Here is a 144,179-nt window from a genome sequence, read left to right as displayed (position 1 = left end):
AGGGCCGGCCAACCCGTGGCCCGCGAGTTAATTTCTGAAATTAGTAGTATTATCAAAAATGGATTGCACAGATTGTGAACTTGCAAGGCCAATCAAAAATTTGATTAGTCTGGACGCAGCACTTGAGATGTGATGACTGAAATATCAGTTCCGACGCATTGGTAGGTCTATGAGCCAGTCACATTTTGGTAGATCTTCGTACACTACAATAAAGCAGAATACTTTGCGATAGATTAATCAAAAGTAAAAATTTTCTACACGCTTAGCGCAACATCTTGTCACTCGATTTCTTGCTTTTAATATTGTTACCCCTTTGTGAAAATGAAAGAACGCCTAATCTATCAGATTGAGTCTAACTATATATATATTCGCGACCTCCTGTTTGCGCTCGCAGAAAGACCGTTGACTATGAAACCTAGGCACAAAATGATTGCCGCATGTTGGACGAAGCTTTCGATATCGATATGTCCAGGTGCCGAATAGTCCAGTCCTTGCAAACTGAGCCCAGCGATATACAGCAGGCTTGCAATATAGTCAAGTTACAATATTAATAATTTATCAACTTCTAAAAATTTTCGTGCTTCGCGCGGCTAGTGGCCGGCAGAATAGTTCGTCAATCGAATGTGGTGATTTGGCTGAAAAGGTTGACCACCGCTGTTCTAGTTGCTAGTTTAAAAAATTGAGTAGTTCTAGTTGAAGTTGCGCATTTTGAAATTCCAGTACTTTGTACAAGTCTGAGTGTTGTGGGTGGATAAAAAATTACCACAGCAACATTTGTACCAAACATGCATTTGCTGCATTCAAGTTTTTTCAGGATGACTTCATGATTGGGAGCCAGAGGGTTCCGTACTAGCCTACATAACGGATGACGCAGCCTATCCCTTTCAGCCCCGGCTCATGGAGCCTTTTCCCTGAAACACAAACAGAGCATAAGCTAAAGCTAATTTCAAATATGTAATATAAATTTCCTTTCTGCTGCCCTTAAAATTCACAATTGCTTTTTCAGAAACTTGGCAAAGCACACATGAAGGTTGAAAGATTTTGGTCAACTGACGGCGCGGTGTTCAGCTTAGCTCATAAACTGCAATCCGCTAAGGCCAGAATGATACAGAGGATGGTATACGCAATGAAGACAAGACCTGGTGGTGATCCAAGTATCGCTGGCCCAAACGTCGGAAATGCCCTGTGTGACTTTCTCAATGAACAATGCTCTTGCTTAACCAGATGTGTTTGTGCTGTTTCATTTTATTCATGAGAGAAACTATAACTTAATGCACACTTGCACAGTTCCGCCTTTTCACTTTTTTCATCAGTATCCTCCATCTAGACCTGCGAAAAGATCAAATTAAGTTACACTTGCCTAACCTTGCATAACAAAGGAATGACTTGGTTGTAACAAGAAAATGAAGGTATAGGTGAAAACCAAATTATGGCTTGGATGATGTACGATGGCTTACCAGCCCGTTACTACAATTTGAATTTTTGGTTAGTGAGTCAGAGCTAAGGACATCATTCTCTGCTGTGCTGCCACTATCAAAGCAGATGTTACTAAATCCCCTTTTCAGTATAGGCGTATATGACGGTGACTAACCTACACACAGCATATCCGTGGTTAGAAACTTGCCTTTGATGTAACAGATTTGGTAAGGGTTAAGATCACCTGCTAAATTAGTGTTGAAGTGCTAACGTTTTCAGGCAACTCACCCAATGCTGCATCATTTGGAGATGGTGTTCTATCTTTTTAGCCGTGCTCTGTTTACAAAACCACAGAAAAAAGAAGCTGACTAGTAGTCAGTGACTACGTATTGTGAGCATACAGAATATAAATCCACGAATAATGCATTCCCAACACCATTACCAAGAAGATCAAAATGCCGCAGGTATCTGACCTCGAAATACAAGCAGCCTGAATGAACAGCGCGTTACGGTAACTAAAAGTTTGATTGACAGCGTTCCGGGAACCCAGTTGCGCCATTCGTGTTCATACTCAGTCGGCCCCGTAAAAATCTCCGAAAATAAGCGCGTTCATACCGCCCCGAATCACCAGTGTTATGTTCACATAGAGGGGTTCCGGTAAACATTTTCGAGAAATGTTATTCCCGGAACCCCGGTATGAAAAGGGCCTATTTCTCGGAAGCAAGTTATTATCAAAACATAGTGGTCAAAATTATCGCAGAGCAATACCGATTTGCGTAAATTCCGTTATGCGTCTGACTACGTTACTAGGGATTATGTAGTTAGTTAAGGAATTAGGAGTCCTATATTCCCAATCGGTATGGAACAACATCAAAATCATCACAAAGCAATATCGACTTTTGCGTGAATTCTGCTATGCGCAGCTGCTTACAGGTGTCCAGACGTGGACTTTCTACTATATTCGCTCCTAACATTATAGCAGCACCCGACGCAGCTTACATTATTACGTTATAAGACGTCGGCGGCGTTTCACTGTCGGTTTATTCACCCTTATTCTAGTGACATGAAAAGGACTGAACCGTATGAAATGTGGTCAATACAAGAATCGAGCGAAAGCGCTGTTTCAATCCGTCTTGCATCGGTCACGATTAGTTTTACTTTTCAACTAACTTGGTGTCTGTCGTTATATTCATTAGACTCGCTTTCATGCGGCTAATTTGGCACTATCATTATAACGTCGGGGATCGCGTACCTGCGGCGAAGGTGTTCGTTCTTTATATTTTGTGAAGTAGAGAGTAGTTTATGGTTATGTTTGTCTAACCTTGACGAGTGCTATTGTCACACTCGATCACCATATTTAAATCATGGACATCTCAATGATGTTGACTAAATTTACGGCTTCAGAACGTGCTAATTAGACCTAATCGTTATAACGCTGGGGTTCGCGTACAGGCATCGAAAGTGTTTGTATAAATAAAGCCCTGCGAATCGCACGCCTGCGGCTATAGTTCGTTCGATTATTTTCACCTTGGGATTCGCGTATATGCTACTAAGCTGTTACGACTTTAGAAAATTATACAAGACTATTCGGAACGCGCACATGCGAGTGATTTGTTTCCGTACCTCCGAACTGGAGAATCGCTTGCCTGCGTCTAATGAAAATAATTCGTAAAATGTGGGGCTGCAGAGAGCGTAACTTGTATACGTAAAATCAAGTTTAAAAATATGGAAGGATGAGTTATCTCTGACCAATAGAGTAATATAACCGCCTATAGTTTAGTGGGGTATTGCTATAATGTATATCCAAACAATCGTTGCAGACTCTGAATGTTACCTGGGTCCTTATCGCAAAAAATCATGCATCAGAAGCGTAGGGATTCATATTATCAAGTCGCGGCGCTCAAAATCGGATTTTATATTAAGTAATTAGTGATGATGTGTAGAATTTTGATATTAATAATATTATCCGGAGAATATAGCCTTGCATAGACATCATAGTTTTCGCATTTATGTATAATCTGAATAGGAATTTAAATACATAATCCTAAATACACATAATAGAAAATCTGTCGATTCTAGCTAAGGTAAGATTTGACGCGGCAATCATAAGTCGTAAAATGTGGAAACTGCAGAAACCGTAACTTGTACACATAAAATAAAGTTTAAAAAATATGGACGGATGATATTAGTCCTAAATACACATAATACAATATCTGAGAAAAGTATCAAGATGCGGCAATCAATGCAGCGATGATATAGCAATGGATGGATGATGTGGCACTATAGGCGTGGCGCTTGATGATGTGGCACAGATGACGTAGCAGATGAATGTACCCTTGGGGCATGAAAATGGGCGTGGCAATTAGGATGACGTGGCGCTCTCTGATTGGCGGGGCACAAAATTGCTTTCCCTTACTACTTGATTGAAAATAGATCACTGGATTATAGTTTACAGAAAACTCCACAATTCTATGTGACGTCCTTGCATACCAACAACCTTCGAACTATTCGCCGCCTCATAAACACTTGAGTATGCCTACATTTGATGCGTGAGGGGAAAACATAGTTAAATTTTCGTATGCATTTAGTTTCCAACTCTGAAAGCAAGCTTAGTCTATGATCATTCGCGTACCATTAGTATTCATTTTACAAAAAACGCCGTGTAAAGGTAAAGTACTTGTAGTACACAAAGAGACGCTTAGGAGTACAGAACTTCATGACACATTTGAATAAAATATTCATTTTATTCCCGAAGCTTTTCGGCTGACCCTCGTCAGGGGAATATCGTCAGCAATAATGCGAGGATTCGAATAACTATGTTCAGCAACAATATATATCGCTAATTATGACGTCACACAGAAAATATACAAAGTTAGGAAAACGAGAGAACTGAAGCGTTGGCATGGAGATAGCGAAGCAAAACAAGTTAATGCGCGATTTTCAAATGATACACAAATTCTTTCTGTTGGCATAGACTAGGTTTGCTCATAGTGATGATGGTGGACTCAAGAACAGACAAATGAAATAAATTGCGACCCTTAGCCAATATAGAGAACATGTCCTCGTGATAGTTAGCAGCACACGTATGATTTTCTAGTAAATGTTTGCCTATAGAAGATTTTTGACCCATGGCCTGGTTATGTTCAAGAACAAGCGGATTGTTAAGCTGCGAATTTGAGATATAAGATTTGACAGATGGTGGAATGTGTTCTTTGATACGGTCCTGCAACCGTTTGGAAGTTCTCCCTACGTACCGACAATCGCAGTGGCCCTTGAATTCATAAATTACGTTGCTTTGTTTTATAGCCGGGAGAACGTCCTTTCGGGTTGCAGGAAACATTGGTATCGTGGTAAAAACAACATTGGTTTTCACCGCTGGATAACAGCGGTAGACTGCTGAAGTTATCTGTGTCTCAAATCGATAAGAAACCGGGCCAATCCAAGGAAGATGAATGTACACATCCCTATTTTCACGAGAAATTACTTCGGGGGTTTCTTCTGGTTTGGTATCATTCCAATGACTTAACTTTTTACTTATTGTCCGCTTAATAACATACTCTGGGTATCCGTTGTCAATGAAAATTTTACGGATGTAGTCAAGTTCATTATTCAATTTGACCTCGGAACAAATCATCAACGCCCGGTGAACCAAGGTGCCGATTAAATTGATTTTACGACTTTTTGGGCTGAAAGAGCTCCATCGAAGGTAATGACCCGAAAATGTGGGCTTCCTATAAACGGAGGTAAGGAATTTTCCATCCCGTTTCTCCACAAGAACGTCAAGGAATGCCAGGCGATTGTTAATTTCTTTTTCCGACGTGAATTGCAATGCTGGATGTAGTTTGTTTAAATTTTCCAGGAAAGTATCACAGTCAGATTCATTATCGAATATCACGAACGTGTCATCGACATAGCGATGGTATGATAAGGGCGGTTTAATAGAAGAAGAGAAGATCTTATCTTCATGAAATCCTACAAATATATTGGCTAGAATAGGACCCAATGGTGATCCCATTGCTACACCATCAGATTGTCGGAACATGATATTGTTGAAACTAAATTCAACAGAACACACAGCGTTTCTCATCAATTCCATGAAGGTAGCTCTCGAGAAAGGAGGGGGTATTAGCTTACCGTTATATAGAGCATCAGCGCAAATATTCAACGTCTCATTTAGTGGTACGTTGGTGAAAAGGCTCTTTATGTCGAATGAGCCTAGGAAATTATCGCGCGCGGATAGCTGTGAGCGACGCATCTCATCAGCGAAGGTAAAAGAATCGCGTACGCAATGCGACCCGTAAAGTTCGCGAACAGGTTCCAGTATGTTGATCAACCACTTCGCCAACTTCTGTTGCATTGACCCAGTCATGCTGAGTATCGGTCTGAGTGGCACATCGTCTTTATGCGTCTTCGGTAATCCATACATACGCGGTCTTTGGGAGCCAACAGGCCTGATGGAGTCATATTCTTCAGTGGATATTACGTCATCGTTTTTCAAGATTCGAAGGCGTCGTTGTAGTCGTCTTTCAGACTTTGCAGTATTGTCGTATTCCGAGACCGGGCCAAGTACAACGAATTTGGATTTATCCTCGAGAATAGTCATCATCTTTGCAATGTAATCTTTCTTGTTTAAAATTACCACGCCGGTACCTTTATCTGGTTTCGTTATGTGAATATCGGGGTTGCTTCGCAGAGATTTAATGGCACGGAAGCATTCCTTTGTCATCAAGAAATCCGCTTTGTCAACTGGACATCCACAATACGAATGTGCCAAGTCCGTAAGTCTTGCTTTGAAAGCTGGCACTTCATCGATTGATTTTGCTTCACGGTGCTTCAATTGAGCTAATAGAATCTCAAATTCGGCGAAAACCTCCTCACTCTTGACATTAATTGGTGGAATACAGAAATTTAACCCATGCGATAGAGCAAACTTTTCGGTCGAGGACAGTGCGTAGTCCGATAAGTTGATGATATTCTTCTCATCGGGACAAGCGACACTTCCGAAGCGGTCAATGACTAGCCGGTTCAAATTTCGTTCGTTTTTACATAAATTAATATCCTCTTTGATCACGTCAATTGATGCGAGGTATCGGCAAAATCGAACTAGGTCAAAGAATGATAAGAATCGCGCTACCTGTCTTTGCTGAGTGCGGCAGTCACGACGAAGTTTCAATACCATAGATTCTTTCTTCCCGATTTCATCAAATAAAAACGCGCGCTCCATGTTGGGATTGAGGCGGGCACGAGACTTTTCTATCCTTGCTCTCAAGAATGCAGGCAACGTCTTCTTAGCGATACAAGCCTTCAAAAAGGCTATTGTTGATAACGTAGTTCTCAAACGCCCGCGAGTCTTTATCAGCGTATTAATGATGTTTAATTGCTGATCGCTGTACCTTTTCCGGAAGTACACAAAGAGACGCTTAGGAGTACAGAACTTCATGACACATTTGAATAAAATATTCATTTTATTCCCGAAGCTTTTCGGCTGACCCTCGTCAGGGGAATATCGTCAGCAATAATGCGAGGATTCGAATAACTATGTTCAGCAACAATATATATCGCTAATTATGACGTCACACAGAAAATATACAAAGTTAGGAAAACGAGAGAACTGAAGCGTTGGCATGGAGATAGCGAAGCAAAACAAGTTAATGCGCGATTTTCAAATGATACACAAATTCTTTCTGTTGGCATAGACTAGGTTTGCTCATAGTGATGATGGTGGACTCAAGAACAGACAAATGAAATAAATTGCGACCCTTAGCCAATATAGAGAACATGTCCTCGTGATAGTTAGCAGCACACGTATGATTTTCTAGTAAATGTTTGCCTATAGAAGATTTTTGACCCATGGCCTGGTTATGTTCAAGAACAAGCGGATTGTTAAGCTGCGAATTTGAGATATAAGATTTGACAGATGGTGGAATGTGTTCTTTGATACGGTCCTGCAACCGTTTGGAAGTTCTCCCTACGTACCGACAATCGCAGTGGCACTTGAATTCATAAATTACGTTGCTTTGTTTTATAGCCGGGAGAACGTCCTTTCGGGTTGCAGGAAACATTGGTATCGTGGTAAAAACAACATTGGTTTTCACCGCTGGATAACAGCGGTAGACTGCTGAAGTTATCTGTGTCTCAAATCGATAAGAAACCGGGCCAATCCAAGGAAGATGAATGTACACATCCCTATTTTCACGAGAAATTACTTCGGGGGTTTCTTCTGGTTTGGTATTAAACTATTAAACCGCCCTTATCATACCATCGCTATGTCGATGACACGTTCGTGATATTCGATAATGAATCTGACTGTGATACTTTCCTGGAAAATTTAAACAAACTACATCCAGCATTGCAATTCACGTCGGAAAAAGAAATTAACAATCGCCTGGCATTCCTTGACGTTCTTGTGGAGAAACGGGATGGAAAATTCCTTACCTCCGTTTATAGGAAGCCCACATTTTCGGGTCATTACCTTCAATGGAGCTCTTTCAGCCCAAAAAGTCGTAAAATCAATTTAATCGGCACCTTGGTTCACCGGGCGTTGATGATTTGTTCCGAGGTCAAATTGAATAATGAACTTGACTACATCCGTAAAATTTTCATTGACAACGGATACCCAGAGTATGTTATTAAGCGGACAATAAGTAAAAAGTTAAGTCATTGGAATGATACCAAACCAGAAGAAACCCCCGAAGTAATTTCTCGTGAAAATAGGGATGTGTACATTCATCTTCCTTGGATTGGCCCGGTTTCTTATCGATTTGAGACACAGATAACTTCAGCAGTCTACCGCTGTTATCCAGCGGTGAAAACCAATGTTGTTTTTACCACGATACCAATGTTTCCTGCAACCCGAAAGGACGTTCTCCCGGCTATAAAACAAAGCAACGTAATTTATGAATTCAAGTGCCACTGCGATTGTCGGTACGTAGGGAGAACTTCCAAACGGTTGCAGGACCGTATCAAAGAACACATTCCACCATCTGTCAAATCTTATATCTCAAATTCGCAGCTTAACAATCCGCTTGTTCTTGAACATAACCAGGCCATGGGTCAAAAATCTTCTATAGGCAAACATTTACTAGAAAATCATACGTGTGCTGCTAACTATCACGAGGACATGTTCTCTATATTGGCTAAGGGTCGCAATTTATTTCATTTGTCTGTTCTTGAGTCCACCATCATCACTATGAGCAAACCTAGTCTATGCCAACAGAAAGAATTTGTGTATCATTTGAAAATCGCGCATTAACTTGTTTTGCTTCGCTATCTCCATGCCAACGCTTCAGTTCTCTCGTTTTCCTAACTTTGTATATTTTCTGTGTGACGTCATAATTAGCGATATATATTGTTGCTGAACATAGTTATTCGAATCCTCGCATTATTGCTGACGATATTCCCCTGACGAGGGTCAGCCGAAAACTTCGGGAATAAAATGAATATTTTATTTAAAGTACTTGTACATTTCGGAGTACTCAAGTATCAGTTTTGTCAGCTTATTATATGCTCAGTATATTATACGTCACGAATTGTGGAGCATTTATGAGGGTGCTCCAGGGTGCTCTTCATTGAGTGTTCGTGGTGGGTGATAAGTTTAATTTGCAAAGTTAGTGTGTTCAAATCAGGCCTGTCGCTAACATAGTGATGTCGCATTAGCCCTAAATACACATAATAGAATATAATATCTACTTTACAAAATTCATACGCATTTTCTTGCTCCGTTCCGGGATAAAATGTATTTTTCGCGCTTTTTGTGTATTTTTAATAAAATTAGTATCCATTATACAAAAACGACGTGTAAAGATAAAGTGCGAATACAAGTACAAGATGCGAGATAACAGCGACTCAGAGCTCATTTAGATATCTAAGTACTTTAAAATTAGTACTCGAGTATTTGCTACAATTATACTGCCAGCTAGTTATAGGTAGATGGTTTCGATGGTGACGTACTTGTATAATGCACATTTTGGAGAGATTAAGTAAAGCAATGATCTCAGATAAATCCATTAAATTAAGGTAGAAGTAGCTATTTATGTAAATTCTGTTATGCGATTTACTACGTTACTAAGCGCACCTGCTTACATTCATCCAGACGCGGACTTTCTACTATATTCGCTACTAGCATTATATAGCAGCATCCATCGCAGCTTACATTATTACTTTATAAGACACCGTCGGCGTTTTAGTGTCGAACTTTTGCGTAAATCCGTTTAATTTCACCTCATACCTATACAATGTACGTAGTCGATTCGAATAATTCGATGTAAAATTGTGGTATTTGCGCAACATTGAAATTTGTACACTACACGCTTGTCTTATGTCTGCGGTATTTGCGCAACATCGAAATTTGTACACTACACGCTTATCTTATGTCGAAAACATAAGTTAGTTAACAATATTTCGAATCGTGGGTATGAATAATTTTTAAAAAAAACCTAAATATGCCGCATCCAAACTTCGTAAATTTTTTCGATTAACTCAAAATCGCATTTTATATTATTCTAGGGATTATTATTATCAAGTCGCATTCAAGTAATTAATTAGTGATGATGCATTTATCCGTGCTATATCGCAGTCTTCGTGAACATACATACCCTAACAACATCAACATCATCACAAAGCAATCGTAAGCGTTGTTTCACGCCATCTGGTAGTGCTGGATGCGTTTGTGACGTTAACGCTATTACTGATATTATGCTCTTTTTTCGAAATAAATGAACATTAATTAATTATTGATCCGCGAAAATACAAAGTTCTAAATTCGCATAAGAATAAGCGAGAATTCATATTCCCAAAACAGCTCAGTACGCGTTTTCGAAGTAGTCGCATTAGTCCTAAATACACATATTAGAATATTAGTCCTAAATACACATATTAGAATATCTAAGGAAAGTATCATCCAACGTATTATGAATGTTATTTATTTCTCGGAAGCATGGACCGGGCATAGTCCGACGTTAATTATATTATGAGAGTGTTTACATTCTAAATAGCCTGAGGGGCGGTACCAACTAAGGATCCCCTTACTACTCGCATGTTGTCTAAAAGCCCTCGATATGTATATGACTATTGTTCATACACTCTTAGCGAAAAGAGTGGTTATACTCACCCCAAAAGGTGGTACACGAAAACAGAACTTACGTAACCCTGCCGGTGTGAATGACCAGAATCCACCCCATTCCTTGCGGTGTATATCGGATATCTCACCCTAGCCATTAAAATTGATTGGGGCGGAATTTCAATATATACACCCCACTTGAAATCCTGCATCTTCTTCCAAATGGCACGCTATTGCAAATAAACTTTCTTGATTGCATATATTCGATATCAATTGAACCATAATAACATAAAATGGAAACATATTTCGTGAAATAACAAAAACAGAGATCCCAGCGACGGAGAAAAAATTCACTGAAAATACTGCTCGAAGAACATTGCCCATGTAGTATTGGGAAGTCGCCTCCTCCAGGTTTCCGAAAAACACTCTTGTACGGCGAAGGCTGAGTCACTATCTTCAGCAAGAACTTGTGGCATCATCCTGAAATCAAAATGCATATTCACAACCCAAATAACAGGCACATATGCTAACATGCATAACTTAATGAAAGACCACAAAAATAGAAGCCATTACAAAGTATATAATTTTCACAAAGTACTTACAAAAAATCAGATGTTACACTTGCTAAGGAATTGCAGCACAGACTGTGGTCCGATAGGGTGAACGTACCGCTATAGGAAACATGTTCACACACGATCACTGTATGTGTGGGCAATTAGGCATCGACAAGATGGAAATTGATGGATAGTTTTCATGCAAGCCGCATGTAACAGGCAGACTTGGACAACTAGAAAACGTTCCCTTTTTCCAAATTGGATTGGAATTATATTACAACTACAAGTTTTTTTTTCGAATTAGAGTAGAAATAAAATTTGAGCTACACAGTTGGAAATTAGATTAAAATTATAATTCTACCTAACAGTTTTTTTCAAATTAGATTAGAATTAGAATTACTGAAATCGCCAAAAGTTGAATCAAACTCCGTTATCATCAAATCATAGTTCATCTTATGAGCATGAGAATAGCAAATGTCTACTGTACAGTAGGGGTGTTCAAAAATGACTTTTTCTTTCAAATTCTACTGGCTACTTGATAAAATTGTTAGGTTACCTAATTGAAGCCTACACACCAAATTTGGTTTGATTCCAACCAGTAGCCGCATTGCTACAGGAGAATAATTTTTTTTATTTATTATATGAAAATGAACGAAAAAAGATTTAAAATTTTCTGTTCACCCCATTAAATTGTTAGGTTGTCTATAGCAACAATGCTCAACCGATTTGGCTCAATTCCAACCAGTGGAAGCGGAGTTATTGCCGTCACAAAATTTTGGATTTGAATAAAATAGTATTTACGGTGAACGATTCTTTAATCATTTATGACTGTTGTGCCCACCGTAAATACTATTTTATTCAAATCCAAATTTTTCGAAATCAATAACTCCGCTTCGGCTGGTTTGATTTGAGGCAAATTTGGTGGGCCGTTTCTATAGACAACCTTACAATTTCATTGGTGAACAGAAAATTTTGAATTTTTTTACTAATTTTTAAATAATAAATAAAATAACTTTCTTCTCCTGTAGCAATGCGGCTACTGGTTGGAATTGAACAAAATTTGGTGTTTAGGCTTCAATTCCGTAATCCAACAATTTTACCAAGTAGCCAGAAGAATTTGAGAATAAAGATTCATTTTTAACACCCCTACTGTACAGCAAGCTTGGCTTGTTTCGCACTATACAGTTTTCCTGTAGCATTTCTAGGAAAACCAGACATTAGATTAGACTTAAAATTAGATCATAGAAAGATTTCATACATTCGATTAGAATTGGAATTAGAGCATAGAAACATTTCACAAATTAGAATAGCTTCAATTAGGATAATTAGACAACTAGAATACTAGCAACACCGCCTATATCAGAAATAACTGAATACATTTTTGAAGATTCTTGCTGTTAGTAGTGTCACATGCCATTAGTAATTTTATATTAGTCGCGAAGATTCATATCGCAATTTTCAAGGTAGAATCCTCTGAAAATCTGCGTACCATACTTGACTATTTTTCCAACATTTCGTATTCTACTTCCACTTGGCGTAGTTTTGACTTGTATTGGGAACTGTTGCATCTACTTGTAATCGAGTATGAATTGAAGTTGGTATGTTTACATCGACTTGAGTAGCAACGCTGGTAACTTTGACCATCTCTGCTTTGGTTTACCTCATAGATGCGACTACGAAAGTTGACATCAGGTGTCATTACTAGGGCAATTTTTTTTGACATGTCAAAAAAAGTCAAAATTAGGTCAAAATTGTAGCGTTAGGTCAAAATTTGTCAAAATTGTTTACAAAATTTGTCAAAATTGTTTACAAAGTCAAACATTTTTTGACCTCTGCATTTCGTTTGTATCGTAGATTTTGCGCTGTCGGTGAACTTATCATTTGACATTTTACAGCTTGTAGCCTACTTTATAGGCCTACCGTTGTAAACGGACCATCGTCTGCTCATTGTGAGTCATAAAGGGTCAAAGGAAACAAATATGGACATGGTTTTATGGTCAACGTACCACAATATCCTAGCTGAAGCAAGAATGCTTGGATATTGCATGGTTCTTATATCAAGAAGCGCAAGCTTAAAAATTGTGATATAGACAACATTGTCAGAATGAAGCAACACGGTTTGTCACCAGCACTGTGCACAAAACTTGAGTGTTGTCAGTCAACAAATGCTGCTGTTGAACGTTCTTTCTCCGTTCTTGGCAAGCTACGTAGTAAGGACAGACACTTTCTACCCGAGAATGTAGGAAAGGATCTTTCGTTGTACTACAACAAATTTTAATTATTTCCACCAGAATACGTAATGTAACTACTGGAATTCTTCATAGGGCCAGATTTCGTTAAAATACTAGTTTTTCATGTAAAAATCTGTCAGTTTTTGAGCCAAAAACGTTTTTTCAGGCCAATCTACTTTGTAAGGACAGACAGTTCCAACCAGAAATGAAGATAAGTAGTACAATTTTAACATTATATGCGAAAACACCTAATTTGCATACGTGAGGTCAAAATTTGGTCAAATTCAGTTTTGAAGTCAAAAAAGGTCAAAATTTAGATTTTTTAGGTCAGAATCTTCCATGTTTTAGGTAAAAAAAAATTGCCCTGGTCATTACCAAAGTTGTCATACCTGCTGGCTTGATAACGAGTCTTTCAGTTTTCGCAGCAAACTTCTAAACTCGGTTAGTTCCTATGATATAATCTTGCTCTTGCAGCATGCAGTCTTTAAGCAGCATCCTAAAATTAGAAGAAAATCAGAGAAAGAGATGCATGGACTTGATTTAAATTTGACTACTTGGTATTAATGCAAAACACGAAACGTTTTCTAGTTGGGCAATATTGACTTTCAGAATGGATTCAAAGCGACCGCAGATACAGGTCTGATTAGAAAACCTTGACTTGCCTTATACATGGAAATTAGCAAATTAGCTGGATGCTAATGATTACCTTGCAATTTGTGCTGTTTGATAACGATCCATCACTGTTTCGCAGCATACGGTTTTATGGTTCAATGCGACGTCGACTTGGTTGAAATGCCCTGACATGATCTTGTATAGTAGCATCCTAAAATTGAAATAATAACCATGAGGTATAAACGTTTAGTTGACAATTTGGATTGGATTCTAAACTCATCTGATATGTGCGCTGGGGGTCTTCAAAAATGGATTTTTTTCTCAAATCGTACTGGCTACTTGATAAAATTGTAAGGTTACCTAATTTAAGCCTGCACGCCAAATTTGGTTCGATTCCAACCGGTAGCCGCATTGCTACAGGAGAAGAAAGTTTTTTATTTATTATATGAAAATGAATAAAAGAAGATTTGAAATTTTCTGTTCACCCCATTAAATTGTTAGGTTTTCTATAGAAACATTGCTCAACCGATTTGGCTCAATTCCAACTAGCGAAGCGGAGTTATTGCCGTTGAAAAATATTGGATTTTAATATAATAGTATTTTTACGGTGACCGATTCTTTAATCAGTTATTACAGTTGTGCCCACCGTAAATACTATTTTATTCAAATCCAAATTTTTCGACATCAGTAACTCCGCTCCGGCTGGTTTGAATTGTGGCAAATTTGGTGGGCATCGTTTATAGACAACAATTTCATGGGTGAACAGAATATTTTGACTCATTTTAATATAATAAATTAAAAAAACTTTCTTCTCCAGTAGCAATGCGGCTGCTGGTTGGAATCAAACCAAATTTAGTGTGCAAGCTTCAATAAGGTAACCTAACAATTTTATCAAGTAGCGAGTAGAATTTGAGAATAAAAAGTCATTTTTGAACACCCCTACTGCACCGCAAGCTTGGCTCGTTTCGCATTCTACAGTTCTCCTGTAGCCTTTTCAGGAAACCCAGACATTAGATTAGAATTAAAATTACCGTAGACCATAGAAAGATTTCATAAATTCAATTAGAATTAGAATTAGAGCATAGAAACATTTCACAAATTAGAATAGCTTCAATTAGGATAATTAGACAACTAGAATATCTAGTTGTCCAAGTCTAGCAACACCACCTGTACCAGGAATAACTGAATATATTTTTGAAGATTGTTCATGTTAGTAGTGTCATATGCCATTAGTAATTCTATATTAGTCGCGAAGATTCATATTGCAATTTTCAAAGTACAAACTTCCGAAAAACTACTTACCATACTTGACTATTTTTCCGACATTTCGTATTCTACTTCCACTTGACGTAGTTTTGACTTGTATTGGGAACTGTTGCATCTACTTGTAATCGAGTATAAATTGACGGGGTATTTCTACATAGACTTGAGTAGCAACGCTAGTAACTTTGACCATCTCTGCTTTGGTTTACTTCATATATGCGACTACGAAAGTTGACATCAGGTGTCGTTAACAAAGTTGTCATACCTGCTGGCTTGATAACGAGTCTTTCAGTTGTCGCAGCATACTCCTAAACTCGGTTAGTTCCAGTGATATAATCTTGCTCTTGGAGCATGCAGTCTTTAAGCAGCATCCTAAAATTTAAAAAATAATCAGAGAAAGAGATGCATGGACTTGATTTAAATTTGACTACTTGGTATTAATCCAAAACACGAAACGTTTTCTAGTTGGGCAATATTGACTTTCAGAATGGATTCAAAGCGACCGCAGATACAGGTCTGATTAGGAAACCTTGACTTGCCTTAGCCCAGTGGTTCCCAACCTTTTTCGACCCATCGCCCCCTTTTCAAGGTCAACACCGATCATCGCCCCCAAAATTTCGTGTACCGAAAATTGGGCATACAAACTGTAATCACCGGCGGGTTGACTAAAAAAAAAAGGTCAAATTTTCGGCTCGATGTCTAATTAGACACACTTTTGTAACTAAATTTCCGTGGATTGACTAAAAAAAAAGGTCAGCCGTTTTGACGCGTCATCGCCCCCCTATCGCCCCTTCCTATTTTCGCCCCCCGTCGCCCCCTTTGTCCATTTTCGCCCCCCTGTCGCCCCCTTCGTCATTTTCGCTCCCCTAGACTGCCAAATCGCCCCCTGGGGGGCGATATCGCTCACAAACTTCCGAAAAACTACTTACCATACTTGACTATTTTTCCGACATTTCGTATTCTACTTCTACTTGACGTAGTTTTGACTTGTATTGAGAACTGTTGCATCTACTTGTAATCGAGTATAAATTGACGGGGTATTTCTAAATAGACTTGAGTAGCAACGCTAGTAACTTTGACCATCTCTGCTTTGGTTTACTTCATATATGCGACTACGAAAGTTGACATCAGGTGTCGTTAACAAAGTTGTCATACCTGCTGGCTTGATAACGAGTCTTTCAGTTGTCGCAGCATACTCCTAAACTCGGTTAGTTCCAGTGATATAATCTTGCTCTTGGAGCATGCAGTCTTTAAGCAGCATCCTAAAATTTAAAAAATAATCAGAGAAAGAGATGCATGGACTTGATTTAAATTTGACTACTTGGTATTAATCCAAAACACGAAACGTTTTCTAGTTGGGCAATATTGACTTTCAGAATGGATTCAAAGCGACCGCAGATACAGGTCTGATTAGGAAACCTTGACTTGCCTTAGCCCAGTGGTTCCCAACCTTTTTCGACCCATCGCCCCCTTTTCAAGGTCAACACTGATCATCGCCCCCAAAATTTCGTGTACCGAAAATTGGGCATACAAACTGTAATCACCGGCGGGTTGACTAAAAAAAAAGGTCAAATTTTCGGCTCGATGTCTAATTAGACACACTTTTGTAACTAAATTTCCGTGGATTGACTAAAAAAAAAGGTCAGCCGTTTTGACGCGTCATCGCCCCTCTATCGCCCCTTGCTATTTTCGCCCCCCGTCGCCCCCTTTGTCCATTTTCGCCCCCCTGTCGCCCCCTTCGTCATTTTCGCTCCCCTAGACTGCCAAATCGCCCCCTGGGGGGCGATATCGCTCACGTTGGGAACCACTGCCTTAGCCTATACATGGAAATTTGCAAATTAGCTGAATGATAATGATTACCTTGGAATATAAGCTGTTTGATAACGATCCTTTACTGTTTCGCAGCATACGCTTCCACCGTTAAATGTGACGTCGATTTGGTTGAAATTCCATGATATTAGCTTGTATAGCAGCATCCTAAAATTGAAAAAATAACCATGAGGCATACGGTAAACGTTTAGTTGACAATTTGGATTGGATTCGAAAGGCCCACGACATCCGAAATGTGTACTGATGTTGTAGCCTTGACTTGCTTTATGCTTGTAAATAAGCGAGTTAAAGTACAATTTTGTAACTATCCTACGCATAGTATATTACTCACCAACAACATATTTGATTTCACATTCACAGAGTAAGAGTCTGCTACTAATAGCAATCAGTCCTTGAATCTAACAAAAAGCAGATTTGTGCATATGCACAGATCGTGTGTATGTCATATCATGAGTCAAGAAGTGCATATATTATGATTTGTTTATATTGATCGAAAGGATAGTTTGATAAACTTTGGCAAGGCTATGTTTGCCACTTCATATTGGTCAAAACATTGAAGACCCAGCTAATACGTGCATTGTTGCACACCGAGTTGACCGCAGTAGTGCGCATTGCTACTCAAGCCATAGATTAAATAGTATATTCATATTGAAATGAACCCGAATATTTTCGGCTGACACTCGTCAGGGGTAATCGTCAGCAACTAGTAGAGAATTCCAATTCTCTACTAGTTACTGACGATTACCCCTGACGAGTGTCAGCCGAAAATATTCGGGTTCATTTCAATATGAATATACTATTTAATTGTATATTGAAGTTCTGTACCTCCAAGAAGCTCTTCAAGCCATAGATGTCAATTTCTACTCAATGACAAGAATATAGAAGTGGCTACGTCAAATCCATGTCAAGCTGCTTCAAATTAAAATAAATATATGAACTGAACTCAGAGAAGTAGTTTCAAAAGAAGTAGTCTGGTTGATGGGTCACATACTCTCAACAGATAGTCTGAGTTGGCCACTGCAAAATTTGTTCAATGAGGTAAGCCTGTTCCTAGTCAAGTCTCTCATATTCATAGTGATAGCAATATAGCATCGTCATATTTTCACCCATGTCATAATATCATTAACATTTACTGGCCCCAATTTACGGGGATCGAAAGCTTTCATCAAATGTCCATTGCTCACCTCAGATACCATTGCTTCATATGCTTCAGCCCTTTGCTGTTTGTATGTTACACTTGTTTTCTCATGAGGAGAAATCAATAATTTCATTCTTCAAGAGCCCCAAATTTGCGATCTTTGCCCATGCAAGTCTGAAGTAGAATAGATAATATGTTTACCTTCCTACCATAACATAACATAATATATAATGTGTATATAGCTCAGTGATAATGACAGGGTGATAGGCCTATAAACATAGCTCTGCATAGTCAGTGGTAGGCTACCCTTTACACTTAAACAGGTCGTGATGTGCTTTGGTAATCAATATAACGACAATCGAGTCGATTTTTTTTTCAATGCACTTACAAACGATGTCGCTCAAACCCAAATTACCGTAGTTTATAATCATAGTTTATGCTGGACCTGTCAACAGTATCTCCATTAGAGACATTGAGCTACTGTGTCTTGGAGATTGGTATCGGTACTGGTGATACAACAATTTATGTGAATTCAATGTATCGTCACTACCGGTACGTTCAAAATTCCAACTTGCTACATATAATTCTGTTCAGTACAGCTGCGACACTGAGTAACAGTCTGAATCGGATCTGTACTGGAAACGCAACGGAACAAATGTTCTTTACTACAATAGTACAGATACGAAATGTAACTCACCATCCAGATATTTTCAATCTCGAAAGAGGCTTTCTTCACAGATTCACGACGACTAATACGGTCAGTCGATAGCCAGTCTGGTCTCTTCAGCGCGGAAATACGGCATATAACGAAACATTTTACATAGCTGTAGCCAAACATAGCAGCAGCTGTTCTGGTGACGACGGTTTGTATATTCCATTATGATGTGACAATTGACTCACTGATGTAATAACTATATTGAAGTTAAGGATCTCCGGAATATTTGTATGTATACTATAATTGATTTATCGGAAATATGGATTTGATAGCTGTGACGCTGCAGATTGCATCATAATAAGCTTCAAAAAGTCTTGCAGTACTAGATTTATCTTCATAGATCGAACCATTGATACGATCCGAAAGCTGTATGCGAATTGTCGGTTAGGCTTAGTGTGCAATTCATAAAGCTACCAAATAGTGAATAACACATCAATATAGATATGAAAATAACCAGGAAACTTTGCCCAATTTAGTCCCTCTTTCGCCCAATTCAATGATTGTTCCGTGACGTAACCTGGTGTTCCATTCTAATTTGAATTCTTGCTACGCCCATATTGCGTACTGCTCATATAAGTTTGTGGCTGAAATTTAACTCCTTCTAGTATTCCCAGCTCTAAATACCCTTAACCTGCATTATATTGTTGTTATACACTAATGCTGTGCGAAATAGGCCCGATATATTTTGTACATATAGGCTACGTACAATGTACATTGTGCAATTGTGCATTTGACGTGACATGAAAGAAATTATAAACCAGTATCGTGACAACTTCATAATGTGTCGTATTTTTGCCACACACTTGAGATACATCGGCCACACTATAGTAGACAGGGTGAAATTTCAGCCAAAGTACGAGTACCGCAGTGCACGATAAATGTGAATTACAATATGATATTGCGGACTTAGCTATTATTCATTCATGTCAATGTAGCACACGAATGTTATACAACGAATGCTTATTTGTCACTGAAGCTGAAACTATATGCGTAGGCGAATTTACTTGATCGAACCGGGTTAAATCCATAAAAACTGAACAATGGAACATTGCCGAAGCCTACCCAAGAAGCCTTAAAGACATGGACAACAATAAAGTGGGCGAAAACACGCATTTTCGGTGGATAATTCAACCCCAAAGAGAATATGTCCTACACGACCTACAGTTAGACACAGCAGAGAAGTTCTCAAGTGCCCATACAATGATCAGTACAGTGATTCGACTGAATTTTTAACAAGAATGCAGACTTGCCGCACCCTTGCCTGCTTAACCAGGCTTCTGACCGACACAGACTTAAAACTTCAACAGTAAAGTTTTGTGGAAGCGGCTAGCGCGGATTGAATCCCAAACTTCATATTTGTCTGACAAAAGGTGTAATCTTTAACAATTCACCCCAAATGCCAATGCTTGGGGTGTATATCTTACGGTATATGTGTGTAGGGGTGTGTTCGGCTCATTTCCACCAATAGCTTCCCAGCAAACACGAGATATATTTCTGACATGATGAGATATCTTTTTCTTGTCCTAACTTTGTCCAAATCATATCTTGTGCTGAAACATATCATAAATATATCTCGTTGATATGTCCCAGATTATATATTTCTGTATATATCAATAAGATATTTATTGTATATATTATTTGCATGGCTGCCTAGGCTATCGCTCGAAAATATATTAGGGGCGGGTGAAATTCGATTCGGCTGGTTTGTATATATTTCAGCATATCAAAGTATTTGAAGGGTTACATATGAAATGAAAGTCATCACTTGACTCAGGAACATATATTGTCATGCGACATAACCGGGATATATTGAATGCGCGGTCGACCTTTCGAACTTTTAGTTGTCACTGGTCCTGAACACTCGAAATTCTTGAAAGATATGCGAAGAGCGTTTCTCGGACGCCATGTTATCATGTGGGAATGGATGATTGTTTTTATCTGCATTGCGCAGTGCACTGCACTGTACAGATTTCACGCGTTCACGTATCCGTAAGGATTAGTTCAAAACGAAAAAGTTGGAATGCAGCAGCAAACAATATGCTATTCATATCGATAAATTTATTTCCACTCGAAGCTTTTTGACTCCGGAGTGATCGTCAAAATGAGGTCAACCAAAGTCGAAATATAAACAGAATATTGTCGTTGTGACGTAATAATGACAAGCACACAGAGAGTCAGGATTGGTTAAAAGACGAACTAAAAAGTTCGGCTCCGCAGATCACGTGATTCAACTATCTGACAGGATTGGTTGAAAAGCTTCCAGTGGCGCCAATCCCCTCCGCGAGAGAATAGCTTTTACAGACAGAGCGGGCTTCGTGCGCGGTCGGTACTAAATGACTGCGTAATTGAATTAACGTTTCATTTTCATACTGCCTGGTTTGCCATTTTATCTGTCTGATTGTTTTCTTGTGTTTCCAGACCCCTTCACTAGTTTTACTGTAAAGCCACTGTGCAGACTACCGGTAATCCTGTCTCATTTTTCTGATAAAATGGAAGAAAGCAAGAACAGACGAAGGCAATACCAAAAAGAGTGGGTGCGGGCCAAGCGAGCTAGACTTGCCGACTTGAAGAGACAGAACGTTTCATCGTCAACAGATGGCAGCACCGATGAAGACTCCAGTGACTGTATACACGTACCTGCAATTTCATCGCACCATTTGTATGATGATAATTTACCATCATCAGAATTCAACACTGATGAGGAAGCCACCATGGTGATGCAGCCGTCACCTCAGGTGATGAACTCACCTGCGTTGGATGTTGTAGCTGTAACCCGCGAATCTGATGATGATGATGATAATGATGACGATGCTGAACTTAAAATTGAAACATTCAAGACTAGACTTGCTCATTGGGTGTCAGTCTGCAATGTTACACAAAGTGCAACGGATGCGTTATTACGATTCTTGAGGGAGAATGGATCAGATATTGATATGAAGCAACTCCCAACAACAGCTAGATGCTTGCAGAAAAGTGCAAGACACATCGCCCTGAAAGTAGTATCACAAATGCAGTATTATTATCTTGGTTTAATCTTGGAATTGGAGAAAATAATGAAGACCTATCCGAAATCTGACGTTGAAGGTGTGTGCAACCTTGAATTGTCAATGAATATAGACGGTTTACCAATCTTCAAGAGCCTAAAGAGTAGTCTATGGCCGATACTGGTTTGTATCGACAACTTGGAGCCTCAAAAAGTGTTTCCTGTTGCTTTAGCTTACGGGGAGTCGAAGCCGCAAAACCTTGACTTTTTGTTAGATACTATCAATGACCTAAAAATATTATTGAGGGATGGGTTCTATTTTAATGACAGAAAGTACTGTGTTGCTTTGAAATGTATTGTTGCGGATGCTCCGGCTTTGGCCATGATAAAAAGAGTCAAGCAATTCTCTGGTTATTCATCTTGCGGAAAGTGTACCATTAGGGGTGTCTATCTTGGTAATCGAATGACATTTGCCGATACTGCTGGTCATTGTGAGCTGCGTAGTGATGTATCATTTCGCAATCAAGCTGATCCAGAGCACCATATGGGCTTTACGCCTTTTTGCCAACTCCCTGTGGACATGATAGATACATATCCAATTGAATATATGCATTGTGTTTGTCTGGGTGTAATGAAAAGGCTTTTGAAGTGGTGGACTTCTAACAAAGGTCCAAGGGCTGTCCGCCTTTCCCCAGGACAAATCGCGGTAGTGAACACAAGGCTCTTAAACTTGAGAAGCTGTGTTCCAAAGATATTTGTACGCAAGCCTCGGTCTCTCTCAGAGCTTGATCGCTTCAAAGCTACTGAGTTTCGAATGTTTGTCATGTATTTTGGTAAAATTGTGCTCAAGGGAATTTTGAGGGAAGATTTATATCTTCATTTTTTAACATTGAGTGTTGCGATTTGTATTCTTGTATCTACTCATATTACTAATGAATTAGCAAACTTTGCAGACAAGCTTCTCCAATCCTTTGTTCAAAAGAGTAGTGCATTCTATGGCCCAGAATTTGTTGTATATAATATCCACAGTTTGCTTCATTTATCGAAAGATGCTGTGAGATTTGGCGGTCTTGATAAATGTTCGGCATTCAAATTTGAAAATTACATGCAATCATTTTTGCGAAAAGTTAGATCTGGCAAGAGTCCGTTGTGCCAAATTGTAAAAAGGCACAGTGAAACTGTGCTTATGGAACGCGATCAATCTGCCAGTAACGCAAAGAAATCACAAATAGCAGTTAAAAGACCCAACAATGCATATATCCTTAAAAATATGTCATGCATTGAAATTTTGAAAGTTATAAATAGCGTGGAAGGATATTTTTATGGGCGTGTTTTCTCAAATTGTATGCCTTTATTCACATCACCATGCTCCTCGTCAATTATTGGAGCTTTCAAGTTTCAAGCTAAAAAAGGTGTCCATACCCGAGTGCACGTCTCGGATTTGGCTTGCCAAGCCATTTTGATCGAAAGTTCTCTCGGTAATATTACTTTTTTAGCAGTTTCGCACAACTTTTATTATTGACAATTTCAGATTCAAAAGTGATCTTACCATTCGGTTGAAAAAGTTGTGAAATTTACGAATCCCTGTTGTGATGTTTGTGAATGTAACTACCGTATATGATAGTTTCTGATTTCGCCCGATTTGCTATTTACTTCACCATTCAATTGTTTTCTTGTATTAGCAGATTCCTATCACTAGCTTATCCGATTCTGACATGATGTCTGACAAAGATGAGTACGTTGTTGTCCTCTTTGTCGAGGGAGAACCATCGGTTGCAGTAATACATAGAAGCTGGAAATCAAATGTGGATGTGAGATTCCCTTCCGGTAATGGATTTTTTTTAATGCGTAAAACTGTTTCAATATATGTTCAGGGAGTATTGCATTGCTGGTGGCCAAGAAAGGGTGCCAATACTAAGGCCAAGAAGAAAAAGCCTCCGACATATGATGGCAATTGGTCCCTGTACAAGATACAGATCAAATGCTCGGCCAGTAAGTGCAAATGTGCATTGCAGCATTATCAGAACAATCTATATCAAATCAACCATCTGTTCCAGATGAATGGCATGTGGCATATAAGTATATGTTGCGAGCTTCGGAGAGCAGTGGTCTGCCTTCATCTGAAGACGGAGCAACTGGGCCCCCTAAACGGAAACGTCACCCGACCAAAAGATTTTTGGACACATCTGATGGTAACCTTTTACTCTGTCTGGTATGTAATGCACGGAATATACATGAGAAATTGTTTTATACTTTGTAGATGGTGCCTGTCCTGTGAAGATACGAAAGCAGACACCAGACGGGCCGATACCTATGCCAATGCAAAGAATTCCATCATCTAGTGTCGAGATTGATCCCACCGTGGAAACTGGCGACCAGCTGCAGGGATCAACCCCAGGCAGTAAGTTCTTAGCACTATGATTCATTCTCAAATTTGAGTACTCAATAAAGTATTCCTGTATTTAAGATGCCACTTCATTTGAAAGCATTCTTGATTTACAAAATTCAAACCATCAAGAATCTGACATCTTACCGAGTAACGGTAAGTTTACCGCACATTCTGGTCAAAATGGCTTTCTTCCAACCACATCCATTTTTAGCTGCTTATTGTACATCCACCCCAGCTAAGCTGTTGAATGTCGCATCATCAAGTTCGACCGTGGACAGCTGCGAAGTTTCCTTGCTCAAAGATATGAAGTTGCAGCTGAGCCAGATGCAGTTGCAGCTGAACCAAATGATGGATATCATGAAAGGTCAACAAGATAACAATAACACAAAGAGACCTCACAGCCCAGTATTATTGGAAGACGTCATCGAAAATCCGTGTGAAACCTTGCTGCAACTGGAACGTCTAGAAGACGACTTAAACAGCGGCAAATACAAAAAGTCTGACCTGGTATGTTTTTGTTCCTCATTTGAATGAAGTGCTTGATGGTTGAGTTTGTAGGTGGCCACAGGCTTCAAGCGAGTATGTGGCGATTGCCTGCCTGCACTTACAATTCTTATTCGATAGACTGATTAGAGCCGGGGTTGCCAACATGAGAGGCATGGCCCCTTATAGGACCACGATGCTTTTCAAGGTGATCACGAAAAACTTATATACTACCCCTGCTAAATCTAGGAACCCCTGGATTAGAGCAAACTTTCCTCAACTCTGTAACCTCTTGACATAATTCAAGTTTCCTTCAGTTAGTTAAATGTTAAATGTAAATGGCGATCATATAATCTCTTCGTATTGACGTTTTTAGGCGTATGATGACTGATGAGCTTGCCAAAGAGTGGGGGAGTGCTGTCAATTAGCGAGTCCCTGATCTCTGATGAACAATTTAATACGCGCGCGTATTACGCAATCTCAGCGACAGTTTTCGCAAATCAAAATGTCCAAACTTCACGGCACCAATTTCAAACCTTTGTCGTCTTTCAGAACTCGAGCCATGATACACATCTTCTGATCGTTACGTTCAAGTATGAGTGGGAATCAATTACGCACGTTAAAGTCTGTTAGCAGCGGTTCGATGTTATTCAGTTTCGCGATCAATATCACATGAAACAATCACTAACTAGCGCTAACTCGACCGCATCGTCTCCATCCGAATCGTCTCCAAACCCGCGAGAGAAAGGAGCCAAAGAATGCTAGGCCCGAGACGCGATAGTTAGGCCAACAATGATATCTTGCACACCAGGCCTATTACAGATGCTATTGTGTAGGCCAGCGATGATATCGTGCACACAGTGGCGTATCCAGGGGGGGTTTAGGGGGTCGGAACCCCCCCTTTTCAAAATCCTAAAAATTGATGTCAAATATAGCGTCTAATATTTGCTAATTTATTAGTTTAACATATTCGTTTTTACGTATGAGAAGGCGAATATGGCGTCTTAATGTTATTTAAGGGGACTAAAACCCCTACAAAATATTGGAATTATGCACCGAATTAGTCGAAAGGATAAAATAGGTCATATTTCGCTTATTCCATACGAATTCTGCGCTTGTTCAGCTACATTTCAGCTGTGGCAGTTGCTGACGTTCTCAACTTTCTTCCCTCGATTTCTCTCTCCGCCTTGCTAAAACGAGAGACGCATTTTAGGAAAATCTAATCTAATTGGCCGACGCGATACGTAATTGCAAAGACGAAGTTGTCGGCAATCAACATCGCCCGCGAATTCGATGGACTTGCTCGCCTTGAAATCCTAATTAAGAATTGCACGGCGTGTTGATAGATCAGCGAGACGCAGACACGGCGGCACCAGTACGACAATGCTGTTCTCAAATCCACATTGTCTTCACGATTATTGGCGAGAAATGGCCTACGATTGACATTCACATACCTACGTAAAATCGGAGGTCAGCGCTTATCTACTCATTCATGTTACAGGATGATGATAAAGAAGAAAGAAGTGATCCTGTCACCGTGGAGTCTGATACTGACGTCTCTGATACTGAAACATTGTGTCTCGCTGATACATTGTGAATTTGGATATTCACAGCAGACTGCTTTGACCCTTGGACTTGAACAACTAGATAATTGAAGGGGTACAGCGCTCTAAAAATGATGTGGTATCGAATTGAAGTACAGTATGAGTTAGATCAGAGGTCTCAAACTTAAATGTGCTTGCGGGCCATTTTTCCAGCTTTTACGTCGCCGCGGGCCGCAGCATTTATAGGGGTGTTCTATGTCTTTCCAAGTAGGCCTTATTTGGCGAGAATGAATTTTCCTATTGAAAGTGAGCCGATCCAGCAGACTGACAGTAAACACACATCGTCAATATGTGATTTACGTTTGTTTCAATTTAGGCCTGGCACGAAAAGAATCATCACATTTATAACTATTTGAATTGAATTGTTGTTGTATATATCAACTATAAGATATAGACACCATATGGGCGGACAGATGTATGATGCCATCATAAAAGCAATCAGGTTATAATTTTCAGCTACTATGAATATTTTGAATCCAACAGACTGGTAATAGAGAATGATCTGATATCAAAACATTTTTAAGTTGAGCATTGTAATTCCAATCCAGGATTCGTGTATACTTCTGATAAGTAGGCTATTAATCTCATGGCCAAATATCTTCAAATATAGGAGCAGAAAAAAATATAAATATAATATAAATATATTAATGAATGTGTCCAAGTGATTGAAATGTCGGAACGCCGAACGGCCCATTGCTGTTTCATCGTTAGAGGGTACCACTACGGTACTCGGTACCTTTAAGTGGCCTTAATAACATGGTTTAGCGACCAAAGATGTAACTAACAGATTGCCAATGGTTGCCATAACTATACTTCCTTGGTTAGCGAAATACCAAGCTGCGACCTTCTGATCTATTACTATTCCCCTGATACGCTATTAGTTTGTTGCGTCCATGGTTCTAACAAATCTACGGCATTCCGAGTCACTTCAAGTCCACTCGAGTCATTTTCATTTTGCCATCGAGTTAGCCCGAGTCTGAGTAATTCTAAGAAAGGTCACGTCCAAGTCCAACTCACAAATTTCAGTCTAGAATCGTCTAAGGGTCCGGTTTTGTCATCATGAATTGGAAATTAGTGAAATAGTGAATGTTCCACTGCATGGTAGCGTTTGCAATTGATGTGATAGTGAAGTTTGATGAATAGTTTAAGGCTTTCGGAGCAATTTAAGAGGGAATCTTCAATTTGTAACCTGAAAATATATATGTGACACTTATATTTTGTCAAATTAATAAAAATCTAAAATGTCGTCGCGGGCCGCACAAAATGCTCTGGCGGGCCGCGTGTTTGAGACCTCTGAGTTAGATACTATGTCGCGATAGCTGTAGTAGTGTAGTGGAACGGGGATTATTCAAAATTCATTGAATTTCAGCTCCATTATTACGCTGGCTTTATGAAGTAAATGGATGCGGCCAAAATTTTCTTCGATGTGTGCTTCGATTTAAGACCACATTATTTTTAGAGTGGGATGCTGGTAATCTAGTTTCATGAATATTTCTTAGCTCCGATTCTAATCTAATTTGTGGAATGCTCCAATTTTAATTATAATCTAATTTCAGATTTTATCGAAAATGTCACAAGGGCAGACTTGGACAACTAGATACTAAATTAGAGCGAAATGCGAGTAATCTAATTTTAATCTAATTTGTGAAATGGTCCCATGTTCTAATTCTAATCCAAATTATTGTTTGCCTGAAAATACCTCGTCCGCAGCATTTTGTAGCGAGTTAACAAGATTATCCCTCTTGCGGAGGGAAATCCAGTGCCAAGCCACCGTACTTACAATCATAGTAGTAATTCTGACGAATAAGAACCATGCGTTAGTACAACGCAGAAGCCGTTTCAGCTAGTGCGGAATAGTGTTGTTGGGCACAGGCGAATTCAGTAATTCTAATCTAATTTGGAAAAAGCTGTGTAGCTCTAATTGTAAATAATTTGGAAAAATTGTGTTGCTCGAATTGTAAATAACTCTGTAGCTTTAATTCTAATCTAATTTGCAAAATCTGAAATTTTTCTAGTTGTCCAAGTCTGCACAGGAGATTTGACATGAACTGGACTGAACTTGTTCAATTAACTAGTTTTCGTGAATTCAGTAATTCTAATAAAACTTTGAGAAAAAGCTGAAAATTTTCTAGTTGTTCAAGTTAACCAACTCAATCGATTTTATTCACTTTGATAAGTGATTTTTTACTTGGTTCGAGTGTTGAATTTTAAATGAATGCTATATATTCGTATTGACATAAACCTTTGTCAGCAACTAGTAGATAATTTTAAAAAAATTGTTCATTGGATTACCAAATATGACGTCATGGGCGTTTGATTATTCGAAATTTCATGCTGGTGGGTGGCGTCTTATTTTGTAATGCGATTGTTGATATACAAATGCTGACGGATGTCAGTTGAACGTATAAGTGTTATTCAGTTTATTTCAAATTAATGCTCCTAGTTATTTTTTTTACTGATCATTTTTTAATACAGAACTAAAACTGATACATGCTTTGTACAATTATTGGTTAGTTTGCTTTCATGTGAAGTGCAGGATGTTACCAACGACAGTTCAGGGTCAGCTAGATTCAAGCGAGTTTATCAAATATAATTGATGAGGATGTACCATTGATATATTTTGAGAATATCAAACAGATATCTTATGAGGATATATTTAAGACATCTTTTATAGATATCATATAGATATCCTAATGTGTCGACAGATTTATATAAATATTATATATTATTCGGATATATTTTGTAGTCGGGAGAGATATAATTTATATATATATTATATATCCTGTGTTTGCTGGGTTAGGTGTAAATGACAAATTTAGTACCCAATAGGTGTGATGACCCAAAACACACCCTACGCTAGGATGTGAATTGCGAAAACACACCATTTTCGTTTACAGTGTAGGGCCCTAAATCACCGGCGCTTTACAGTAATGTCCTTGCGATAGAGCTCTGAAGGGCAAATTTGACCCACCAAAGAAGTCGATGCCCATCAGAAGACACCAATTTGGAATCGTGTGCTTTTTAATAAAGTAGTTGTACTGTTATTTTTGGGGGGCCGTTTCAATGACATTGATCTATGGCAGCGGTCGGGAACCTTTTTCGTCCGAAGAGCAATATTGGCTGATTTTTTTCCATTTTAACTCTCAAAGAGCCATACATGTCAATCAACTGTTGCTTCACAATTGTGAATTCGTGACGTTGTGGTAGCACTTAATACAAACTCACTATAATGGATTCGTCGTGTGCGCCTCATTTTCTCTGTAAAAACTCGTACTAATCATGCTGGTAACTTTATTCGAGCATGCGAAACTTAAGTTACGAAAACGTAGCTTCGTCGTGATGATTATTTTAAATGTGAGAAACCATGATCACATGCGTAAGTGGAGCCAAACATAGTCACTACAGCAGTATATACCCAATGTAAGGTGTGATACATCAGTGACGTGGGGTCAGGGGAGCCACGTGGGGCAGTTCGTCACCTGTCGCCAGGGTAACTGAACGAAAATTGTGTAACCTTCAATTACTATTATCTATTGATGTTCATGAATAACTGAATTTTGAACATTTTCCTCCCAACAACAGGCGATTTGCATATTTATCATTTGAAAATAGAGCCCGAAACGAGAGGTAAGGCACAAAAGGACCAAGCTTCACCACTGATACTGCAATTCATCGTAAATAACTTATAATTTATAACAACTGGTATTAATTGAATGTAACTGCCGCACTGATTTCGAGAATCTGAACTGATCGACTTATCAATTCTCAAAGTATTCGACAGGAGCATATAACGTTGCGCTACACGTCTACGTTTTATCGCCGATACTACGAAACGACTTACCGATCAAGAACGTGGATAACTATGGAGTTGTTTGTAATTAGAGTTTGTAATTGTGAATATCACTTTCACGGCAGTTCATTTCGCGCCGTAGCTCAGGCAGACAGTGTGTATATTTGATAACTGCGTTGTCATATGGGCGTCGCAATGTCTGCTATTTTCTTTGATCAATCAATCCAAGATGTCGAGTCGGGTACATTAAATTCGCGACTGATATTGGTCAAAGGCGCGACAGTGACCTAAATTTGGGAATTCTGAAAAGGGGGTCCGACTCTCTTGCCCCGAAGACGGCATTGCCTTTACCTCTCAATGACATGTTTATACGGTGACGAGAATAATTATTCTAGTCGTGACTTTAATTCACAAACAAGTTGCTACAACATTGATCAATTCAGTTAAAAAATTAAAATTTGGAAAAGAGCCATATCTAATACCCAATGGAGCCATAGGTTCCCGACCGCTGATCTATAGCGACAATCCTGATTGGAGATCAATATTCAAAAAGACGTAGTAATTAATTAATACCAATTTGCCCGCCCCAAGATCAATGCATCATCATTAACTACGAGCCATAAAATATCGACGGTACTGCATCAGGTCTACCTGTAAATCTGATGGAATGGACAAGATTATAATAATATAATCATATTTATAATATAATTATGTATAGTTAACAGTAATATGTGCATTGTGCATTTGCCAATATTTTTCATGAAATCCATTCATGAATTTGAAAAATATGTTCGCGCTTGGCGCGACTAGACGACGAGTCCATTACTTATTCCGGCTCTTTCGAGAATTGCGAATTCAGCACCGGATTTCATTCGCTTCTGTTATTCAACGTGAGTTTTTCGGAATACTATGCATAATGGAAGTAACAGCAAACATCACTACCGTCAGGTTAAGAATAAGCTCAATAAATATGTGTTTGGATATTATTTTTCAATAAGTTGCAAAACATGACTTTTTGGGGTGTTCTCCAGTTACGAGCCATTGGCATGAGTCACTTGCTTTCGTAATGCCATGTGGATAGGATCAGCATGTCGCAAGCAGACATCTCCGGATCAACTTTTGCTGTACGAAAGCTTCGCTAGGAAATGAATTCAGTCTCAGTAGCAAGCATTTGATTACATCTCATTGAACATTCGTGGTAACGGTAAGGGTGATGCTTCCTGCGACTTCCTATGATGCAAAGAATTCTGTGTGCGTAACCTCACACAAGATTTATCATTCCACTTCTTCTCTGGAGTGATAGAAATTAGAATTCGCGTTTTTCGTTAGCGCGGGAAGAGTCAATAAAGACTGCTTCAACGTTGGTTTTGATCAGTTTTTGTGGTGTTTGGACATCATATGGATCATTGACGACTTGTCCATATCGGTATACCTATATTTCTGAGCTGCGGTCTACGTATAGCACATGACCACGCAATGATGGGCTATATCGTAAGACACCGCTTCCGCGGATCGTGGGGTGATGAGGAGCCTACAGATAAACTCCTCAGCATTTTGTTAGGAATTGTCGAATCGACTCGGTCAGAGTCGCATCCGCAAGCCGTTGGCATAGAATCGCTGTAAGATACGATTACGATATCCGCCATCAGTTCATCAATCAATTAAAATGCGTTATGCTGTGGAATCGTTGTTCAGTACAATGTTCCTCAGAGAGGTCTAAGTAGAGACACTAACGGACGAGTAGGCCTACATATGGTGCAGCTTTCGCGAATCATTGCGGTGATACTAGAACACTCGGTACGTCAACAACCATTTCCCATTGATCGGCTGCGTATAAATTTTCGATGTACAGTACACGTACACACTTCTTTTATATATATTCATCTGGACAGCTTCTTCAGTGTGCAGGTTCCGTGTACTAATGTTAGTGGCCCGAAAAGCCCAAGAGCTCAAAGGTGCGATATAGACAACAAGGTCGGTATGAAGCAATAGGTGTGTTGCTAGCACTCAAGCAGTAGGGGAGATGTGGTACCGATGGATCAGAAATTGCCAAATGATCCCTGGCCCTTAAATCTTCAGCCGAGAATTGCAGATTTCTTTCTGTCTCAACACTTCGATACAAGCTCTACCTATCGCAGACATTTACATGAATATCCGCCTGTTCCAAAAATATTTATGAACGTTTAAAATTTGCTGCTCGAACGTGTCATCGGTTCCTACCCGGTGGGTCCAAAGGCACACGGCCATGGGACCTATGAGACATACGCTCAAAAACTCAAATTTGTTAACTTGTTTTGCTGTGTACTATATATAAGCTAAGCTACAGCAAGCCAAGGAAGAATGTTTCGTCGCGACCTTCAAGAATAAAATAGATTATATCAACTCAAATATTGGCATAAAATCATGTTTTGATTTGCGCCTAAACTTACAAAATTAATGCCACATACATATTACCCGCAAATCGACATTTTGACTTTCAAATACCTCGTAATAGCGATAAAACACCGCGGGTAACTATGATTTGCAGCCTATATATATGTAGGCGAGTTTCTGTTGTTAAGTGATTAGTTGGTCAATCTATTTTGCTTGATTTGGCTATGATACCATAGGTCCCCCCCCCCCCCATAAATATTGTAATTGACCTGAAAATAGTCCATTCGAGGATGGTATTGATTAAAACAATATGTGCCATTATATACCCTGATACAAGCCCTTACTTCACATCAAAAATTATGGCGGGTTTGTTAGTCTGAAAAGTGATATAGAAAAATGCAAATGTCGATCCAAATTTACTTTACACCCCCTAAAACGTAAATCATTCGTCACAGACCCCATAACTCACGCAGGTCGAATTTTTTTTTTGCATGTGAGGAAAGATTCTGTCTGCATGTAATTGTAGACAAACTCTCGAAGTGTAATCATGGAATTATCATGGAGAATTTTTCAAGTATTTTCGGTCCCAGTGATCCATCGGTACCACATCTCCCCTCCACGCTGAACTTCAATAATGCCAGCAAACAGCTGCTGCCGTTGATCCTTTTTTCTCTATTCTTGTCAAGCTACTTCGTAAGGACAGACAGTTCCAACCAAATACATGGAAAAGGCAGGGTTGTAACCAAGTCACAAGGCTCCGAGTCACAAGTCATTCTCACTTTTATAGTTTTGACTCGAGTCAAGTCGAGTCGTTTTTAAATACGTGGGTCAAAATATTATCGAAATTAAGGTACTTAATGTCAATAATGTCAATATTTAAAAAAAATCTACCGTTTTTAGGTCAATAAAAAATCGTACTATAGTAATAAGCAATAACAGTATGAATTTTACTGCAGTAGTTCTTGAAATAATGGCGGTTACCATCGTAAGAGCCGAATCGGGTAAGTGCATCAGCATCTGAGTGTAATGAAAGAATACTAAACGCTATGTTAACTGTGTACACTTACCGAACTACATAGTACATAGTAGGCTAAATGATCACTGAATATTTCACTTCCTTTGCATTAGAATCCAACTTCGTGAACGCGAGTCCAAAATTTCCCTTCCAGTTCAAGCTGTACAACGCGTTCGCCGAGACAAGTAAGTAATGGAATCACATATACAAGATAAGTAGGCCTATTCATCAAAAAAGCATTATATACATCACATTTTTTTCTGGATCGCCACTGTTGCAGACGCGTTTTTTTTTTAATTAACAAATTGCAAGCAGGAAAAGTTTTGACTGACGATTGTTTATAACAGAGATTTCGCTATTTCTACATCAAAACGTTTTCACTGTCCTCGACATCGTCGTCTATAGTCGTCTATGCCTCTATTGTTCGTCACTTCCTTACTTGACATTCAATAGGCAGTTCCACCCTCATTTTGACGGCGAGTTGGAAAATTTTCTTGACGTCCGTGCACATCATATCTCTCTCACAACGAATTCGAATAACTCTAATCACGGACGTTCACTACTGATGAGAGTCAGTCGAAAAGCTTCAAGTGGCACTAATAACATATTGTTTGTTGCAATATTTAAGTGCTGTACTTATAATTCCTATTTTCTAGGGATGGTGTGAACGTGAGGTTCACGTTCGCGTTCTGTGTGTGAACCTCCGAAAATTATAGGTTCGCGTTCACAACAGAACCTTGGTAGGTTCTGCACTGTGAACCTTTTTCATATATTACAATTTTCACTTCATTATAACATCTCTCTTTGGTTCAAATTTATTGCATTTCAGTTGTGGGCCACTCTATGCATGGCGCTGGCAGCATTATAAATCAACACTGAACGAGCATGCACCTTGACAATCTCAAAAGTTTTACTTACTTTGTTACAAAAGTTTGCTCGGAATATCCAGCTTTCCATTTGTAAATATTTAGTGACTCTCTGCTGTGAGTTTGACCCGCAATCACCCAACATCACGAGCGTACGTAGTACGTAGTCAGTGAATGATTCTTGTTAAATGTTCAACCAATCAATGGGATTGATATCGTTTTCTGATGCAAAAAATCTAGCAGGCGTTACGGGGTCAATCTTTACTGCATCATTATAACGTAATCCGTGCGATTGAGGTGTTGGCTACTGCAATGTAACTCGTTAATGGGGTCGAAATTGTTGGCAAAGCGACGAAAGATATTGATTTTAAGGGCAGTATTATGTCCTTTGATTGCTCATTTGATACATTTAGCGACGTTTAAGACGCCAATATGTATTTCGGCATCGTGACATTATGTGGCCCGAGTCGTCGTTAGGTATCGCGTACATTAATATAGGCTATCACTTTATTGAAAGATAGGGTTTGAATTAGCAGTATGACGTAACGTGACGTCATGAGGTTCACGTTCGTGTTCACATAGAACCTTTCAAAAAGGTTCGCGTTCACACGAACCTGAACCTTTCAGAGGTTCACACCATCCCTACTATTTTCCTTCACTTTACGATGCTATTCTGTAAGTCCCGTGTATTGCGTGTTATACTACTTTCTATTAAGCGGTAATCGATTTACACTTCCACAGCATGTTTGCAATATGATTGGACCTATAAAATGTTTCTAGATAATCGCTCGGTCAGGCTAAATATGCTATCCCAATATTATCAAACTGGCGACGCCATCGATTTTTAATTCACAGGTTATAACTTACGGAATGGCGAACGCATACGAACGGCACTAAAGGCGAAGAGCATCGATCAATTGTGTGCTATGATTAAAAAATTAAAAAATTAAAAAATGCGTTCAAATGTGCCGAAACAAGTGGAATCCGTCCGGATTTGTCGCATCTAAAACGTATTGTCATCCGTTAGGAGAAACAATGCAAATGATGTGGCATGATAGTAGAGCCGACAGCAAAATTTATCTCCATAGTACTAATACTTTAGTACCGAAATTATGTAGACAGATCTCACATTGGATAGCACTGAAATCATATAGTGAAGTTGTCGTTCAATGCATTTCATTTTCATTCGCCTTCGAAATGAAAAGGATTTTTGTGCATCGTGAGCATGAGGATGTATATCTATAAACCCTGCTCGGAGCTGCTGAAGTCAGCACCGTAAAAAGCTGCCGTAACTGCTTGTCATTAGTAGTAGGGATGGTGTGAACCTCTGAAAGGTTCGGGTTCGTGTGAACGCGAACCTTTTTGAAAGGTTCTGTGTGAACACGAACGTGAACCTCGTGACGTCATATTGCTAATTCCAACCCTATCTTTCAATGAAGTGATAGCCTATATTAATGTACAGTGTACACGATACCTAGCGAAGACTCGGGCCACATAATGTCACATTGCTGAAGTACATATTGGCGTTTTAAACGTCGCTAAATGTATCAACCGCGGTTATCAAAGGATATAATAATCTCATAAAATCAATACATTCCGTCGCTTTGCCAACAATTTCGACGAGGACTTACCAGGGAATAGAAGCTTACGCCTTTACGGTCTTAGCCAGACCGGACAATGTGTTCGGAGTCTGAGTATTGCGACATTTATATTGAGCAGAGTGTAAAACGGGTTTCTATACTCGCTACTGATACCATAAACACAAGTTATATAGCAGTAGCCAGCACCTTAATCGCACGGATTTGGTTTTAATGATACAGTAAAGATATGAAGTCAAGATTGACCCCGTACGCTCGCTCGATTTTTTACATCAGAAAACGATATCAATGTCATTGATTGATTGAATAAGCATCATTCGCTGACTACGTATATCGCTCGTGATGTTGTGTGATTGCGGGTCAAGCGCACATCAGAGAGTCACTAAATATTCACAAACGGAAAGCTGGATATTTCGAGAAATTTTTTGCAACAAAAAAGCAAGTAAAACTTTTAAGGTTGTCATGGTGCATGCTCGTTTAGCGTTAATTTTTTTATGCTGCCAGCGCCATGCATAGAGTGACCCGCAGTTGAAATGCAATAAATTTGAACCAAAGATTTTATAATGAAGTGCAAATTACAATTTATTGAAAAGGTTCACAGTGCAGAACCTACCAAGGTTCTGTTGTGAACGCGAACCTCCAAATTTCCGAGGTTCACACACAGAACGCGAACGTGAACCTCACGTTCACACCATCCCTAATTAGTAGGCTATATACTCCGCTTATTCGTTGAGTATCACTATAGTCGCTAATAGTAACCGGAATTAGATGACTTCGATTACAATAATAAGGATAGTAGTAAATGCGAACCCACATAAGTAGCCTACATGAATGTAGTTTGAAGCAACGCATTTCTAATGCAAAACACATGTTCGTATCGCAGAGCAATGACGTGCGGTCAAGGGAGGCAAGTCCGAGGCGGTGCCTTACCAGCGGTCACGAAAAGTAAAATAAAATTGTGAAAACCTTCGACGATTATTGGTATTTATCAATCGATGCTCATGGATGACCACTTTTGGGCATTTTTACTAGGGAGGGTATGAACGTGAGGTTCACGTTCGCGTCCTGCGTGTGAACCTCTGAAATTTGTAGGTTCGCGTTCGCAGACGAGCATTGGTAGGTTACGCACTGAGAACCTTTTTCATACATTATAATTTTTAAAGTGACGTTCTCGGAATGGCGCTGGCAGCATTAAAAATATGCAGCACCAATCAAGCATGCAACTTGCCTAAGTGTTGGAGGTTTATAAGTCGGCAGTTACGGAAAATAATGAACAATATCGGCCTGGTGTAAATGATCATAGTAGTCGACAAACACCATGAATACCACAAACAAACAAACTTGCCAATTTCAAAAATTATTTGCTCGAAAGTTTGCTCGTTATATTCAGCTTTCTGTTTGTGAATATTTAGTGAATATCTGGTGTGAGTTTTGCCCACAATCGCAAAATAGCAAGAACGAAATACTCTACATTTCGGAAGTCAGTAAATTGTGTTTAGTCAACCAATCAGTTAGGCCTATTTACATCAACGAAATTGATCAAGAGAATCCATCGATGTAAATGTAAAAATGGAAATGTAAATGTAAATGTAAAAATGTAAAAAATCTTTCAGGCGTACGGGATCTTATCTGTATTTGATATCGTTATTGTAGGCCTATACATGAAAACCAAATCCGATTGATCTGGGCATTGGCTACTGTATAGCTTATTTTTGAGATAATAACTCGGCCAAGTATGGAGACCGGTTTTCACTCTTAAGAACGCCTCTGTCCGGTTTAGCAGAGTCCTCAACAAGATTGTTGGCAATGCGATTCTGTGGAATTATTAGCATTTGATTGTTCCATTTCATACATTAGTTGGCGTTTAAAAAGTCCAACATGTGCTTCATGGTTGTGGCATAATATGGCCTGAGTCGTCGCTATAGTTATCATGTACAGCAGGGGTTCTCAACTTCGCCTGTGCAACGGGCCGCATTTTGCCCGCAAAAGACGCTGCGGGCCGCAAAACATTATTACCATGCATTTGTGAGCTTCTATCAAATTTAGGCTACTGGAGCCTATTTATTGGTCGTATACGGGCGTCTAGTCCAGTTTTATGCATTTCAAAGCATTAATGGTCACTTGGACAGCGTTCGTACGTTTTCAATCGCTGTTTTTGTGAGAATATGTATCTTCAGGCGTCGCAAGTAAATCACTTCATGGAGCGCGCATTGCATTCATTTCCAAGTCGGTATAATAGTGTACCTTATTATTATGATTATGATTATTACACACGGTATTAGTGTGACGCTTATCGCCGTTTTGGCCTTGAGCGTCACAACACAGGCACTTTTTTGTTACAACAGAGGCCATTATCACTTTGAGCTCTCAGTGAAATGAGAAGAAGTCTGGCATTTCGGGGTCATTTCAGAGCAAACCAATCAACCCATGTCCTTTCCTTCCACGGCTGGAGCCCTCCACCAATAGTTACATAAGTCAAATTTGTCAAGTTGGATGTTTTTCGCTGGCCACCTCCCCACGTTTGCCATGCCAGCATTCCTTCTGCAAATATGTCCACTCTGATAAAATGCACCAAGAAAATTAGCTATGCAATGTCTGTGAAGTCGGTGGATTCGTCCAATGCTAGGCTAAAGTAGTATACGCGGCAACGTGTTTCAGAACATGCGATAAAATGTCGACGGGGCTACTCTTCTGGTCACGGTTGAATCGGACAACTTTAGCTTCAAAATTTGTCAGGTAATGTCGTCCTTGCTGCTAAGCAGTGTTCCCTCTAATTTTGACGAGTCTGCGCACACTCACCAACTTACTGCGCAGACCCTTGGACAACCGTGCGTAAAGACTATAAAAAAGGTCATCAGTTCGGATTTTTGTGCGCAACTTAGGTTTTCTGTGCGCACAGATCGTGTCAGCACGAGCGCATTTGCGCACGTGCCCAGCTTGCAGGAAACATTGCTGCTAAGTCCCGGAAAGAGCGAATATTCGCACAGTATGTTAAAGTATTAGTGAAATCACACCTTCTCTAGCAAATTTCTTGGGTTTAGCGATATTCCAAAGCGTCTGTAACGTCGTCGGCAATTTTAATAATTCCTCGAACTACGGATTATTGGGCTTGTCGCCTAGGTAGTAACGTTTTTTCTAAGATCAAGTGATATGTAACCTAGAATAAACTTTAGTGGTATCGTTGCTTCTACGCTTCGTTACGACAAGTGTTCTTGGACAAATATGACAAATATAGGCTTTCCATTTATATACGAGAAAGCAAATTCATCAAATTCAAGCTGCGCGCGTGCGCGGCCGCACACTGCTGACAAAGTCGCCACGCACAGAAAGTCTGTGCCGTGCACAAAAAAAGCCGAAGTGATGACCTTTCTTTCAGTCGTCACGGATAATTAAAGGTCCATAATAATTAAAGGTCCATACGAATACTGATTTAGAACAATAACAATCTAAACTCGAGAACATATCAAGAGACCAGAACACGTCAAAGAATGGGTATTCAAACGAAACAGCGACGGTGCGATAAGAGAGCTAAGTAGCAACAATGCTGGGCCAGTAGTAATTGCGTTCGTAATGAAAAAGGCCGCGGGCCGCAAAATAGACCTCAGCGGGCCGCGGGTTGAGAACCCCTGATGTACAGTCAAGGGTCGTCAACTCAAAATGGGTCGTGGGCAACTTTTCTAAATTCATAGGCCGCATGACTTCAATATCGAGATAAAAATAGGCAACGCAGTTTAACAACCAAATATTGATAACTCTACGTCAGTACAACGCTGTAATCTCTTACATGGGCGATGGACATAGGGACCATAAACGGAATGATATTTTATTGGATAAATACACACAAAAAAAAATTTACCTCGATTTACCGCGAAATGTCTGGCAGCAAGGTGGCCAGCCACTTGGCAGTAATATAACATTACCGTCACTCAATGTAAATTCAACTTACACCCATCCGGTAATCTAGCTTTACACGCCAGACTGTAATATTACAGTCACCTCTGGTATATTCAATCTACATTCTCTCCTGTACATTTACGGGTGAGACTGTAATTTTACCGCCTACCTAGTACCTACAACCCTACATGCTGTCCTTTGTAAATCAGATTACATGCCAGCTTCTAAATTCACGTACATCCATACCTATCCCAAAGCCACGCAATGCCAAAATACCGCTCTTAAAACGACATTGGGACAACTGTATATTCATTCATGATTCACGATGAAAAAGTATTGGTGCTGGAGGTCTAATTCTTCTTTAGGAGGAATGCCAATATAGCACAAGTGGTCCCAAGAAAAGGTGAATTAATTCCACCGCCGGATAAACTTCCAATTGTTCCTTTTTCTCGTCTTCATTCCTTCTGTGTGACTAGTATCTTGCAGTTCCACTAAAAAGAACTCATGCGTAAGTCGCTATATTAAGCAAAGTTCCTAACCTAGACATGACATTACAATAAATACTAAGACAAATAGGCTAACAAAATTATAACAATTTTTTAAGTACCGGTACTGGTACATTGTGTGATGACGGCTCCGCCTTTTACATGATATAGCAGAGATTCATGACTTACTTTATCTAATGCAGCGGTTCTCAACCTTTTTGGACATGCGCCACCGTCGGCGATAGCCAAAAAGTTTTCGTCCCCCCTGCACTTATCGTCACGTCAATAAGAGCACATCATCTAATACAGAGATAGGCAACCTTTTTGCTAATCACTGTCACATTTCAATTACTTAGGTAGCCTAAGGCCGCATTCCGGGGCATTGCCGCCGCATAGCAACCTATATTGCATCTAAGTCTGTCTTAAGCAGTGCAGTTCACCAGCTATTACCAACAGCTACCCAGCTCCCAGGTTGGAATTCCGGTACGCTTAGCGCAATATCTTTGGTGTGCCAAGGCGGTTCTCGGCGTCACACCTGTGTGCATTCAGTAGAATCTTTGGTGTGCACGAGACACCGATTCCATATTGGCCCAGCTCACTGAGCTTTAGGCTACTGCCAAATCTATGAAGTAATGAATGACTTACACATGGGAATTGCTCTAAATCTTCAAAGAATATCAAAAATTTGCTCAAATGAAGTTGAGTGCGACTGCTGGAGTTTGAATTTGGCGAGCTTTCTTGAATACGAAATAAGTTTCTTCTTCAACAATCGTCTTCTGAAAATGGTTGTGAAACACATGTTTAGTCGGAATTCAGACAAATTTACTCAATTTCTCGCGGCCCCCAGGTTGAGAACCACTTATCTAATGTATTGAAGCATAAGGTTTCTCATTTGAGGTGGCATTGTGCCAAACAAATCCAGCAGTGGATGGAAACATCTCTATGCTATGGCCCGAAAATGACATTACCAAGCCAACAGTTTCAACTCCTCCGCGGAGGAGTATGTGGTCACTATATAAGTCGACTAATATTCCAAAATAGAACAGAGAATGCGGCGAATGAAATATTTCAACCATGAAATCAAAGTCATCAAAGGCTGGTGCGCAGAGTCAGATATTCACGGTAACAAATTCTATGTAGTACTTTACCTTTTACGATGCGTATCCCATTCAGCATTTCTAGGAATATTCAACGATTCACTTTCTTCAAGCACAACAAGGTTCGCTCCACCCGGGTTGGAATCCCGGTATGTTTAGCGAGACACCGCTCCATATTGGCGCTCCAAACTTTGCTCAAATCTCAATAATGGCCAGACGACGATACGACACTCGAACGATTTCAAAATGAGTGGTATTCATCCGCTGACATGCAACCAATAATATTTACTCGCCACGTTATAATGTTTGATTTTAGGTCGTATTTTATCATACAGAAACATTTATCATTACATATAGTCCCTTTCTTTTCCATCTAATCTCGTATAAATTGATATATATTCCACGTGATGTTCACTACTTACTGTACTTACTTAACCAGACGCTGCTTGTGATGTCACAGTTGTGCGTTGGTTATTTACTACGAATCTCAGAAAAAGCAGTAACGCGTAACCCTAACCTACTGTAACCTATGACAGATCGCCATGTCCGCCATTAACGAATGGTCAACTGAGCATGCGATGCTGATATTTCTAGTTTCCCGAACAATATTATACATCCTAAACTGATATTTTAACTTATCAGTCCTGTCCGTGGTAACCAACGAGACCGGCCGTATAGCCATAGCCTTATAATATAATATAGTGGCTATGGTGTACCACATTAGCTACGATTGTCTTTTACCCTAGTATGTACTTTACTGAAATTGGTACTAGGGCCAACAATTTCCGTATGATAGCCCCCAGTCTCGCGAACGTGGTTGAATCAGGTCAAATCGCACCACAAAAATGATATCAGTAACATTCAGTTCCACGTATAACATTGGCCGCAGCGATTTTCAAGCTAATCAATTTTGCCAATAGCCTGATAAACTGCAGGAACGAGTAACTGCCAGTAATTTTGCGAAGAAATTCTGGTCACTTAACTTTATAGCTAAATTAAGGTAATATTACATATCAAAATGTAAAATTACAAGCTACTCACAGTTATTGGCTGCGACTGGTAATTCGTTGCAAAATTTACAGAGATTTCCCAGTAAATCTACCAGATTTTTTTCAGTGACAACAATATATATCATGGTCTTCAATTTTATTATATTTTGAACTATGAACTGCGCATGATACCTGACAACACTCTGCAGCATCTAAAACAGGGGTGGCCAATCTTTTTACTTTTCACGGACGCATTTCGATTACTTATTTCGCTTGCGGCCAGTGCATAGTCGTAACTGGAGGCCAATACCCACGATAGACAGACACTTCCCATTGCCGGTACACTCCGGACTAATCTATTTACTCATATCACCTTACTATATGCCAGGGGTCTCCAACACGCGGCCCGCGGGCCGCATGCGGCCCGCGAGGTATTATTTTGCGGCCCGCGACCTGATTTGAAAAAAAAATCAGAAAAACGCTTAGTAAATCATGTTGAAACGCTAAAATTGATTTCAGTTGAAACATAATGTTGTTGTTTTTCAAAGTGAGCCATTCTATGTGCCCACTATCACTATTACTCACTAGTTGATACGGCTTCGGCATGGTAATATCATTCCATGGATGAAGAATTTGCTGGTACGAATGGGCATATTGCCTTGACGTGCAATGGCCCACCACTGCCAAGACCGAGACGCCTGCAAAACGACTTCGGGCGCTCCGAAAGACCATGCTTTACGAGAAGATAGTTGTCTAGCAAGTAGGCCTACCGTGTATAGCTAACCCCAATATTGATTCTTCAATCCATGGGTGGCCAATCTGCAGCAGTAGAAGGAAAATTATGCGGCTGTCGACACTTGTAATAACAACCCTAAGTTTTCGCAGATACCCCCTGCATCAGCTGTATCTGGGAATCTGATCACATTGGCCGAGAAAGGATAAATATCTTATAGTAATATGTGAAACTATACTAATATTTATTGACGAAATTCACTCATGAACATGAAAAATTTTTCGCGCTTCGCGCGACTACAGATTGGTTCTCTGTGGCTCTTTACAACATAACTACTAACGATTTGGTGCGCATAGTAAGCCGATATGTGCATATAGATTAGTTCGGAGTGTACCGGCAATGGACATGGACATGATAACGTGGGTATTTGGCCCCAGCTAGTTTATCACGACTAACCACCGGTATGCGGCCGCAGGCTACATGAGTACGCGAAATGCGGCCGTGAATTACAAAAATGTTGGTCACCCCTGTTTTAGCGGCTAAAGAGTGTTGTCATTGTCAGGTATCGTGTACAGCTTATAGTCCAAAATATAATGACATTGATGATCATGATACTTTTTGTTGTATTTGTGTTTGTTCAATAAAATATTAGTTCTTTTGTGGTGACTATAACCGTCGCCTATGTTAGAAAGCACAGCGTTGTAATAACGTAGAGTTATCAGACGTGGTTGTTGAACTGCGTTGCCTACTTTTATATCGATATTGATGTCATGCGGCCCGCGGCCTCCAGGAATTTGGAAAAGTGGCCCGCGACCTATTTTGAGTTGGCGACCCCTGCTATATGCTCACCGAAATCGTGCGTAGTCGTGTTATCAACAACCATAGGTGTTCGTTCTGTAGTCACGCAAAGCGCGAAACTTTTCACATTCGGGTGTAAATTTCGCCATTAACATTAGCATAGTTTCACATATTACTATACCAAATATTCATCCTTTATCAGCCCATGGGATGCGATTCACCGGTAGAGTTGGTGCGGGGGGTATCTTCGAACATTTAGGGAAGTTATTAATGCTGTGCTGCATCTTTGCGTGGACCAATTGTTATAAGTTCTCTTTGTTGCATGCTGTTATTTCTTGAGCTCCCATCAGGATTGTCGGAATAGTGAAAAACATTGGATTCGCGCTAACGTAGGCCTAACAAAAACAAATTTCCTTCGTGATGAGGAGAACACGTTTACAAATTGGTTATGGGGTCCGTCATTTTTCTCTGCTTTTCGCGCCCGTAATGTGGGACTCAAATTACAAAGGACACTACTATATTAAAATTGAAAATGACTTAGCATTGAACCGCGCGTAGCGCGAAGAAAATTTCAAGAATAATTCAAACCTCTCATTATTTAGGGAGTCAATTCATAAATTCAATTTGCATATTGACGGCCGCCATCACATCCTAATTGAATGAAGTGTCGACGGCCGCATAATTTTCCTTCTACTGCCGCAGATTGGCCACCCCTTGACCATTGTTCCCTATACTTTTGGCGAATCTGTGCACGCTCACCAATTCACTGCGCAGACCCTTGGACAAAATTGCGTAACGGTCATCACTTTGGATTTTTTGTGCGCAACTTAGATTTTCTGTGCGCAGAGACCGTGTCAGCACTGCGCATTTGCGCACGTGCGCGGCTTAGAGGGAACATTGCCTGGACCAAAGAATCGATATTTGGGTTAGCTAGGACCGGTACGTGCTGTAAAACTATCGTTTAAACTCGTTTAGAATGGTCTTGGTCGTTTTTCAAGCGTCTCGGTATCGGCAATGGTGGGCCATTGTATTGCCAATGTCAATGCAATATAGGCCTACCATTTCATATCGGGAAATTATTCCTCCACGGTGTGATATTACCGTGGCCGAAGCCGTATCAGCCATAGTGAAGAATAGTGATATTGGGCACAACGACAACAATATGTTTAAACTGAAATAAATTTCAGCATTTCAAAAGCATTACTAAGCCTTCTTTCGAAATTTCTTCACATCAGGTCGCGGGCCGCAAAATGTGAGCTCGCGGACAACGTGTTGGTGACCCCTGATGTACAGTAGGCTAATATATACATTATACAACATTACGAAAATGAAGGGTTGGAATTGGCAATACGACGTCACTGACGTAATAGGTTCACGTTCGCGTTCATGCGGAAACTTTCGTAAAGGTTCGCGTTCACAAGTGCCAGAACCTTTCAGGGGTTCGCACCATCCCTAACATTATTTTTATATGAAAAATAGAGAGATGATGCATATGTGAGGCATAACGCTTGCCAACCTTCACCCGAAGGGTTGCATTTAAAACCGAAATCTATTTAAACCAAACATCTTTGAAACAAAGATCTTGTTGGCGAGATAGTGCAATGGTGATGCGTCCGGCGAAGCGAGGGTACAGACCAGAGTTGGATCAATTACACTATTGCAGTTCAATTACAATTACAATTACAATTACAATTACAATTACTTCCTTGCATACTTAAATTACATATCAATTTCAACTACTCAATACTAAAAATATCAAATTACAATTGCAATTACAATTACTGTATAACATGTAATTATTTACAATTACAATTACTGTTAAACATGTAATTAGGTCGGTAGAGAGGCGCCCTTTGGCAACCGTAGCGACGTATGGGATTGTGTGAGCGTGAGGTTCACTTCCGCGTTCTGTATGTGAACCTCACTAATTTAGAGGTTCACGTTCACAAACGAACCTTGGTAGGTTCTGCACTCAGTGCACTGTCAACCTTTTTCGTATATTACAATTTTCACTTCATTAGAACATCTTTGGTTGAAAGTTATTGCATTCCAACGCGGGCTACTATATGTATGGCCCTGGCAGCATAAAAAATCAACTCTACTCGAACATGCACCTTAACAATCTCAAAAATACTACTTGCTTGGTTACAAAAGCTTTCTCGAAATATCTACCTTTCTGTTTGTGAATATTAAGTGACTCTCTGCTGTGAACTTAATTGACCAGCAATCACACAACTTCAATAGCGAAATACGCTACGTGTAAGTAGGCGTACGGGTTCAATCTTGACTTCATATATGTTTATTGTATCATAAAAACCAAATCCGTGCGATTGGAGTGTTGGCTACTGTTGTATGACTTGTTAATTGGGTAATATCGGTATCAAGTATAGAAACCCGTTTAACACTCTGCTCAATATCAACGTACCGATACATTGCCCGGTCTGGCCTAGACCGTTAAGGAGTAAGCTTTATTCCTTTGCAAGTCCTCGTCAAAATTGCTGGCAAAGCGATGGAAGATATTAGTTTTACGAGATTATTATATCATTTGATTGACCCAGTTGATAAATTTGGCGACGTTTAAAACGTCAATATGTGCTCCAGCGTTGTGGCAATATGTGGCCCGAGTCGTCGCTAGGTATTGCATACATTTAATGTATAGGCAATCAGTCCAATTTTCCCTCTAAGCTGCGCACGTGCGCAAATGCGCAGTGCAGAAACGGTCTCTGCGAACAGAAAATCTAAGTCGCGCACAAAAAATCCGAAGTGATGACCTTTTTATAGTCGATACGCACTGTTGTCCAAGGGTCTGCGCAGTGAGTTGGTGAGTGTGCGCAGACTCGTCCAAAATTAAAGGGAACATCACCTCTATCACCTCACTGAAATTTAGGGTTGAAATTAGCAATATGGCGAACGTGACGTTGTGAGGTTCACGTTCGCGTTCACACGAACCTGAACATTTCAGAGGTTCACACCGTCCCTAGTAATTAGCAACAATCTCAAGCTAATCATGTTTCATTCATGATACGTAGAAGGTCAAATATTCTTTATAACCACAAAAGTACTCGAAAGTATTCGAACTATTCTTAATCATGAGTACTGAAAACTAAAAACACAGAAAAAATTTTCAAGTCATAATTAAAAACCAAAAGTTTGAGCGACTAGCAACGAGTATCAGCAAATAGTCTACAAGACAGGAAGTGAAATGTAATCAAACGGATACACAAAGCTGAGTAAGGCAAATGAAATGTAATAGGTAAGGCGTCAGCGATAAGGATGACACCGATAAGGTGTGTAAAATCAAAATAAATACAAAAGGAATAAAGAAGCTCCTGATAACTACGAATTACAAAATTTTGGTCCGCATTTACATCTTCAATTTCTTTTATGTTGTGACTGTCAGGTTTCAATAACAATGTAATTTAAATTCTAATTAGGCAAAATTTTCATCAAATTACAATTACAATTACACAAAATAGAAATGCTTAAATTACAATTACAATTACAATTACATGACAAAATGTAAATAATTACATTCAGCTAAATTACAAATTACAATTGATCCAACTGTGGTACAGATACAGACTACAGAGTGCAGACTAGGTGAACTTACGGTCTTATCGCATCTCCGTTGTCAAAGCATCTTGATGGTGCAGGTGAAAAAGAATATATCGCCCTCTCTCTCTCTCAGCAAAGATGTGCTTTTGATTTCGTTAGGTTAATCTTGATATCTCACAGAAATATCGAATCTGAATCGGGTACAAATTTAAATGATTCCAGTCGATCGAGAATGGGAGGTGAAATTTTGGAGTACTAAAGTCATGCTCTCCTTATCACTAAGAGTTAATATGTCAACGAGAATAATAGGTCATGCGAAACAGGTAGCACAAGGCTACGCATGTTAGGGAAAATGACATGTCCATATGACGTTATGATCAACGCACAGCGTTGTCAAAAAGTGCAATGAGATATGGTGAAAAATAGCAAATAATGTAACATAATGTGAACTTTCCGCATCACTGATCTGACGTAATAATGAATAGTATTTGAGTATTCGATTCGACTTGAAGCCTAAAACTTGATTCATAATCGAATCACTCAGGTATCTCGATTTTTCCCGGCTCATAGGCAGTGTTGGGATGACTCGAGTCACCTTTTTCGTATGACTTGACTTGACTCGAGTCACTTTGCCAAAATGACTTGACTTGACTTGACGTATCAAAAATGTGGATTGACTCGTGACTCGGAGCAAAATTCACGAGTCAATTTCAAGTCATCAAGTTATCGTTGTCGATAAAAATCCCTGTATCTTGCATATCTTTGGATTGTTCCCGAAGCGCTGCTGTAACCCGTGACAGCAACCAATCATTTAATGATATAGTACGTTTTACTGAGCCTTCATTGTTCTCTCACAAATAAATTGACCACAAACAGAGTGATCGAAGCTTACAGCTAACGTTGTCGTAAACTATAGTAGTAAAGTCATTAACAAAATATCCATTTCTGTTCTCTGTTCTTACCTTAACCAAACCTCTTGTGTTATTGAAATTTTACAGGGATATCTAGATATCCCTGAAAATGTTAATAGATATAGTTTATATACTCCTCAACCATAGGCGCAGAATCGAATTGTATCACATCAATATGTAAAAATGGGTAATGTATTGCATCTTATCAATTCGTTTCTCTATTCTCCATTTTAGCTGGCAGTTCTACGTATATGTCGGCGATAACGCCTTATTGCGTGTATATTTAAGTCTGTATTCGTTCATCGCTTCAGAATTAATGACCACTCAATCTGTAATGCAGACAGCTAGAAAAATGAAATGACGTAATCATGCTTCATACTTCGAAAACGCAACTTGACTTGAATTGTGACTTGACTCGTGACTTGACTTGACTTGACTCGACTTGACTCGAGTCACCCCCGAAAATCGAGTGACTTGACTTGACTCGAGTCACCTTCGAAAATCGATTGACTTGACTTGACTCGAGTCAAAATGTGCAATGACTCGAAATGTTTCGTGAGTCGAAGGTAGTGACTTGATCCCAACACTGCTCATAGGTACAACCCCGCAAGTTCTCTCATCGATGGCGCGAAAACACACGAATCCGCGACTTCAACAATTGTATTTGTCATCAGAACATGCAATTAGACAATTACACGGATGGAATTTATTGCAAGGCAAGCATCTGAATTCATGAAAGTATGTGGTTTCCTTGAATAATCATCATTCTTCTACATCTGAAATATATTATAGATATTGGTCAAATTAAGTTATGTAGGGTGATGTCTACATTAAAAAATAATAATTCACAAAAGTTTTAGCAATTGTGTTAAAATTTTTTCTTGTTCAGCGGTTGTGATATTTTGAGACTTGGCGATGTTATGTGGTGTAGAATTGGCATTATTTTCTTGTGATCGCATTAAAGGTACATATTTAAATTTTCACACATCATACATACCATTGTGACGTCATAGGGAGTGAAACTCGAATGCTCCACTCGACCCAAGACTTGAATCAGTATCGAATTCCACAGGTGCACGATTTTGCTAAGGTCCCGCGATAAGTTTTATACGCTAATTTTCTGTATATTTTGTCTATGTATAGTCAAGAAGATCTAAGCAACGATATTAATGCATCGCAGTTTCCCATGAATTCCAGTAGGTGCCGCCCTTGCACCATTGTCTGCAAACATACCAGCGCGCAAGGTCATTCACAACGTGGAGTCGCAGATATTGTCAAAATTGACTGACTCAGCATATGAACTCGTGATGGCGAACCGAACCGAATATAATATATTGAATGATAAAGGGATGTTACCCAAGTTAACTGGGGATGGTTTCGAATACTTTATCCATCGTCGTAAGACCATGATCGGAAGAGACGCGCCGTTCCAAAAAGTTGACGTGAACCTTGGAACGTCTTCACACGTATCTAGAGAGCATCTTCTGATTTTAAGAGAAGATGCGAGTTATTATGTGAGATGCCTAAGCGTGCGTGGTGTATTGATAAACGGCCACCTTCTATCATCTGGAGACGATCCATATTTGCTCGAACCAAAGTAAGTCCGGTTTCCTTGCTTGTTTACAGTCGGGCGGGATGGAAATACAGTGATGCGGAACATATTATCGCTATGTTATTGACTAGGACCAGTCACGTGGTTACTCCTCGAGAGAAACAAGCATATAGCCATCGCCACGTGTCGTCATTCAATTCTGAAACTACACAGACGCAATCCTCCCGCAGATAATTTATACGATTGGAAATGGCATTATAATCAAGTCATTTCAATGTTACTGGTTGAGAACTCTTTACTGAATTACAGTAGTATGATTTGGCTTTTGGTAAAGCCTGCACAAACGGTAACAGGTTGGGTCTATAGTCTTTCAAGGTCAAGCGTCGTTAGTTGAATTGTATTCATAAAAGTGCATTTGTTATTTTACAAGTAAGAACCGAAGCGATAACCTTGATATCTGTTGATGTGACAGGGATGTTCATTCTGCAGCCTGTCTGAGATGTTTGTGTGGCCTGGCAGTCATTTCAAGTCCAAGCAGTTATACTTTGGACTTTCAATCTTGGCCAAATCAACATGTAGGCTACGGTACCAAAAAACATTTCGGTGTCGGCTCTTTTGGAACTGTCGAATTTGGTATTGTCCTATTTCACAGGCGTCCAGTCGAGACTGCAAAAATTACATTTTCACTATTTCACCTTTTTTGACGTGCTGACTTTGATAAAGTGACCAAAACTAAGTTTTACCGCAACGCCTTGGATCCAGTTTGCAGATCTAGGAGTTTAAGGGCATATGGCAATAGGGCGGAGTGAAAATGACTTTTTTTTCAAATCGAAAAAGGGGAGTTCTTGAATCATGACAAATGACCTAAAATTTCAATAAAAATTGGTTTAGGCGATGGCCTCCATTTTCCAGCCAGTAATCCCCCAATTTCTGCGTGAGAGGGGGTAAAATTGCCCATCTCGACATCCACTGGTCATAGATTCGTGATATATATATAGTTGAGAAGCTGCCAAAACATGTTTCTTTTCTATCTGTCTTGAGAAGAAAGTCTTCTCTATTGTGAACACAAAACGAGCTACAGCCAAAAAGCACTTGAATTCTGAAGCGGGGAAATGGCAGGAGTGACTAAGTTACAGTGTGCTTTGCACAAAAACAGCTAAATGAATGAATCTCGTAAGAGAAAGCTCACTGGGAAGGGCTCTTACTCCATCTATTTTTAGAACAGGCCCGCGGGTGATTCATCTGGTTCTGGCAAAAAATAATTTATTTTGACGTGACCATGCGAAACATTTGTTGAGGAACACTGGCTTGTCGTGATCGTTAAACGAAGAAGCGCCGCTTGATCTTCCACAGCTCCAATCTCACATACAACGCCAAGATCCATCTTCTCTCAAAATTTGCACGTTCGTCACTCACGCCATCAAATCATCAATACCAAGCAGACCGCGCGTGGTCGGTATATGAGCGCTGCGTTATTTCCCGTGGCTACATAATCCGTCATCTAATCTTGCCGTGACTGCGTGATCTACGAATGCCCTGACCTCCTTACAAGATTGACGAATCACTTGATATACTGTTATTAGTTTAATAATTCATATTATTAGCTGTTAATACACTTCATTACAAAATTTCCCAAGGGCCGAGTTCACCAAGTGCCGAGTTTGTGCTGCCGAATTCACCAAGTGCCGAGTTCACCGGCAAACGACAGCAGAATATTTGCTACTGAGGCAACAGTCCAAGCATGACTTGCCTCTTCTCCATTCTCATGGAGACGTCGCCTGCTTGGGTATTTTGCAACAGTATTCATATTCAACCGATCGGGCGTCGTCAGCGGCTCTCTCCGGCCCACTGACGACCACCCGCCATGCATTTAGGGAGAGCATCGATGTTCTTCTGCCATTTTACCGATTTTGCGCACGACACCGCCCACGTACCTCGTTACGTCTTACGCCAAGCATATCTTGTACGGACCCTTGTATGCTTCATAGTACAAGGAATAATCAAGCCCCGGGGGCTGGGATGCCACAGCCTCACATATATTTCCTACTAAGGCAGCAGTCGAAGCATGACTGTGTCCTTCCACCCCACTGAAGGGTCCAAGGACCACGCAAGGTCTCCTTCCACAATCCACAGCCATATTCTAGATCAGGGGTCACCCTGCGGTGCCCACGGGCTCCAGGTAGCCCGCAAGGACCAGATGAATCTCCAGCGGGCCTGTTCTGAAAATAGATGGAGAAACAGCCCTCACCAGTGAGCCTATACATAACGAGATTTTATTTAGCTGTCGTTCTTGTGTAAATCACACTAACATGTAATTTGGTTACTCCTGCCATTTGCCTGCTTCAAAATTTTAGCGTTTTTTGGCTGTAACTCGTTTTGTGTTCACAAAGATAGAAACATCGTGTCTTGGCAGCTTTTGAGCTCTATATCATGACTCTACGACCAGTGGTTGTCGAGATGGGCAATTTTACCCCTACCATGCAGAAATTGTGGGTTTACTGGCTGAAAAATGGGAGCGATCCCCTACAATCTTTCACTTGAAGTTTTAGGTCAGGAGTGGCCAACCTTTTCGGCAAACGGGCCACATTTCATCGACAGACGATCGCGTGAGCCGCGCCAAGCGCGAAATTTTTTTCAAGTTTATACATCGATATTATTGTTACTTGAGTATTTTGCGGGTCTGCTGTATATTGCTGGGCTCAGTTTGCAATAACTGGACTATTCGGCGCCTGGACATATCGAAAGCTTTGGCCAACATGCGTCGATCATTTTATGCCTGTGTTTCATCGTCGACGGTCTTTCTGCGAGAGCAAACGCGAGGTCGCATGTTGGACGACACTTTCTCTCATAATCGCGATCATCATTAGACTTGATATGGTACATTAGGCATTCTTTCATTTTCAGAATGGGGTAGCAATATTAAAAGCAAGCGAGCGACAACATATTGCGTGAAGCGTGAAAAAAAATTTACTTGGAATAAATCTACCGCAAATATTCTGTAATGTACGGAAGATCTACCAAATTCGACTGGCCCATGGATCTGCCGATGCGTCGGAACTGATATTTTATTCGTCGCAGCCCAAGTGCTGCGGCCAGACTAATCAAATTTTTGGTTGGGCATGCAAGTTACCAATCTGGGCAATCCCTTTTTGATAATATTACTAATTTCTGAAATTACCTCGGGGGCCACGGGTTGGCGGGCCCTTGTTTAGGTCATTTGTCGGGATTAAAAAAAAACTTTTTTTCGATTTTAAAGAGTTATTTTCACTCCACCCTAATATGCTGATCCCAGCATAAACACAACTTTTTACTCGAACTCTTGTCGAAATTAAATGCAACTTTGTCTTTGTTTTAGCGACTTGCTAAACCACTTTCCTCTCAATACTTAACAAGTCCCGGTGATTCTGCATAATCCTGTTTTAATACAATTCATTCCTTTTCAGTTCTTTGATCCAGTTTCGAAACACCGACATCAAACTTAGATTCTCCTATGTGAAACAACAAAATAACAGCGGAACCTTAGAAAGTAGTGGAAAGAACCATCACGTTAAAGATGACACCCCTCTCAAGGTAACCCATGCTATGTGCTGTTGATGATTTGATTACAACAACTGTACTTTAGCTCAAGTTTGATAAGGTTTCGTGCGATGATTATGCGAAGTCATTTGTTGAAACTTTTAATCCAGCATAGTCGGTCATTTAACTTTGCTATGATCCGATTTACCAGTCGAAAACGCTTTGGCTGTGAAATGGTGTGATAATTCTTCCAGTTACAGTCGAGTGGCCGCACAAAAATCAGTGGAAAGTGTGTACATTCAACCATCACTTGAAACTCTCTGTACTGTATACATTTTCAAGTTCAGTAACTATTATTATTATGGATTTCGGTACCGGCGAGTCTATCTCTCGCTCTGTAGTACAGAGTAATATGTGAGCATGATTTGTATTTAACTAGAAGGTAGGTGGGACATGGACTAGTTAGCTCATGCTTCACAATAGGATGTGATTAAAAAATCTGCCTAAATAGAACTGGAAGTAGTATTGAAACGTAACATCGTCTTTAGTACTCTAAATTAGTACTGACCAGGGTTGTAACCAAGTCACATGGCTCCGAGTCACAAGTCGATCTCACTTTCATAGTTTTGACTCGAGTCAAGTCGAGTCATTTTCATTTCACCATCGAGTCAAGTCCTAGTCCAAGTCATCGAGCAGAGGGTCGAGTCCGAGTCATGGTATTATGATTCGAGTCTAAGTCATTGTGTTGACTGCTCAGTATGCAGGTAAAGTCTGGTAAACCCACCTTTTCTAACTATGTTTGGTGATATCAAATACTTCGCATCTATAATATGCTATTTTTTTGCTCATTTTTAGCAGTTTTTGGTCGCATTTTCAAGTACCAGTACCAATAGACAAAATCCCAATAGTGTGGTTACTTTACTTCATTTCGAAATTACAATAAAATGTCGGTCTTTGTCGTTTGAGTCTCGGGTCATATGACTTGTTCGAGTCATGCGCAATGACTCAAGTCCAAGTCGAGTCAATACACGGATTGACTCGAGTCGAGTTATTTCCGTATTTAGGGAAAATAACTCGGTTCAAGTCGAGTCATCAGGAAATCGTGACTCTAGTCGAGTTATTACAACCCTGGTACTGACCACTAGGGGTGGCAAAATCGAGCATCTGAGCAGACTCGTATAACTAGAAAATTTTCAGCTTTCTCAAATTAGATTAGAATTAGAGCTACACTGTTTTTCCGAAATTGGATTATAATTAAAATTGCCGAATGCGCAAAACTTGGCAATTGAATGAAATTCCGAATGAGAAAGATGTTCAGCAAAATTCAAGTTCAGGTCATATTAAATCAGAGTTCATCATCATAAGCATGAGCATGGTTAACGTCTGCACAACTAGCTCGGCTGGTTGCGCCCTATGTATGGAGTTCTCAATCCAGAAAAAGTTATTTTAGAGCAGCCCTAACGCGTATCCATGTGCCGTAGCGTACTACAAGTTTTCAATTTTCGAAGGTTCCGATTGGGATCTCCAGGGATTTCACAGTGGGAAAAAAGCATCGCTATGACAATTTTTGTTGGTTAAATAACGAAAACGTCTGTAATCATACCCAATCCTAATTCAAGTAGTTGAATTGCAGAGTGACCAGCCGCCTGCCCTACTGACCAACTGTAATTTTTGGCTACGTTTCTGGAGATTTTTGTCACAGTCGATCAAGACTGACATAACATGTGATTTTGTTTCAGACAACGGTGGTTGAGGCAGAAGACATCCCGTGCTTAGCCAACGAAGAGGCATCACCCACTGAAACTATAAGGTTGGAAATCCCCTATTTCTATATATATATATATATATGTTGAATGTCGAATCTTTGAGTGTTGAAATCATTTTCGAATTGTTTCGTTCTATCATAAAGTAAATACACGACAGCTAGCATGGGAAATTTGTATCATATATTTGGGGGTTGACGACATTGACAGCGTTGCTACGTCAATGGAACTAGAAGTAGCGCCGTCATTTTCCACTAAGTAAAAGTCACCATTTTCAAGACATGCTAATGCTACTTCTAGTGGAAGTTGTGAATGAATGGTGCCAAAAATACTCGGTAATTAGTTATGATAAATACAATAGCACATAGTTATATGCTATTAAACAATGAAAAGTTTAAACTTCTAAATGAAATCCTTCTGGTGACAGGTAATTGTAATTATCTTTGACTCCAATGCAGATTAATGGAATGATTCGACTTCAAGACAGTATGAAATACCTTGCAAGTAGGCCTAAACATTGTTGCATTATCGTTTGCGTTCTTTTTTCAGTGTGGCTAATCATTGTCCAGCAACCCCGAAAGCCGATAGCCTCCAGAGGAACATCACTGAAAATTTGGATATGGCAGCGTCGAATATAGCTCAGGTACGGCTCCGTAATCGAGGCTACTATGCCAGTATGGGTGTTATTCGTTACCACAACTACTATGACTGTACAGTAGGGGTGTTCAAAAATGACCTTTATTCTCAAATTGTGCTGGCTACTTGATAAAATTGTTAGGTTACGTAATTAAAGGCTGCACACAAAATTTGGCTCAATTCTAATCAGTAGCTGCATTGCTACAGGAGAAAAAAGTTTTTTTATATTATTATGTAAAAAAAATGAAAAAAACATTCGAAATTTTCTGTTCACGTCATGAAATTGTTAGGTTGTTTATAGAAACTATGCTCACCAAATTTGGCTCAATTCCAACCAGTGGAAGTAGAATTATCGTAAAAAAAAATTGGAATTGAATAAAATAGTATCAACGATGGGCAGACCTATGATAAATAATTGTAGAATTTGCCACCGTAAATACTATTTTATTCGAATCCATATTTCTCGACCGCAATAACTTCGCTTCCAATGGTTGGCCAATGGCCAATGAGCCAAATTTGATGAGCATCGCTTCTATAGAAAACCTAACAATTTCATTGGGTGAACAAAAAATTTTGAATTCTGGACAAAATTTTTTTATATTTATTTTCATGTAATGAATACAAAACCTCTCTTCTACTGTAGCAATGCGGCTACTGGTTGGAATTGAACCAAATTTAGGGTGCAGCCTTCAATTATGTAACCTAACAATTTTATCAAGTAGCCAGTACAGTTTAAAAAAAAGTCAAGTTTGAAGACCCCTACGTCTATAGTAGGGCTGGTCCAAATCTTGCTTGCTCTGCGATTAAATCATCAGGTTCCCTAAAGTAACGATGCACACGACCTTTGAATCCATTCCCACCGTTGATCGTGAAGGCGCTACAGTTAGCGTTGTTAGCTCCTCCACATATGATTTTCGCCATGGCTAAAAGCTTTTTGCTTTATTTACTATGTCTTTGTGATGTACTTTTCTCAGATGAAAATACTGATTCAGAACATGCTACATGACTTGCTACTGTAATTGACGAATTACTGTCCTATATTAACCCTAGAGATAAGTGTGTGTTACACAGCAATCAGTATATATCGTTTGTTGAATCGTTTAGTACCGAAATACTGTACATACAATACAACTAGCTTGACGGTGTGTAACTCTTGGTAGACTTGCATTGTAATTATGGATGTGAATTTCACCAGAACATAACAATGAGTTCCAGACATGCCTGAATGCAGGTTTAACGCACATTCTTCTTTTAGACGGCCTGTAGCAGCAGAAGTATCTCGGCCCAGCAGCACAGCCGTCACCTTGCCAGCCGAAAAAGGTCGTCAGTTGAACCTAAATCGAGTTCCGACCTCGAACACTCTGCCCCGTCGGCGAAGAAGAAGAAGGGAGGCAAGACTCTGGCCGATTGGCTAAAAACAGAGGGCCAATTCGAGCCACGTGGTTCTACAACTGTGCACTTCGGTAAGAGCCACTCAGTGACGACATGCGAGGTTTCATTTACAGGGTCGGTACCCTCATTTTCAAAATCCCAAAATTGATGTCATAAATTGCTTATAGTTAGGGCGATTTTTTTTGACATTTCAAAGAGAGTCAAAATTGGGTCAAAATAGTAGCGTTAGGTCAAAAAATAGCAACATTGTTTGCAAAGTCAAAATTATTTAACAACCTGCATTTCGTTTGTATCGTAGATTTTGCACTGTCGGTGAACTTATCATTTGACGTTTTACAGCTTGTAGCCTACTTTATAGGCCTACCGTTGTAGACGGCCAATTGTCCGCTCATTGTGAATCATGAACATTCAAATGAAAACAAATAGGTGGACATGGTGTTATTCAACGTACAGCAATATCCTAACTGAAGCAAAACGGCGTGGGCATTGGTTCTTATGTAAAGAAGCGCATGATGAAAAATTGTGATGTAGACACCACTGTCAGAATGGAGCAACACGGGTGTCACCAGCAGTGTACGCACAACTTCAGTGTTGTCAGCCAACAACTGCTGCTGTTGAACGTTCTTTCTCCATTCTTGGCAAGCTACTTAGTAAGGACAGTCACTTTCTACCCGAGAATGTAGGAAGGTATCATTCGTTGCACCATAACAAATTTTAATCATTCCTACCATAACACGTGATGTAACTACTGGAATTCTTCAGAAGGCCAGATTTCGTGAAAATAAAGTTTTTTCGTGTAAAAATATGTCAGTTTTTGAGTCAAAAAAGTTTTTTTAAGCCAATCAACTTCGTAAGGACAGACAGTTCCAACCAGAAATGAAGATAAGTAGTACAATTCTAACATTATGTGGGAAAACGCCTAATTTGCATACGCTAGGTTAAAATTAAGTTTTTTAAGATAAAAAAATGTCAGAATTTAGATTTTTTAGGTCAAAGTTTTCCGGTTTTTGAGTAAAAAATATCGACCTTCTTATAATGCTTATTCATCAGTTAAGTATGGTAGCTTTTATCTATAATAAGGAAATATGTTCGTCTCGAATTCACTGGCCTGCGAAAAGCTCGTATATTTTCGAAAGGTCGGTGAAGGCTCAGAATTATAGATGCCACGATCATTGATAGCAAGTGATAAAAATCGAGGTAATATTTTTGTTGAAAACATGTGCGTGCCGTAGGTGGGGATCGGATGCTACTCCCTTTGGACTCCAAAATCTTGTTTTAATAAATATTTATTAGCATAATCCATAGTAAGTAATTAGATGCATTCCAACCAAACAGTGCAGCGACGCATTTTTCTCCTATTTCAATGTCACCTGTGAAAACGATAGGAATTCGCTTATGATTTTCAAAATGTAATCCGCCAGCAATTAAAACGTTTGGACGTGTTGGAGCCGAGAAATATTAGATTGCTTGCGATTCGCAATGCATACAGTGCTATCAATGTTCAATGTAATGTTACAGTAGCCTACTGTGCTACAATTTGAGCGTTAGGGTTGTTCAAATTTTTAAATTTTACAGGCTATTTGATAAAATTGTTAGATTGGGTTTAAAAACACTGCACATTATATTTGTCTCAATTCTTACGTGTGAAGCAAAGTCGGGGGAGTAGAATATTTTGGATTTGAAAAATGTTAGTTCGAAAACAGCAGTTGAAATTGAACCAAGTTTTTTAGACAGCTTTCATGGGCGTACTGAGTAAAATTCGAGAAAAAAATTTGATACTTCTTGGATAATTAGTGTGCAGTGATGTTTCAGTCTACCTGACAATTTTATGAACTAGAGCCAGTAAGATTTGAAGAAAAAAGTTATTTTTGAACAAGCCTATTGAGCAGGGCTACTGATAATGGCGATTTTATCCCACACAATCTAGCGTTTGTTGTTCTTCGCCAGCTCAACACAGGAATGTTGTACTGTCTTAGCATAGTGATTGAAAACGGGATTATTTTGATCTGCAGTATTTACTGCTAATTCTCGGCTCAGTTTGGTTCGTTAGCAATTTTTATCAGTTCAATACGCCACAAAATTGCGATGGAGTGAAAAGATAGGAAGGTGTCGAAACAACTTGGAGTTGTTTTTGAAATCAGACACCCACATTGGCTTAGCTAGGCGATGTAAAGAGGAGGCATGCACTGCACACTGAATGAAAAGTGAAAGAAGATAGTATAGAAAAGCAGGCAGTAACAACAGTCCCTCATAATCTCTGGTCGCAGGCCCCTCGGGTGACCAATCCAACGTCAGTTTGAGTCCAAATAAATGAAGTTAGTAAGAACATCGGTCTGCGGTCTTCATTTTTGTTAAATGAATATTCTTTTCAGACCGTCCCACAAACCAAAACGGCGGAGATTCAAACAATGGCAGGTTAGTAGTACTTGTGTATCGTGTATGTGGCGTTATTTTGTTTTTGCATGACTGCTTATAACGTTATGTGGAATTGATACCCGATATTGATATTGCTTCCCTGTATAATAATACGCACCCTGTAAATGGCATGTAGATTATGGGGAAAAGCCTGTACTCATGCATAGTACGCACCCTGCACTGGCAGTACATGGATAGTAAATGCGTTGATGTCGATTAGACAAGCTTCTCGTGTGGACGAACTTGAGCGTATGATTAGCTACCGACGATGATTATTAGTGGAAATCGATTACGCACGTAGACGTCTGCTCGTGACGATTCGATGTCATTCTGCTCTGTGATGTCACTGTTAAACAATCATGACATCACGATTGCTAATCATTATACGATTAACGGCATTGTTTCTAAACAATTATAAATAGCAGCCAAAGGCTGCAAGGCCCGAGAAGCAATAGTGTAGGTCAGCGACGATATCTTGCGCAGCAGGCCTATTACGGATGCGTTTTCTCAGGCCAACGGTGATATCGTGTGCACCAGGCCTGTTGTAAATGCTACTGTTTAGGCCAGCGATTATATCTTGCGGAAATGGCCTGTTGTAGATGTGATTGGTCAGACCTGTTGTCAACTGACGCGATTAGCAAGGATTACGAGCGCGTGCAGCAAGCAATGACCTAATTCGTTTGTTTACAAATGGCAAACCAGCTCAGCAGGAGATCGCATGCTAATATGCAGCACAGACTAATCTCCCTAATTGGCAGCGCTCAACACTGATAATATGAATTACTCGGCAGGATGGGCTAATTTGATATGCGATTGACAAACGAACATGAAGAAAAGTGCGATTCTAAGTTTCATTTCGGGGGGAGATTCTTTTCAAGAATTGTTATACCCATGCATAGAGCGCAGTTCTGCACCCCCCCCCGATTTTAGGACAAAAATCGGTGAAATTTTGCTCCTTATGCATGAAAAATTTCAGTACTCTGACAAACACAAACGTGTTTTAAATTTCATTGGACCGTGAAAAACCTTCGTCCTTAACGTTCTTTTGTAGATATCGTTTACTGTGAACTCTGGAAACCATACTTGAATAACTTGCCTATCATAAGGATGTTTGATTTCAAGTTGAAATTGTAGCCATTGGATGCACCAACTATTTCTTTGTCATGCATATTGCTCTACCTACGACTCCGGAAATAAAATATTTTCCGTCTATTTTACAAAGCGTTCAACTTCCGATTGATTTTATTTTACCCCATGGCCCATGGGTGAGCTCAGAGTCATCACTAATATCAGTATCGCAGCCAGGTGATGGGTTTTTGAGGTTGAAATCCCTGCCCATTTCAAACTGGAAACCCCGTCGCTTTTAAATACCGATTCTATCTTCAATATTTCTCAGCTCATTTGTATTTCAGTAATTCGTATTATCAGTTATTAGTTGGTTTGTTGTGGATTTTTAAGGGTTTTGAGTTGTAGTTCTAGTTGCTACAGGGTAGTAACCAAGTCACAAGGCTCCGAGTCACAAATCAATTTCACTTTTATAGTTTTGAGCCGAGTCAAGTCGAGTCATTTTCAATTCACCACCAAGTCAAGTCCAAGTCGGCAAGAGGAGGGTCGAGTCGGAGTCGTTGTGTTAACTGCTCAATATCCAGTTGAAGTAATGTTAAACCCTCCTTTTATAACTGTCTTGAGTGATGTCGAATGGTTCGCATTTATAATGTGCCTATTTTCCTCACTTTTAGCAGTTTCTGGTCGCATTTTCAAGTACCACAACCGATAGACTTACTATTGGTTACTTTACTATTCTTCGAAATTGTGATGAAATGTCGGTCTTGGCCATCTGAGCCTCGAGTCATATGACTTGGTTAGAGTCCGAGTCAATACACAGATTGACTCGAGTCAAGTAATCAGAAAATCGGAACATTACGACCCTTAGTTGCTAGTTTTGAAAAGTTTGTTCACAATTTCTATCATTAGGACGATTAATTTTTAACCTAAAAAACGTAAACTTTTAGTCGAAAATTGAAACCTTTTTAGTGACGCTGGAAACTTATTTCTGTAACTATGACTTGATTGGAACTCGAGTAGTTGGGGTCCCCCGCGGGCTGTAGTTTGCCCAACTCTGTCCTACTAAACCGAATTGTAACCCCCCTTTTTTCTTGACTGGTGCAGAAATTTTGTGCTTGTGTCCCTGTTCGTCATTATTTAGTCTGTCCGTTGCAAATTAAAGCCAGACTGTTCGATTTTTCAGGGCCCGCAAATCTGACGGTAGATCGAAGCGCAGCCGCAAAAGATCGTCCAGCAAGGGCCAGGAAAAGTCTGTTAAAAAAAGGAAATTGGCAAAAAGGTGACAGTGTTGTCCTTGGGTAGTCGTAACGGCAAAATTCGACGCCGATATCACGCTAGTGAGTAAAAAATAGGGGAATGATAATTTCAAAAAGTGGCCTTGACATATGGTGTCAAATATCAAATAAAATACTTGTATCATAATCTTGGGTTCGTGCTCCTTCTCGTGGTTGTGGCTAATATTTTCTTCTCCATTTCGGCCTTTTCAATTTATGCCCAGGGGGCAATATCAACCACTTACAGAACACCTGACGTGGGTTTGTCATCATAATCACTCACACACTGTATGGCGAGCTTACATCTCGAAAAATTGCTCCAGCTGTTCTAGTAAATTTCATTGCATTGCACATCGTCACGCATCACATTTGCACATTGCTATGTCAGAGTCAGTCACTCAGTAATAATATCCGCCTTGTTACTGTGATAATCATCTTATGTGATTGGAAGTTCAAAGACAGCATATTTTTTCCAGGAATCCGCCGAAACCCCGATTCGAGGTTAAAGAATATCCTGGTATGTGTTCACGTCTTAGGTGCAATTGTGGGTTTTGAATATTTACCTTATCCTTAAATATTCATGTTTGCATCTAAAATCAATATGTCCCGGTCTGGTCACCATCTGTTCCGCCATCAATCAAAAGCTGACTCTGCACTGATTACGAAAATATAAATTTTATTCCGCTCGTGGCCCTGGAACTCCCACAATCAGCCTCGAATTTTTCATTGTTATGGAGATTGACATTGGGACGCAACAATGCTGTCTGGCAAAACGAGAGAGTAGCTCAAGAGAAGAAGCGCCAGACAGCATTGTTCAGCATTGCTGCGTCCCAATGCCAATCTCCATAACCATGAAAAATTCAAGGCTGATTGTGGGAGTTCCAGGGCCACGAGTGGAATAAAATTTATATTTTCGTAATCAGTGCAGAGTCAGCTTTTGATTGATACCCGTTTTACCAAATTAAATGCTCGGCAAGCTGGTGAAAAATTACCGTCAAATTGCCCGTAGCCAAATGGAAATTGTGACGTGATACAATTTCACTGAGGCGTGAGATTTGCCTGTGTCGACACCATATAGGACACTATGGTTCCGTGTTGTAGAAATAGTCATTGTCATAGCAAATTCATAATCCCAGACAAGTATTGTTGAATTATACACAATATGGTATTAGCAGTTAGCACTGATTTGCAGCATTATGTACAGTGCATTTCTATCAAAATTTTTAATGGGATATGTATACTGATTAACTTGATGCAGCTTCTTAATCTACCCCCCTTTTTGTCAGTGCCTCCTGCGACCCAACAAACTGCTGTCCGCAGGAGCAGCCGGATACGACTACCTGTACGTCGTGACACCACCTACAGCTTTATCTATTCGTAAGTGGGTCATGCACACTAGGGTTGTTCAAAAGTACATTTTTCTTGAAATTTGTTGGGTTAATAGCTTTTCACGCCCAATTTGGCTCAATTCGATTGGAGAGCATTAGATTTAAAAAATTCATAATTTATTGAAGAAAAAAATTCACATGCTACCGGCTGCCCAGCGATAATGTAAAGTTTTTTTTTTAAAAACGATGCATACAAATTTAGCTCAACCACAACCAAGAGAAGCAACCTATAGCAGTAAATTTAGGATTTCAAATAATAATTTTCAAGGTGTTTGGTGATTGAATATCCTACCGCAAATACTATTTTTTTAATGCACAACTTTGTACTGTAATAACTTTGCTTTTACGGGTTGAAAGTGAGCCAGTTTTGTTATGTATCGTTTGTATAGACAACTAATCTCATGGAGTAGCATGTAGATTGTAGAAGTTGAAATAATAATAGGGTAACTTAGACTTGTTAGAATTATGCCAAATTAGCCACCTAACAATTTTATCAAATATCATATTTGAATTAAAAGTGAACAACCCTAGTGCAAACGTGACGGATCAAGCCGTGCTTATGTATCTTGTGACGTTGCAGCGACGAAAGAGATGAAAATGGCTTCAAGAACGTGCTGGGAATCCGGGAAGTTAAAGATAATACGGCTGCACTCCATGCAGCAACCATGAAAAAGAAAAAAAGCCGTAAAACGAACCGTTTCAGCCGATCCAATTACGATAAGATAAAAAGTAATGAGTTGCTTTGGAATTTAATCAGTTGAATGTGTGTTTAGTTTGCTAGTTGTGGTTTTTAATGGCTGTAGCTCTAGTTCTGGTTCTAGATGTGTATTTTGAATATCCAGTAGTTTTTACCGCGTGTGAGTGCCGCTCGCTATGATGTCGTTCATGACAAACTTGTAGGCCTAGCATTAAGGCAATTACCACCCAAAAAGATGTCAATTCCACCTGATAACCAGAAATGATTTGAAATGTGTATGTATTTTGTTCAGGCGGTGAATCTCCATCAGACCGTGTTGAGGTTCCCAGCAATGACAGGTTAGTAGCGGTTTTATATGATGTATTTGGCGGTATATTGTTTTGTACTTTGCTAGTTGTAGCCCAGGGGTGGGCAAACTACGGCCCGCGGCCCTTGAAAGCCTCAAGAAACGGAAAAATATTGATAAAATGCATACTAAAAATCACATTACTATGGGTATGTGGGTACTTGATTAAAGTTTTTCGTGAAATATTTCAAGATGATAATGATAAGTTAGATTCTTAGCGTGGTATTTTTTCATTTTATTGATGGCGCGATAGCCCGACCATGTGGCCCATGCATTTTGTAAGGTTTCAATTAATAAAAATAGCAGAAAGTGAAACGTGAATGACTTAATTCTGACAGCGAGTGTGATTTTAGATCGGCAACAGTGGCGTAGACAGGGGAGATAATTGGTGTCCGATACCCCCCGTTTCGAGGCTCGAAATACCCCCCCCCCCCCCGTCTTACATATATTTCCATTGATCTAATATTTCTTGTTCTAATTCGATAATCCCCTAATTGCCGCGCGGCATCATCACGCCATCGATCAATCAGACAACAGTGCGGTGATGCCTTTTTCTCATATTGGTCTCTCGTCTGCGGAAGCCCGAAAAACGCATCTCACATGGCTCTCCCATCTCATCCAGTTACAGAGCCAGAAGTCACAGTAACAATAACACCCGCATTGAAATTTCGATACCGCGCGAGTTGGTTTTCGTGTTTGACAGTAACAAACCTTTAGAACATGCGCGCTAGGCTTGTATCATTAGAGATAGCAGATCCCTACAGTACCTAAACAGATCGTACTAATCAAATGTTCTGTATGGAATCTATTATGTATTGATCCAATTCGCGATCATTTAGTTCGGTTGTTATGTGTGGGTTTCCAGGTCTCCGGCCGTTTCGTGTCTCAGGCCTCTGGCGCATCTGCTGACTGTCCTGTTATAACGCGCTTGGCCAGTAGTAAAACATTGGAGGCTAGGAAAATTAGGCCGCTCCCTGACTCGCGGCGCGTGATAGTGCTACTCGATGTGCTATTGTATTGACCAGAAGTTATAGTCTTGGCCTCGACAATTCGCAATTGTCACTTCTACACCGCAAACGCGTTTAGGAATGCATTTTGATCGCGAGCCTAAGCCTGCGCCAGGCCACTGTTATTCACGTGATGCAATCGCACAAGCTCGAGTGGTAATTAGTCTTTACCATCTCCACACACCAAAAATACTACACCATCTTGGCAGACAGTAAAAATCATATTGATTTCAAACAAAATTAATCCAGATTGTTTGTATCAAACGGCAACAGACTAAAATTCATTTGCGTGTCTTCACTGTTCGAGTGTTCGTCTTTGACCACAAAATCGAGAGATCTTCCACTGTGCTGTAATATGATCTGCGCGTACTTTCGTGATTACATCCTCGCTTTGGTAATTAAGGTCAAGATACCTCGCTGTCATCGAAATTTGTTTGCTACTTCCATCTGATCTGATACATTGTGATTTGCGAGGTGATCATCGATCACCTGCTGCGTTGAGTCATGATCCGCGGCGCGCATGAAACTCGCTGTGGCAAATAGTGGCGTGCAAGGCAAAAGCGCCTTCCGTTTGTTACTGTAGCATGCGACTGCGCATAATAGAGCTATATTTTAAGATAACTGGCAAATGTTCATGTGTATAAAGACGTAAGCACAAACGAGATTATCTTACCCTTGTTGTATCGGCATTTGTGTGTATTAAACCGCAATAAAGTGGTTAGCATAACGAATATCATCTTTTCAAAAAATATTCCCCGTTTTAATAAATATCCCCCATTTTTTTTCGACTGGCTACGCCCCTGATCGGCAACATGAACAAGTTGATTACTTATAGTGCTGTACTTGGAAAAACGATTCGCTGGTGTGTTGGAAAGATTCGTTATTTGTATCTGAAGGTAACATGGTTATGATGCTGTCGGCATTGCGTGTCTTGGAGGTAAACCATAAGTACAATCAGCAAATCCATAAACATATCGCTGCTCGCAGACTCAAATTTACATCCAGTTCTAAGAATTCGGACAACCTTTACTTCCATTCCTAATTTTGACAATGAGGACGATCAGCTTATAAATTTTCGTCAATGTTTCTGACGCGTATAAGTTATCATCATATCAACGATTGGTTTGTTTTAAATCTAGCAATGCATTCAAATTATTTCCATGTTGTCTGTCACTATATGATCAAGTAACGATTTTGAATTTTGGCTCGGTATCCCAATTTTATGGAGTGCGGCTCGCGAATGGATTTAATTCTTGAATGCGACCCGCGAGCTCAAAAGTTTGTCCAACCCTGGTCTGGCCCCATGAAAGCGTGCACCGTCTGCCCAAAATTCCAATGTGTTCGTCAAAAAATCGTGGCCATCTCGCTGAACTTCTTCGACAGATCAGACGAGAGAGGTGATGTTGTTATAGAACTGAGTGTGACTGTTCTTGATTTTTAGAAAAGAGAATCGTGTTTATCGTATAAAAGTAAAAATTGTATATAAAAAGCTGATGTTATTTCGGATAATTCTCTGCTCTATTCAAACACAATTCTTACCGTTAGGTTATGATTGGGACAATCGGTTTTTGACATAAAAAATGTATACTTTTGACGGAAAATTGAAATCTTTTTATTGACATGAGAACTTTTTTTCAAAGAGCTGGAGTAGTTAGCGTCGTGCGGGCCATAGTTTGCCCATCTTTGTCCTACTAAACCGACTTTTTGAATTTGTAAAATTCGCAACACCTTTTTATTCTCGACCTGTCCATTAATTTACTACTTGTGTCCATGTTCGCCTTTATTGAGTCTATGGGTTTCGAATGAAAGACAGACTGTTCGACATTTCAGGGTCAACAATTCCAGCCGCAAAAGATCGGCTAGCAAAGGCCAGGAAAAGTCAATGAAAAAGAAGAAATTGGCAAACAGGTGACGGTGTTGTCCTCGAGTAGCCGTAACGGTGATATTCTTTGTCGAAATTAGGCTAGACTGGAAGATAGGAGGAAAATAATTTCCAAAAGTGGCTTTGACATATCGTGCGAAATATCAAATAAAGTACTCGTATCATAATCTTTGGGTTTGTGCACCTTCTTGTTCATAGGCGCCGAACGCTAATTTTGCTTAGGCATGCGAGTTCGATGACGTCACAAAGGAAGACGTCATGATCCGACGGAATTGATAATTAGGGATAATATAGCATCAATTCATGAGGGTTAAGTGCCTGCATAAATGCCGATTATGCAATATCTGCGTGTTAACAAACTTGCGCGTATGATAAGCTTGTCGACGAGTCCGGAAGTGCTGTCAATTAGCGAGTCCCGATCGCTAGCGAACAATTAAATACGCCGCTTATCAACGCGTATTATGTAACCTCAGCGACGATTTGCGCAAGGCAAAATGTCAGAGTTGTTATGGAATCTGTTTTATAATGGCACCAATTTCAGGTTGTTCAAACCTTTCCCGTCTTTTACAACTCAAGCCTTGACAGTTGACACACATCTTCCGATAGTAATGTTTAGGTATTAGCAGGATTCACTTACGCATGCACGGCGCACTCACAATCGCACATGTCTGCGGACATTCGATGCCATTCAGGTCAGCGATGTCGCTCTTTAATTACAATCGCTAACCAACAAACACCTAACGGCATTGTCACCAAGCCATCGAAAGATTGGAGCTAACGCATGCTAGGCTCGAGAGATGGGAGCCAACGCATGCTCATTGCTCACCTCTAGACGCGATAGTTGGCCAGCGATGATATCCTTCGTACCAGGCCTGTTGCAGATGCGATTGTGTAGGCAAGCGATAATATCGTGTGCGCCAATGCAGATGCGAATGTGCAGGAAGCGATGGCACCGGGCCTACTGCTGATGTGATTGTTCATCATGCTCAAGCGAGTGAAACTAGGCTTGTAGGAGACGCGATAAAGCAGGCAAGCGTCCCAAGCGATGATTGCCGAACGCACGGCAATCAATGACACAATTTCGCGATCATCTCAGCGGGAGATCGCGTCGCGTTACATTGTGCACAGACAAATCTTGTTAATTGGCAACGCGCTTGTAGCTAATTGGCCGCGCGCAACGGGTTACCTCGCTCACATAAGCGGTAGCAGGTAATGTCGTAAACGGAAATACATTGCGATTCGTTCTAAATAACACAATCGGGGATTATGCCGATTCATGCCAAACCGAATTCTAGGCATGCCGCATGCCTAAAAAAATGTCTAGGCATGCCTGGCATGCCTTGCATGCCCAGGTTCGGCGCCTATGTTCTTGTTGTTGTGACTAATATTTTCTTCCCCATATCGTGATGAGGTTTGTCATCATAATTACCTACATACTTAATGGCGAGCTTATGTCCCAAACAATTGGCCCAGCTGTTGTAGTCAATTTCATTGCATTGCACGCGTCACATTTGCACATTGTTATGTCAGACTCAGTCACTCGGTAATATGATCCGACTTGTTCCTTTAATATTCATCTCACGTGATGGGAAGTTCAAAGACGGCATTTTTTTCTAGGAATCCGCCGAAACCTCAATTGGAGGTTAAAGAATTTCCCGGTAAGTATTCATGTCTTGAGTGCAATTGTGGGTGTGTAAGATTGACGTTATCCGTGAATATTCATGTTTTGCGTCTACGCCGTAATCAATACGACCCAGTCGCTATGTGTTTCACGTTGTAGATAAAGTCATCTCTGAACAAATCATCATCGTCATAGCAAATTCATACTCCCAGACAAATAATGTTGAATTATGCACAATATGACATTAGCAAGGATTTGCAGTATTATGTAGATTGGACAGTGCATTTCTATCACTATTTTCAATGCAAAATGTATAATGTGTTTGATTTGGATCAGTAGTTTTTAACCAGTACTTCTTGATATGGTGATATGGTGATATTCACCTGAAATGCAAAATACAATACCACTGCTGTAGAGAAACGGAGAGACAAGACAAGCAATAATTTTCTGGGAATGTGGAATTGAGTTGATGAAATAAGGCATTTCAAAAAATTCCCCGTAACATAAGTGTGGGACGCCCCTGCTATAAATCGTCGATACCATATCGATATTAGAACTTGAAAAACCAGAGTTGTTGGGAAATGATCAACTTGATGCCGCTTCCTAATCGAACTCCTTTTTTTGGCAGTGCCTCCAGTGACCCAACAAGCGGGAGTCCGCAGGAGCAGCCGGATACGGCTACCAGTAAAGCCTGGCTTCAGTTACAGCTTTATTTATTCGTAAGTGGGCGTACACACTAGGGTTGTCTGAAAATACATTTTTCTTCGAATTTTATTGGCCTAATAACTAAAGATGGTGTGCACCTCTGAAAGGTTCAGGTTCGTGTGAACGCGAACCTTTTTGCAAGGTTCTGTGTGAACTCGAACGTGAACCTCATGACGTCGATGACGTCATAGTGCTAATTCCAACCCTACATTTCAGTGAAGTGCTAACCTATATTTATGTAAACGATACTGAGCGAAAACTCGGGCCACATAATGCCACAATGCTGAAGTACATACTAATGTTTTAAACGTCGCTAAATGTATGAACTGGGGCAATCAAATGATTTACGATAATCCCATAAAATCAATCTTCCGTCGCTTTTCCAACAATATTGACGAGGACTACGCCAGACTGGCAATGTATTCCGCATCTGAGTATTTCGACATTGATATTGAGCAGAGTGTAAAACGGGTTCCCATACTTGCTACCGATATTGCCCCATTAACAAATTATACAGCAGTAGCCAACACCCCAATCGCACAGAATTTTCTTTATGATACAATAAACATATGAAATCAAGATTGATCCAGTACGCCTGGTAGACTTTTTACATCAGACCACAATATCAATTTCATTGAGTGGTTGAATTAGTATCATTCGTTGACCACCCACATCAGTGGCGTATCCAGGGGGGGTTTTAGGGGGTCGGAACCCCCCCCTTTTCAAAATTCAAAAAATTGATGTCAAATATAGCCACTAATATTTGCTAATTTATTAGTTTAACATATCCGTTTTTTCATATGAGAAGGCGAATATGGTGTCCTAATGTTATTTAGGGGGTCTATAACCCCTACAAAATATTGGAATTATGCGCCGAATTAGTCGAAAGGTTAAAATAAGTCATCATATCTCGCAAATTCCGTACGAATTCTGCCCTTGTTCAGCTACATTTCAGCTGTGGCAGTTGCAGACGTTCTCAACTTTCTTCCCTCGATTTCTCTCTCGCCTTGCTAAAATGAGAGACGCATTATTGGAAAATCTAATCTAATTGGTCGACGCGATACGTAATTGCCAAGACGAAGTTGTCGGCAATCAACAGCGCCTGCGAATTCGCTGCACCTGCTCGCCTTGAAATCCTAATCAAGAATTGCACGGTGTGTTGATTGATCAGCGAGACGCAGACACGGCGGCACCAGTACGACAATGCTGTTCTCAAATCCACATTGTCTTCGCAATTATCGGCGAGAAATGGCCTACGATTGACAGTCACATTCAAAATACAAGCCTAGCAATCCACGTTCCCGATTGTTAGGTGGCTTGCTGTAGTTGAAATACAGGCCTATGTTGCCGCTGAACGGGAGAATTGAGTAGGCCTAGTAGTAAAGTTAACCTAATTATATCGGCTGACAAATTTCTCTGTAGATCAAGTCATTATCCCAGTGTGTACTCTGTAATAATTGACTGACTTGCGTGCTTGCAATTAAGGCCTAATTATCTTCGCGCGTACTACACGCTCAGCCGTACGGCTGGTAAAGCCATCGAAAAGCACACATTCGTGTACGACGTACACTGTTCACACCACACCTCTGGCGATCGCCCTCGTTTATGCTACCGCCCTATTCCGCGCTTGTTCGTCCGCTGCGATACTACCAGGCGTGCGCATAATGTCGTCAAAACCTAACAAAGTCGCATATCTCTGGCCGGAAGTAGGCGCTTGGAGACGGGCGGCGTTTGCCGGCTCATGACTAAATGTGAGCATTTACGAATTTCTTTTAATCATACCATAAAAAAACGCGATTTTCAGGCAATGTCTGCATCGTGTTCGTGCATCTCCCACTCACCGCAAATCTCTTTTTATTATCAAACTATACATTATCGTATATCGTTGATATTCGCCATGGCGTGAAGACGAGTGATCGCATTGATGACGTCATAATAGCCAAATTCGTAACGCAAAACCCCCCCTTTTTTTCGCGCTCTGGATACGCCCCTGACCCACATGTAGCGTATTTTGTGTTGATGTTGTGTGATCGCGGGTCAAGCTCACACCAGAGAGTCACTAAATATTCATAAACGGAGAGACGGATATTTCGAGCAAACTTTTGTAACAAAGCGAGTAAAATTTCTGAGATTGTCAAGGTGCATGCTTGTTTGGTGTTGATTTTTTAATGCTGCCATCGCCATGCATAGAATGGCCCGCAGTCGAAATATAATAAATTTCAACCAAAGGTGTTGTATTGATGTGAAAATTGTAATATAAAAAAACGTTTTACAGTGCAGAACCTACCAAGGTTCGTTTGTGAACGTGAACCTCTAAATTTCTGAGGTTCACACACAGAACGCAAACGTGAACCTCACACCATCCCTTCTTCTTACGCAATGTTGACCAAACAAGAACCTCGCGTTCACCCCATCTCTACTAATAACTCTTCACACCCAATTTGGCTCAATTTCAACTGGTAGAAGCGAATTATATTAGAATTTTAAATAAAAATATTTAAGGTGGTTGGTTCAATAATTATATATGAAATGATATACCACCGTGAATACTATTTTTTTTTATATCCAAAATTTTGTACTCCCAATAACTTCACTTTTCGGGTTGGAGTTGAGCCAATTTTTTATGAATCACTCGCTTTGACAACTAAACAATTTCATGGAGTAAAGTTTGAAAAAAAACTTATTTAATATAAAATTTGGAAATATGTTATTTTTAAACAAACCCAGTGCAACCGTCACAGATCGTGCCCTCCTTATGTGTCCTGTGTTGTTGCAGCGGAGAGTTTGATGAAAACCGTTTTCAACAAGTTGTCGGAATCCGGGAAGTGAGAGATAAAGGTATGCCTGTGCGGTGCCTGTTGAAGTCGTCGCGTTTACCCGTTTATTTTCCCAGCCCTCCATGCGGCAACCGTGGAAAAAAAGAAGGCCCGCAAGGCCGCAAAGCCCACTGCATCCGAAGGTACCATTGTTTGCGTATTTTTTTGCCCCAGAATGTCGTTGTTTCTGAACTGCGATGCTGACCGTCATGCCGGGAATTCGGGAATATCGATGTTTTGTCCGTTGCGATATTGATGTTCTGTACTTATAAATGCCTACTTGAGTATTTCCACAAAATCTAAAGTGAGCAACAGCTTAACTTTATCTACCGCTGAATCTTGATTGAGAGTATATAGCATTATGCACACTGGCTTTGCAAGACAACCACAACAGGTAATTCCCCCATCATGTGACGCTCTCGATCATGGTAGTTCTGGGCTGGTGTACATTGGGACGCAGATCCCTACAGCATCTGTTTTGTACCTACGTGATAATGCAGTATAAGTTCATGTTAATTATTACCATTGAAAAACACAGGTAGATACTACATAGGCCGAATTATATGTTTACTGACAGTATTTTCTTGATGCTCCAAATTTGGGTCAGTTTGGGAATACCATACCGCCATTAAGATATTTTCAAATTCGAAGTACCGTATCTTATTTGAAGTCAAGACTCAGATGCACAATACTAATACACAATACAAATAATATGAACGAGAAGGTGTCGAATAGTTGAAACGACTTGACAAAGTTCATCAATCACATGTATAATATCTAGGACTACAGAATACAGATACTGGCCCATCGGTACTTTCGTGATGTCGAGCATACTAGTGACTGACATTGGCGGGCTAGCGGCCATGGTCTCTGTTATTCATCTTGTAATGTGGACATGAACATGTGTCATCTTGTCATCTCATTATCAAGTATTTCTTCCTTCCGCGATTCCAATTTTGAGTTGTCAACTTAGCTTGACACATTCTTTTTCTGAGAGAGAGAGAGAGAATCTTTATTCGTATACATTACATATCAACATAACACTACAAAAATGTAACAGTGAAATGCGACATGCAAGGTAGACGGGAGGCTCGATATGACATGGTCTTCAGAGCCGAGCCACCCGGCTCGATAAAATACTATATAGTGCACTGCCGCAATCCCGAACGGCCTTCACTCTATCGCAAGATATATTACACGTCTCATCCGCGATAATGTTTCGTTCGGAAGTCGAACGATTAGCAAATATTGCGATAGCGCCGTCAAAACATAAAAGTGGAGAATTTTCAACTCCATTGACGTGATGTACATCATATTGTCACGGACTGGTGCGATTCTCTCGTATTTTTGTGTCGCGACAGCCATTGAGAGATGAATAGCTTCACTAGAGAAAGCTCTTTCTTGCCGAGTCTGCATCGGCTCTCTCCTCTGAACTGTATTACTCTGCAATTCCAGATGTATCGCAAGATAATCGTCACTGTGGACGCTCGCCCAGTAAACCGGAGGGTTACGAGATCGTGCCAGGTGTTTTCATGACCAGGTCGGAATGCGTAGCTGGGGTGACGAAAGCCGTTCAGGGTCTCTTCACCCTGGAGCCCCATGCGACAAAGCCGGTACGCACATGCGGTAACGGCACTCTGGTAAGTGTTTTAGTGATTATCTAGGGCAAGTTTTTGTTGCAGTATAATCGCGAGAAAGCTGCATTTAATTTCAACAAAAGTTGCATTCGTAATTGTTGTTGAATTATCAGGGTGTGAGATACTCGAAAGGTGACGTTGTAGAACATAGCTCCTGCAGAGCTGTCAAATTCGTTACTACGCCAGTTATAACGGTCAGACGAAACCGCCAAAAATTACATTTTTCCCGGCATGCGTCAAGAAAATTACGTAATGCAGGAATAATTTTACCCCAAAAGCCAAACAGCATAGCGATAATCTCCTCCCCCTAAAACAAGTCGAATATCAGACACGTCCCAACCCCCTAGGTCTGCAAACTTTACCCAAGACATTACAGAAAAACTCACCCTTGGCGACTTTAACAAAATCAATAGCCCGAAAAGGGTGCCCCAGCGAAAATTTAATTTTAGGCGGTCTCGAGTGGGCGTTCGTGAAATTGGAAATTATTTGAAATTTAAACAACAGAATCAATAAAGCGATATATTTACATATTGTTCGGGCAAGGTCGTAACCCATCATATAGCTCTTTGTTATGCAAATCAAAGAGAATAGAACCATACTAGAAATAGTTTATAGCATGTTTTCAAAATCACTCCTTTACATTTTTAAGCAATATTTGATAAAAGTCGCAGTAATAATTGGCTTGAAAAATAGAGAAAAGTTGCGCTATAAAATCCCTCCAAACACCTTAAAACATCATAAGACATAGATTCTGAGTATCTAGAAAGCTGTCGGAAGCTGTAAAAAAAAGTTGCTAAAACTTGCCCTAGACTAATATCTCTCACTCGTCATGTTCATGTCATAGTTGCCCACTAGGGCTGGGCCAGTCCGAGTACAACTGATTATGAGGTGGCAGCGCATTTTACTTGTAAAGCTCAAACACATACCTGCTAACGGCAGCATGCCCATTACAGTCGGATTTGTAGAAACTACCAAACTGGAACAACAAAATTTTTTATAAGAAAACAGTTCTATTATTTGTGGATTTTTAATGTGAGTAGTTCTAGCAGCGCATTTAGGAAAGAAATCAATCGGACAACCACCATAATTTGTGGTGAATCGTGAATCCGATGTTCTGTTGTGTTTGATGTTCCTGTAGCCTTGGCTAACTCGGAGTCATCACTGCTAACAGCGGGGTATCCAATGGCCGTGTTTTGGGGTCGAAACCTTGTTCGATATATCTCCTTTCATTTGCAATTCACTAATTCGTAATATCCGTTATTAGATAGTTGCGAAGTTTTCAAGTAGTTCTAGTTTTAATTTCAGTTGTGAGTTTTGAAAAGTGAGTAGTTCCAGTTCTAGTTCAGTATTTTAAAAATCCAGTAGTTCGCACTAGTCTGGCTCGATTGAAGTCTCAACACTCTGTGTTGTGTGTTGTTTTATTTATTGGAAAATTTGGTCTTCGTACACTAAGGTTGTCCAAAATGTAAGAAATTAGAATAAACTACGGTGTCAGAGCTCATGCAGTAGGTTCTTGATAAAAGAACATCAATGAGCTTGCAGGAAGCTCATTGAAAATTCGTTTAGCTTTCGCTCAATGCGTTCTAAACTAGCGATCGGAGATTGGGCCGGGAATGGATACAGGGGGCAGGCATTCACGAACCATGAATCCCGATTGACTACATGGCCGAATGAATGACTGTTTTATATAAATGGATTGCATATGTGTAGCATGCTGTGTTTGTTTCACTCTTTGAAACAAACGAATTTATCGAAGTGAATACAAATATAAGGATTAGCACCCAGCTGTGGGATATACTTGAAGTCAGGGTTGTAATGACTCGAGTCACGATTTTTTGATGACTCGACTCGTATTGACTCGACTTGGACTCGAGTCATTGCGCATGACTCGAGATTCAGCCGGCCAAGACCGACATTTCATTGTAATTTCGAAGAACAGTAAAGTAACCACTCTATTGGGATTACGTCTATTGGTACTGGTACTTGAAAATGCGACCAGAAACTGATACAAGTGAGGAAAATTAGTATATTATAAATGCGAACCATTCGATATCAACAAACAGAGTTATAAGAGTGGCTTTAACAAGACTTTAACTGGTAACTGAGCAGTCAACACAATGACTTGGACTTAGACTCGAGTCATAATACTATGACTCGGACTCGAACTTCTGCTCGATGACTTGGACTCGGACTTGACTTGGTGGTGAATTGAAAATGACTCGACTTGACTCGAGTCAAAACCGTTGAAGTGAGAATGACTTGTGACTCGGAGCTTTGTGACTTGGTTACAACCCTGGTTGAAGTTGTTGAATAAATTCTTGTATCACTAATGATGCAGTAGGAGATGTAAAGCTAAGCTAAGGCTCCAACTCAATCTTGATTGACAAAGACCAGACAGGAGACAGTTTGCATCAAGCTGCATAGGAAGATCTCTTTAGACAGAATGAGTCTACACTTATTCAAGACCTGTCATCTTCCACGTGTTTTTGACAATGCAACACTGAACCTGCAATCATACTTATCATTTTTTATTGTGTTTTGTGTTTTGCAAAGCGGAAGTTGTTTTTTTCAAATGAAACGGTAATATCTGTTGATTTAATGGGGGGGGGGAAAGAAGGTGTCAGTACAAATTGTACAACAGGTGTGAAGGTTGTGTGTTTCATTGATTGTAAGTGGTTGATAAAAAGTTCCAACTTAGTATGCCGCGCTGCAACATGTTTCTGAACTGCAGAGCCGCTCAGGCTGGCTTGAAACGACGGAAACATTTCTTAATTCTTTTAATTTGTTTCCGCAACCGGCAGTGCCGGAACAGGTTAATATGATCCGAATAAATGTGACCGTAACATTTTTTTTTACAGAGCTGCCTTATCTTGAAGGGTGATGTGGAGCTAAATCTGATGGGAGAAAAAGTTATTCTGCCTCCGCGTTCCCATTTCCAAGTGCCATTCTACAACAACTACGGACTGCGCAACACCACTGATGAGAACGCGGTAATTTATTACTCCTTGTCAATCGTAAATGACTCCACATCCCCTCCTGAATAATTGTGTGTGCTTCATTTAATAGTAGTCAGTGGCGATTTGAATATTTCCTCGGGCCGGTAGTGGCTATGCGTTTGGAACTGTGTGCCGTAAATACCCAATGACATTCATGACCAGCTGTACAAGAAAGATTATGGTACGCTTGATGCAGCAAGAAAATGATCGACTCAGCGAAATTTCGATATCATGCTGAGGTACGGCGCGATAACTTTTTGCTGCACCCACAATGGCCACTGATTTCTGAAGTCGTCCTAGGGTTGTTGTCCACCTAACTAATGGGGCGTACACTTGCACATTTATCATGTTAATTTCAGCTCTCTAGCGCTCGTCAACCTTTTTGATTCGATGAACCCCAAAATTTGTTGTGATGAAATCATGCACCCAGAGACTCAATATTCTAGGAAAGGGGCTCCTAAATTAGTTTTCACTGTTGGCCCCCTTTGGAAGTTTCAAAAAATCAAAAAGCCCCCTACTTTTTCAACTTGTCGAAATAAAACACACAATAAACTTAATACTAGATTGACTATTTACCATCTGACAATGTATTATTTAGTGACTGCATTGCATAATTGTTGAATTCCTGCATTAAATCTCGCAAGTGGGTACTAAATTGTTTCAAGTCACTAAACTAGGGAAGTGAACTCAAGATCAAGTAGCTTATTCCTGTACTAGTAATTTTATTATGTTTTAATTTACATCTCTTGTTATGGCGGAGTATACTAGGGAATGATAATTTTTTCATGGCCCCACTAAAATGGATCAGTGTGACAGTTTCTCTAGGATTTCCCTAGTACTGACTGCTGACCCATAAGATTGTGGGAATGCGTCAAAATTGATATATAACTTAGTAGGCCGCTGGCACGGGTTTCGGTCAATCCGTTGAGAGATGTCCTACCTTCTATGGTTTGCCGGATATCAAAACAATGAAACATTTAGATAGGGGGCGTGGTTTTAGTCAACCTCGCCACTTGATACAACACCGTATCCTTTCTCTGAACATAAATAGCACTCAGCAAACATACACACATACTATAAATACAATATTTACACCGTGTATGAAAATCTTGCGGTTCTGTGGATGATCAGATGGTCTTATTATTAGAGAGTGACCATGACCATTGACCATATGTAAGCTACGTATTGATCGTTTCTAGCATTTGCGGTAGCATATTCAATAATTATATGCACAGTAATCCAGTGAATAATGAAGGGTAGGGATTTTTCTCGTAGTTTGGCATCTTGAGTGCAATCAAAGAGTCGCTTCATTGGCACCTTTGGGTCTTTATTTTGATTGGTGTCGTGAGCGTAATCATTTTTGAAGTCCAAGTTTGTTTTCCATTCCTGAGGTTGGGTGTTCCTATTCATAAATGCTCTTATTTTGGTTCCTGTGTGCGTTCTCTCATATACTTATCACATGATTTCTTCGGCTGTGCACTACCAATGATGGTCTGCGAGTAATTTTCCAGGTCTTTTGTGAGAAAAATTAATCGCATGTTGTACATTCACTTGAAGCTAGAGTGCAAGGTTTCCTTAATCATGTTTGCAAGATTAGTGCGAGTATTATCATGTTGATGTCTTGGCCTGTCACTCTGTACTTTCCCATTCCTTAAGAACAGTTGCCTGTAGATAAAGTCAGCTCTGCTAAGATATATTGTGACGTCGTCTGCAAGCTGATCTAGGTCTATGCATCAATTGGAATACCTTCAGTAACGCATACTTTGTATGCCAAGAGGTCAGTGCAAATTGCATATATTGTCATGCTTAGCAGACATTCTTGTTGGATGCCTCTTGTATCAGTTATTGTGACTGCATCGTGTCCGTTAACTTCAAATAAGGGAAAAGAAGCCAAGATGAGACACTTCCAAGTCATGATCTTGGAAAATAATTTCATTATAGGGATAAATTCCTCTCCAGAAAGCCATCTGTGATGTTTGATAGGGACACTGCTCTTTGAAAAGCTGTTGCAGATATATTTGGAATATCATATGTCTTCACAGTTGGACCAGGATGAGCACACATCCATCCATCGCAGAATTATATAGGCTTTTTAATGGCCCAACCACGCTTACATCAAGGGGCTGCAATTTATGAGAGGTATGGGGAGTTATTGTTAGCAGGACAATACCATTCTCTTTGGCCATGTCGCTTAATGTAATGCTGACATGGAGTATTTAACGGTCAGGAGAGCATCTGGTATTCTTGACGAGATGTGGCAGATATGTTTCAATGAAAAATTTTCTCATCAACCCATCCATTCCCTGAGCAGCATCCAATAGACCCAGCTGGTGCTCTGTTAATGAAATGATTGTGATACATTACATGACGAAAAACATGCATAAACTGGCGGAATTGCATTCCCTATAGTGGAAATGGTACAGATTGCAGTCACTAACTCTCTTTCAGCTGAGGTAACGGCACCTACTTGCATTGAGTTTATTGCAGTTACTTCACGAGACATTCCCACGATGGGAAAGGAAATGGCAAAGGAATGCATCAAAAATAGGCAGGGTCCTCAAGCCTTGAAAAAATATAGCATATTCTGCATTTACACCATTATATCGAGTGAAAAATATCCATTGGCCGGAATATCTGCGCTTTTAGTTTATAATATAACTAGCGAGCGCCGCGTTCTTTATTGTTATTGATTCCTCAATCATCTTATGAAGGGTTTCTTCTGTTTCTTGCTCTTGCGGTCGCGGAGTTCGTCTTCCGAGTCTGCGCTAGAAGGAGTGCCAAATCCATTTCGTACTCATGAGCAGGTCTCCTTGTATTTTCCAATTCCTTGCATTCCATGCTGCCTGTTTGAAAATGGATTTGACTGAGATTAGTGATTTTTCATTACATTCCGTTATCGGTGTTGTTGGCGTCATGTTTATTACGATTTGTATATCGGCTTCTTGCTTTGCATCTCTGGTGATCTCACTCCATATAACGCGCCAAAATATAATCGGGTTTCCGCACTGTATGGAAACCAGTCTCATCAACATTCAAAATATCTGTACTTTCGAGAACTTAAGCTCGGTTTTTGAAAAATTCTCACCAACAGAATGTCTGTCGAATATGGTGGACCGAGCCAATGATGTCGCTTCCGGTGCTCTTAGCGATAGGTCAGGTATCAATTTTAGCAGGCCGATACTGACACACTCACACGGCCGGTAATCAATAACATAGGCCGATAATAATATGGCAGGAGTAGGGAACCATTTCCCTCCAAATATCTCATGTATTAGGCAAGTTGGCACTTGCACAGATGTGCATGCCAAAGAAGGCTGAAAACCAAACAAGCAAACTGAAATCAGAAAGAATTGTGCACAATTATTGAAATTTAGGCTAGCCCAAAAAGCAAAACGTGATCAGTCCAGTAGACGTATGTTGTAATGCAGGAAGCACAGTTTCTCTGCATGCTCACCAGTGAACCTGTCCACCCTGCAAAGTGTACATCTGAACGATTTCGATGAAATCACGTTCACTGGGAACAGATACTTTCTAGCTGGTAGCTTGGGCTAGTAGCTTGTGACTTCCGTCATCTTTTCTTTGAGGTGTAGGTTTAGTTCGTCATCAATACAACTACTTTCCTGGGTGCTGTCACTGTGTGTTAAACAGTGCATCAAGACAGCCACTTGCAGCTGTCGTCGTCGGTGAGTCTAACTGTGGTCTCTTGGAATCCTCAGGTGTTGCTGAAGCTACATATTCGCTGCTTGCCAGCCTTATTGCTCTTCAATTTATCAAAACGTTTACCCATGATTGTCATTATACCATTCCTGAGCTTCCTAATCTCTTCCGTTTGTGGTCTAGTAGCATTGTCATCATGAAGTATCATCTTCAGTACTGAGATTCATGGAATTATACATGAAATAGATAAGTCACTTTGGCTTACTTGAGGAGTGACCTCTTCTATTGGAAGAAGAATTTCAATAAATTGTGCTACAAGGTATCAATGAAGAATAGTGGGGCGTGTGAATCCACCATGTTCGCCACAGTACTTATTCAAGGCACGCTTCTGCGCTATCATCCTTTGAAGCATATGCAGAGTTGAATTCGATCTTGTAGGTACCGATTGCAAAATACCATGCTCAGGCAGACCGTGTTCTTTTTAAATTGTTCTCAGACATTGTTTAGCCAAGATTGAATGATTGAAGTGAGTGGCGCACTTCTTGAAGAATTGAGATACCTTCAGTTACAGCTTTTTATGATTAAAGCACATCACCAACCACCAGTTGCAAACTATGCGCCGTGCAGCTAAGGTCTGGAAGTTCTGCGAGTCTCATTCCTTCCACAATATTTGACCCATTGTCTAGAAGCACTAGTGTTACCCGTTCTTTGCTATTGTTCCATTCTTCGAGCATCCTTGAAAAAGACTCTCTGAGATATTCTCCGGAGTGAGACCCCTGCATCACTCTCGTATTCAAGATTACTTGTTTTCTTGACCACATGGTGTCAATGAAATGGCATGGTAAACTCATAAGAGACTTGGTGGCACCTGACCAGCAGTCTGTGGTAAACGACAGATATCTGCCCGCTTTAACTGGCTCAATTAAGAATTGGACTTTTTTAACAACCTTGTCATCATAAACTTTCTACAGCTTTTCTGTCCGGTTATATTTTCACTTTTCAAAGCATATCTTGGTTCTAAGACTGCCAAAAGCTTTTTACAACCCTCAGACACCATAGTAAATGCCTGATTGTCAGTTACGAGCATCCCAATTCTTAGGTCATCAATTTTCATGGACCTGCCATCCGTAGCTTTCCAAACTGTTTTCTTATTTTAGCATATCTTCTGATGTTCTCTGTGAAGCATATCTTCTGATGTTCTCTGTTAACTGGAGGCGGTCTCACCGTGCCTGGATATTGTTTCATTGAGTGCCATATTGTGCAATTCGTGGTGATGAATCGGAAGATGGGCCCACAAGCTGGAAGGGTTTTCGTGCTTCCCCTATGTCTCTCCCATGCTAATACTGTCTTTGCAAGCTGTACAAACTGCTTTACCTGCCACTCCATCCTCTTCAAAATACTTCCATACCTCACTTTTGTGCTTGAGTGCCTTCATCTTAGTCAGGATATGACACATACATCCTCAGAGCTACCGCCAAAAGGGAAGACTGATCCTTCCTGTGTTGTTTTTGCTTGTATTGTGGCATCTGGTCAATGAAGATAACTATTGTACACCTATTATTTCTGCTGTAAACAGTTTAAATTACAGGCATATCAAGGCATTCAATGTAAAAGTATTCTTATACTCATGTCTCAACTTACCCCCAAGATTTTGTCTCATCTTACTCCTACACTACCATTATTGAGTAACCTTCAATGAAAACTTCTCTGTCTATGGCTTTTCAAAAGTAAGTGCATGGCTACACTGCTAATATTGTAATCTACTTGCTCCATTAATGTCATTTTATAATATTTAGTATTACTCAAACTATCTTTTTTATTGCGTACACTGCATTAAAAAAGTCCACACTGGACATGAACTAGCCGATGTACGGTTCTGGCTCTGGAGCCCTCCTTATTATATCAAAATTCGAAGTTAATTTCCTTTTTTGTCTCATCACCGCAGTAAGTTCGTGAACGATATCATCGAGCTTTTTTTTCACTTTCTGTTTCCTCGTCTCGTTCTCCTGGTTAGTCGGGTTATTGTAGATTGCGGTCTGTCATTAGGAATGGTAATTTCGTGGTACCTGTTCAATCTGATCGCCAGCTGGTGCTCGAGCTTTTCTCAACATTTCCCTCGGTTCGTCGCTTCCTCTTAAACGCCGGCTTAAAAAAAAGCATGTCCAATATTGTGGGAATGTCGATAAGGTTGATACCTCCATGAGCTTCTTTCTGGATTAGTTTCCCATATTCTGCTATGTTGTCATTTCCGAATAGTAACCTGGTGGTTTCTTCTTTTATCTTGCTTCTGATTTCGTATGGCATTCCCTGACCATGGTGGCAGGATATGTAAATAGCAGGACTATTTTTTTCATTTCTGCCAAGTGTGAGGCTTTTAATATCCTCAATAAACGTGGTTGCTTTCTTGAATGGTTGTTTCCACTGAATTTTGGGTCCTCCCTTGTCTTTCTGAAAGAAGTTACCTAGGATGTATTACTCAAATTAAAATATACCTGTTTACCTGTATTGGTATATTTCTGATACACCTCAAACCTGTCTCTCTTAGCTACATGGTAGAGCTATAGAATGGCATTATGAGAGCTACATGGTTAAATGATTCTGTAAATCAACATATTGTTCCCTGAAAAAATCCATGTCTCATCTTACCCTGTGTCTCATCTTGGCCTCCTCCATCCTCGAGTCTCTTTTTACGAGTGGCAGAGTAAAAGTCTTTTTTATAGCCTTCGTTGATATCCCTTTCCTCCTCTTATGACTATTCGAGAAAAATATGATGACTTCTTGGATGTCCCTAACAGTTTTTTGCATCGAAGCGTTGCCACATGCGTGTGAGAGGACTAGGTTGAGTCGATGCGAACTGCAATGTGCGTAAGTAGCAGCTGGAAAGTTCTCAGGCACATGAGCCTGCACGCCATTAATACAACCAGACATGTTATCAACGCCGTCGTATCCCTGACCTCGCATGTTGCCTGGGTCGATGCTCCACGATGTTAAAGCTTGTATTAGAAGCTCTGCGTGTGCTCTTCCAGTTAGATCCTTGGCTTCGACGAAGCCGAGGAAGTTCTCGCGAATACATCCATTCATATCTTGATCGACGTGAACGTAACGTATACACAGAGAAAATTGTTCAAGCTGAGCGACGTCGCTTGTTTAGTCAGCAAGAAGATAAAAGTATTTCGCGGCAGTTACTCTTTCAACAATCTTTGTTCTAATGAGATTGGCAAAGAGTTCAACAATTTCATTTTGAGTTGTTGCACTAGTGTGTGTGTGGCAGATCCGTTGTCAAAATGATATGATAGGAATTTGTTTCCAGAAGACATACTAAATCGCAAAAGAGATCGAAAGTTTCCTTCATTGCGCGACTGGTCGAAGTTGTCTTCCAGAGCGCTAGAATCTCGGTGACCGCGAAGGGTGATGTTTTGGCGGCCGCATAATTTTATTGCTTGGATAATCGATTTTATGGCTTCGCGATTGGCAATCACGTCTTGCTCCATGTTCGGATTCATTCTTTCACTACGTTTCCAGTTCTGTGAGCACTTTCGAAGCCTTCCGCTCAAACTACAGCCGTAACATTGTAGTCTTGCATCATGCTCTATGCAGTGTTCCCTAGCCTTTTTCCAAGTTTGCATGGGCTGAGTTACAAACCCTTTCAATATCTGGCAGCCAGCTTCCTCAATGGAAAATAGGCGACAGGGTACACAGTACCCTCCGTCCTGGGACGGGCTATAGGCTAACCATTTAAATGCCTCGAGCCAACTTCGTTGAAATTTAAGCCTGACGACTTCCTTTTTTATACGACGCTCTTGAGTGGGAAAATTGAAATATCAGTTGGTCTCCAATGATTGGCATGAATCGTTGGCAATTTTATGTAGCGAGCGTAAATAGAGCTTATAAAAGCATATAAATATATAATACGCGTAGGTTCCTCGATGCGGGTAAGCTTTTCTGATGTATCTAATACCGGAAATCTAGCATGTACGTAAAAACGTAACCCTTATTAAAGCTATGTTGGCTCATTTAAAAAAATGAAACCCCCCCTCTTTTCACGGCTGGCTACGCGCCTGGGCCTAAAATCTGTAGCTTACCAAACTGTTCTCTTATTTTATAGCATATCTTCTAGTGTTCTCTGTAAACTGGAGGCGGTCTCACCGTGCCTGGATATCGTTTCATTGAGTGCCATATTGTGCAATTCATGGTGATGAATTCGAGGATGGGCCCACAAGTTGGAAGTGTTCCTGTGCTTCCCCTTTGTCGCTCCCATGCTAACACTGTCTTGGCAAGCTGTACAGACTGCTTTACCTGCCACTCCATCCTCTTCAAAGTACTTCCATACCTCAGTTTTGTACTTGAGTGCATTCATCTTTCTGATCTCTGCTCCAATTTACAGGAATATCAACATGATTGCTTACTGCGTAACAATACGCAATTTCTTGACATTTCGTTTTCGTAACACCATGAAACATTTTGCATTGATTGACAATGTGGTCGGCCAGTTTCTTATGCATATTGTCAGAGAATATTTGCCTCTTTTGGCGGAGATTTTCATAGCCAGAAGCTTGTGATCCGGAATGTAAATACCGACTCAATGTCTATTTATCAACTCCATGTTTTGCACTGCCGATCTTATCTGCCGCCAAAAGGGAAGACCGATCCTTTCTGTGTTGTTTTTGCTGCTACCGTGGCATCTGGTCAACTAAGATAACTATTGTACAGCTATTATTTTTGCTCTAAACAGTTTGAATTACAAGCATATCAAGGCATTCAATGTATAAGTCTTCTTATACCCATGTCTCAACTTGCCCCCAAGATTTTGTCTCATCTTACTCCTACACTACCATTATTGAATAACCTTCAATGAAAACTTTCCTGTCTATGGCTGTTCAAAAGTAAGTGCATGACTACACTTCTAATATTGTAATCTACTTGCTCCATTAATGCCATTTCATAATATTACTAAAACTATCTTTTTTGTTGCGTACACTCCGTCGAAGAAAAAGTCCAGACTGGACATAAAATAGTGGATGTACGCTTCTCGCTCTGGAGCCCTAGTTATTATATCAAAAGTCAAATTTCCTTTCCTTCAAGTCTCATCACCCCAGTAAGTTCGTGAAGGATATCACCTAGCATGTTTTCTCTTTTTTTTCCTCCTTACGTCACGTTCTCCTGTTGAGTCGGGTTATTGTAGATTGCAAGATCCGTTGTTCTCTGTACTGTTTTGCTCCCACCATCTTATACTCCCTTTCCTTCCATACTGCCTGTTTGATGATAGATGTTGGTATCGTTGGGACTGTTTTATGGACCTCGGGCAGGTTCTCTGGGAGTCAATTGGATTATAGTCTGCATCCCGGGTTTTAGTGCAGCTTCGTTGGTGACTTTCTACAAGCCTCTAGGATGGTAGTTACGACTTCTTTGGTTTCTCTGCAGTCTAAGAAAACGTGTACATGTGTTTCACTAAGATTTCCTCGCAGATCACAGTCACTTGTTCTCGCGACTCCTCTCGGTGGAAGTCTCTCATTTGTTTATAGCATATGGTTTGCTATTAGCATGTTCATTTTTCGCTGTTTAGAGGTCAGGGCTCCGTGAATTTTGTTTTTTTCGGGCCAGTTTTATGTCTTCATAAAGGTCTCTTTTCTTCTGGAGTTTTATGTCCTCTTTCGTTATCTTCATATCTCTCATTGCTTTGTTCATCTCTTCCTAATGGGGTAGCAGCTACAAAGAGTGTGGTCTGTCATTAGGAATGTTTTTTTTTCGTGGTGCCTGTTCAATCTGAGCTCCAGCTGGTGGTCGAGCCCTTCTCGCCATTTTCCCTGATTCGCCGGCTCAAGAAAAAGCATCTCCATTATTGTGGGAATGTCAATTAGGTTGATACCTCCATGAGCTTCTTTCTGGATTAGTTTCCCTTATTCTGCTCTGTTGTCATTTCCGAATAGTAACTTGGTGGTTGTTTCTTTTATCTTGCTTCTGATATTGCACGGCATTCTGACCATGATGGCTGGATATGTAAATGAAGGGAGTACATTAGTCCTCATTAGGACTACCGTAATTTTCCAAGTATAGTACGCCCCCATGTATAATACGCACCCTTGAAATAGCATGTAATTTCTGTGAAAAAGCCAGTACCCGTGTATAGTACACGCCCTGAATTAGCAGGTGACCGAGCAAGCGTCTGCCAAGAGAGCATTGTGTTTGAAATGAACAGCAGAAAAGAACCAAACAAGGCAAAGTGTTATGAAATAAAAGACAGCCTGCACTACGCGATATTTTATTTGCTGATTTTGTTGTACTACTTAGCACATACCGGTACTTTCATAACATGACAATACATCAATCAATACGGTACTCTAAAATCCATTGAGGGAATTATCAGAGTCTGAATTTGGCTCGTTGAAGAGGTTTTGCAAAGCTTGCAGCTGATTCTGATCATCAGTGTACATCTCCTCATCTAGTACGCAATCATCATCTTCCATCTCTACTTCCATAGCCCGCGGTGCAACCTGATCCTCCCACAGAATGTCATCTTCGGTGCCATCCCTTGATGATGATGTTGGGATCATGCTCTTCACATGCTTCCTTAATCCAAGTGACTATGGTCAGGAGGTCCACCCTTTTTAAATTACCTCCAGCTGTGAGTCAGGAGGTCCACCCTTTTTAAATTACCTCGAGCTGTGAACTGGTGTTTCCCACACGCCATCCACTCATTCCATCGCCGACGCATGGATGTTTTGAAAGGTTTGTTGCAGGGATGTCCATCACTTGACACTGCGATGTCATACCACTGGGAATTATCACGAGATCCGTTCTGTTCTCTTTCAAGATGTCCTTGGTGGATGGCATCCTGTGGCAACGGAAGGCATCCAGCACAAGCATTCTTCTTTTGATGGATGGATTTGCGCACCAGACAGTCTTCAGCCAGTCTTTTGTCAGTGCCTCGTCCATCCATCCTTTGCTCTGGCACCTGACAATCACACCAGAAGGCCACACTATGTTCCTGGGGAGGGTTTTCCTCTTGAATATTATGTATGGCCACATTTTCATACCATCCCCATATGCCCCCAGCATAACCGTGAACCTGTTATTTTTGTTCCCAGTCGATTTGATTGTTACAGTATCTGTTCCTTTCAAGGCCATGGTCTGATTTGCCAGTAAATCAAACGTGATTGGAGTCTGATCAGCATTAGCAATATCCTTTACCTCGTAGCCATAAACCTTTCTTAGGCCAATCATGTATTTCTGAAACTTTAACAGCTTATCTTTATAGTCTTGTGGTAACTTTTGTGCCACTGAAATCCTCCTCCTAATTGAAATGTCATTGCGTCCCATAAATAAGTACCACCACTTTATGGAGGCTCTGAAGTTTGAATACAGGTAGTCTCTCTTTATCCATTTCATAGCCAATGTTCTAATTTCAATAGTGCTGACTGCTATTCCACCAGCTCTTCTCTCAATAATTAACTCCACTAATTTTTCCTCGGCATCTGGATACTGTGCTTTCTTTCCTCTTCCAGGTGCTCTTGCTGAAGCTTTTGCTGTATTAATTTGATATTTTTTCTTCCAGAGTCTATGTTTGATTCATCAACTTCAAATTTGCGAACAGCTGCCCTATTGCCCAATTTTTCTGCCACTTCAATGACATTGTTTTGAAACTCCATACTATAACTTGCTCTCTTACCTATCTTCATGAAACCACTAGGGCAATTATAAAACTGTGAATGGAAGCTACTGGTAATAATAAATAATGCTCGTCACAGCAGTTCAATATTTTATCAAGATAAAACTAATAACCCCAACGGCAACTTCGATTTAAAGAGATAAAGAATCTAACATAACGAACGCCGCCGAGCATGCTTAGTCGATCTTTCTCATCATGTGTCACGGCTGGTTGATCAGTGCGCGGGCGTGGCGATTGCAGGGATCAAAATGAAACGAAAGAAATTAGTGATATCATGAAATAAAATGCACATCTCATCCATTTATAGTTTTATTTCGAGGGAAATTTTATTCAAGCGTGCTGTTCCCATGTATAACACGCAAAATTTGCGGATTATACATGGAAAATGACGGTATTTTTTACATTCCTGCCAAGTCGGAGGCTTCTGATACCTTCAATAACTTTGTTTGCTTTCGTGGATGGTTGCTTCCACTGACTGTCTTTCTGAAAGAAGTTACCTAGAATATATTACTGAAACTAAAAAATACATATTTTGGCATATTTCTGTTACACCTCAAACCTATCTCTCTCAGTTACATGGTGGAGCTATAGAATGGCATTATGAGAGCTACATGGTTAAATGATTCTGGAAATCAACAAATTGTTCTCTGAAAAAATCCATGTCTCATCTTGGCCTCCTCTCCCCTATTCGGGTGGTCGTATTCATGTTTTGATCTTAACCAGCACCGAGCACTCGAATCATTGCGCTCAGCTCTAGTTATGTTACGATGAAAATATCAAAGGATACGCACTGACAGCAGACATGCCATTGTTTGGAGCATTGTACAACAGTGCAACCGTTCTCCATTTCCTTGGATTCGCATATGCATTCATGTGTAGATTCCTCTGCACCTGTTTAGAGGTTCATGGGTATTTCCAAAGTGCATAAAGTGGGAGGATAATTGTCCAAAAGTGTGTGATTCAAGTTTTTTTTCCGGGTGGCATTGATTGATTGATGTTAGAGCCAGAGATGTATCAGAATTGTGAGCCTATTATGATATGGCCTAACCACACCTGTGAAAATCAGAATTGTAGTTGCTCAATTTTTCAAGCTACCTCAGAACTGGAACTAACTACCTTTGAAACTCAAACACAACTAGCTAATTCAATAAGGAAGCAATAATATGAATTGCAAATAAGCAGGTATGAAAACAATATTTCAGGGCGAAAATGTACAAGAACAATGTACCTTCAGATGAAGCAGGGTTCATTTTATGGCTTTTTTGCTTGTTGTTCATCTTTCAGCTCAGGAAGCACAGCAGTGAAGAAACACCATGACTTACCAGTTCCGCATTTTCATACCTTTATCTTTGACTTGGCGGATTCCGGCAACCTTTCTAAAGCCATTTTCATCAAAATCTCCGCTGCGTCAATACAAGACACATAAGGTGATTTGTGACAATTGCGTTCGGTTTGCGTAAAGTGACAGCATAATTATCCCAAAGCGTGTGATTAGAGTTCTTCACGGTGACATCCACTGATTGTAATTGCAGCCTAGTCACTTCAAGCAGATGGAGATATGGCCTAACCTCACCTGTAAAAACTTGAAGTAAAACTACTCACTTTACCAAATTCGAAACTAGAATTGGTATTACTTGTTCTTCAAAACTTTCCATCACCATCAGTCTCACCTTGTTTATGAGGTTTTGCAGATGTCTCCTGTTTCTTTTATTCCCCACGCCAGATTCAAATCCAATGATACATCTTAGTTCATCGTAGTAACATTGCAAGATCCAAGATCTATTTCGTTCTGAACAGCAACATCACCAACATGCGTTCTCGGTAAATACTTTACTCTCTGGTTTTAATATTTATCAGATATCTGTTTTCTCTTGGCATCTTCCCTGTCAATGCGAAGTTTTTCGTCATACCAACCTTGTACGAGCGGTTGTTTCTGGTAATTGCATATTGCACAGAGTGACCAATGACCATTCAGCATCATTGTGGGACACAATCCTGTACTTTTACGTATTCTTTCATTGCAGAGCTCCTTTGATCCACTCATTAATTGCTTTGAAATAGAAGTTCGCATTGTGTTTCCAACACTCGATAGGAAGTTTTTTGCGCATTTCATTATTTTTCTTGCAGATACCAAGGTGACCATTTTACCTTGCTTCACTCCAAAAGTAAGGGTAAGTCCATGTCAAATCAACCTGAGGCGTCACTACTAGGTCTCAGATTGCAATGAAGATCGAGGAGTAAATTGGGTGTCAGCCCTGAGTGCAGCAAACTTAATTTTATCAAAATCGGTCTACTTTTCGCAGAGTTATCGCACTTTGAAAATTGGAGATTTTGTGGTCACCCAACGGTGAAGTTTTGCTACTTTCAGATTTTTACGTAAAGAATAACAAAGACATAGTCTTAAACACTAGAAACACACAAAAGAGAATAAAAAATATTAATCTTCTGGAGTCTACTAACCACTCAATTCAGTAATAAATCTCATTCAAGGGATGAAGTGAATATCTCCCTGGATGATGAAATTTTATTTTCTGACTCTTTGGTCAATTGGTACTGGCCTCTTGATGATGATAGTGTCGGAGCTTCAATATTGCACACAATGTGCTTATATGGGACCCAGCACTCGACCACACTTCTTCGAAATCGGAAAGATACACTTGGACCTTTATTTAGGATCCAAAAACGTTATTTTTGCGTCCTCATTTTCAACGTCCGTCTCCAAAACACCACCGAGGTACCAGCACTGATCATACACAGCAGCTACCAAGCTTTACCTCAACAGGATGAATATCCTATAGATTGTTGTGAACAAAGTCTATTCTATAACAAGCGCTTTCATCATAGTTGATTCGTCTCATTACTGCGCAACAAAGGTTTGAAATTGTGATAACTTCTGGTTCCGTTAATAGTTGATCCGCTTGCAAATCTTGTTGGTGAATTGGAACGTGACCTTTCCAGCGCTGCAGCTTCAATCTCCTCAAAATGAATGCTTGGGATTGCTGACTTGCAATATTGCAACATATCCCCAAATTTCAAAATCTGAGGTTCTGAAGGTCTTCGTAAGCTTTCATGGGCAGCAGATCTCTTAACAGTGCCTCCTATTTCATCACAAGCTGACTTGCCATGACTCGTGGTGACCATTTTCATCAAAATCATCTTCATGTTTGCACAGTAATGCTGTTGAAAAAACTTTTTTCCTGAATCTTGCTGGCTATGTGATTGAATTGTTAGGTTGCCTTTAAAGACGGCGCACACTTTAACGAAATATATTGGTATAACGCCATTTGAATAATGGTTAATAAGGAGTTGGTAAACCGTACGCAATTCCCTGAATTGAGGCTTGATAAGACCTTTGTGAGTGTGAACGTAGATAACGAAATATGAAATCGTACGACGTTGGGTTCATTTCGAGATATACGTGTGTATGTATACATTCATGATTATTAGCTGGTTCGGAAGTTGATATACATTCATGATTATTAGCTGGTTCGGAAGTCGATAGACATTCATAAGTACTTCGCCAATTGCGAGAAAGATATACTGCATTTTGAACCGTACTTGATATTCAAAAAAGTTACAAGTCGGGGAGACGGAAACAAAATATATTCGTCAGTGTGATCCATCGAATACGTGTGCAATAGACAGGCTTCGGGGTACGTCAGCCAACAAGGCCGTACGGCGTGGTTAGCCGGTCCGTCGAACGAAAGAAGAAACACGCAGCGAATTGTAAACGCAACCTTCTTGGAGTCAGATATACAATTATAACAACTACAAACGTTCGCTCTGCGTTAAAGTGGTGACCCCGACGTGACCCTGACGTGCAATAGACAGGCTTCGGGGTACGTCAGCCAACAAGGCCGTACGGCGTGGTTAGCCGGTCCGTCGAACGAAAGAAGAAACACGCAGCGAATTGTAAACGCAACCTTCTTGGAGTCAGATATACAATTATACAACTACAAACGTTCGCTCTGCGTTAAACACACCAAATTTGAATTCATTCCAACCGGTAATCGGGGATATCGTACAGTTTGAAAATTTTGAATTTACTCAAAAATGCCAAAATATTTTTTCTTAATTTTTCTTTCAACCTCATGAAATTGTTGCGCTGTCTTCAAAAACGATGTAAAACAAATTTGACTCAATTCCAATCCGTAGAAGCGGAGTTATTTTCGTTTTTCGGTGACAATTCTTGGATTAACCACCGATCAAGGATAATCACAGAATTATCAATGAAAAACACAAATAACTCCGCTTCTATGGGCAATACTGCAATTCTGGAACTCAATCATCTTCACCAATCTATCTAAACCAATTCCAATGACTGGAATGTGTTTTAGGGTACTCGGCAACAAAAATCTCAAACGTCAATTTTGACAAAATCAGTGAATGTCAATGACCTGAAATATACATTGATTTCACAACTTTGAGAGTACATATTAGTTAAAAGCTCACTTTCTTCAAAATAACTCATTTTCTTTAAAATCTATGTTACAATAGCTTTCATATGACACCATTCACAAAATTTTTGAAGTAGACAGAAATAAGAGGGAGACTTCTAAAATATTGTTACGCTTGAGTGATTACCATGAGCCATGACCTTCAACATGCGGTATTTGCTAGGACAGTACACAAGAAATCATTATTTGTCACTTGCCTAATAGAATAGATCAATATCTACCACGTATCAAGAAGAATAACTTCTTAAGGATTCCTAATTAGCTCTTTAGATTGCTCTGACGGTCTTTGATGTATAATTCACGTTTTACAGGACATCCCAATCTCATTAACATGTTTAGCCAATGCACAATGAGTCAGGGCTCGAGCTTTTGAACTTTCAATGCATCTTTTGCCTGCAAGAAGGTTTTTCAGAATGTCCTTTCTCGTTGCCCTGGGAATCACCATTCTGAGAGAGTTTCATGCAAGCAACAGAGCCATTATTAGTTCGAAAGCTTCAGTCCTGCTCGTTGTGTATTGGCCGAACATGAAGAATGAGATTGCGATGACATGTAAAACATGTGATGCGAGGGAGTGAGATTGGTGATTCCCAGGGCGATGCGAAAAGGCAATCCCGACTCTATCGCATCACAAAGTCATCCTCACTAACTTGAAATAGTTCTCATACATTCCAATAGGAGCTGAGAATACCCTTTATTTCTGCTAAAAGTCATTACGTTATCTGTTTTTTTAGAAAGTGATATTCCAATTGTACATTTCTGACTCAAACCCAAGGGAATAGACTTTTTCCTCAACGTTGTCATGGCAAATCATACTGCCATGAGTTTGCTGAAGTCATAGCTATATTCATCCTCTTTGTCAGGTACATCTAACTGAGTTGCTTGAGAATGCATCAGCAGGTTATATTCTGTGACATTTAAATCCGTCAATGTAATGAGTGATCTCAAAATAGAACGCATTGTAGTGGAGAAAAGGTCAAGATGAGACACTCTTCTGATATTTCAACGCCAATCGAAAAAACTAATGCTCTCTGAGCATCGATTTTGGTACCGATGGAAATCCTGCCATCTGTACTATTCATATGTATGTTTTGAGTGATATTGAACAACATACTCTCGAAGTTCTCGGGCTTCTAAAATTGTTGGTCAAACTTACCTCGGGGTGAGGGTAACATGACACACGCTGAGTCCAAGATGAGACACCCCAGGAACTCTTGTTAATTACAGTACCAGCTTATCCCGAATAGATCTATCAATTGGTAACATAATGAAAGAAATATTTTAACAATGAAACATTCAACTTTCGGAACGAATTTGCACAACATTTTCCGCTATGTCATTAAAAGTAAATTGTCCATGTGATGCAGCAACAAAGGGGTGTTGCCAGTCTGCATCACCTGAGACTTTTCATAAAAAATCTCATCCTTCTCTTTCGGCCACTTCCAATTCTTCCCTGCCCTTCTCATGACATTGAAACGAATATCTGCCTCCTGGACTGCCCTGACTTCACCTAGATAGTTTTTGTCCTTCACAAGTCTTGAGCACTCAATCTCTGACTATAAATTCTTCCAATTCTTCACCCACTGAGCTGTCATCATCGAAAACATTTCCTGTTCCTCCTCACTCTCTGTATAGATTGGCTGTACTAACTTTCTTTGTAATCTTCTTCGTCTTCTCTTTTACTTTGATCAGTGAAGTTAGATGGGTTGATGAAGTCAAAATAGTTGATCTCTTGCTCTTTCTGTTGGCTTGAAAGAGTGGACCTGTAATCGGAAACGTCAACATTTTTCTTGGTGATGCATTTGCCGATGCAGATAAAGTCGACTAAATATCTTGTTCACTGCTGATCTCTGTCGCTAACAAATGATGGCGCAAGGTCATGATATTGGAAAATATTTTCATTATAGGGATAAATTCCACTCTTCAGATAGCCATTTGTAATGTTTATTGGAGACATTACTCTTTGAAAAGCTGTTGCAGATTTATTCGTGGGAGTTATTGTTAGCATCGCAATACCATTATCCTTGGCCGTTTCGATTAATGGTATTCTGACATGTGAAACGCGATTGTCCAGTATTAGGAGAGCATCTGGTATGCATGACCAGATGTGGCAGAAATGTTTCAATGAAAACATTCTCGTTGCCCATCCATCCAGTAGATCAAGCTGATATGAAATCATCGTGATATCATTATGAGGAAAACGTAAACTGGCGTAATTGCATTCCCCGTAACAGAAATGGTACAGGTTGCAGTCACTAACTCTCCTCTTCAAGCCAAGGTGACAGCACCTACTCGCTTCATGCCTTCAAGCGCCAAAACTTAACTCAGTTCCTGCACTGTATGGAAACCAGTCTCATCAACATACAAATATATGTGGCAGTGAATTTGTAGGCCCTTGTCAAGCACTTCGGGATTTTTTAAAAACTCACCAACAGAATGTCTGTTTATTGAGATGGACTGAGCCAATGATGTCGCTTCCCGTTCACTTAGCGATATGTCATGACTGTTCCGAAATCCTTGGCACCAGTCACGTCCAGCTTACTGCATGACAATACGCAATTTCTTGACATTTCATGTTCGTAACACCAAGAAATATTTTGCATAGATTGGCAATGTGGTCAGTCAGTTGTCTGAGAATATTTTCCCCTTTTGGCTGAGATTTTCATAGCCAAATTGTCCACTTTCGTAAATATGCTCAGTGCGTGGGAGTCAATGTGAATGGCGAGACAAAACAGTGATCCACAATTTCTTAGCGTTCCGTGTTTGGAAAGCAAACATGAACAATCAACTGAGCTTGGCTTGTGATATTGGTCGTTTCATCCAATTGAAGCCCATAGCAAGGAGCATAACGAAGCACTGCTATAACGATGTCTTTTAGTGATGTAGTAATCATGGAAGATCTTCTCTGCATTGTACTGTCAGACAAGGTAGTCACAGACGCCACTTCTCCCTGCAGCTCCTGTACTGCACGCTCTAGACGCGGTTTCATGACACTTTCTGCTCAGGTAAATGGCTGCTGTTGAGACACAGGGACACGAGCTATATATAGTGATAATACAACCAGAGGTTGATGGGAGTGTGTCATAATTGCTTGTTGGAATTGTTGTCGCACACCGAAATCTCGTGTTTGTTGATTGACGAACAACACTGACTGGTTCCTATGTTCGGAATGTTTATTGCCTGTGCAGGGGTGTAGACAGGGGTAATCAGTGTCCCGTTTCCAAGCACGAATATGCCCCTTCTTAAATCTATTTCCAGTGACCTAATATTTCTTGTTTTAATTTGACAATCCCCAAATTGCCGCGCGGCATCGTCACGCCATCGGCCGATCAAGCAATGCTGTGCATCACCACCTTTTTCTCGTATTTTTCTCTCGTCTACTGAAACCCAAATCCCCATTGTCACATGGTTCTCTCGTATCGTCTGAACTCTATTATCCGGTTACAAGAACACTCGCATAAGATGTCATGAAATTCCGATGGCGCACGAGTTGGTTTTCGTGCTTGGCGGTTTATTTATTATCAACAAACTTTAGAACTTGAAAATAACAAGTGTACAAAAGCGAATTCACAGCAATCGCATTCAAGTGGCAATATGTAATCTGCGAGAAGATTTGTTGACGAACTTTCGCAAAACATTCAACTTGGATAATTCGATTTCTCGGTGTATATGTATCAAAGCCAGGCCGTTTAGTCGAACTGATTTGACTGCATTTCAGAGAGTTCCACTGAAGCGGTTGTTATGGGTAGTGTCACCAAGATCTGAAATCCAATTGAAATGGTACAGGCACGCGTTTTGATCGAGAATTCTGGTCAGCCTACCTGCAGCAATCGTCTGATGTTAGGAAAAATATGCTCTGGAGCTGAGTTGAATGCCAAGAGTGCATTCGTAGGAATCGATGTGGGGTCAGCATTCCTCCGTTTCTGCCGCCAGGTTGCCAGCTCGTTTTGTAAGGTGACCAAATCATCGAGATCGTCTTCATACGATCTAAATAACTCCGAATCGCTTTTTTCTGCCCATGAACCTGTGTGAAATGAGTTGATATATGGTAATTTGTCACAAAAATCGTCTTAACATCACCTTTTCATAATACGTACCCGTATTTATCGTCGCCGGCAAAATCGCAAAATATTGCGCAGCTCGACGAAATGTATTTCCAAATCGTTTTTCTAGCTCTTTGATTATATTTTGCACAAACAGCCTAAAGGTATTCTCCAAGGCATTACTCTTTACGTCGTCCTTGCTCGCAATGGCACTTCGCAGCCCCCTCCATATCATTGGGATGTCATGGTCACGAACAACACTTCACGCATTTTCAAAAAATTGAAGAAAATTTGTCCTCCACATTAGCCATGATTTCTTTGGAAGTGTCTACAACATTGGTCACTATTTCCTCGCATTTTATTAAATCCATATTTACGGCTTGCAATGCACCGTAAAGAGCATGTGTTGTTCCGGGAACAGTCACCAAAATGCACGTTAGGAATTCCATTGTCCGTATCCTTTGCTTACATTCAACCGCAGATTCTTTAGTGGGTGCATTGTCATCGCCATTTTCTATTTCACCAAGAGCGTGAACGATAGCAGAATATTTTTCCCAGAACACTAACACAGCATCATGGCGTTCCACCCAGCGATTTACACAAAACGGAACTAGTTTTGTCCTTGGTGTATTAGGGCAAATACCGCTAATAGCCTCCCTCAATATCTCTCCCCTCTTGGGCTGTTGACGAAAAAAACGATCACTTCGTGGACACTCTTAATTGTTCTTCTTATAGTGGCATTTCCATATGCATGTGAGAGAACGAGATTAAGGATGTGCGAACTGCAATGTGTGTATGTAGCTGAAGGGAACTGTTCACGCACAAGAGCTTGTACGCCATTAAAGCGTCCAGATGTGTTCGCAGCTCCGACATAGCCTTGCCCACACATGTTTTTCGGTGCCATGTTCCGTGAAGTCAAAGTTTAAATCAAAAGGTCCGCAAGTGCGCTCGCCCTGTTAACTTGGGTTCTATGAAACCAAGAAAGTCTTCACGAGCACATCCATCCATGTTTTGTCAGCATGGACGTATCGAACACTCGGTGATAATTGCTCGAACTGAGCTGCATCACTTGTTTCGTCCGCGAGAATAGAGAAATATTTCGCGGCAGCAACTCTGTCTACGATATTCTTTCTAATCAAATTGCCACAGATTTCAACGAGCTAATTTTGAATTTCTCTACATTGGTAGAGGGCATTGGTGGGAGCAGTAGCAAAATTTTCAGACAAATATTTATTACCATAAGCCATGAAGTATCGAAATATTGCGCGAAAATTGTCCTTCATTAGAGAGAGATATGATATTCTTTTTCACCTGCACCATTGAGATGCTTTGAAGACAGAGTTGCGATACGGCAGTGAGGTCATCTAGTCTGCGCCTCCGTTTTTTCTCCTTGCTATCCGTGATTGCTGAGCTCCTAGCAGGATAGCTGTGGAGTGCGGATATCAATTTTCGAGTCTTTGGTATGACTCGGCCGGGGATTGAACCCACGACCTACCAATCGAGAAGCCAAACGCATAACCATCACACTATCTCGCTCTATCAGTACGTGATTGCTAACCATAATCATTTCCCAGGGGGCCAGAATCCCGATGGCCGCGAAGAGGTGTGTTTTCGTGACCACAAAATATGATGATGGAATTCGAAGCTTCGGGACCCGCAATGGCCTTCCTCTCCCTAGGTGAACTCATTCTTTCCACTACCGTACCCATTTTGTACGTTGTTTCCAAACCGTCTGCACTTCTCTCTAGCCTTCTTCCAGTTCTGCATTGGCTCGGTGACGAATTGTCCTAATTGCTGGCCGTTAACTGCATCCACGGCAACTAGCCGACAAAACATGCAGTATGCCCCGTCTTAAGACGGACTGTAGGCTAACCACTTGAATGCGTGTAGCCAACATCTCTGAAATTTAAGCCAGACGACTTTTTTGGCGTAGCGATATTCTTTCCAATGACCAGTTGAATAATTGAATTTGATTTGGTCCTAAACTTTATTACGACGCTTATGAGAATGGGTGAATTGTTGCGAAGAACATGGTCCTTCGGTCTGACTTAATTCGACTCGTCCCGATGGCGAATTGAATTCGGGTGTATTGACTGTCGGACAGGCATGTTGCTCAGTGATGTTTGACAATGAGGGCTTGAAAAATGATGTAATAGATCTTTCCGGTCTTCTTCATAACCGCAAAACATCCCTTGCCTGATCTAAATCGCTACTTTGCCTAGCCTCACTCGACGAATAAAGAAGCCTTCCCCAATAACAGCGTGAATAGCAGCGACATATCCTAATATCGACTATTATTATTACTTACACAAAAATGTATATTATTATTCTAATGCAACACGGTCATTGTGTGCTGCATTGTTCGATAATTTTTTCTTAGTGTGCCGGTTTAGCGTGATGGCTAGTTGGTTGTCCGCTTTCTTGTCCCACTTTGACTTTGCTTGCCCTTCGGCATTGTAGCGCTGGTCGGATGTAAATCGTCTCCGTGATCCTCAGTAGTGCTGGACAAAATCGAGTGCCTCAGTGATTCGATTCTAAATCTCGTATTATGCTTCGAGTCGAGTATGCGACTATCACTCATTATGATGTAATGATAGTATGTAATAAATCCCGTGGAATAGCGCACACGTTACAGCAGTTCAATATTTTATTAAGTTAGAAGAACTAATAACCCCAACGGCAACTGCGATGAAAGCAGATACAAAATCTAGGTTAACGCGCGCTGACGACCGTGCTGCTGAATCCATCTTCCTCATCATGTGTCACGGCTGGTTGATCAGCACGCGGGCACGGCGATTGCAGGGAACGAAATGAGTCATAATAATACTCCCCCCCTTTTGAGAAGGGCATGGATACTTGAAGTTCAGTGGTTTCCAGGAAACCAGGACTGTTGAAGTCGGCCAGTCTGCTTAGTACGCGTCTGTGGCACATGCACTTCGTTCCGCGAACTCTCCTGTTCATCCGACTGGATGGGGCTCAGTGCAGTACCTCGTTCTTCCACCGGGTCAGCAAAAGCATTTTGTTGAAGTGGTTCCCACTAGTTTATCAACTGTTGGACCTTTGAAGTTTGGTTCGAAGTCGTGATATCCCCGAAATGTAGTTTGATATCGTTTAGGTGGCGGATAAACTTTTTACCATCCGAAAAGCGGAGGACCTCTGCACCATCTGCATGCAGCTTGGTGATTTTGTAGATCTACGGTCCATAAATCGGTTCAAATTTGGTTCTACCAAAGTTCCGCAAGATGACTTTTTGTCCTATAGAGAGTTCGCGATCTTGCCTTTTGTTCGAGGCATTGATGGAATTTTGCCTGGATATTTTCAGTTGTAGATCTCTTTCTAACGCTGGTTGTACCTCCTTGGATCGGTATCCTGCCAATAAGTCTTGTAGGGCCCTATCTTTATCCTGGTGCTGCGCGTGGGCTATTTTCATAGCTTTCCCAAGCGGTTTCATGAATGTTTCCACAGGATTAGCCTGTGTGTGATATGGATCAAATTTTGATGTCTTATTCCACGTTGCTGCGAGAAATCAGCAAAGTCATTGAGTTAAACGGCGGACCATTGTTCATTCGGTGGACGTCAGACTGCCCAAACTGATTGTAAGTGTTTGCTATAGCCGGGATGACATGTTTCGCTGATGTGCTTTTCGCGATCTTCGCTGATGTCTTGTACTACTACGGCATGGCGGTTGTCAGGCATTAGCCCAAATAAATCAATGCTTACCTCATGCCATGGCTTCTTAGGAGGTAAAATCACCTTTTGCGGCTGCTTGGTGCCGGCGTGAGTAAACTGTTGTCAAACTTAGCACGCTTTTATCTTGCCTTCTGCCGGTTCTGGAATCCAAAAATGGCTTCGTATACGACGTTTCAGGTTAGTTAGGCCTGGGTGCCCACCCTGATGAGCTTTGTCAATTGCTACTTCCCACAAAGTCTTGGGTAGAATAATCTTATCTTGCTTGAGCATTAGGCCATTACATAATATAATCTTATCGATGAATTTCCGGAACATGTCAAGCGACGAGTCCTTCTTTGGAATATATCCTTTGCGTATGCATTTTCGGAGACGTGACAGTGTCTTATCAGTCTTTGTTTCTTCTATGACACGGTCCATCACTACATATTCAGTGTAAGGAGCATGCTGTAAGAGATACACTGTTCTCTCTAGTTCGTTGGCTTCTCTTAGCCACGACCTTGGACCGAATTCTATAGATTCAGCGTGTCTTCACAAGTAGTCCATCTTCCTCATCATGTGTCACGGCAGGTTGATCAGCACGCTGGCGCGGCGATTCCAGGGAACGAAATGAGTGAAATGAGAAAATATGTACCATTTATGCTACTGCAAAGAATGTAAAGCCAATATCACATCACATTGAAGATACTTTGGTATTTTTTCGACCATACCGATTCCATTGCACTTGTGACAATGTTGCGGGTTGGTCATGACTTTATAAATATGTTATTTCCTGTAACCTTCGTAGCTTTGTACTATCTGTTTCGTATGCTGTGATACGGTCAATCACGGTTTCAAGGCTTCCACAGTGAAAAATACTATAGAAAGTATAATTCTTGTTGATAAATTTACTTTCAGTGGCGAGGAGCGCATTATTTCAATACACCAAAAAATCGTCTCTTACTACTCAAATCATTGTAATTGATTCGCGATTCAGATTCGAGTACTCAAATCATTGTGCCCAGCCCTAATCATCGGTATGTCTCGTAGCTCGAACCCGCCATTTTCTTTCTTCTGTATGACTTTATCATAGTCTACCTGCTTCTCCATCCGGAAGAGGAAAGACATGAGTTCTCTTTATAGTCTTCGTCTGATGTTCTTGGGAATTCTTCTTGTATGTGTTCTGTATGTAAATATGGTCAGGATGTTGGTTTAGGGTAGGGCTGGGGCTACTTTTTCATACCTATGAAGATGCATCTTTTTCAGATCTTGGATTAGTTTGCTGGGCTTTTTCATTGGGTCGTCGCATTGCTTTTGGGAGATCTTTTGAGTCTTGCGCAATAGAGTTTGCCAAGATTGTGAGCTCTTTCGTCCAGTGGAATGAGGTTGGTGCCGTACGCGACCTCTTTTCAAAGCTCATCCCGTACGTCTTTTCTCGATTGACTGGCAGTGTACTTATCCTAATTCTTGTATTATCTGAATTGCACCCTCACTCTATTTTTCTTCTAGGAGTGTGATTGTGATGTCCTCTGCATACGCTGTTAAAACGATTTGCTCTTTAAAGCCGCAAATTCTGTGTCCTTTATTTCTTTGTTTAGTCTTTGTAGGAGGTCCTTGTCGTATACTCCTTAGATAAAGTTTTGAAAGCTCAACCCGAAGCCGGCTTGGTCTATGACTGCGTGCATAAGCCCGTGGTCAATCGAATCATACGCTTTTTTTTCAACTATAGCTACAGTCTAGGATTGGAGGTGCATCAGCGCTCTTTTTATTGAGTAATTGTTAAAAAGGAAAATAATTAGTGCTTGTATTTCCCTAGACCATATGCAACTACTAAACACTCTCTTTCTATATTCAAGCTCAGGGCTATGTGATACAGCCGAGACACAGTGGCTAAACCCAAAATCATGACACAAGTATTTTGTATGATATTTGGCACCACACACCTAAGACACTTTTTGAAATTTTTTTTTTTTTAATATTTTTCTCTGCGCCCTTATATCTGTGTCGAATTTTAACATCACAACTTGCAAGGGCAACACAGTCATCTGGATTCGGCCGGTTTCTTCGTCTCGTACACTGTAGGCAGGATCACTTTGCCGAGGCTATAACGAGGCCGAGCTCACCGAACTCTCATTGTTGCCTGAAATAAAACATGCGTCAATTGTCCGACCAAGATAGTAAAAGGGCGGTTACGTCGGGTCTCTGGTACATGGTTGCAACCAAGACAAAAAGTTCCAGTCACAAATCAATATTTTTCTAAATACGCGACTACAACTAGCTGCGGTACCCATTTTGCCAACATGCAACTAAAACCAGCAACAGCGATCTCTGAAAAACCGATAATAAGTCTCAGAAATAGACTTCTTTGAGGCTTATTCTTGCACATAAATGGTAGTTTCTGGCTTCATTAGTCTCGAGTCAATACACAGAGCGACTCAAGTTGAGTGTGGTCATCTTCTTGAATATCAAAAATTACTCTAGTCGCCGACAAATAGTGTCTTGACTGAGACCCATGGGGTGTCATGACTGAAAAAACTTGAGTTCTTCAATGATTCGAGTACCCCTCTATATGCAGTCACAACAATATGAATGATGCGGGAATCTCAAATTCGTACATTTTATGCGACCACAAGAAATATAATGCAACAATAAAGATTATTTGGTATTTTTTCGACTAGACTTATTTCATTGCAATTGGCGGCAATACCCTGGATTGATCATGACTCCACAAGATGTTATTTCACTAATGTGTGTAGCTTTGTTCTATGTGTTACGTATGCTGCGATACGACAAATCGTTGTCTACAGTCTAACACGGTGTAAATGCATCGAAACTATGATTCGCATTGATAACTTAACTCTTAGTGGCAAGTAAAGTGACACTCGCGTTTCGAACCTGTATCTTTCCATCCCTTTTTGGCTTTAGGTGATGCCGTCAGTCAAGCAGGCCTTTTTCGGCTTTCACTCTGTACTGCTGGTCTACTGCCCTTGGTGCGGGCGTAATTTCCAGCTCATCATTTCTTTTGTGCAACCTGTGGGGCAGCTTACGTAAATTGTACGTTGTCACTGCTCTCTTAGGACCTGTAAGAGAGATCTTGAAAACATTCACATACTTAATTCAAACAGCACATTTCTGCCTCTCGTGCTTTTTAATTAGGATCGTGATAAGACAGTATTGGAGCATGGTTCTTCTTTTATTTTGTTCTGCGCTTCTTCGTTGTGTTCCTCCCATTTTCGGGAGCATTTTTCTAAGTCAGCTTCTTTGAGGCTATTGTGAGCAAGTTTTTTTAAATATATTACGTTATTACGCCTATACGTTATTACGCCTAAAAGTAATGATAATTCTTGTTGAGCTTTTATATTGCGTATTGTTCTCATTTCGTCTTCAGCTGGCTTCAGACCCCTTGGTCAGATAGTATGTGCTTGTAGAATCTCACTTGTTGCTTTTTGAATAGTAGTTTTTCATTGTCCAGGGATATATTTCTTCCGCAAAGCTTCTAGCATTTTCATAAATGCCATATCATTATCTTTATTGATAGCAATAAAGACAATGTCATTTGCTAGTCCATGTCATGTTCTTGGAACAACATATTGTGATGAATATTCCTTCTATTCATTGGGCATGTTCTCCAGAAATTACCGATTTTGCCACATACCACACATGTACCCTTCTTCGTGGCTGAACAATTTTTCGCATGATCATGATTCGTTCCATTTCAGTCTGTTTCTTATGCAGGCCTATCGGTTAACTAACTTCTAGATCTAAACTTGAGAGAGATCGTGTGAGCGAGACGAAAGCTTAGGATGCGAATACATTCTCCATGAAAACAGTCACCAAATTTCTCTACCTCTTACCTCTCTTTCTTGCGGTGTTGTTGTATTAGTCTCTTGAATGCAATCCCCCTCGTCACTTGGATGCATATCACCTAGTGTAATTTAATTCTTCACGTCATTCACTACCAGAAGTGAGTATTACGATCTGGACTTTGGTATATTGTTTAGTTTCTAGTCGTATACTTGCTTATACGTCAATGTGATCACTAATGCAATAGTACATCTTCTGACTTGGTCAGAATTCATGCTAATTACAAGAGTTGATACGTTTAATCGACAAACCGTCATATGTGTTATGGAACTTGAGCGAAATTGTGTCAGGTTATGGTTTCTTTGAGGCTTTGTAGATGTCTCAAATCTATCAAAATCAGTTTGATACTTCAATTACTCTCCTTCGTTCTCCCGACCAACTGAATTGTAGATGTCGAAACCTTTGTCTTACTTTTGCTATTTCCTATTGTTGCCTTGTAAATATGCGCTTTCCTTTGGAGGCATTGTCGATGTCAGTGTGTGTTTTACTCCATTCAGATACCGGTAGGTTTCTTTTTTTTTTGTCTTTCAGCAGTTTTGGTTTTCTGACTTCTGTTCCAGATTTCCTGATTGTTGCCTGCGGCCTGTGTGAAAGGCTGCGTCGTTGCTTTGAATTGGCTACCTTACTCCAATGTCAGAATGTTTCAATTCGATAAATATTTTGCAACAGAACATATATTACAAAGCAAGTCGCGGGTAACTAGCGATCACTGAAAAGCAAATTCAAAACTGAATTTGTCGGAAGACGTTCTCGCGGTCGGTTTTTTGACATGCGTCAAACATTTCTTTCAATTGTTGTGCATTCTTAACGCGCCATTTACCACCACGTAGAGGTTCCATCTGAGCTTCTGCGATGACATCGGAAATAGGAAAGACATCGACATCTTTCGGCCAGTGAGACGGAAGGTTTTCATAGAGTGTATCACTGCCTGCCACTGGTTTTATACAACAATCAATTTCAAGGCTTATAACCGGGCCGCTCGCGTCATCCAGAAATTGTTTTGTTGGTCTGCCGATGAACATCATGTTGCGCCGTTTAGCCTGATAGATACAGGCGTACCAACGAAGAACAATTTGACTCTCTGCCGTAGGTGGACTCAAATTCTTCCACACCTCGCGGGGATTATCATTCACTGGAATGTCTAGTTCTAAACTGTCTTCCTCGCTGTCTCTCTCAGCCTCAACCTCAGTTACTACCTCAGCTATCTCAGTTTCTTTCTGACTCCTTTTCCTTGACGAGCCGCCCTTCCCTTTCTCTTTCTCTGCTATAGCATTCGCATACTCGTCATCTGTTATTACCTTCACCTTAAAATCTATCTTGCGACGTTTCTGTGTGTTTTTTTGCATTGGCCCTTTTATCTTTTCTAAAATCAATTCCTCGAAGCTAGCATTTTTGAGCTCCGAAGACGTCGAGGCTTGGGCCGAATTGTTGGGGGTCGAACAAAATTGTTCTTGTCGATTTAACAAAACCCACGCTGGAGCCGACTTCTTGTCAGGGACAACAAATTCTGGTTTTGGGCCCATTTGCTCATACAACAAAGCGCAAGAGCACGGTTTAGGCGGTGAAGATTAAATTTCCTAAGTGCCTCTGTCTGACGTTACTTCATCTACGCTGCCTTCTAACACGCATTTTGTGAGCTTATTTGGAGTGGTCACTTCCGTAGCCAGGGTTTCCATCATGTCATAGGGCTTGCCTTCTTCCACCCATGCCTCGTATCTCCGAATCAATCGCTTGTCAAAGCGATCGTTCGGATATTTTTCTTTATTTACCGGGTATATACCAGTTGGAGAGAAGCCAGATATCACATTACTTCTTGACAGACCCAAACTCAATTTTTCCCAATTGGTCAGCGAAATTTGCCCGCCTCACTGACTCACTTGTACCATAAATATTCACCCAGCTATTTAGGACGTTCTCCCTGTGTTTTTTCAGTGGACCAAACCACGCTACGTCGAGCGGTTGCAGTACATCCGTCACGTGCGGTGGTAATTTAAGTAGGATTATATTTTCCTTCATGGCATAATCGATCACTTTCAGTAATACGTGGCTCGAATGGCCATCGAAGATCAACAAAAGTGGTCGCTTCGCCACGTTCTTACTAAATTTTTCAAACCAGTCGGCAAATATCTCGCTGGTTATCCAGCCGTTGTCACTTACAGCATATTGCGTCCCTGGTAAAGCATCAGGACCGTGCCAGGTGCTTTGTACATTTTTCCCGCTATATACAATGAGAGTGGGCATTGCGGTGCCATCCGCACAACAGCAGGCCAATACCGTAGTGTTGAGTCGACCTGCGCCACAAGTAATTTTATAGGCGACTTTTCCCCGTCGGCGTACCACTCTGCAGCGCTTCGGGTCGCTGGGAAAACCCGATTCGCAGCGCTTCGGGTCACTGGGAAAACCCGATTCGTCGCAATTCCAAATTTGATTGGCCGATAGTTTATTTTTCTCCACAATCCTGGCCAGTGTTTCATAGAAATCGAATATTATGAATGGATTGGAAGTAACTGATTTCCTTGCGGAGCTTAACATGTTTGCCTTTTTCAATGACAAGCGATTTCTCGCCATAAAAGAATATAACCAGTCAACACCTGGTCGTCCGTTCACGAACGGTGTTGACAAATTATTTCTGGCCGTATATTCTTGGACCAGATCCAATAGCTCCGTCTGCTTAGGGCTGAAACCAGCTTGGCAAAGAGTATCGATGCACTTTGCCAGGCTTAGCTCCACGTCGCTGCTGAAAACTGGCTTTCGTCCTGGTTTTCGCCGCAGTAACTCGGAGTGTTTTGCCATTCGGCTTCGCAACGTGCTAACGGCGATCCCGTTTTTTCTTGCGACTTCCCTTACACAATTTTCCTGGTGTGCCACTTCATTTAAATCAAATTCCATATCCGACTCACTCCACTCCATCTTACTTATCTTAATCTCCTCAATCTTAGCCTCAATCTCAGCCTCAGGACGCTACAAGCCTACAAGTTTTAATAAAGACAGAGCCTCGTTATGTCGTCATAATACAATCGGTGTAACGCGTTATCATATAACAATGGACTGAGTTCAGCGTATACGGCAGCCAGCGGAAAGCTGGTTATCGTTCAATTCACCATGACTTCGATCTGCAGGGGTTATAGGCGATTCGGGCTGAGGAACATTAACGGAAAAAGATATCGTAATCTCCCTTTTACGCTTGTTGGTGGCCATAACACAGTACAAAACAAGCCTAGGATTGACATTCGTGCACGCGAGTAACGCCGATGGTAGCAAAGTTGCGGCTTTCCGTCGAAAATAACGGGGCATAGAAGATCGCTTGTAGGAACAACTATGAACGCAAGCAATGGCAAATTAGTACTTGTTTGTGTAGTACATTTCTCGTGCTAAACATTGACCTAATTTCGTAACAAAAAGTCTTAGTTGATATATTTTAAATTCGACCTTCACCCATTACCTTGGAATTCGGAAAATCGTTCTTTGCCCTAACTTACTATATATCGTAGGGACCTGTGGTTTTTATTCCAGAATATTACATCCCTGAATGAATGAGTGAATGAATCAACTTCAGGCCATTATTAACAATATTGTAAAACATTTATACGGTAATGAAAAGCCTGCCTTCGCCCTCCATTAAGTATGGCATTCATGTGTGGCGGATAAGCTGGCCTATTTCTCCTTCAATAGGATTAGAAACATGCTTTGAGAAGCAAGGCTGATCTACCTGTTACAAGTTATGCTAGATTCATGTTGTTCAATTTTCCATAAAACCAACCATTTTGACCCCAATGCTTCTGTCACTGTTCCATGTATGCTTGCATGAATCCACTTATCTCTGTATAAGACCATCTGATCATCAAATTACCATGTCTCAATTGACACTCTTGAATTCTTGTGTTCTAATTCGATTCTGCTAGTTTTCAACCACAAATACTGTTATTTACATTAGAATCGTTCAGGAAAAGCTTGAGATGTGAGCAACATCTCAGTTTCATGTAAATCAGCTAACTATATCATCTCCTCCCTCAAACTGTTCATCTACCTGTGCTATGAATTTTGGCAGAGCATATCCTAGGAACTTGGAATAACCTTCTAAATATGACTGATAATATCCTATAGCTTGCCTGAATAATAGTTATCGAAATGTAATTTCCTCCTGAGATACCATATAGTACAATCAAATGACACATGACACAAGACATCATGTTCCCAAGAGCTTACTGACTTGCATTGATGGACATTTGCTCACGTGGAAAGTCAGAGGTTTCTGTCCATAAGTCATGCATAAGCCAGTTTTGTTTTCAATTTACCTTACATGTAGATATGTCTGTCTACTTGACTATTGATTCCCACTACCGAGAAACATGGAACTTGGCAAAAAGAGTTTGTCACAACTTTAAGGGTCATCAACCAAAAAAAGGTTGAAGAGCACTACCGTAGAGAGCTGAAAACATCGTAATAGATGTTAGGTCAATGTCTGCGAGCGGGATAGTCTAAAGCAGAGAAAATCAACTGTTTTGAGCAAACAGCAAAAGTTTGAAATTCGATTTGGTCTGTCATAACTCTCATAAAATGATTCACATTCATGCAAATGTAATATGGTGTTGCTATATATAGGACACGGTGAAGCGGTATTAGCGAAAGCAATGAGCTAAACGCATTTGTCATTCTGCTGGTCACAGCTAGCGGAAGAAATGGCATTTTTATGCTGTTTTTGCAAATCAAAGGTAGTGTATTTCGTATTATACTACCGGTACGTAAATACCAAGACAGATAAGGACTGGATTCAACACTGAAAAGGTTCCCATTCGGACCTTGATCAACGATTCAAGTAGCCCTGGTGTAGACAATAGTAAAATCTCTTTCTCTTTTGACAAGCTCAGAAATCAGTGGCCGCTGTGGGTGCAGTGTGAGTTATCTCCCCGCACTTCAGTGTGTTGTTTAAAATTTGCTGAGTGTATCATTTTCTTGCTATATCAGGTGTAGAACGTAATAACTATCTGGTATCTAATCACAGTGCTGACTAATTCTTCGTATGAGGCGAACGTCAGTATCGGAATCCTCTCTGTAGTTACCCGAGATGAGCGGATTAAATATTTTGAATTGTATATCCGATCCAAATTCAGCCTAAATCATTTCATCCGACTCTGCCAAATCCAAATCTGTGCTCATCTCTGGCAATTATATCGCAATTACACCGTTCCACACCAATGTCCACCGCCGGCTTGGGAAATCATTCGAATCGCCGCTGCCTTTGTGCTCGTGATTTATATTTTTACTGTTTCATTATTTTATCCGACTTATTGTAATTCTTCAATTTCTTCAATAGTTCTTCACACTCTTTACTGCTATTTCTCTATTCTGTTTTACTATTCTTACCCACTTTATTGTAATTTTTCTATTTTGTGTTGCTGTAAAGTTCTTCGCGTTTTTTTCTGGAATCTCTCCCGCCTAATTAAATTTCATTACCATGATTAGCACGATATAAATTTCTTTACCGACAGGAAAACGATTTCCTTGCCTTTATGCTTGTAAATTATATTTTTACTGTTTTACTATTCTGACCGACTTTATTGTAATTTTTCTATTTTTTGTTGCTGTAAAGTTCTTACCATTTTTTACTGGCATCCAATTTTTATTGGCCACTCTATTCTGTCTAGCTTTAATAAATTTCGTTCCAACATAATATCGAAGCCAGGTTCTCAGTTCAGGCTCAGGGGTTAGACGGAGGTCAAGCCTTTGAGATAACCTTGTCCGGTTTGTTCCAGTCTTGTATGAGTATGGTAGATATGAAGACGAAGAAGAGCAGCAAACTTTGTTGCAAAATAATGATCCGAGAATAGCATTTACGAATTTGAAATCGTTACCCAAAGTCAATTGGTCAGCTTCATCAAGACACATTGTCATGATGGAAAAATGCAGCAGAGGTTGTCAAATAAGTCACGTGCCGTCTTAACTTTCTGCTCTAAAGTACAAGCAGAAGTAGCGATTTCAAGTATGTAAAGAAATGAGTTTTATAGGCTTAATTTTGCTTAAAAAATGGCAACTGAAGTATAGAAGTAGGAGTATTGTAGCATGAAAACCACTTGAGTGAGATATCAAAGTACGCAACACCTACTTGCACTTTGAAAATTAGAAATAACGTCGTTGCTGACCACCTCTGAAACTCTGTGACAATGCCTCGTTTACAAAGATGTAGATGTAATTGTATGGAACAAGGCCCATAATCATCTTCAAGGGTGATTTTGGTGAGGATCTAATACCGTCATTAGACCGCAGTTATCATTTTCCTAATCAGTGTGGAACGTGGCAGATTTGACGTAAGATCGATTTCTGTCATTGGTAGCCTGATATAAAACTACCGAAATAAGAGTTTGCTCGATTAGAAAATTACTAAAGTATGTATGTAGTTGTGAAAAGCATTTATATGAACTGCCGAAAGTGGTCATCTGACATGCTGAGAGCTGAATTCGTGCTGCTATATTACAGGAAGTATACAATTTTAATAGCATATGCGATGCAAATGTCACACTAATCTAAAAACGCTTCCGTCACTGCGGCCAGCTTTCCAACAGGAAATTTAACAAATTCAGATCGTTTTTTAAGGAGGATTCTACCAATGGTCCAGCAACCACCTGGAAACTACCTGTCACGTAGAGACGTAAAGCCCCAAAATTCTTAAAAAGGCTCAGGAAGGAATCCTATATTAGGCGTTGCATTTATCTCATCTTGAAATGCCCAGAAATCTGTGAAGTTGGACGCCTTCAATCACTTTGTAGTCAGTCAAACCTTACGGATCTACACTACCTTAACCAATCTCCGAATTTAGATCAAAATCCTGTAAGAGCACTGCTATAAATCATGAGCTTCATTCGAGACAGCTTGAGGTAGATCTAGTGCAGACGAATTTTGATATTAACGCATATTCATTGCATGATGTGGCAAGTTTTTCGTATTTGAAACGACAAAATAGAAATAGGTTCGGCTAAATCGGTTGCGTCTCTTCGAGAGAAAAAATCAATAGGAAATCGCAGTCGAGGAAATACCAAGAACGAAACAGTCAAGGAAGTTGAAATACAAAAAAATGCAAACGCTATTGTGCAATAACCATGTGGCAAGATGGCGCAATATTTTACAAATATATATCAATACAATGTCTCGAAGGTGTCTAAGCACACTTGCTCAAAATCGTTGATCTATTACGCTAATCAACAAACACAAAATAGTGATGAATTATGTTTCTCAGCCGCAGTTTTATCACTAATGTAATGTTGCAATGATCTTTCATTTTGAAGAAAAAAGTTCTACTTTTTCAAACATGTGAAGCATGTACGTTTTATCACCACAGGTCGGTGTGATTAAGTGCCTAATAAGGACAGCGACATGGTACTCGTACTACATGGCTGTAGCCTTACCCGCCTGTATTTCCAAGTCAAATTTCAAGTCATCAAAGGTTCTTTGCAAAGCATATTGAACCTCTCGGCAGCACCAGAAATGTCCATGTCTTCGATATAAAACCTACTCTACCGGATCCCATTTCAGTTGTCGAAACGATTTGTAGAAAGAGTATCAAGTAGTTTCACAGACATAATTGAACAAAATGCGCATAGTTGCAATGATACTATAATGCAGTGAGTGGTTCTCAACTTGGGGGGGGGGTAAATTGTGAAAGCATCTGAAGGAGGGTGCAAACGAACGAAATTTCGCGCTCTGTGCGATTTACCTCCAATTCAAGCGTTTTTCTATATATTGACCGCATTTCATAAATTTGAATTCTCTCATCAACAGTCATAACCTTCCACGCCATCAAACAATCTGTTGGGGTTGCTAGCATCCCGGTTGGATTTTGTGATATGATGATAAGGTCATTTGAATTAGAGTTGGCGCTGGTAGGGGTTTAGCTAACTTGGGGTATGGTAGGAACTGGGTGATACTCAGTGTACAATTACAAATGTCAGGCCGACGTTCATAATAGTAACTTGATAGATGCCTAAATTTCAGTTTGAACTTTTTCAAGCAATATTGTTGGGTTCTGAACAGCTCTTTGGCATATACGCATCCTCAACCGGAGCGTGACCATAAGTCACATTTTCATATACACCAACATCCCTGTTGGGTAAGTCCAAAACTATCCTAGAATCCAAGGCAGATACTGATCTGGCATCATCACAAACCTCTCGGGAGGCAATTTCGGAAACTTGGGGCTGGTCTAGAATGCCAGATACCATAACGTTCCCATCATGTCCAGAGTGTTGACATATTTGTGAGTTGTTTACTCGAGTCTCACTGGAGTTTTGATCATATATATCGGCAGGATTGCTGTCCGCTTCATTACTGGTTGGGTGGCGTGGTTGATTTTTTATGACGTAAACATTGGGGCTAGCAGTAGGCTGCGGATGGACGAAGGTGTCCGGCACAATGGGAAACACATCTTCCACCACGTCAGGATTCTCCCCACTGTCCCGTTCAGTCTCTCCATTTTCCATTAGCCTTGTGATGTACTCCTAGGAAAAGAGGCACAATCACAAGTCTGTCTTGACTACCGCAGAGATATTGTATGGTTTGAAATTAGCTTGTACTGGGCATACTTCAGGGTGCCCAATGCATAGAGGCCGTCACCAGGAGTCTGCAACTTCAAACAATGTGAATAGGGAGATGTTTGATATGTTGAAAGAAATGGTGATTCGTAAACAGAGGTCAGTAACGATTACTCCAAGTAGGTTTCGCCTCTTGCACCACTTACTCTAGTGGTTATGATTTTATACTACTTCTTCATAACAATTTTAGTTTTTTAGGCAAAACCAGCCCTTGAATACGGAACTGTTGATGAGTAACAAAACTTTAAACATGCATATATCTTCCATCGATGTTAGTATTAGTATTCGTGAACTTCCGTGTGCACTAGTCAGTTTGCAGTAGGTCGATATTCTTTACAGCGATTATTGTATTTATATTAGTCATAAGATTTGAGAGAGAGTAACAGAATAACAACAAAATTGGTTATCGAATTTGTTGCCCATCCGATTAGGTGCAAAAGCTTACAATTCTTCATCAGTAGAAGACACTACACTCCAAGACATTGGCTTATATATAAGGCATACTTTTATTAATGCTCACCGAGGTACTTGTGACAATACTTCTCCACCGGACACTTGTCTTTGCTCTCTTTTTCCGAACTTTTCGCAGACAGAATGGTATGATAACCATCAGTATCAACGACAAGACAACAGCAAATGGTACAGCCCATAATGACCGAGATGTCGACGGACGTGGTGATGGCTGGATTGGTAATTTGCTGTATAAAATATTGGGCAAAATAATTCGTGACGAAAATATTGTCTTTTTGAAATGTACAGGCCATGGGCACTGTAACGTGACAAGGCATTGGTGACATTTATTCACTGCTACCGTACTACTTTTCTATAAATAAAAAAAAATATCTTCTTTTGAGAGAGTTATTAGTGGGGCTGGGCACAATGATTCGAGTCGAGTAGTAAAATACAATTTTTTCGAGTACTGAAATTATACGCGTCTCGTCACTGAAAGTTAATTTATCGACCAGAATTATAGTGTCGATACTAATTTTCACTGACGGAGCCTTGAAACCTTGATTGGCGGTATTGTAGCATACGAAACCTTGATTGGCGGTATTGTAGCATACGAAACATATAGTACAAAGCCACGAAGGCTATTGGACGTAGCACATTTCCATAGCCATGATCATCCCACAACATTGTCACCAAGTGGAATGAAATCCGTACGGTCTTAAAATACCCAAGTATCATTTATGAGATGGATACCAGGCATTATATTCTTTGTGGTGACACAAACGGTACATATTTGAACTTTGACGTATTACATTCTGTTATGATGTTATAATGAGCGATACTCGATTACTCGACTCGAAGCATATTTCGTGATTCAGAATCGAATCACTCCGGTACTCGATTTTGCCCAGCCCTAGTTATTAGCAGTAGATGAATTGATACAAAAACGATTACTGATATGAACTGAATCTCCCCCCCCCCCCCCGCACAAAGTTTATGCTGGTTGACTTCTTACATCAATGACCTGACAACATAGAAATATAGACAAAATTTGTACAATTTATTTGTACCAAGTTCAATTCAATTTCTTGTGTAGTAAACAACAAGACTTGTGATAAAATGAAAAATAGGAAGGTATCGAAACGACTGGGAGTAGTCAAGATCAGATACCCACCTGGCCTAGGTGGGGAGGCATGCACACTTAATGAAAAGTAACAGCTAAGATAATATAAAAGGACAGGCGACAAAAAGAGGTGGCATGTGTCGGAAGGCGAGATGTCAGGTCGTGGTCCGGTGAACTAGAGGGCTGACTAGTGTCCACTGGTGTTAATCAGCTATAGGCTATGTACCATTCATTTTAGCTAGATAATAAGAACCTGTTTTTCAAATGTAAACTCAAAATACTCTCAGTTTTACAAGACATTAATTCATTAGAAATAATAATATAAGAAAACTACATACCAGGGATTATCGTATCCAAGAGGTTGCATGGCCTGTACATGCCCAAAAGTATCATTGATTTTATTAAACAATACTTTGTCGATATAGTAAACAATCTGGTTTTTCCCAAATATGTCTTCATATGTGCTGCGGCATTTATCTGAAACCAAATAAAGTACAAGTTATAAACCACGTTCTGACTCTTCATTCAGTGTCCAACTGTCTTTACATTAATAACTTTTCAACATTGTCCTATCTTTTCATTGTATCACAATCTTACTACGTATTAAACTGGTGGTTCACAAAGTGGGCACTATTGCACCCTGGGGGATGGTTTTGAGAATAAAATTGGCCAAAAATAACAAAGGATGAAATTTTATTTAATTAGCAGTGTGGTTTCTTGTCAAGTTCAATCGGCAGATTTTGATAATTTGTGGCTCAATGCTCAACTCGTCCTAGCCTGCTAAAGGTGAAAAGGAATAAGATTGGGGAAATTTGCTTCATGTTACTTCAATTGAATTTATTTATGAATTCTTTCAACTTCGCAGCAACGCATTGTTGAGGTGAATCCAAAAACTACTTTCCAGTTGCCAAAAAAAATTAGTATTTCAGCATCAAAAAACTGTTGAAGGTGACGCAGAAACAAAACTACTTCAGTAACTGAAACAAGTGGATAAACTTGACTCGTGTACTACAGAAAAGTAGAAGTACTTTGTTACTGATGACCTCGAGATTTTGAGTGGACGATAAAGATATGTCGAGCTTGATAAAAGAGCGATGAGTCGAAATAGTTTGAGAATTACAGTCTAAAACTCTTGAAATTCCTAGTCCATTGAGCTGAACAATAAGGCCTACCGTCCTGGAACATCACAGGTGATGAATGAATGAATGATACACTCTTCAGATATAGCCTACTCTCTACTGCCATAGTTCAGTTGATTTAAACATTATGCTAGACTATTATTTAACACCAATCGGAGTGGTGTCGATAACCACTTTTGCCATATGATCAGGGTTGTAATGACTCGAGTCATGACTTGACTCGAGTCACGATTTTCAGATGACTCGACTCGAGTCATTTTCTCAAAATACGGAAATGACTCGAGTCAATCTGTGTATTGACTCGACTTGGACTCAGTCATTGCGCATGACTCGAAGCAAGTCATTGACTCGAGATTCAGACGGCCAAGACCGACATTTCATTGTAATTTTGAAGCCAACACACTATTGGGATTTCGTTTGTTGGCACTGGTGCTTGAAAATGCGACCAGAAACTGCTAAATGTGAGGAAAATTTATATATTATAAATGCGAGCCATTCAATATCACCAAACAGAGTTAAAAAAGTGGGTTTAGGAAGACTTTAACTGGAAACTGAGCAGTTAACACAATGACTTGGACTCGGACTCGAGTCATATTACCATGACTCGGACTCGATCCTCTGTTCACTGACTTGGACTCGGACCTGACTCGGTGGGAATTGAAAATGACTCGAGTCAAAAATATAAAAGTGAGATTGACTTGTGACTCGGAGCCTTGTGACTTGGTTACAACCCTGCATATGATGTAAGTATGAATTATATCATTCGTAATCAAGTATTAGGGTTCAAGAGTCGAGTTTTCGACCACTACTCATTAAGACTTCATAAGAGTGTGAATTATGCAGATAGTTCAGACATTACATTACAGGAAAATTTATAATTTTTTCGACCATACCAATTTGATTGCAATTTTTGACAATACAGTGGGTTTCGTATGCTGTGATACGAGCAATTGAGGTTTCAAGGATTTCACAATGGAAAATACTATCGAAACCATAATTTTCAGTATACTCATCAACCATAGTAGAATCATTACTCACCGCTGTAATACTTGTAAAAATCATCAGTGAATGAGTGGACATAGCAATTTGATTTTGGGCAAGAGATTATGCCTCTTGTGCAATCGTTTTTATAAGTCTCACCCCCTGGGGTGATACAATTCATCTTTCCATATTCAGAAACATTACAGGAGTAGTCTTTGCCGCATTGAAATTCAGGGTCAACAAAAGCGCAAACCTCAGCGTATAAGCAAAAGTGGGGGAACGTGGTGTTTCCAATGTAGCAAGAACATGACGCTTCATCGTGCATCTGGGCTCGTTCAGTCATGCATCGAAATATAGTCGCATTCTGGATGGCGCAATGCGTTTCTTGATTGCTGTATGACATTTTGATCTCACCGCACTGTGATGTAAGACTGTGGTGATCATCCTCATTCCAGTGAACAGATTTTGTTTCGCAGTCCCAGTTATTGTTGCTAAGCTTTGATAAAATGAATGTCGACGTAGCTAAAAGGATGAAGACGGTGTCTAGGCAAGAGGCCGCCATTCATAATGTAACTATAATTGTTATGAGCTAAAGGAAAAAATAGGGTTGTATGCATTAGCATTTAATTCGATCTAAATAATTCATTATGTACTACGATACACTGTACTGTACACTCTGTACAGCTATATACAAAATCATGCACAAATTGTGCAAACGTTCAAAGTCTAATGGCTAAATGCTATGCTTCAACATAGGGTTCATAAGATATCAATAGAAAGATTACAGGGAAACAACGCAACGCTCATCTAGTTAAAGTTACAAATACCACTGGAACCAAATAGGTAGACAAATACCGATGCCTTCATTCGGAGAGTGATCCTATTTGCAGTATTTGGTCCCGCTATCATCGGCCACGGTTCATGCAAATATCCGAAGGCGTGGGAGTCTTGGAAATATTTAGGTGTTTCCCCATTTTAGATCTCTTGTTTATGGAACGGACATGAAATCGGCCCTATCGCTTGAATGACCTCGCCCCGCCTTTTCGCCATGATAATATAATGGGGTGAACATATCGTATTATCGTTAAATATTGCGGTCGTGGACTGTAGTTTTGTTGCCTTACATTTCTTGGTAAATTTTCCGCAATTTTCCTACTTCTGCATCATTTTCGCAGCGCCACTAATCAACTTCTTATCGAGAGTTGACTACAGAACAGACGCGCGCTTTTCTGACTCACATAGGCCATATCGATTTTCCAATACTACGATGATATATTACTAGCAATGCACCGTAAAATTCTTGCTCCTCACTGCATTAGTAAGGAGAAAGGCGCATGCTTATCTTTAAATATGCTAAACAACATTCACTGTGTGAAGACGGATGCGAGACGGTTGGTTCGTACGTACGTACCTTGCCGAGGCCTTCGTGTGTTCATAACATTGAATAGGTTTACTATCGCAATAGGTTACCATTGCAGCCTAGCCAAGTTAGTTCAGCGTGCTTAGCTATGATTCATGGATGCTGGAACATGATAGTTGTCACAACTTTGGTAAATATTGTAGTGTTGAAGAGAGCCGTTTATTACGATAATATAAGCTGCCTTGTGTCCATACGACATTATGAATACTTCCTTTGCAATACACCATCACGATTATATTCAGTATTCATTGTAATACCTTGAATGTCCGTAATATATAATAAATCACTCCTAATAGTAGCAGGCGACTTGGTGATCACCCGACACTTCGGCGAAGCTTTATTTCGATTTTTTAGAACTTAGCATTATGCATATCTCCCTACTAATATATAGGCCTACTGTATATCTCATTAGTTTATGTACCACAGTTCTTTTACTGCATCTTATCCATTCTTTTATGTCTTTAAAAATGTTTATTCCATATTTGATTTACGGTATTTGTGATAGAAAGCCGCTGATATAAGTTCTCTCTATCTCTTGTATCCATTTAATTCAACTGCAGTCTAGTTGTCACTTTTCACTCGTTTGCTTCTCTTTTACGAGTTTTATTTACTCATTTATTCATTCAATCTAATCAACTTTAACCCCAAGTGCATTTCGGAACACCGTATTATTACCTTATAGTTTCACCACAAAACTAGCTGCTCTGTTGTTTGCCAGCTTTTACTGCTTACATGATCATCTGTAATGGCATCTGCCACATTTCTGTGGGATCTGACAGTGATTGTTTGTTTGGCTCATTCCATTGTAATCGCTGCAACAGATGAAGAAAGATGGGAGAACTCAACGCACGTAACATGCAAAGACTTGAATTACCAGGAACAGTTTTGTAACGTGACTGATCACTTGGAGTGGAACTGTCTTAAAGAGAAAGCTGTTGCACAGGATCGAAACTCGTGTATTAATTCTTCTAAAGTTGGCAATTTGAGTATCCCCATGAACGATAATTCCGCGCATGAATACACGACACTGTGTTCTTTTTATGAAGTCTGCGCATTTACGGAAGACAATTTCAAATGCAGTGATGGCTCTCGACCTCTCAACTACACGTGCACTTCTCCGGAGTACGGCATATTGAACTGCACCGTAAACAACCAGACATATGTCACTAAAAATTGCACACCAAGCCTGATACACTGTGACCCTGAGCCGTTTAATTCGGATTGTTATGATATAGAACATGATTCTGAACACGGAAAACAATTTAGAAGTAAGTTCCATCATTCAACATACATATCGGAATATTCTTTATAATCACATTCTTTTATAGCAATCAATGTGCGTTGCAGCATTGGCAGGCTGGCACTTTGCAGCAGACTTGGACAACTAGATAATTCTCTGTCTTATTAGACTAAATTAGACTAAATTTTTGAAATGATTCTATGTTCTACATCAAATTGTAATTTAATTTCTGGTGTGATTGAAAATGCTGCTGATAACTGTAGAGTGCAAAACGAGCCAAGCTCTCTGCATAGACGTTTGCCATGTTCGTGCTTATGAGAACGAATTCTAATTTGATATGAACTGAGCTCGATTACATTTCCAAGTTTTCGCGAGTTCGGTAACTTTGTAGCTATAATTTTATTTGTAATCTTATTAACACTAGAACTATCGTAACTTCGAACTACCTAGAACTACCTTGTGGCTTTTTTGACGCATGTTGAATTTTCTTCGATTAAATGCATCTACCGGAGCTAAAAATCAGCACAAATCTCAACAAACGGCATCAGAAACCATTGTTTATTGCGCTCACCACTACTTGCAATATTTTACAGACACCTCAGATCAACACTTATAAAACAAATCGCCGTTTTTTGGTGTAACATATAAGTGTTGCTCTGGTGCGCATTTGGTATTTGAGCACGTTCTTTAAAAATTTAGAGTAGGTTCCAGATCCGCTTTGGCCACATCATCATTGTTGGTTATTGCTGACATATCATAATGCTTATCAGATAAAATTTGCATTATACGATTTCGCAACTAATCCTCGATTTGCATATTTTTTTAGCATCGGCATTTTGGCAAGTAGAAGATCATTCACATTCTAAGAAAACATGCACGGACCATCGTCGACTTGTTGGTACTCTCATAGAATACTGCCTTGCAACCTGACCAATAATATCCTCCTGGTTTTGTTTCGTTATAACATTTAACCGTCACTGGTTTCTTGTGTGTGTTGTTTCTGAAGGAAACAGTTACCTCCGGTAGGAGTGAACTCAATATATATGTGTACAACTTTGATCTCTACACTGGCATCTCGCCGTTACGCTTATCAACAAGATGATAGCTTTGAAAAGTGTGGCTACACGAAGCTGCCTATGTTCCTTCTGGTCCTGGGTAGCTTCAAGCAACTTTTGACAATAATGTCAACTGGGACTTCGTTTGCTTCTCCAAGCGTATGCAGCCACATTCACGTAACATTGTTTCGAGATGGATTACATCAGACTCTTCACATTACTATGCTTGGCAAATGTATATATTATGGAAGAGGTGTCCTATCCTATACTTGCCTAAATATGAGACGCCCTTGTACAGATACTTGGTAGCAGCAGCGTCCACCATCTGATATTTTACCCCAATTATTTGCTGGCATTTCGACCATGTAATGAACGAGAACAATATTATCTTTATCGAGTCCACACCTTTTTTTTACTCCTTATGTCAATAGAAAGCTCATGACTCCCATAAACCTGTTCTTCGAGAGGGCCTGACTAAACATAATGCACCCATGCCCTCAGTCCTCATATGCATTCACTAGATTCAGCTCACTCTTCCCCCGAAGATCCATCTCGTAGACCGGAGCAAAGGCCCTTTGCCCTTGCACAACCCTAGTATATTAGTATGGACAATACATGTCATAATACATAATAAATGTCATGTCCTGTAACACGCTGAGCTTCAGAAATATAATATTACAGAGCTTTGGGGACTCAGAACGAGGAAGATCCGGGGCCTTCTATTACAGGGGATGTTGTTGCTAATACAGTTAGACCAAGTCGATATTAACAAAGTTCTGTTGTTACAAACGGCTTTTCTGCGTTTATCAGATACATAACCACTTTCAATAATATGAAACTGCGATGCCTGAAGGTAGAAAAACTGTAATGCGTCAAAAAAGCCACTCGGTAGTTCTGTGTATAACTTTTTTATTTGTACTAGATGAGTGATGAAAATCATAGGTAAGGTGGCCTACATAAAATAAATAAAAGTCAAGAAGTTTTAGCCGAACAGCGTAAGATTTGACTGAATGCCAGCTCTTCAAAAATGAAAATACGTCAAAAAAGCCACTTAATCGTTCTAGTGTTAAGCTTTGGCTTTTTATCTTTGTATAACCGTGGTTCTCTTTAGCCTGCATTTTAAAAATCTAATTGATTTTGCTCATATTGCAAGGTATGATCACCATTGAAATGTATGATTACACAAGAGCAATTGGAATTTTTAAGTAAATCTCCATCCACTTCAGGCAAAGATGTCAAACATGCATACCTGATTAGGCCCACAAGCAACATGCTGACTGAATAAAAATGCTCGTAATATCTAGCGCATTTCTAATTAAAGTTCCATGTAAATAAGTCTTTGGACATCACGATTTAATAGGTCAATATTATTTTTTCAATTCAGATAATTGCATTGAAGGTCATGAAGAGTCGATTTGGTACTACGCTGTCTTTACTCATTACAATAACACATCTACCGACCTGGATACATTGAAATCTACTCATCCAGAAGATTGGAAAGGAGACAATGAGTTGCTATGGTATGATGTTGCAGTTCCTTTTCTATATTTATAACGACTTGAATCCTTGTGTTTTAACAGCAATCCGCCAGTAGAAGTGGAAGATACAACAAAGAAAATTGTCTTGATTGTCACCGTGCTAGTCATTGCAATGGTTGCAGTGGTTGCTCTTGTGTATACCTTCAAAGAGGGGAAAAAGAAACTGGAGCACAAGAAGAAAACTTTGAAAACGAGTGTTGACCAGTTTACGGTGAGATCTTTGTATGATCGATTTCAATATGGGTCTGGAGTGGCCAACCCGTGGCCGGTGTGAAGTTTTTGGGTGGCCCGCGAGGCAATTGTTAAAATTAGTTATATTGCCCAGGTTAACATATTGTGAATATGCGAGGTCAACTAAAAATTTGATTAGTCTTACCGCAAAATTTCTGATTTTGTTAAAGTATCAGTTCCGACATCAGTGTAGCCGGGGGGCCAGCCACATTTTTTTGTAGATCTTCCTATATTACCATAGAGTAGAATATTTCTCAGCAGGTTTAGTTAACTTGAAATTTTTATTCACTCTTCACACGATTTATTGTCACCTCTACGATTTATTGTCACCTCTTCAATATTGATATGTCCCAATGCCAAATAGTCCTGTCCTTGCAAACTAAGCCCAGTGGTATATAAATGCTACTCGCAATATAGTCGCAATAAAGTCATTACATTACTTTCTGGCCACTGTGAGATTTCAGGCTTTTATGGGACTATAAACTAAGTGATGCTAGTTACACTGTATCCAAAAAAACTTGGCATCTTATGATCAAGAACTGTGATAAATCCCTGACAACGTTCTGTGTTGGCAGAGTTGGTAGTCAGCGTTGCTGCTCAATTAGAACTAGCGATATGTCAATGATATTTCAAAACTACATCAAACGCAAGTAGAAAGGAAAAAGCATGAATAAATACTCAAGTAGTTTCAAATAGTTAATGTCAAGGGGTCGCATGCTTTCGGCAGGTAATCGGAGGTGGCTACTATCAAAATAACTAATGTCACTACACAAAAGTACAATCTTTGAAATTATATTCAGTTATTGTCACACATGAGGTGTTTCGCGCTTTTAGTATGATAGTTTCACTGGTAAAAGCGATATGAAGTTATCCCAAAACAACATTCTACTTCACAAAACCCAAACCGTAAAAGCTTAGTAGCTTTTTTTGCATTTTGATTGGGAACCACTGGTTTGGTTATGAGCGCATCGAGAAAAAATACCCCAGTCACATACACCAGCAATGCCAACGTATCGGAATCATGTTTTTTTTAACCAGGATCTATTAGAGAACATTAAATATTTGTTGTTTATCGCAATTGGTAAATATGATGGATCAAAATCTGTCGGTGTGTAGTGTAGGTTTCAGCCACAAATCTGGTCTAAATCGAATTTCTTTATGAAATGAAACTAATGGTTGCTCCAATAATAATGATAGGCCTAGTACATTTGCTGCAGCAGATCATTTTCCGTATGTCTGAATTCCCTTAAATCATAGAAACTTTCCAGTCTCGACATACTTGCCAGTTGCCATAGACTACGAACAAGGATGAGTTATCCTCTTCCGTTTATTCTGTGAGTGGTGGCCATCCCATTTCATCTGAGGAGGTAGTATTGTCAATTAGGTAAACTACCGCCGGAAATTACTTTACCGTACTCATGATTTTCAGGAAATGACTAAGTATTTCATATTGTTTTCAGAATTTCATGTTTCTAAAAAACAGTTTTCTTAGTATTCGTACTCAAATTGACTTTGTTTAACTATACTTTATTTACACTTTCTGGAGCTTGTACTTGTGTAGGCTTAGTTTTTCTACATCTGTTCTGAGAAATTCTGGTGTAAATATCATATTAAGTTGAATAGCTAAAATACGAGTAGCCTACTACGTGTGTCACCATCTTATTGTCATGAATGTGAAAGACATGTTTACCAGTGAATGGCGTCCCCTCATCCATACCATAGCTTCCGCAACCAAAACTCAAATTTTAAGCTTAGCCTTACTACTGACCGCTGACCCTAAATCCTAGTCTGAACACATTAATACATACCTACCAAATGCTGTAGGCCTATACCGCGTATCACGTTCATATTCAGTGAAATATTCATTTCCGAATTAACTTATTGAATATTCAGGCATTGTTTTCATAATAATAATAGTCATTGTATTTCCAATGCCAAATTCACTCGCAACAGCCAACATAACTAGTGTGTGGTTGTGACATTACATTCGCAGATGTTATGTCGGGGTAAGTGTGAATCCAATAAGTTTTTAGTCACTGTTTGCTGGTGCAGAACCCGTCAACTGCATTCTTAACTACATGCATGGAAAGTTATTTCCCGTCATACTTACCTAGACAGAAATCTGAATTACCTTTTATTTCGCAGACCAACCACCTTGCTCATCTATTTAATCGCAACACAAGCAGCCGAAGTGAACCGCAGACGCGTGAAAAAGTTGATGAAATATCATACTCTGAATTGCCAGAAAGTGAAGACCCAAGTGATACAATCGAAACAACGTCGGCGATTGGAGGGGACACGATGGAAGGATTAGAGAATCGTGTGGAACTTGTAAATCAGACCTACCTCCAATCTAATACAAGCTTCTCGATGAACTCTGATGGGTCGGTTGCCGGGTTTTCTCAAACTGGTGGCAACTACGAAGACAGACCTTCATTATCTAGCCCCGGTGTTTGCGAAAACTCGGGCTCATCCCGACAACCATTTTACAGTAACAGTTTTCCTGTTTGCGACTCCGTGCTTTTGAACGATGATCAAAACTTCGTAGGATCTAATGACACCAGTGCATATGTATCGAAAGATACTCAACGATGAGGCTACATGATAATACACCACCTCACAAATTGAAAACCTGTGTAGCAGTCCATTTCGTGCACTTAGCTTTCTGCTCCAAAAACGGTAAGCCGGACAGATGTAGTAGAGAGGATTTACATTACTTATTACTGTCTTGAAGTATTTCATTCTGTTCTTGTTCTGCACAGTTGTGAAATGAATCAAGCCGGTTACGCTACCCTATCATGTGTATGTGTTCTTAAAATATTTCTCAGTATTTCTCAGTATTCCATACTGCCGCTTCATAAGAGTCCTATGTCTGAGCGTTGTAATCTTGTATTGTATTTGATCTTTCATATATGACCCTTCCTTCAATCATCCAACTGTTTTGCAATACTATTTTTAATTGAAATTTGATTTATAATTACGAGAGCATAGGTATCATTTATATAAGGCAGGATTGGTATGCTTAGCAGGTTGCACATAATAGACTTGAAAACGAGATGGAAAACTCTGCGACACGCTGAAGATATATACTGAGTACTCTGACACAGAGTTATTGTTTACAGTCATAAGGAGTCATCTTTTCTTTGTGAACATGGCGTACTGCATGAAAATGCCACTTCCCAGCTCTTCGAGTTCATGTAAGTTGAGATCCTTAAAACAATAACTCTTTTCATTGACTTGAGTGGCGTGAAAAGTCTACTTCCCAGTTCAATCTTGAATACAAAGCAGCAGTTCTCAGCTAGAAGATCACAAATAAGAAATAACCCACGATCAGCATGGTACAAAGTACGGCTACACTTCATGAAATTCCCGGCTGAGTAGTTTCTTAAAGTTGGGATCTTTATAACAAAGCACCGTATCATTGATAATATTAAGAGTGTTGAGGTTATGAAGATTCCTATCGCTTGTAAACCGTATTGCAAATGACTCGCAGATGATATTTCATTACAAATGAAAAATCGTAGGGTAAAATTGTCATTGGCCATGATTGCTTTGATAAGAGCTCAATAGTCACTTGAAAGAAATACGGGACATGAAAAAAATACTGGTAAGAAACACGAGTACAAATGAAATAAGTTTGTGATCGATGTAATTGCTGTTATTGCATAATGATTCCGTGTCACCATCCGTTGACACAGAAGATGCGGTAAGCAAGAATCTATCAAAAGAACACTTGTGGCCGCAGTCATAAAATGAAAACGAGGTTGGTTTGCTGGCACTATCATTTCTATACCAAAATTCAACGCCATAGGTACCATCGGATTCTTTGTACAAGTCCAACATGACACACGATGCATAAGGTGGGACAATCCAATTGTAAGCTCCCATTGATATTAGTATAGCTGCGATGGACCAATCGTGACCAGAATATCCGATGAAAGACAATCTGTGCTCTCCGTGAATCCACTTTTTCATATTGTCAATTACATGCTCAAGGATTACACCTGTTCGTAATTTTGACAATGGCTTCACATGCTTCATTCCTAGATCAGTAAATCTAGACGCGACATACAAGGCAGAGAGTTGACCGAGAGTTTTCATGAGCTGATCATCAACCCAGGCCGGTAAAGAGTAGTTATTGGCCTGAAGACATAGCAAATTATCATGCATGAGGAAATAGTTTTTGAAGTTAAATTCCTCCATGACACCACTCATTCTAGTAATATAGCTGAACTCTGTTGCATAATTTTTGTCAATGGCATTGAATTCATCAACCTGTAAGGATTCAAGATAACGATGAAATTCCGGGCAGCCTATCACAGGGTTTTGGTACATTTTCGCGAACCAGTCTTGAGACGCTTCTGTGGTATGTAGTGGAAAAGGTATCCAAGGTGTGTTAATACCTTTCCATTCTGTAACATTATCAGGAGAATATAAAGCAGCGGCAACGCATTGCGCTGACATTTTTGACCGGTCCAAATCCGTGCTTTTTATGTGTATTTCGTCACTTCGGTAACATTTGCTTAGAAGGTGGCCATATTTCGACTTCAGATACAGCCCAAGTTCGTACATCTGATATTTTCCGGTTTCAGTAAGCTGGTATGGTCCGTCTGTCCACAAATTCTTGTAGGGATCGTTTGGATATGTGTACTGAGGTGAACGATCTCCATGCCGCCATATCACATTGCCTTGCACTAAAACATGGGCATCCACAACAAGTATCTTCCAAGTATATATAAATAGGCACGTAATCATTTCTGATAGTCACATCACACATTGCATTCATCACAAATGATCCAAGTAATTGTTAATCATCTGAAAGACACATTCAGCTCATCAGTAGGGATCTTTGCCAATGTAATAATTGTGTTTATTCCCAAAAAATACAGCAAGCAATTATTAATCGGAACAGTATTATATCTTGGAGCTTGGCAAGTCAAGTGCGTTCAACCATTCAATAACACATAACAATGAAACAGTTACCATTGTCTTAAATAGTGCCGTCTACGCGAAATAGCAAGATACAGAATTAGCGACGCAAATAAAAAGTACACAAGGTAACGATAATCACTATTTGACTTTTCTAAAATATCACAGCGTAGTGGAGTTGTTTCATCCGTCGTAACAGTGGCAGCTACTGACACAAACTTCTCAAACGAACATTTGTGACCACAGTCGTAAAAACTGAGAGGGTAAGGATCTGTAGAACTGTCGTTTCGGTACCAAAACTCAACAAAGTATTCATTTCCATTTTGCTCATATAAGTCGATCATCACGCATGATGAATAAGGAGGAAGCAGCCAGTTGTATGCTCCCAATGAGATGAGCAGAGCACTGAGTGTGGAATCGTGAGCAGAGTATCCAATCAGTGAGTACGAAGTCTCTTGTTGCATACGTTTCTTCATATTTTTAATCATGTTTTCTAAAATGACTCCAATTCGCAATTTTGATAAAGATTTTGTATGAACACCTTCAATGTCCACAAAACGAACTCCCATTGAAATTCCGGACAGCAAGTCCAGCTCGTACAGTATCGAATCATCTGCCCAATCCGGCAGAAGATGGCCATGCTCCCGCAAACAGTTGATATTATCGAAAACATTGATAATATTGAAGACACTGTAGGGCGTTTCGCTGCCCGTAAATTTTTGCACTCTATCGAAAAAAGTGGAATATTTGGCACTAAGTGTTTGGAAACGTTCTGATGACTTATGTATGTCCGCTAATAATACGTCACATTTGGGACAGTTCTTTTCTGGGTCTTGTTGAATTTGTATTAACCAGTCTCTCGACTTTTCGGTAATGTCTAGAGGAAATGGTACCCACGGAGTGTTTTTAGAATTCCAAGTGTGGTATCCTTTTGGGGAATATAAGCCAGCAATGACACACTGTGCAGTCATTTTTGTACGATCTAAGTCCGTGCTTTTCACATATATTTCGTCTTTTCGATAAAAATCACTCAACATGTGTCCGTATTTCCCTCTTAAAAATATACCCAAATCATATGCTTGCGCCATCCCCTTTTCTGTTAGTTGATAAGGACCATTTTTCCAAAAATCTTGGTACGGATCATTAGGATAAGTGTATCCAGACGACCTATCACCATGTCTCCATATGAGATTCGTTTGGACAAGTCGTTTTCCCAGTGTTGATGGTGCGAGCACGCAAGAGAGTAGACACACCATTGCTTTATCCATGATGCAGTATCAAGAATGGCCCAATTCTTGTCTCTTTAGCGGAATACACTTCAGTTGTATGGTATTTATTACAAATTTGAAATCTCACATAAATGTACAAACATGCCACAACAAATATAATCTGTTAACGGGTTAACGAAACGCACAGCCCAAGGCAAAAGTCTTTAAAATTCCTTGTAAACAAAACAATCACGAAAGCGACAACTGAGCGGGTATTTCGCAATACATACACGGTCGAGTAATCACGTTGGAAACTTGGCTGATCATGGTCACTGGTCAGTGATCTTGGGACGTTGTCGTTGCATGATTATTCATCATAATCACTTCTATAATACATTCTTGTCTATTCAAAATTGAGATACACTGAAAAGAGAAGAGCAAGCGAAAATGTTCTGATTGTACCACGGTTTTTACATAGCAAGACCACTGCTATCTCGGATACGCGGGAGGAGATAGCGCAGTGGTGAGCGCCGGCGCCATCCAAGCAGGCAGCTCGGGTACGATACCCTCCGTCGGAGGTTATTCTGGGCTCCTCGTCCCCTTGTCGTTGTTCTTGCGGCGGCAAAAAAACAGAAAAAAATACCCGAGAGAGAAAAAGAAATAGCTTGTAAAAAAGGACCGACGAAGAAAGAATAACATCAATCAATCAGGTTTATAAATATTTTCATCGTTTCAAAACATCACATCAAAACAACATCAAAGGCGCACAAGTACAACACACGCGCGTCCACGTCGTCCAAATATCATATGATCGACCGAAAAGATCATCGCTCCATCAAATACGCCGGACCTGATGTGTGGAACAGTATCCCGCCGGCCATCCGACAGTCGACGAGCATGTCCACATTCAAGTCGAAATACAAGCAATTACTACTAAATAAATACAGTCCATCCTCAAGATTACCGGACCACGACTGACCTATCGATCTCGCTTCCCATGACATGCCGCCCTATTTCTTGTCGCATTCTTCTTCTATACTATCTTCTTTACTTTCATTCAGTGTGCATGCCTCCTCTTTACATCGCCTAGGCCAGGGGCGGGCAACTTCTCCAGTCGGCGGGCCGGATATAGGAAAATCAAGTACTTAGCGGGCCGGATTGCTGAATCGATACATTATTCGCCCATTTATCCACATATACAAGGAATTCGTATTTAACGATGGTATTTTAACGACAGCAATGTCCCTTAAAGCCATTTCTCGCCAATAACGACGAGGATATAATGTGGATTTGGGAACTGCATTGTCATACAGACGCCGCCATGTCTGCTTCTCTTTGATCATAGTGTCCTATATGGTGTGAACACAATCAAATCTGACGGCTCAGTGAAATTGGTCTACGTCACACTTTCCATTTGGTCAAAGGCAATTTGACGGTAGTTTTTGACCGTTTTGCCGAGCATTAAATTTGCTAAAACGGGTATCGATCGAAAGCTACCGCGGCGCTGGCTTTCAAAAAATATAAATTCTATTCTGCTCGAGGTTCTGGACCCCCCCCCCCAAAAAAAAAAAAATCAGCCTGCAATGTTGCATTGTAACGGAGTTTGGTATTGTGACGCAGCCATGCCATCTGAGCAGCTCAGGAGCAAGCGTGCACGAGAGTAAGAATGTGAATGCTCAATCGGTTGCGCAACAATGGCCAATACACTTGCGGTTTACTCTGCTCCTCACCTGCTCCCAGACGGCATGGCTGCGTCACAATACCAAACTCCGTTACAATGCAAGATTCGAAGCTGATTTTGGGGGTTCCATGACCACGAGCAGAATACAATTTATATTTTCGCAATCAGTACCGCGGTAGCTTTCGATTGATACCAGTTTTATCAATTTTATTGCTTGACAAGCCGGTCAAAAATGACGGTAAAATTGCCTTTGACCAAAGGGAAAGTGTGACGTAGACCAATTTTACTGAGCCGTGAGATTTGCTTGTGTACACACCATATAGCACAGTAGTACACTATGCTGTGATCAATCAACTTACGGTGCAATCTCTAATTAATATTTCAAGGCGTTCGATAAGCCCGGCACCCCAAATTTACCAAGATATCAATTCATTAGGGCTGGGTAGGTGATGAGATAGCGTCGTTGTTTATCTGTGTGGCCTTATTTATCTCGATATTAAATTCATGCGGACCGCGGCATCTACGAAATTTGAAAAGTGGCCCGCGACCCGTTTTGAGTTGGCGACCCCTGGCATAAGCGTTGTAGGCCTATTACAAAAACCTACAAGTTGGCGGTTACGGAATCAAAAATTAGAAATATCGGTCTGGTGTAAATGACCATTGTAGTCTACAAACACCATGATTACCACAAACGATATTAGGGTTGAGTAGTAAATGCCGATAATGCAAGTCTTCTCGCTTCGACGAACTTACGCGCAAGCTCCACTCGCACGCTGCGCTTACAAATAGCATATATTCACTAAAATTTGACGTAGTAAGCAAGTAGCGGGGTATTTCGGCAGGCTGTAGCCGCGGGCCGCATTATCATATAAAACGGAAAACTGTCCGCGGGCCGGACAAAATCCCTTCGCGGGCCGGATCCGGCCCGCGGGCCGTATGTTGCCCACCCCTGGCCTAGGCCAAGGTGGGTGTCAGATTCCATAGACTACTCCTTGTCGCTTCGACATCTTCCTGTCTTTTTCATTGTATCGCATTTTTGTGGTGTATTGAACTGATAAAATTGCTAATAAACCAATGATGATGATGATCACAAGACTGCGACTCAATGAAAAGATAGGAAGGTTATCTGTTCATCGCATTGTGTGGCTTGTGTGTGCATTGTGTGTTTATATAGCTCAGCGGTCTTGTGTATATCGCATTGTACATTGTGTGCCTTCACATTTTCAAGTTATCGTAGAATTTGTATTTTATATACAATATACAGATCTTTTTCATGACGCTTGATATAATTAGCATCTGAATTCCTTTCGTCCACGTGACACGGCGTCCTTATAACGGCGGCTTACTGCGAAGAGAGCTCATCTTCATGAAACCAAATCGGGACAAACGTTGACCCAATAGCTAATTCTGTTAGTCTTTTGCTCTCGATCAAACCATACTGATTCTATGAACCGACCGAAACGCAGATATTACATTACAAGCCACCCTGAGGATAACGTACTTCCCATTGGGGTATAGCAGCATGTGCTGCCGACCATGGCTCTCGCTTAAAAGGCCGCCACCTAAGTAAATCGCAGCATATTTCGACATAGATTCGTGTTCAAGCAATCTTGTCAATAAAAATAATTACAAATAATATGCCCGGTCTCAGCCTCATCGTCTCAACGTTATAAGGCCAAAAATAATAAAGTCAAGAAATAGTGAACGAATGTATTGTGCAAATAGAAAATCAATAGCCGCCTCAAAGCAAACTCAGCGATAATGTCCCCAAATTCATGTTCGGGAACGTATAGTCTCTTTCTATACACAGAATCGATAGAGCTGATAGCCGATCATCATTCATGGTAAAATAGGCTTTTACCATATTTTGGAAATGTAAAAAGAGGAGACTTTTTCAGAAATTTCAGACATGCAAAACTGGATAAGAATTCTAATAAACCGGTAAATTTTTCCCACTTCGTGTTCGGTTGACTAAAAAAAAAAGGTCATCACTTCCGCTCAGAGCTCAAAATAACGTTTTTTTGTCCACATTGCCAGGTGAATGAATAAAAAAAAAAAAAGGTCTTCTTTTCGCTCACAGCTAAAATCACCGCTTTTCCCTCCGAAATACCCGCCGGACCTTCACTTCTGCGCTAATTTGCGGCATATAACTCGCAATTTCCTCTAAATCTGACCGAAATTTTCAAAAAAGAGGACAAAATCTCAAAAAAAGAGGACAAAAGGGCGTCCTCCGAGGTCACTTTCAAAAAAGTCAAAAAAGAGGACAAATCCTCTTAAAAGAGGACGTATGGTAAGCCTATGGTAGAACGTAAATAAGTCGAATCAAGTAGCTTTGCAATAACTAACCACTGTAAAACATCAAACGCTGTTGCACTACGATCAAACGTAACGTGGTTTCACTGCTCCGCACCAGCCTCTTAATACTTTTAAAATCTCAAGTTGAACAACTTCATATGATCATATCTTAATTTGTGTTCGTCCTAGAGCCTAGAGGCCTCATATCGGTTTGTACGAAAAGCTAGCAATCTTCTGATTTATATTATCCCTAATTCAAAGGTATATAAGGCATGACAATTTTCGCAGCTAACTCCAAAAAGTCCGCCTCGTCGTCATAAGTGCTTCTAAAAGCGCTCATCATCATCATTGGTTTGTTAGCAATTTTATCAGTTCAATACACCACAAAAAATGCGATACAATGAATAGACAGGAAGATGTCGAAGCGACTTGGATTTGTCAATGGAATCGGACACCCACCTTGGCCTAGGCGTAGTAAAGAGGAGGCATGCACACTGAATGAAAGTAAAGAATACAGTATAGAAAAAGAAAGCGACAGGAAATAGGGCGGCATGTCATGGGAAGCGAGATCGATAGGTCAGTCGTGGTCCGGTAATCTTGAGGATGGACTGTATTTATTTAGTAGTAATTGCTTGTATTTCGACTTGAATGTGGACATGCTCGTCGACTGTCGGATGGCCGGCGGGATACTGTTCCACACAAAGCGCTGGTGAATAAATTGTGACTTTCGCTTTGCAGCAGCGCGTGGGAATTCAAAAATCCAAACATATCATTTAAGTGGTGTATGCCGGTAAACCTATAGTTTCACCTTCAAGTTTAAATCTGTCCAAATCTTGAAACATGCATCGTCTAACTTCTTCAACAACACTTGAGGCCAGCATCTTCTGATTGTTCGCCAGGCATTCTCCTTTTTCTGCGAACTCTCCGAACAATAGGCCTTGACGGCTATTTCAGAGTGGTTCCATCGCCATGTTAACATATTAATTCGTGTTCTCGGAATCAGCGCGACACTATAGCTTTCGATTGAGACCTGTTTGATTAAATTTTAGCTCACGGGACGCCAGCTATAGGAATACCAATGACCCTTCTTTTAGTCGGCTGTGTACACTGTGCCGAGCGAGATAGTGTAATGGTGATGCGTCCGGCTTCTTGAGCGGTAGGTCGTGGGTTCGATAATCGGCCGGGTCAGACCAAAGACACGAAAACTGGTTCCCGCGATTGTCCCGCTAGGCTCTCAGCAATCATGGGAGAGAAAGAAAACGGGGGTGCAGACTAGCTAGGTGACCTTACTATGAAGTCCGTATCACACCTCCGTCGTCAAAGCATCTCCATGGCAGTGTTGGCATGACTCGAGTCACCTTTTTCATATGATTTGACTTGACTCGAGTCACTTTGCTAAAATGACTTGACTTGACTCGGCGTATCAGAAATGTGGATTGACTCGTGACTCGGAGCAAAATTCACGAGTCAATTTCAAGTCATCAAGTAAACCGTATCGATAAAAATCCCTGTATCTTGCATTTGTTCGGATTGTTCGCGAAACGCTGGTGGGAGTGCCCAATCATTTATTGATCGTGCGTTTTACTGAGCCTCCATTGTTCTTTCACGAACAAATTGACCGCAAGCGAAGTGATTGAAGCTTGCGTTGTCATAAACTAGTACGCTAGCGTTAAGTAATTTCATAGCATAATATCTATTTCCGTTCTATGTTCTTACCTTAACCAAACCTCCTGTTTTATTGAGATTGAATATAGTTTACATAGTCCTCAACCATTAGCGCAGGCTCAATTTGTAAATGGGTAATGTATGTAGCATCGTATCAATTCGCTCCTCTATTCTTGCATGGTTTAGTTTAGCATCCCCATTTTGAGTGTATATTTAACTCCATATTCGTTCATCGGTTCAAAATCAATCCCTCATACTCCGAAAAGGCCACCTGACTCTAATTGTGACTTGACTTGAGTCGCCTTCGAAAATCGATTGACCTGAGTCAAAATGTGCAAGGACTCGTGACTCGAAGGTAGTGACTTGATCCCAACACTGCTCCATGGTGCGGGCGAAAAAGAATACTATTTCTCTCTCACTGTGCAGCCTTATTTTGCCACCCCTGGCGCAGAGCCAGAACCACCAAGTGGCTGCTACGCCACTGGTACTTCCCACTGCCATTCGAGACATCACTGGAGGTCACATGATCCGAACGCCCACTCAAAATCAAATGAGTCTCCCGCCAAGTACAGCCTGGCGAAATAACCACCTGAAGTAAATCAGACTGAGTTTATTGCCTAACAGTGACAATCACTACAAGGAACAAAAGACATGCAAAAAGTACATAACACTACAAATTTACGATTCCAATAACACGCCGAATAGTTTATTCCGTGAAGCTCTCTGTCATAGGTGTGAAACTGAAATCTATGGCTCGGACATAACGTGCCCGCCATGCTAGTTTATCTGGGCCTGCCGCGTCCACGGCCGGCCGGCGCAGCATCAACACTGGATCGTGGGTTGCGGATTGTTTCATCGACAGAAAGGATAAGGCAAGCAGCCTCAGAAGCAGCCGTCAAGGCATTGATCTGAAATAGATGAACCCAAGGTTAGCATTATTTTCCTTGTAATCGCATAACAGATACGTAATACAACTTTCCTCATCATATATACTTAAAGAGCTCAGGTACTCAAGTACCCTAGTCCACACACCAATGTACGGTTTATGAGTAAATCCGACATGGATAGCAACATGGCAGAAGGTTGCATAAAACCGGAGTTCATGTTGGCTTGGTTTGACCCCGCAAGGATGAAAAATCTCCAGACGGCAACATTCCAAGCCCGTGAAAACATTAACAAGTGTCCTTACCTTGACCAGAGAAGGTTCCCAGACGTAAGCTTCAAAGTTGTCGGCGACGTCTTCCCTGTTGATATCGACTCCGTACCTGCAGGACAAAATGAAATGTCACACCGACAGAACACATTGCCTACAGAAAGAAAGCAATCACCATTTTTTGCCCGAAGCATGACCCTGCCTGAGCTTGTTCAGGATGTTAGTGGCATCAAACCCGGCGTTGTCGCAAAGCTGTCTCGGTATAATTTCTAGAGCCTGCAACGGTTGGAAAAGGTAGATAATATCCACATCAAAAGAAACGGTACAAGTCAATTCAGTATGTTGCAAATTGTCACTTTACAGCCACTGATCCTAATTCTCAACTACATCTATCCTGACCATTACATTTCTAGTGCCAAATTCACTGGTAACCAAAAGAAACGATTCGAGGAAGAGAAAAAGTGAGAGAAGAGAAAACCGTACCTTCGCATATGCCGCAATCAACATCTGTTGCTTTCCCTTGATGGTTCGCGAGTGGTCACGCAAGTGTTTGCTGATCTCCATCTCAATCGCGCCACCGCCTGCGACGACTGAATCGTTCTGGAACAAGACAGAGACAAGCGTTGATAAAAGATTAACTGTCGTCAACCATGTCTATGCCCACTGAAAGCATTTCACGCTTTTATTGCGTGGCTGGGGGTCGAGTTTTAATCAAAATACGCCAACCTAGTTTGTGCCAACAGGAGTTGAACAGAACAGTACAATATGCCTAAGTGATCTCTTCGCCCCGAATATTTAAAATTTCTTGCCAGTGATACGATTGCTGAAATACCAAGTTCTTTCCAATACTCAGCTGAAAATATTCCCGTTTATTTCAATATGAATATATCATTCAATAGTGCATCCAAGTCAAATACCTGAATTGCTCGTCTGACGATCATGATCGCGTCATGGAGGGAGCGTTCCGTCTCTTCCATAAACTGCTCGGTGCCGCCCCGGATAATGATGGTGCAGGTCTGCGCTTGCGGGCAGCCGCGGAAGAAATTGAACCTGACAAATTCCGACTAATTACAACGCGGAAAATCGCAACGTGTTAAAATCGCAAACTAACCTTTCCCCACCGACTTGCTCTTCTTCGAAAAGCTCGCAAGTTCCAAGCACGTCTTCGGTCAGGCTCTGGACAGAGGTCTGAATCATTCCGCCGCAAGCCTGGAATTCGATAGTGACGTTGAGAGCTGGTAAAACACAGTCCACCGCGATATCGTTGGCAGAAATTCCTTGCCATGGCATGGCGTTACTTCGCGAGTTATCATACCAAGTGACTCAATTCATACGAGTCAACTTCAATTCCGAAGTAGCCACCTTCGGCCAACGTCAAGTAAGCGATGTCTCGACCAAATCAACATTTTCAAACTAGATAAAGCTGCCCGTCAATAATCAGCCTCGAGCGATTACCAAGCACTGTACGACTACCAAATGAACGCTACAGCACGCTGCCGTAACATTGAAGATATCAGTAGCCAGAATTGATGTAGGCTTGTATTGACCCCGGGGAAGGTGGTAGCGCCTTCCGCGGCAACATTCCAAGCCGACGACAGGTGCTTTTAGGCCAAACCGAAAACTTACTTTCATGGTACGCTTCAAATCTTCAACAGTAACTCTGCCAGCGCAAAACATGTCTCTGTCAGCAAAATACTGCGTTGCTACATCACCAATAGGTAGTTTACTCAAAACAACCTAAAAGGGAAAAATTTGACACGTTTAATAGTTTCAAAGTGTTAGGCTCAGGAACCAAGCAACACTGCTTATAAACAGTATCTCAGATGCATTCTCAACAGGTGCCCACCTTTGCGCCGCTTTGACATATTGCATCGAGTTTGTCATATAAAATAGACCATTCCGCATCGACAACAGCTTGATAGTCCTGAAATGAGATCCATAATCGTAAATATCTGATGGAACACTCGATAAAGCTCCGACCGTACCGCGACATTATCTAATCGGATTTCTGCGTTCTCTTTCTCAGACTTGAGCTCGAGTTCAACGTTGAGTAAAGCTATTTTCGGGTTAATATATTTCTTGGGCTGCATTTCAAAACCGGCGTACGAGAAAGTCTTTTTGAAAGCGACTCCAGCCACGAGCTTCGAATCCTGTAAACAGACACAACCTCAAATTGGATACATACATGAAAACCAGTGTATGACACTCAAATCACTACCTACGAGTCATTGCGAATCACTGCAAATTTCAACTCGAGACAAGTTGATCTCCAGCGACGGAGACAAATATTTGAGAGATCAGTATTGATTGTAATGATTAGAGTTGAGTCCAGTAATGGGAGTTGGCTTTTCGAGAAACCAAACTATACGCATTCACACCAAGAGTGATAATAATTCAGTTTCAGCAATGTATTTCTACCGTGATTAGTCGTATCTGGGTATCGAGCCCGACTATGATCACAAAACGTTATAAAAATCTAGTGGGATTGCCAAGCAATAATAAATTAATGCTACAGGAGAGAGAACGGCGCATCTCTTCATTATTTGGAACTGAATTTTCAAGTTTTTGTGGATTCAGTATGTCAATTATAATCTAATTAGGAAACCTAATGTTTTCTAGTTGTTAAATACCGACTGAGTCATCCCAACATCGATTGCAACACATCATAGGTATTACTTACGCTTAGTGCTCCACCGGAGACCTTTTTAATACCGATCATGTTCAAAGGCAGCAAATCGCCGAGCATGGACACGGCGTCGACAATCATCGGCGCGAAAAAATCTTTATACGCAGCCACCAACTTCGAGTTCAAGGCGGTGGTGGCACATTTTTCTAATAGCGACCTCCACTCCCTGCGTACATCATCAATTTAGTACAACGACTAGGCATATATTGGCCGTAAAACTCGCTTAGTGTCATCTTTGCGGATCGTCACTTGAATTTCTCGTATCCTTTCCACTGCGAGGAGTGTCGCTTTACGATACGCTCTGATGATAACCTGCGACAAAATTGTAGAGGGTACATTTCAACTATGTCAATATTTCTAAAAAACAGCATCAGCTTGAGATGCAAGTAGCACCAGTTTTTAAAAATAATCTACCAAGTTGTCTTTTTGGTTACTTGCGTAGATATATTATTGGTTCAACATTAGGGTCACCATACGCCCTCCTTTAGGATTGGCTTTGTCCTCCTTTTGGGGAATTCGTCCTCCTTTACAGCTTTCAGAGCTAAGAAATGATGCTAAATAGAAAATTCGTGGTGCGAACAAAAGTGACGGCCTTTTTCTTCAGTCAACCAGCCCCAAAACCAGGAAAAATTCAACATCTTTTCCGAATTTTACTCCACAATTCCAAGTCTGAAAAAGTGTCGTCCCTTCCTGATTTCAAACTATGGCAACCCTATTCAACATGCATAAATATTTAGATTCGCAATCATCAGTTGAAGGAATACTTATCTGCCCTAAACGAAAATGTATGAAGACACACTCCACACATAACATCGCAGTGCTAAACACCTAGATAATTCTCAATAAATGGAACATGAGTGTATAGGGACATGAGCACTAGACAGACATCATATTCGTGTGTCCAGCCAACTTGACCACACCCAAGACATTACACACACTCGAGGGATACCTGCGTGTCAATGGGAAGCAGCATTCAATAATAATCAAATTTGTCTAGTCATGGGTTCAACCACCTAAGAGGCTATCAAAATACGCTTACAAAATCAAGCTTCACTACTTTAAAAAAAAACGTAGAGAAAGTGGTACCATGATTATAACAAATTGTCAAGCTGCGTACCTGCGGATGAACACCATCTTCCACATACTGTTTAATTTGTTTCAGGAATTCTGCTGCCAAGAGTGTAACCGTTGTTGTGCCATCTCCAACCTTAAAGAGTGTGAACGAACACTGAATGATAGACACTTCTTTGGTTATTCCCAGACATTTCTTGCCTAATTCTAATCAAAGTCAACATCAACACCAAACCAAGCTAACATATATACAATATACATAACCCTAGCCTGAGTATCACGGTTGTAACCAAGTCACAAAGCTCCGAGTCACAGTTCAATCTCACCTCGAGTCAAGTCGAGTCACAGGTCAATCTCACCTCAAGTCAAGTCCGAGTCATTTTCAGGTCACCATCGAGTCAAGTCCGAGTCCAAGTCATCGAGCAGAGGTTTGAGTCCAAGTCATGGTATTATGACTCAAGTCCGAGTTCAAGTCATTGTTTTAGACTGCTGGGTTTTCAGTTAACGTCTTGTTAAACCCACTTTTATAACTGTCTTTGGTGATATTGAACGGTTCGCATTTATAATATGCTAATTTTCCTCACTTTAACAGTTTCTGGTCGCATTTTCAAGTACGAAACGTACCAACAGACGAAATCATAATAGGGTCGGTACTGGACTGTTCTTCGAAATTACAATGAAATGCCGGTCTTGGCCGTTTAAGTCTCGAGTCATATGACTTGGTCCGAATCATGCGTAATGACTCTACTCGAGTCCAAGTCGAGTTGATACACAGATTGACTCAAGTCGAGTTATTTCCGTATTTTGAGAAAATGACCCGAGTCAAGGTAAGTCATCAGAAAATCGTGACTCGAGTCAGACTTGAGTCGAGTCATGACTCGAGTCATTACAACCCTGCTGAGTATACCCTAACCAGCAACAATCTTAATGATTGGTCCGCAAAGAATGTCTGGCAACTAACAAAGATCGGTCAAAATCTTATTGGTAGGTATGTACCTCGGCATCTTGTGAACGTGAAATGTCGACTAACGTCTTTGCTGCAGGGTGGACGATGTCAAGAAGCTTCAAAATTGTCGCCCCGTCATTAGAGATGGTAGATTTGCCTGTTTATCATGAAAAAAAAAACACATTAGTCACAGATTACACAGCAACACATTAGAAGCTGCGAAAATATGTTGTTGTCACATTTTAATGTCATATCCAAAAATTGTGGGGTATAGTGTAGTTTCTTTTCCCTCAATGTCAAGGCATCAACGTACCTATACATATTAGAATTGGTGGTGGGTTAGGGCCCAAGCTGGGGTTAAGGTATCCTAAGATTAGGGTTAGGGGAGGAGGGACATTAGGGTTGTGGGGAAGGGGATATTAGGGTTGGAGGAGGGGGATATTTGGGTTGGTAGTGGGTTAGGGTCCAAGTTAGGGTTAGGGTATCCCAAGATTAGGGTGCCCTGACATGAATATCCTCAATCATTTAATTTATATTTTCGGAATCAGTGCGACAGTATAGCTTTTGATCAAGAGGTCAGATTCAGTAAATTCTGCCCTCTGGAAGATAACTTTTGGATTGCCAGAAATCCTACAGTCGCTGTCGCAAAATAATTCCAAAAATAGCCTCAGCGAAGCTGCAAAATCGGTCGTTGCCATTCCATGTTTATATTCGATTAATTCCAGTAACCAATCACAGTGAACCGGTAGCGTGAATGGGGGAGTCTTCGAAATCAGGCTTTCGCACTGCGAGATCTACCACGGCACGTGATTCTTCCCTATCTAAAATTGACCAATCACTCGATAATAATATTATTAGTTTAATAGTTCGTATCAATAGTTTTAATACAAAATTTTCCGAGGGCCAAATTCATTGAGGGCCGAGTTCACTGGTAATCTAAGCTGAACTGCGTGACTTCACATCAGGCTGGTGAGGCTAGCATACCCGCAAAAGGATCAGCAATCACACAACGAACTCACCGTTATTTTCCACTATAAGTTTATCCATACCCAGCGGACCCAACGTGGTTCGGATAGCTTCGGCAACCACCTGGCAGGCATTGATATTGCTTACAAGTTGCGGAATACCTTGCGAGGTATCCGTACCTTCTTTCAGCAATATAATTTGAGGTTGCTAAAAAAATGGTTGGTCTTAGTTACCGACTCAACGGCGCCGTATCCGTATTCATGCGATATTCGTATTGAAGAAACATATATAGAGATAAGTTAGAAATTATTTATACGTTAATATAATGGATCCAGTCTAAAGCGATAAGATGAAGTAAATACGTCGATTATGTAAGATAAATGCTCACCATCATCTCCAACAGACTACGATCACGGCCAAGCAAAATTCACGTTGATTCGAACGCACGCCCAAATGACCGTTGGGGATTTTTCTAGAAAACTATTGAAGCATATCAACAGTTGCACCCCCACTTCCACTGAGAGAGAGAGAGAGTCTTTATTTTCATCTGATTAAAATACATAACAAACGGCAGTGATGGTGGTACAGAAAATATGCATGCACAGTATTCGGTATTAGATAGGAATGATCGATAACACCATGAAGGTCATCTAGTCTGATCACACCAGCATCAAACAGGTACCCTATACACTTGACTCTGAACAGTCAGGCTGTAAAACAAAATGAAAGGAAAATAGAAGTAAAATTTAACGATGGTAGCAAATGATCAATGAAGCAGTGTCTGGGCGAGGTAGGGCAGTGTTAGTATAACGACAGGAGGTGATCAAGTAGGTCTTTTTTTAATCTATTATAAGGCAATTCACGGATATGTGGTGGTAATTAGGGCTGGGCAAAATCGAGTACCCGGGTAATTAGATTCTGAATCACGTATTCTGCTTCGAGTCGAGTCGAGTAATCTAATATCGCTCATTATGACGTCATTACCGAATGTATAATGTCAAAGCATAGCAATTTACGGCGTAGCTACGCTGTCAATTGCTATGGTCAGAGTACAAATATATACCTTTTACGCCACCACAAAGAGTATAATGCCCGTTATCCATCACATTAAAGATACTTTGGTATTTTTCAGACCAGACCGATTTTATTGCACTTATTGACAATGTTGTGGAATGATCATGACTTCAGAAATGTGATATTCCCAGTAACGTTCGTAGTTCGTAGCTTTGTACTATTATATGTTTTGTATGTTACGGTACGGCCAGTCAAGGTTTCAACAGTGAAAATTAGTATCGAACTATAATTCTCGTTGATAAATTAACTTTCAGTGGCGAGGAGAGTATAATTTCAGTACTCGAAAAATTCGTATTTTACTACTCGACTCGAATCATTAAAATTAATACTCGATTCAGATTTGAGTACTCGAATCATTATGCCCAGCCCTAGGGGTAATGCATTCCAGATGAGCTATATAAACACTTCCCCACTTCCCAACTGACCATCAAAGAAATGGAATTATATGCTCAGCTGTGTCATTTAAGTCCAACAACTCGTCAGTCGTTCTGTTGTATATTCATTATTCATATTAATAAGATTTCACCGGATTTTCAAGTTACACAATGTATTCCTGGATCGAAGCTTTGGCGCACTATTCGGAGGTGGTCAACGTAGTCCAGAAAGCTACTCAAGTAGAAGTAGAAGTAGCGACGTAAGAATCTACTCAAGTACAAGTACAAGTAGTCCTTTTAAAATCAGCCTAAATCTACTTCATGTAGAAGTAGAATTGACTGACTTGAAATCTCCTAAAGTAAAAGTAAGTAGTTGTGAAAACGATCGTGATTCGTTCGCATAGACCAGTGGTTATTAACTTTGTTGTCTCAAGAGCCCCCTTTCAAAAATTGTCTGGGTCTGGCGCCCCCCCCCCCCTATGTTAAGGACTGTAGTAAAAAAACTATGGGTACGATGGTCGAATTATGGTTTTGGGTTGGGACTTCACTATTAGACCATAGTGTCCTACATGGTGTCGACACAAGCAAATCTCACGGCTCAGTGAAATTGTATCACGTCACAATTTCCATTTGGCTACAGGCAATTTGACGGTCATTTTTAACCGGCTTGCCGAGCATTAAATTTGGTAAAACGGGTATCAATCGAAAGCTGACTCCTGCACTGATTACGAAAATATAAATTTTATTCCGCTCGTGGCCCTGGAACTCCCACAATCAACCTCGAATTTTTCATTGTTATGGAGATTGGCATTGGGACGCAACAATGCTGTCTGGTGAAACGAGAGAGAAGCTCATGACGCAACAATGCTGTCTGGCGAAACGAAAGTGTAGCTCAAGAGAAAAAGGTCCAAAAAGCATTGTTGCGTCCCAATGCCAACCTCCATAACAATGAAAAATCCGAGATTGATTGTGGGAGTTCCAGGGCCACGAGCGGAATAAAATTTATATTTTCGTCATCAGTGCAGAGTCAGCTTTCGATTGATACCCGTTTTACCAAATTTAATGCTCGGCAAGCCGGTCAAAAATGACCGTCAAATTGCCTGTAGCCAAATGGAAATTGTGACGTGATACAATTTCAATGAGCCGTGAGATTTGGCTGTGTCGACACCATATAGAACGCTATGATTAGACCTTAGATTTAAAAAATAGACCACTCGACTAATTAATGGTATAGTAATTGTATGTTCTATGTTCGGGATCAAATCCAGGTTGCATGGCCTACGGGCTCATATCATTTGGTTCGAAATCGATATACAAATCCCGAAATCTCCTCTGCGATTGGCAATACGGGGAAGTTAATAATTGTACTGGGTTTTGCTTTATTTGCTTGGTGTGACTACTAAATCAACTGAAAATGTGGTAGATATCTTGTTCACATTAAATTTATTATTAGGCTACTGCACCATCATCTAGGGTTACCATATTTTGGAAACGGGAAAGGAGGACACTTTTTCAAAATTTTCAAACTTAGAATACCGATGGAAATTGCTGAAAAAATGGTAATTTTTTCTGCACTTCGTAGTCGGTTGACTAAAAAAAAAGTCATCTTTCTCGCTCAGCGACCAAAATACTGTTTTTCCTTCACTTTATCAGGTGGTTGACTAAAAAAAGGTCAACTTTTCACTCAGCTCCCGAAATACCCGTCGGAGCGTCACTTTGGTGCTGATTTGCGGCATCTCAGTCGAATTTTGCTATGAATTTGACCTAACTTCCTCAAATAGAGGACAAAATCTCAAAAATGAGGACATTTAGGCGTCCTCGGGGGACATTTTCAAAAACTCGAAAAAGGAGGATGTATGGTAACCCTACCATCATCGTCATTAGTTTAGTAGCAATTTTTATCGGTTCCATGCACCACAAAATGCGATACAATG

General features: G+C 40.3%; 9 protein-coding genes, 5 long non-coding RNA genes and 1 pseudogene across 19 annotated transcripts in view; 6 read left to right on the top strand and 9 right to left on the bottom strand.

The window, feature by feature from the left end:
• Window positions 1-1,284, top strand: part of LOC145444145 (uncharacterized) — a 3,165-nt gene extending 1,881 nt beyond the window's left edge. For both annotated transcript variants that reach the window (XR_013916621.1, XR_013916620.1), the window contains exon 3: window positions 1,007-1,284. This is a non-coding gene — a long non-coding RNA (uncharacterized LOC145444145). The remainder of the gene's footprint in view (window positions 1-1,006) is intronic.
• On the bottom strand, window positions 1,226-2,327 carry LOC145444146 (uncharacterized). The gene is made up of 2 exons (XR_013916622.1): window positions 1,705-2,327; window positions 1,226-1,329 (listed from the first exon to the last, which is right to left on the bottom strand). It is a non-coding gene; the product is annotated as an uncharacterized LOC145444146 (long non-coding RNA).
• An 8,392-nt stretch (window positions 2,328-10,719) lies between these two features.
• On the bottom strand, window positions 10,720-19,474 carry LOC145444144 (uncharacterized). 3 transcript variants are annotated; one of them, XR_013916618.1, is made up of 5 exons: window positions 18,800-19,474; window positions 18,149-18,276; window positions 13,966-14,082; window positions 13,635-13,755; window positions 10,720-10,954 (listed from the first exon to the last, which is right to left on the bottom strand). It is a non-coding gene; the product is annotated as an uncharacterized LOC145444144 (long non-coding RNA). The 3 variants fall into 3 exon arrangements; XR_013916617.1 differs by having other exon boundaries at window positions 13,649-13,755; window positions 18,800-19,473; XR_013916619.1 differs by lacking the exons at window positions 18,149-18,276; window positions 18,800-19,474 and adding an exon at window positions 15,400-15,913 and having other exon boundaries at window positions 13,649-13,755.
• A 4,010-nt stretch (window positions 19,475-23,484) lies between these two features.
• Window positions 23,485-24,962, top strand: LOC145444967 (uncharacterized). The gene is made up of 6 exons (XM_080323045.1): window positions 23,485-23,611; window positions 23,675-23,792; window positions 23,858-23,992; window positions 24,061-24,201; window positions 24,268-24,342; window positions 24,401-24,962. The coding sequence occupies exons 1-6, from the start codon at window positions 23,516-23,518 to the stop codon at window positions 24,721-24,723; spliced, it is 888 nt and encodes a 295-aa protein (XP_080179171.1). The 5' UTR covers window positions 23,485-23,515; the 3' UTR covers window positions 24,724-24,962.
• An 8,308-nt stretch (window positions 24,963-33,270) lies between these two features.
• On the top strand, window positions 33,271-35,276 carry LOC145445524 (uncharacterized). The gene is made up of 3 exons (XR_013917068.1): window positions 33,271-33,440; window positions 33,568-33,639; window positions 35,176-35,276. It is a non-coding gene; the product is annotated as an uncharacterized LOC145445524 (long non-coding RNA).
• Window positions 35,277-39,765: 4,489 nt separating this feature from the next.
• LOC145444069 (uncharacterized) lies at window positions 39,766-42,482 on the bottom strand. The gene is made up of 3 exons (XR_013916604.1): window positions 41,446-42,482; window positions 40,943-41,073; window positions 39,766-40,303 (listed from the first exon to the last, which is right to left on the bottom strand). It is a non-coding gene; the product is annotated as an uncharacterized LOC145444069 (long non-coding RNA).
• Window positions 42,483-49,510: 7,028 nt separating this feature from the next.
• On the top strand, window positions 49,511-62,548 carry LOC145444312 (forkhead box protein K1-like). The gene is made up of 8 exons (XM_080322254.1): window positions 49,511-49,977; window positions 53,376-53,502; window positions 55,188-55,258; window positions 55,761-55,854; window positions 57,103-57,310; window positions 59,612-59,654; window positions 61,903-61,998; window positions 62,470-62,548. The coding sequence occupies exons 1-8, from the start codon at window positions 49,688-49,690 to the stop codon at window positions 62,546-62,548; spliced, it is 1,008 nt and encodes a 335-aa protein (XP_080178380.1). The 5' UTR covers window positions 49,511-49,687.
• A 1,828-nt stretch (window positions 62,549-64,376) lies between these two features.
• Window positions 64,377-110,111, top strand: LOC145445287 (uncharacterized). Its single transcript, XM_080323466.1, has 8 exons — window positions 64,377-64,416; window positions 67,262-67,339; window positions 68,931-68,971; window positions 69,563-69,653; window positions 72,416-72,477; window positions 72,533-72,598; window positions 73,911-74,095; window positions 76,951-110,111. The coding sequence occupies exons 2-8, from the start codon at window positions 67,314-67,316 to the stop codon at window positions 77,134-77,136; spliced, it is 657 nt and encodes a 218-aa protein (XP_080179592.1). The 5' UTR covers window positions 64,377-64,416; window positions 67,262-67,313; the 3' UTR covers window positions 77,137-110,111.
• On the bottom strand, window positions 80,801-81,596 carry LOC145444311 (zinc finger BED domain-containing protein 4-like; annotated as a pseudogene).
• Window positions 106,016-107,348, bottom strand: LOC145444310 (uncharacterized). The gene is made up of 2 exons (XM_080322253.1): window positions 106,316-107,348; window positions 106,016-106,197 (listed from the first exon to the last, which is right to left on the bottom strand). Exons 1-2 carry the CDS (start codon window positions 107,346-107,348, stop codon window positions 106,016-106,018), a joined length of 1,215 nt encoding a protein of 404 aa, XP_080178379.1.
• Window positions 110,112-111,264: 1,153 nt separating the features above from the next.
• Window positions 111,265-117,646, bottom strand: LOC145445281 (uncharacterized). 2 transcript variants are annotated; one of them, XM_080323460.1, is made up of 4 exons: window positions 116,771-117,646; window positions 114,932-115,070; window positions 113,541-113,718; window positions 111,265-112,927 (listed from the first exon to the last, which is right to left on the bottom strand). In XM_080323460.1, the coding sequence occupies exons 1-4, from the start codon at window positions 117,273-117,275 to the stop codon at window positions 112,436-112,438; spliced, it is 1,314 nt and encodes a 437-aa protein (XP_080179586.1). In that variant the 5' UTR covers window positions 117,276-117,646; the 3' UTR covers window positions 111,265-112,435. The 2 variants fall into 2 exon arrangements, with proteins under 2 accessions (XP_080179586.1, XP_080179587.1); XM_080323461.1 differs by having other exon boundaries at window positions 117,128-117,646.
• Window positions 117,647-118,147: 501 nt separating this feature from the next.
• On the top strand, window positions 118,148-125,162 carry LOC145445282 (uncharacterized). Of its 2 annotated transcripts, none has more exons than XM_080323463.1 (4): window positions 118,148-119,401; window positions 121,828-121,948; window positions 122,009-122,177; window positions 124,343-125,162. In XM_080323463.1, the coding sequence occupies exons 1-4, from the start codon at window positions 118,879-118,881 to the stop codon at window positions 124,790-124,792; spliced, it is 1,263 nt and encodes a 420-aa protein (XP_080179589.1). In that variant the 5' UTR covers window positions 118,148-118,878; the 3' UTR covers window positions 124,793-125,162. The 2 variants fall into 2 exon arrangements, with proteins under 2 accessions (XP_080179589.1, XP_080179588.1); XM_080323462.1 differs by having other exon boundaries at window positions 121,813-121,948.
• A 294-nt stretch (window positions 125,163-125,456) lies between these two features.
• LOC145445284 (prostatic acid phosphatase-like) lies at window positions 125,457-126,960 on the bottom strand. The gene has a single exon (XM_080323465.1). The coding sequence runs from the start codon at window positions 126,950-126,952 to the stop codon at window positions 125,768-125,770; it is 1,185 nt and encodes a 394-aa protein (XP_080179591.1). The 5' UTR covers window positions 126,953-126,960; the 3' UTR covers window positions 125,457-125,767.
• A 51-nt stretch (window positions 126,961-127,011) lies between these two features.
• On the bottom strand, window positions 127,012-128,631 carry LOC145445283 (prostatic acid phosphatase-like). Its single transcript, XM_080323464.1, has one exon. It carries the CDS (start codon window positions 128,392-128,394, stop codon window positions 127,177-127,179), a length of 1,218 nt encoding a protein of 405 aa, XP_080179590.1. The 5' UTR covers window positions 128,395-128,631; the 3' UTR covers window positions 127,012-127,176.
• A 5,939-nt stretch (window positions 128,632-134,570) lies between these two features.
• LOC145445326 (T-complex protein 1 subunit eta-like) lies at window positions 134,571-141,325 on the bottom strand. The gene is made up of 15 exons (XM_080323515.1): window positions 141,186-141,325; window positions 140,851-141,004; window positions 139,882-139,988; window positions 138,932-139,021; window positions 138,034-138,126; window positions 137,809-137,976; window positions 137,114-137,278; window positions 136,975-137,052; window positions 136,755-136,865; window positions 136,240-136,337; window positions 136,046-136,178; window positions 135,612-135,728; window positions 135,304-135,404; window positions 135,165-135,240; window positions 134,571-134,883 (listed from the first exon to the last, which is right to left on the bottom strand). The coding sequence occupies exons 1-15, from the start codon at window positions 141,189-141,191 to the stop codon at window positions 134,758-134,760; spliced, it is 1,623 nt and encodes a 540-aa protein (XP_080179641.1). The 5' UTR covers window positions 141,192-141,325; the 3' UTR covers window positions 134,571-134,757.
• Between the last annotated feature and the right edge of the window lie 2,854 nt (window positions 141,326-144,179).

Source organism: Botryllus schlosseri, chromosome 8, assembly GCF_051294905.1.
Source record: "Botryllus schlosseri isolate E-star chromosome 8, Bs_hap1, whole genome shotgun sequence".
NCBI classification, from domain to species: Eukaryota; Metazoa; Chordata; class Ascidiacea; order Stolidobranchia; family Styelidae; genus Botryllus; species Botryllus schlosseri.
Note: the sequence above shows the minus strand (reverse complement) of the source record. Positions and strands in the feature narration are given on the sequence as shown.

What these genes read in the sequence shown, in the direction of transcription:
- LOC145445284 (XM_080323465.1), bottom strand. Translation starts at nt 126,952, where the DNA reads ATGATTACGTGCCTATTTATATATACTTGGAAGATACTTGTTGTGGAT.
- LOC145445287 (XM_080323466.1), top strand. Translation starts at nt 67,314, where the DNA reads ATGAAAAAGAAGAAATTGGCAAACAG. An exon ending in GGAGGTTAAAGAATTTCCCG is followed by an intron (nt 68,972 to 69,562) that starts GTAAGTATTCAT and finishes TTTTTTTGGCAG; the next exon opens with TGCCTCCAGTGACCCAACAA. An exon ending in AGTTACAGCTTTATTTATTC is followed by an intron (nt 69,654 to 72,415) that starts GTAAGTGGGCGT and finishes GTGTTGTTGCAG; the next exon opens with CGGAGAGTTTGATGAAAACC.
- LOC145444312 (XM_080322254.1), top strand. Translation starts at nt 49,688, where the DNA reads ATGGCGAACCGAACCGAATATAATATATTGAATGATAAAGGGATGTTA. An exon ending in AAGATGACACCCCTCTCAAG is followed by an intron (nt 53,503 to 55,187) that starts GTAACCCATGCT and finishes ATTTTGTTTCAG; the next exon opens with ACAACGGTGGTTGAGGCAGA. An exon ending in TTCTACAACTGTGCACTTCG is followed by an intron (nt 57,311 to 59,611) that starts GTAAGAGCCACT and finishes TATTCTTTTCAG; the next exon opens with ACCGTCCCACAAACCAAAAC.
- LOC145444967 (XM_080323045.1), top strand. Translation starts at nt 23,516, where the DNA reads ATGATGTCTGACAAAGATGAGTACGTTGTTGTCCTCTTTGTCGAGGGA. An exon ending in ACAGATCAAATGCTCGGCCA is followed by an intron (nt 23,793 to 23,857) that starts GTAAGTGCAAAT and finishes CATCTGTTCCAG; the next exon opens with ATGAATGGCATGTGGCATAT. An exon ending in GCAGGGATCAACCCCAGGCA is followed by an intron (nt 24,202 to 24,267) that starts GTAAGTTCTTAG and finishes CCTGTATTTAAG; the next exon opens with ATGCCACTTCATTTGAAAGC.
- LOC145444310 (XM_080322253.1), bottom strand. Translation starts at nt 107,348, where the DNA reads ATGGAGTGGAGTGAGTCGGATATGGAATTTGATTTAAATGAAGTGGCA. An exon ending in GGTGAATATTTATGGTACAA is followed by an intron (nt 106,198 to 106,315) that starts GTGAGTCAGTGA and finishes CGGTAAATAAAG; the next exon opens with AAAAATATCCGAACGATCGC.
- LOC145445282 (XM_080323462.1), top strand. Translation starts at nt 118,879, where the DNA reads ATGGCATCTGCCACATTTCTGTGGGATCTGACAGTGATTGTTTGTTTG. An exon ending in ACACGGAAAACAATTTAGAA is followed by an intron (nt 119,402 to 121,812) that starts GTAAGTTCCATC and finishes TTTTCAATTCAG; the next exon opens with ATAATTGCATTGAAGGTCAT. An exon ending in CGAGTGTTGACCAGTTTACG is followed by an intron (nt 122,178 to 124,342) that starts GTGAGATCTTTG and finishes TTTATTTCGCAG; the next exon opens with ACCAACCACCTTGCTCATCT.
- LOC145445326 (XM_080323515.1), bottom strand. An exon ending in TCTCCGGTGGAGCACTAAGC is followed by an intron (nt 137,279 to 137,808) that starts GTAAGTAATACC and finishes GTCTGTTTACAG; the next exon opens with GATTCGAAGCTCGTGGCTGG. An exon ending in TGATTGCGGCATATGCGAAG is followed by an intron (nt 135,405 to 135,611) that starts GTACGGTTTTCT and finishes CAACCGTTGCAG; the next exon opens with GCTCTAGAAATTATACCGAG.
- LOC145445281 (XM_080323460.1), bottom strand. Translation starts at nt 117,275, where the DNA reads ATGGCGGCCTCTTGCCTAGACACCGTCTTCATCCTTTTAGCTACGTCG. An exon ending in CTTGGATACGATAATCCCTG is followed by an intron (nt 113,719 to 114,931) that starts GTATGTAGTTTT and finishes TATTTTATACAG; the next exon opens with CAAATTACCAATCCAGCCAT. An exon ending in GTATTGTCACAAGTACCTCG is followed by an intron (nt 112,928 to 113,540) that starts GTGAGCATTAAT and finishes CTCTTTTCCTAG; the next exon opens with GAGTACATCACAAGGCTAAT.
- LOC145445283 (XM_080323464.1), bottom strand. Translation starts at nt 128,394, where the DNA reads ATGGATAAAGCAATGGTGTGTCTACTCTCTTGCGTGCTCGCACCATCA.